Raw genomic sequence first — 102,598 nt, forward strand, 5'->3', positions numbered from 1 at the left:
CAAGACCTTCAGAGATCAACAACACATGCTTCCTAAATCCAACCTAGAATATCTAAGGATTTCCTTGAATTTGATTAGTAAACCTTAGTTATTATCTTGTGTGGTTGTGAATTAGCAAAACCAGAATCTGTCCTGAAATTGTTCTTCCAACACATGGTTACTTTATAAATCAGTCGTTATTTTAAGACATCACACAAGCAAGGGCCTCTAAAATACTGAACAAAAGAATCTGACTGTATTATCTTGAGTTGTCAGCTAAATCATATCTTGGATGTTAGGTTTGAAATAGGCTATTTACAGCCAAACCAAACAAACAGTTGTTCTCATAACCATTTGTCTCAGTGTTATATACAAATAGTTCCGCAATGTCATCAAGCTTACTCCAAAAAGGGTCTAGCGAGATCTATTGCTTTTTTTTATCTTCTGTTGAGAGTTATTAGATTGTGTGTATATATGTGTACATTTATATATGTGTGTAGGCACATGGCACACATATTCTACCACAGTAAAAATAAGCCATCAAATGAAGACCAAAACCAGTCAGCAGGTACAAATTATATTTTTATTTTCAAATTGGCATAAACCAGAAGAGAACTGGTACTACATTTGATTCTATGGTGCCATTGAAAAAGGCCAAATGATTTTGAGAGGGTGTGCAAGCCCACAAAGAAGAAATACACAAAGAGAACAAATGAAAAACCCCAAATATACTCAAACCAATAAAATCATTAATATTAGACACTGAAATCTAGTTTGAAAATCTAAGATGTACAAGAGACATGACGTGAATAAAAATGGCTACAGAGATGCAATTTAGCTGTTTTCTTTCTTTTTCTTTCCATTTTATTTATTTAAATACAGATTTAGGTGCTTTTCAGATATTGGAAAAAATCAAAGGTAAAAGTGCATAAGTCAAAGAAGGCAGAAAAAAATAAATCAAGCAATGACAAACCATTTCTTCCAGGGAAAGGATGAAAAAGCTAGGAGATTTTTTTTTAAAATGAGCTATTTTATTGTAACTTTATTTGGTCCTCTAAAAATATTTATTCACATTATGTTACTATGTATCTTCCTCACAAAAAGAGATCCTCTCCAGGATTGTCCACACGATTTTGCCTAATTCTCATCAGTCAGAAAAACATCTGCTTCTAAGCTTGTGCTTCCATCTTAGCACCAAGAATGTGACCTCACCCCCATCAGTCACTCTTGTTGGCACCTTCTGAAAGCTCACCTCAAGGGTGAGTGGTCCCCAGACACCTCCTGCCCTCCACAAGTTGCCTTGTTACAGGAAAGCCTGCCGCCATTCTCACTGGCCTTTCTAGCAGTTCCAACAGAGCTCATGGAATTTTGCTATGGTACGAGGAGACAGAGACACGCCTTCCTTCAACGCCTTTTTCACTAGTGCAAGCATTTAAGGGAAAAACAGAGACTAGGGTTTTTAAGAAACAAGATTCTAAGATGTTTGTGCTTCTACAACATGATGAAAAGGTTAACTTGGTCATTTAAACACTATTTCTATATTGATTGGAAGAATGTATAAGAGCTTCCTAATGTTATGATGGGGCAAGGACCTCAAATCAAACTAGCAGACATACGCTAAGTATAAAGAGATGCAAGACCAGAATGATATATTGTAACATCCCTTTACTTTGGAGGAACTACACACTGAGGTAAAAAGTTCTCCTTCTTACTTAATGAAACCAGAGCATGCACCCCTTGTAAAGAAATTAAGTGGGTGCTTTTTATTTTTAACTGTATACGCTTTGTAGTGCAAAGAAAGAGTATTCAGTTAAGAATAAAAAGTTGCAGAAACAGTGGAAATAATAGAGAGAATGTCAGCCCTTTACATGCGGCCTCTATGCAAGAGGAAAAAGCAAAGATCAAGCAGATATATTCATACAGCTCTGGAATGGCAGGAAATATGAAAGTAGTAAGAATTTATCATGTTGATCCTTTACAGTGGAGAGGTAACAACAACAAACCAGAAGGAATTCAGTGAATGTGCCTTTGAAGGACACTTTAAAAAATACAAAATTGAAAGTCCATTCATAACTGTTTCACTTATCCTGGTTACAACAGAGATTGCTACCAAATAAAGTGATAAACAAATGTTTCCTGCATATTACTTCCACTTTCAGATAATTGTAGCATATTTAAATATGTTACAAATGCCATGTCTCAGGCTAATTTTTGCCATGTGACAGAGGAACAGGCTTTACATTTGCTGAACAGGATTTGCCCTTTTAGGGGGGAGTCTTGGGAGATCTTTAAAAATAAGAGAAAGCAATTTCTACTCAGTGAATGAATGATGTAAGAATCTCACACTTTCAGTAACCCTTCTCACCTTTGCGGTTCCATCACATTATCCAAGCGCCATAAATTTCCAGTTTTGTAATAGTTCCCTATTTTTGACAGCACACTTCTGTAAGGAATTTGATTTTGGTCCACGATACTATCCCAAGCCAGCAACAGAGATTGTCAGCTTGACATCAAAGAAGGAGAAAGTGGAATGTCTCTAGTGCAAGGTCTCTGATCCCTTGATGACTTCACCCAAGTGCCAGGTTCAGCCGGGAGAAGCGGTGGAAAAGAGGAAAGACTGTAAACATTGCTTGGCTCAAATGGCACACAAAGGAAAGGGGAAGCTGTTGCCTCATCTGCCTATTGGCTGACGGAGATTTGAATTCAGGTAAAAAAAACCTCCAACAATCTACTTTTAATAGAAACTTACGGAAAACAAGAATGTATTCCCAAAGATAGCAACTCCATAGAAAGTGTGATTCTTCTTGCTAGGGCTGATACAGAGAAACTTGAGAAATCTGCCTATTTCCACACATTAAATACCAACAGGATTTAGGAGTCTGGAAAAGAGGAGGAGAAAACTGATACTCAGGCTTTAAAAGGGGCCATATGCAGGCTTTACCTAGGGAAGTCTAAAAAAAAAAAAGGTAACTCTGAGACTACTTTTGGGATAAGGGGAAGGCAGCAAGAATGGACAGAAGCATTTGGAATATGCTGTCCCTCATCTGCTCTCAAAATAAGGTAGCATCAAAATTGAGCTGTGAAGGTTAAATGTTTTAGGGGCAAACTCTTGATGAGCATTCTTCTGATTATTGCCTAATCATGCCCCTTATCAGACCAAAGTAGAAATCCACTCTGACTGAGCCATGGCATCTAAGAGGCAATGCTAGCATTATAATCAATCCTGCTAAACTACTCCATCTGTATAGTACCTTTATGCCAGAAACTGCTGTGGCTTCCATATCCCTTGTATAGACTACACATATGCTCACTCCTTTGATTCCACAAAAGGCTCTCCTGCTTTTAAATAATACTTTGATTTCTTTCAAATGGATTATTTAAACTTCATGGAAAGGAAAATTTGATAGAATGAGCAAGAGTCAATGTTGCAGAGATCCTGGTAAATTTTTTCAATAAAAATGTTCAGATTTTCCCCAAGTTACTGAAAGCATGACATTCCTCTCCTTCCCCTCCACCCAAACCAACAGCTCTTGCTTCTGGGCCTTCCTACACTACTTCTTGGTCCATGTAGCAGTTGAAGTAGGGTTTGTATCATTAAGTATCAATTCCAAAAAACACAGCTCCAGGGAGAGGGAGAGGGAGAGGGAGAAGGGCACAGTGCTATGTTCCATGAAGGCTGAGGGAAAGGATGGAAGGGCAGTTAGCATTTGTGAAAAATCTCACATAATACCCCTCCCAAGTTCAAATGTCTCCAAAACAAGGCTAAGTTGGTAGAAAAAAGATGACCATGTCAAAGATTCAGAACATAATAACTGATGAGTAACAAGAGACAGCAGAGAAGTGATAATGGAACAAGAAGCACACAAGAGCCCTTCCCCTGCTGGCTTTCAGGGTGGCACTGCAACAGAGCTCACATGGCCTCCACATAGTTAGCTGGAAGCATGCCTGTGTCACCGGTCCGCTCAACAGTGCCATACATCCAGCCATCGTCAATTTGCTGCACATTGATGATGGTGTCACCATCCTGGAAGGAGACCTCATCTTCATCGGCTGCACTGTAATCGTAGACTGCACGGAACCGTTTCTGGAAGTGGCGGGGGGGGAGAGAAGTAAGTAAAGGATAAATCAATGCTCAGAAATGGTGACATTCCCAAAACTGGAAAGGGGAGAGCAGGAAAACTTTTATATTTAGGTTCAACGTGTTTTTTGAGGCAATACTTGTGCCAGCTTAGGAGCTTCAAGAAAGTGCAGGATGTACAGCTAAGGGTCCACAGACAGAGACTGATGGAAGGGTTCATTCCGCTGCCCACCCTCGTTTTCAAATAACCTGAATCTTCATAAATTGGGAAAGTTTATCCACAGAAAATGAAATCCAAGCAGAAAAGAACAGTTACTACCACTGGTTGGGAAGTGATCCGACAATGGGGAAATGGATGTTGTGCAGTCCTATTGCTCAGCTGAATGACTACTGAGGTATGTAATGACTACCACAGCTTCCTTTTTCCAGTGCTCCAGCAATCTACTGAACAGCAGGAAGTCCTGAGAAAAGCTAGAGTTAAACTTTTGGCTCCTATTAGCTCCCATCACAAATGGCGTTTCTGGCCTGTTCTTCTGGTAGATGCTAACTCTTATGATAACCCCAAATTCAGAAGAGTTTTAGCCTACTGTTATACGCAAACGTAATGTTATTCTATACATTATACTTAAATTGTTATTTTCTATACTACTGTTTACAAAACTGATATATAAAAAATTAAAACTAAGCACACCACAACTCCTAGAAGGACTGAATGCTACACACTATCAATTTTACAGGTACTTTGGTCTTACTGTTTGGTTTATAGATACCCCACTCTCCTACAGATCAGCAAGAACTGAATAGTGGTGTTTGAATCAGAGGTTTTACTGATCATCTGAGTCTTTCTTACCTACACAAGTTAAAGGTTAAAAACATGGAACCGTAATTTCAAGATTCAGATGAAATCAGAGAATCAACAGACTCCTTGAGGCTGAATATCACAGTATCTTGAGCTGCCTTCTGTGTAGTTTCACACACACAGGTCAGACTTGCAAAATTATTCCTTCCCAATAATGTACATTAATTAGGGCAATTTAAATAATGTTGCTTAATATGTATACTTTCTAACAGGATTACATGGAACTACCTTTCTTTCTGCCTTCACCTGAACCTTAGAGATAGACCACATCATAGGGCTGTCAGACTACTTATTTCAGAATAAAAACCTGAAATATTTGCAAGATATTGTATATACACATCAGTGCAGGACCGTACGTACCCCTCCTCCAGTTGGGGCACTACGCTGTATTGAGACGGGTGCTGCTGGTTCCTTATAGCCGTAGGACTGAGAGGCTGGTTGTTGTGATGGCTGCTGATGGTAAACTAGGATGGGGGGGAGAGGAAAGAGATAAACAGATTCTTAACTGTTTGCTGATTACAGCTTGAATCTGCCCTGGATGACTATCAATGCAAAATTCCTGATGAAGGTATCTGTGAGGTGCAAAAGTCACAAACTGAAAAGCTACCTTGAGGCAACAAAATCTGGTACAGCATTAAGTACAACCCCTTCTTTTCATATTTGTTTCTATTTGACACTGTTATGTTTTCAAAACTCCTGCGGTATGAAATCATTTGTGCTGTTTATTTGTGGAATGAGATTTTAGAATTACATGGCATGTTGCAAAATTCTGTCTGGCTGTTTTTTGAGCCTGGTGTCACTATTTGGGGGAGAAGAATTTGTAATCAAATGGAACAACAATTGGTGTGCTTATTAAAACTTAATAGCTTTAAGCTTTGAATTTTATATTGTTTTTCATTATCTATTGAGTGCATGCATTTGAATACTGGTCAGTGACTGTAATAAAATTGAATAGATTAACTGAACAGAATATGGCTTATAAGAAAATGGAAGGTATTACCAATATCTTTTCTATCTCCAATTGTTAATCCTACTACTCTTATAATTTTGGGTGACTGCAACTGTTTATTTTGCCTAATATTACAGACGATCATTCCAGCTTTTACAGGCATCTACAATGCTTTTCCTGCCTTTTAATATCAGATGGAGGGATGCGGTGGCGCTGCGGGTTAAACCGCTGAGCTGTCGATCGGAAGGTCGGCGGTTCGAAACCGCGCGGCGGGGTGAGCTCCCGTTGCTCGTCCCAGCTCCTGCACACCAAGCAGTTCGAAAACGGCGTTCCGTGAGTCATGCTGGCCACATGACCCGGAAGTGTCCTATGGACAACGCCGGCTCCAAGGCTTTGAAACGGAGATGAGCACCGCCCCCTAGAGTTGGACACGACTGGACTTTACGTCAAGGGAAACCTTTACCTTTACTAATATCAGATGGATAAACTGTGGGTGTAGAACGCCATATCTGGCATCAACTAGCATAGTCTTTCCAGCTGTGTTATATTATTCCCTGTCACTTTACTACTCTTCTTTTAGCATAGGCTCCACCTCCCACTTCTCACTGCTATGGAATTGTTTCATTTCACACATGTATTTCATGATTTTTCTAATAACAAATCTGATGTGATGTAATACTAACATGAGTTGGGACTAGGAAGACTCGGGCTCAAGTCCCCCTTCAACCATCAATAGTAACTTTGGGCCAGTTCCTTTTTGAAGCTAAATTAGATAAACTGAGGCTGTATCCCAGCATGAGTTCCTTAGATTGAATTGTAAGAAATAAATAATAATTATAAACTAGAGGGCTTCATACAAACATTGCCTTATAACTATAGGGTGAACAGAGGTAAACCCTCTTATTTGTGCAAGGAGATATTACTGCAAGGCAAATTAATATTTATATTCATGTGAATGCACTGATGGGATTGCAGGCAATCTCCCTTTCCTCCTGCAGCAACTTTTTTTCTCTAGCATTATTACAGCTCATTACCAGGGTTACTTGGCTGGGCATGATGAGGTTGCTGATGTGATGGTGGTGGTTGCTCAACTGGTCTCCTGTAATTGGCACCTTCTTGGGAATTACGGCGCTCCAGCTCACCTCCCTCCCCTCCAGGAGCACCCATCTTACTCTTCTCAAATTCTTCATGGTACTTTATCTACAAAGGAAGGAAAAAATAGTATCAGCAAGCAGCATTGGGACAAATGGAAAGGCCTTATAGTGTATTTCCCATACCATTAGTAGACACCTTTCTGACTCTTTGTTGACCTTCACTGGGTCGTGCACTCTTGTTTCCACTGTCTTAATGATTTCCCTTTCTTGTTGCAAATTAAGTTCAGTGATTGCAATTGGGTTGTGAACTGCAGATGACTACACAAATAACTTAAGAGTGGAGGGTCAGGAATCTGTTCTTGTCTTATAACGAGATGAGCAACCTTTCAGCAGTCAAGAATCACAACAGGCAGCACAATGACTTCAAAACATTACTGGAGAGTAGAAGGAGCAGTACTAAAATGATCATCTATTTTTTCTTTTTTATTCTACATTTGTTTATCAAAAGCTTAACACACCAAACTGCTTACATTGCCTACTCATTACCCACTATTCATCAGGAAAATATACTATCCTGTTTAGCAGTTTCTTACCATATTTCAGCACAGTTTTGGGCAGTTCCAGCTGGCCACAAAATCCAGAATCAGGAGTTATAAGTAGTCAACCCCTGTTCCATTAATACTGGTTCTCTCTTTACAATAGCTCTCTTCAACCTTCCTCTGCAGTTGACGAATTACTGTAATAAAGGGTATGAACCAGAAGATGGAAACAGAGAGCTGGTTCATTCCTATACTGTATTGTGGACTGTAATCAACTCTCCCTCTTCTTTCATCCATTGAGCTGCCTTTCCTAGCCAGACTATGGAACATAAATTGCTGCTTTCAAACCTTTGGGATGAAGCTTATCTAATTATCTATCTGTCTGTCTGTCTATCTACATACACACACGTTATATTTCAAACACAAACTCTATAGTTGGGAAAGCAAGCTAATTAAATTAAAACCTAGTAATAGGTTTTTTAACCAATAACAATGGTAATACGTGTTACCTAAAAATACAGTTTAAGCTTAATTTTACTTCTATACTGTATGGACATACACACAGCCCCATTTTCCTTCCTTCCTTCCATCCATCCTTCCTTCCTTTTAAGCAGAAACAACTCTTTTTTAAAAATACAATTACAATATAGGAAGAAGAAAGCAGAGCCAACAAGGGTATCTTTTAGCACTTCCCTGGGACCAAACTCCCACTATACCTTGCATATCTGCCTGGGTCTCCCACCTCTTATTTTTCTGAGGAATACCACGTATTTGAGTTAGTCATTATTTATTTATTTTTACAATAGGAACTTGAAAAAAATTAAAATGGTGACAGGATCCAGCTTCCCAACACTATTCAGGGTATTGTCACTACCACTAGTTAAATGCACAAGGATCCAGTCTACTAGAGACCATTTGCCTTTGGTTTCACTTCCGAAGCCATCTTTGTGAATGAGGAACTCTGTCATTCCCCACCCTTCACTACTCCAGAAAACCAGAAAGACTAAAACCAGGAAAACAGTAATAGGATTTTAGGACTTGATGGTTGAGACTAGACAGCTGGGATGGACAACAGACTTGACAGAGAAAAGTAGTTCATTTTAGGTGACTGGGAAGTTTTGCTAAAGGCTTTACTAATACTTCAAGCTATTTAAATGATACAGCTTTCTTCTGCTACTGGGTATGTCAGCCATGAAAATCTAATGAACCTAACATGAAATAAGCCAGATTTCATTGTACAAAGCACACTTAAAGTCATTAATGTTTAGAGAAAGGAACAGAATGTTTTATTAAGAAAAGTTATTTTTTATATTAAAACTGCACTGAGTCAGGGCAAAGTCCGGCTGCCAAGTCATAATTCTTTTTAACAGGTAATCGCACTATCAATTATATTATCATTCATCCTGTAATTTGAATTTAGTGATTTAAGAGCATTTCAAAGTTGATTTAAAATTCAAAACATAAACCTATTGCATTATCTTTGGATAAATTCTGTCTTTATGACCACCTTTTCCTCTGATTTCCAATCCTCACAATCATTTTCTGATTTGGTACACATAGGTTATTTAGACTGGGCAGTAGTTGAAAATATCAAATTCTGCTCCAATAACAATCAAATTCTGTAATTTCAAAAAACAAAACCAAGCAACTTGGACCTATGCAAGAATATAGGCACAAAGAAAGGTCCATTCTTTGATGAGAACAAATCCCACTAATTTTTATAAAGAGCCTGCATCCTTTACATTTTCTGGCATCACAGGTACCAGGTTATGCTTATGAATTTAAACCTAATTTTGCTGCATTACAGGCATACACACAGCTCTATTATACTTCCTTCTTATTTAAGCAGAAATCCATATCCTCCTTTTAAAAAACATAATTATAGAAAGAAGAGGAAACCTTACTTCCAAGATCCATGAATCTCAAAAAAAAACAAAGATAAACTTGAAAATGTACACCATGACAGACTAAAGTATGGGCCTGTTATGTCACACATTTCTCCAAGACACTGGGCCAAACTGGGTTGGGCTGTAAACATCAGACAAGATCTTTTCCAATGCATACATCTAGTTGCAGCACTGGGAGGTCTGTAGCATAAAAAAACTGGACTGAGACTGTAACTGAAGAGGGTAAAGCAAAATAGAAAAGCAATTACCCAATTTAAAAGTTGAAAGCAAGTCTGGCAAAAATAGACCATGGAGCAGAGGGCCTGGGAAGGGAATCCCCAAGGGATTCAATTTATTCTGCAAGGCATCCCCAGAGTCCCAGTGGCCAAAGCAAATTAAGAGCAGTTCAGTCAACAGTTGAAAAATAATTTGCAGTTATGATTATACAGAGAGGATATTAGGAAATCACAAAACACTGTTTTCAACTACTATAATGAAACCTTATTCACACCTTCCCCACTAGCTTCTGTTCCATTCCATGTCCTCTAATCTGCTTGCATGAGTTTGTGTATGAATCTCCTCACCCTTATTTATAGTAATTTGTTCTATGGAAGCACCAATCCTCAATTTAATCAACTAGTATTTGTGTTTGTACACATGCATGCACACACTAGAGAGAAATGAAGGAGAGATACCAGTTAAATTTTAACTTTAAAGAAGTCTCAGTTGGCCTTCATTGAGTTGCACATACTATCAACATTTCTTGCCTAATATAATAGGAGTAAAACTTACTGAGTAGTAGGATGAATGAGAGAATTCTCTAAGTTGATATAAAATAAGCTTAGATGTTTGATCACATGAGCACGTACTTTCACCAGTCTCAAAGAATCTGAAAAATTTTCTCTTACCTCATAGAAGGTTTCACTAAAGTACTACTCTAAATAATAAAAAATTAATAACCCAGGGTCATTGTGCTACAATGGAGCATTGAGTTTGGATACTTAAAAAGTCTAGCTCTGTATCACTGTATCATCACTTCCCACCCACATTACATTCAGAACCTTTCTAAGAGTAAGGACTTCAGAGTTCCTGTACTAAATCCTTGATGCTATCCAAGAAATGACAAAGTACACTTTTTGTCATTTTCCTATATGGCTGTCCTATATCGTCACTACTTTAAGCAACCGAAGTGCTGAGGTGCTGAGAAGAATAGGCTCACAATTTTCCAAACCATATCCATCAGGTAGTATTTAATAACTGGTTAAATGTCCCAGGGCCTAAGGTACTGAAAATGTCTGAGTAAAACTGGATGTAAAAAGAAATGCTCAAGAGAAAAACAATTTAAGATAAGAATGGACAGTCTCTTACAATAGAAAGAAGGTGTGCTTGCATTTGCTAATTTCCAGACATCATGTACATAGGAGGGCAGAGCCAGAACTGTTCAGTTGGCTCATGAGAGAAGTTAAGATTCCTGGATCTAATATGGAGAGAGAGATAGTGTAACTATATAAATAGTGGTATTTCACTCAAGAAAAGGACCAGTTTCTTGTCTGCCTCTAACACGTACAATATGAGTACACCAAAAATCCAAGTTCTTATCAAGTCTAACTAAATATACATACTAAAGAAAATACAGTATTTGTGATCCAAAGACTGGTTCATATTTTCTGACAGATTACAAGGAATGAGTACTTTGCAATAGTTCACATTTCCTCCTCTTTTCAAATAAAGAAAAATGTAGTTTTTTAACCAACATAAAAGTATTCTCAATTTGAATTACTAAGTTTACAGAAAAGTTCACATTTTTAAGATGCTATTTTTTCCTGAGATAACTGCTAAAATAATGTATTTATTTCTTATTGTTCTGTTCATGCATTATATACATATGTTTATTTTAATATTTTTGCAATAAAAACAAAGGAAGAGTGTTTTGGAACAGGAATATATTATTTGCAGCATTTGGAACTTTATAAGCAAAAATCTACAGTATTGCCTTAATAACAAATTCAGGAATCTGCAACCAAGATGTTTAGGAAAAGCTACAGATGAAGCTATCAAAGGGAAAGCTTTTAAATGTCTAAAACATGGAGACAGAAAATGAAATGTGCTAGGCAGCTTACATTGCTGATTTGATCTTGAGTTTTCTTGATTCGCTGCAATTCAGGTGTGTCAGCCACCACACTGAATCCCTTCCCTTTATTCTTTTCAAATTCCTCCTTATAGCGGACCTGTGTATTAGAATGAAGAAACCAACATTACTTACCCTACATCAGCAGAACCTTCAGCATGTATGAATCCTAATCTATAACCCCACCTGAACATTAAAAATGATTCCTATTGTGGGACTGAAGTCACCACTAGAAGCACTTGTTGAAATAATGTGCAATGGCTAATACTTGGCCAAAAGAAGGTCTAGATATTATGTGAAAAGTCCTAGTTTGAACTGATGTCTTTATACTGATGGCTTTGCAGATACAAGGTGCTGTCCCCATGCCTGGAGGCTGCTAGGGAGTGGATCGGGAGGAACAGGCTCAGGTTCCATCCCAGCAAGACAGAGGCTTTCCTTTCTAAATGCGGCCATATGAATGGCACTGACTTGCAGCTTTTGTGGGGGGGGGGGCGGATGGTGGGGAGACCTCTTAGATTCACAGTTCCTGCTTGGTGCAAATTGTCTCAAGACCCACAATCCTAAGTTCAAACTGTCACACTTGCTAAATCATAAAAAGCAACCTAAAGCAATAGAGTTAGATTACTAAATGGTTAAAAGTTAACATGCCCTGGACTGAGCAAGTTCCTGACGACAACGAAAGTAGTTTGCCATTACCTTCTTCCAGGATACATTTGAAACTTCTCATTCTAGCCTATTGAAAGCTTCCCAGCCAAATATGGACCATTTCCGACCCTGCTTGGTATTTGAGCCCAGAAAAGGTCAGTCAAATGCTGCCATCTGCTGAAATCGCTAAACATTTTTCATATGGCAAATACATACAAACTTGTTTGCAAAAGCAACATATTGTATTCTGTTTTCTTGTAAATTAACACGGCTTAATAACAAGAGTGGCATGTTAAAGGAATACATTCGTATTAAAGGATTTCACTCAGTTCCCCTTAGCCTCCAGTATGCCCATTTTGTTAAACAAACTTACTTTCTTTCAACCAATTCATGTAGAAGAAAACTACAAATATGTGCCTTTCAAAACTTAACTCACTGCAATTTGACAAATTAAAGTTAAGAGACACGCTGTTTCGTATTTGCAGAGATCAGAGAAGTTAAAACCAAGGTTCTTGATAGACCTCAGTTCCCATACTCAGATACACTCATATGTCTATTATCCCCCTTACCTCCATGGGCCCCAATCCAACTCTGAGAGAAAACATAACATACACACGCACACCCAAAGAATCACTACATTCCCAGAAGCTGGTTTTAAGACCCTCTCAGTCGGTAACTAAGCTAGAATGTTATATATGCCTGTGGAAAGGGAAGATCATCCAATAGGCAAAAAATTCCATAGTAGTAGAGTAACAGATAAGATACACTAAATAGTGGTTTAATTCTGGTGAGATGTAAATTTTAGTGAAGACTTCTGTCTGAAACATCAGGATAATCAAAACGTACACACACCTTAACACCAACTTAAAAATTATTTACCTAACAAGATTCTCAGTGTACAGAAATCTTCAAGCAACTTTCTGATGGATGTAAACAGATTTGTTGGTGCTCTCCGTGGGAGCCAGCAAGGGGGTGGGGGTCGGGGGCGCAGGGGAAGAGAAAAAGGCAGACAGCCTTCTTTTCAGAGACAGCAAAAAGACACCCACAGCTGCAAGCCGTTGTCTAAATCTAAACTGTGAAACTGACAAGAGTGCATGTCAATACAGAGGACTAAGGGGGGGTTTAAGAAGCCCAACTCAAAAGAGCAGTTTGAACAAGAGGTGAAGAATCACCTTTGGGGCATATCAGGGTATCCACCGTCTGGAAGCAGTGCACAAGCAGCTCCAGCAGGGAAGCTTCTCAGAGTAAGTTGTCAGAACAGACTTCTATGTCTCCAAATATGCTAGTTGTTGTAAGTTTGTTGTTCCCATACTAGGATAGGTAGAACAGGCAAAATGAAATTTTTGGATCAGTTTAAAAATACTCAGAGCTTTGTCATTTTCTACAAGGGGCAACAGTATTTTCAGAAATATGCAAAACAAATGTTGCAAGCATTCATCATTTGCACAATACAACAGTTCTGTAACCATCTTTTATCAGTTCACACCATTATTTTACCCAATTTCTCCTTATACTCCTAGAAGGAGTCTCTTTTCAGTTCTACCTACTGAGGAATTTTAGGAAACTGGAAGGTTCACATACTGTTGCACAAACCCGTGTTGTCTGTCCATCAGTAAATCTTTTGTTGCCATCGGCCTCAACCACACATACCTAAAAGATGCATTCACCTCTAAACAGTGCAAAACAATCACTGATCTCTGATCTGTAAAGTGCATCTGAGTTTCAAGCCAGGTTTTAGTGAATCCTACTCCCTACCTCAGGGTTTCTCAGCCAGGGTTCCACAAGAGGCCACTAGGGGTTCCCTGGGAGATCATGATTTGTTTAAAAAATTATTTCAAATTTGGGCAACTTCACATTAAAGAAGTCAGCTTCATTCTTTATTTTTAGTTTAAGAACACTGTTAATGCATCTATACAGGCCTAGACATAAAATGAATTTAATAATTTTGTAACTTCTGGCCTATATTTGAGCCTGAATGTGCAGGGGTTCCTCGAGGGGTCAAAAGGTTGAAAAGGGCTGCCCTGCCTTCTTGTAGAAAGAGATGCCCAGCACTTGGAAAAAATACTTCAGAGATTTCAGGAGTGTGACCCCTTACATTCAACACTTAGTGCCTACCTGCCAGAATAGGATTTAGTGCTAACTGATTTCATCAACCCAGGGAAAGAAAACGGACACCTCTCTTAGTCAAAATATATCAAGGCATTAAAGCCTAGCAAGGGGAAGGATTAAAGTGATATAGGCCTGGGCATATTTAGTTCACCATACATAACAAGCAACTACTATAAATCACTACAACAGTCAGTAACAGGAGAGTACAAAGATACACTCTTTGGGTGTTTCACACTTATCTGCAGATTTCTTATTGTTTCTTACATATCTTTCATTATAACCATAATCTTAAAGTAAATCAGACTTGTAGCCAACAAAAATTATGGTGAGGTAGTTGACAACAGATATAGGATGTTGTTAATGTAGCCAAATGCTCAGAAATGAATATTCCTAATGAGAATTACTATTAGTGAAATATCTCTATCATAAGACATTCTGCTCCCTCATAATTTTGTTCCAAGTATGGGACCTTGGGGAATAATTATTTCCTTTGTCCTATGCTCTAAAATGGGAATTTAAATCTGTTTGTGGACAAGATTAAGAAAGCATATTGGAAGTGAGCTGCTACAGTATATTAATTATGAAGAAAAACATTAACGAATAAATATGATCCCTACTGAAGTTATGCAAACTATATACAAAAAGGGAGACATTCCTCCTGTGCAGAGGATGAAGCAACAAGTCTGTTGCAAGCAAGCAAGCAAGCAAGCAAGCAGAGGAAGTACTCAGACAAGGCTGGCTTTCAGTTTTTTCTGTCCTTTTATGGGCACTCAGCTGGAATCAACTCAGCTCTTATGCTTGCGGAAGGCCAGACATAAGTGAGTCAGGCAAGTTGGGTAGCTCTTTCCCATGTCCTGCTCAAGGCTGGGCTATTATGAGTTGTTAAAAAGAGGATGGTGGGGGGTGTAAGGCTGAAAAGAAAAATGGGACTAAATGGGGGAAGTCAAAAGGGTGGGGACAGCAGCCATCAACCCCTCAGTGAAGTAATTCTATTCACCAGCTAACAAACAGTTATGGAGTGGATTCTCTCCCCACTCCCTTCCTCCACTGCAGCTCCAGTTAAGGAGCAATGGAAGTCTACCAAACTTCCCAATTTTTTATTAGGGGTCCCAATTTTTTTATTCCAGAGTAATCTGAAAACAGATGGGACCACTCAGGAATAAGCATCTTGATACCAGTAGTTGCTGTCATTCTACATAAATTCTAATCCAGTATCCTGACAGTCTTAATTTTCATTAAAAACAGAAAGCAAGCCTAATTCTTAATAATACAATAGATAATATGAAAGAACAGACAATTGAGTCAAACTTAAAAAACAAGGTGAAAGCAGTAATGATTTCCTGCAATTTATCCTAGCCCTAAGGGAAGCAAAAGAACTCAGCAAAGTAAACTGTACACACATTTCAATTAATTACATAGGCCATCATCTCCAATCTTTTCTAATTCAGAGTGTTTCTCCCCTCCCACCGCAAAAAAAGAGGAATACAGTGCAGAACATACACCCATATCTGGGCTCTCTCAATACTGCACTGAAACCATGCTAAAAATACTTTTACTAGCTAAGACCACTTGTTTTCTAGGATATGTAGTTATCTGACAATATAGAATCTGTAATTTAAAAGTCAACTGATGTTAATGGATGCATTTATGGAAATCAATACAGTTAATCTTAGATTTCAGGTAGCTTTTTTTTCTTTAATTGTATGGCGTAGCAGTTTGGTGTTCATGCTGCTTTTCTTGCTGGGAAATCCTTGTGAGGTCCAGCAGCTCGATGTGTAGACTATTTAGTCATGACAAGTCACATTGCCTGGGGTACACCACGAGGAAGCTAGTCTACATTGTACCGAGTTCAGCTGAGAGAGAGTGACTGGCCCAAGGTCACCCAACCGGCTTTCATGGCTAAGGCAGGACTAGAACTCACAGACCTCTGGTTTCTAGCCCAGAACTTTAACTATTAGACCAAACTGGCTCTCATTTCAGGTAGTGATTATTACCTACATTTGCATTGGTCATATGGTTATATTTTATAAGAGTACTTCCCATACAGAAATCATGTTGCAGTCTGATTTTGGTTGCACAGAAAGTACAGTAATTATGTAAAAAATCTCTCCAAATTTATTTTGCAGGAAAGACTGTCCATCAGCAATATACAGTGGTGCTTAACAGTTTGAGAACTCTTTTGAATTTTCAATATTTCTGCATAAATATGACCCAAAATGTGATCTGTTGTCCATACAAGTCCTAAAGCTAGATAAAGAGAATCCAATTAAACAAATTGATCAAAAACATTACAGTGTACTCGTTCATTTATTTATTTAGGAAAATGTTCCAAAGCTACATATTTGTGTGTGGCAAAAGTATGTGAACCTTTGCTTTCAGTAACTGGTGTGCCCCCCTTGGGCAGCAATAATCACAACTAAATGTTTCCAACAACTGTTGATCAGTCCTGCACATTGGCTTGGACAAATTTTAGTGCATTCCTCCTTACAAAACAGCTTCATCTAAAGGACGTTGGAGGGCTTCCTTGCATGAACTGCTCCTTCCACAACATTTCTATAGGATTAAGGTCAGGACCCTGACTTGGCCATTCCAAAACATTAACTTTCTTCTGCTTTAACCATTCTTTGGTCATGTGACTTAGGTGTTTTGGGCCATCCTGCTACATAACCCACTTTCTTTCGAGCTTCAGTTCACAGACAGACACCCTGACTTTTTCTTGTAGAATTTGCTAGTATAATCCAGAATTCATAGTTCCATCAATGATGGCAAGCCAGCTTGGTCCAGAGGCAGCAAAGCAGGCCCAAACCATGATACTGCTACCACATTTCAAAGGTGGGATAAGGCTCTTACGCTGGAATGCAGGGTTTGCCTTTCGCCAAACATAATGCTTTTTATTCAAGCAAAAGGTTCTATTTTGATCTCATCCATCCACAGAACATTCTTCTGATAGCTTTCTGGTTTATCCATGTGGAATTTTGCAAACTATAGATGGGCAGCAATGTTCTTTTTGGAGAGTAGTGGCTTTCTCCTTGCAACCCTGCCATGCACACCATTGTTCAGTGTTCTCCTGATGGTGGTCTCATGAACACTGACATTTGCCAATGCGAGGGAGGCCTTTAGTGTCTTAGACATTCCCTTGAGGTTCCTTGAGATCTCTTGGAGCATTACACGCCTTGCTCTTGGTGTGATCTTGGTTGGTCGACCACTCCTGGGAGGGTAACAATGGTGTTGAATTGCCTCCATTTGTCCATGATCTGCCTGGCAGTGGGCTGGTGGAGTCCAAGTTCTTTGGAAATGTTTTGTAGCTTTTTCCAGCCTGGTGAGCATCAAGAACTGTTTTTTGGAGGTCCTCGGAAATCTCCTTTGTTCAAGCCATGACATACTTCCACATACTTCTGTTGTGAAGATCAGACTTTGGTAGTGATTACAGCATCCAGAATTCTGTTCTTTAAATAAGGCAGGACCTCCCACACTCACACCTGATTATCATCTCAATGACTGAAACATCTGACTCTAATTTCCCCTTCAAATGAACTGATAATCCTAGAGGCTCACATACTTTTGCCACACACAAATACTTCTGGATCATTTTCCTCAATAAATAAATGAGCAAGTATAATGTTTTTGACTCATTTGTTTAATTGGGTTCTCTTTATCTGGTTTTAGGACTTGTATGGAGTACATATCATGTTTTAGGTCATATTTAAGCAGAAATATTGAAAATTCAAAGGGTTTCACAAACTTTTAAGCACCACTGTAGGACTTCATTACTGCCACAAAAAAATGGATAGAAGCTTAAACTTGGACTTCCTCCCCTACAGAAGAGCAAGTACAGAATTCTCAAAGCCCACGTGTTGTTCAGCCTGAAACTATTTCCTATTCTACTCTCCCCCAAACTGCAGTTTTCCACATTTAGGAAACCAAAACCACAGGAAATAAACCCTCTTATTTTATAGTCATCTGTGGGCTGCAGGCGTTAAAATTAATCCAGCCAGAGGACTTGTTTACTTACACAGAAGATAATTGTGTGCTTTTGGCAAGCTATCGGAACTAGTTACGTCTTCTCAGCTACTCAAAATAAAGAAGCAAAACTGTCAGAGGTATGTAGCAGGGGCCCTCAGCATGGCTACTTCAGTTGCAGATGTCTGTAGAGAAAAGGTCCAGTAGGAACTCTAGGTGGTACCAGATGGAATAACATGCAGCCAATATTTAGATTCTAAACCCTCTCAGTTTTACATCCAGAAGTTCTTAGTAAAGTATGTCTAACCTTTTGCACAAAAACAAATCCAGACACTGTACTCAGGTGTTGATGCTACTTTGATACACTACTATTTGAATTGTAAAACAACTCAGCCATTTGTCCTATATATCATTTGTACACCATGTCTTTCCATACTCAAAACAACCTACACATATAGCCATTACATAACAAAGCACTGTGAAAGAAAAACCCATTTAGCATCTACCTTACAGAACAAAGGAAAATATGAGGAAGTGGCCATGGAAGTACAGCAATGCAAAATAAAAGCACAAAGATAATGCAAACAGTAGCAGAGTTTTACTAATGCTGTGGTGGGGGGGTGGGATTGGTGGGAGGGAAGTAATGTGAATTATTTTATGAGACTTCATATTTCTGTTCTTTAGTAAAAAGTTAGTTGTAATGAATTTACTAAGAATGTAAACACTTTTAAATGATTTACACAATGAGTAGGCACATTCAGCTATTGACTCGATCCTCACTAACCTTTGGTTCTGATCAAATGAACAGAAGCTTGGGTAATTTTACTGAGCTATGCAACGCTCTCCCTCCAAGACACCTTAACACTTTACTTGAATCATTAATTCACTCCAGTCACCACAACTGGACAGGCAAGCTGGAAGTAAAAATCAGTATCTTAAGGTGTTTTTTTTAAGATTTTTAAAATCCTGCCTTTATTATTTTTATAAATAACTCAAGGTAGCGAACATACCTAATACTCCTTCCTCCTCCTATTTTCCCCATAACCACCACCCTGTGAGGTGAGTTGGGCTGACAGAGAGTGATTGGCCCAAAGTCACCCAGCCAGCTTTCATGCAAGACTAGAACTCACGGTCTCCTGGTTTCTAGCCTGGTGCCTTAACCACTAGACCAAACTGGCTCTAAAAGGGAGCAGTGAATCGCATTAAACTTCCTATGAGCAACCAGCACTGGGCACTGATCAAATCAAGTAGTACACAAATCATATTTGAACAAAGATATTTTGCCTCTCATTAACCTATCTGACACTACATAGCAACAATATTGGAGAGGTGAAAGAGAAGTATTTCTCAGTTACCCCTTTTCTACAACTTACTTTATGGCAAATATACGTAATGGCTTCCACAATGACATTATGGCCATCCCCAGACAAAGATGGTTACTCGGCATTATGCTCATACCCTGGATCTGCAGTGACAACATTCAGCTGGAGGAACTCAAAGTACAGCCTCTTTTCTGAAAGCAGATCTGTATGAGGTTTAACACTTCAAGAGCAGAGCACTTATGAAAACATAAAAACTAAAAATATCTTCTCGAGATTGCAAACAATGATCAAGAGCATGTACTTAGTCCTCTCCAGGGTTAAATCAACACTTCATTAGCTACAGGGATTGTGGGGCATGAAATCCAATCATGAAACAAAAATAAACGGAATATGGAGTATCAAGTACGAATAGATGGTACATTTAAAGAAGGAAGAACTGGAGAGAAGTAATTGATGAATAACATAGCTGAACTATGATAAAACCATACTCATTTAGTTAGCACAGGGATAAGGAACACAGAGACAGAGGGCTTTACTCACTGTTTTGACCTGCCTTCATGTCCTACTTATGTACTGTATGCTTCAAAAATAAAAATACTGGATGACTGCATCTCAGTGCTATGTTCAGAAGCATGTCCACATTCCATGGAAAAAAAATAATCAAAAGCCAGCCAGGGGTGACAGGGAACATCAGGGGAGGTTTCTGGTAAATAGGTGTTTTCTGACTTGCAATGCTCACTGTGTCACTGTATTTGTGCTAGTAGAGAGCATCTACTAGAATGCTCTCAAAATTCAAGGTATAATCACAAGCTTAAAGCAGTGTTCCCATCAATGCCTTTGTCTAATGATTTACTGAGTTTCAGTTTAGAGGTCTAGGCTTACCTTTAGAATGGGCAAAGTGGTGGTGGGGGGAGGTGCAGAGACAGGGGAAAATAAGGGAGTTTTATACCAAAGAGATATTACAAAAATAGAGCATATAGGGATATGCATATTTACAAGCCTATGATTACAAATTCCGTGGCCAGCCACTTCTAAATGCTGTTTCAAATCAGAGAACATTATTAATGGAAATAGTATTGAGGCTTGATCAAACAAGACAAGGAGAAGTGAAGTAACTATGACCTATATAAAGGAGCACTTTAGTGATGTAGTGGCATCTTCTTGGATCTTCCAGAATATCCTTCTGTTGCTGCATGACTCAACCCATTGGAAAAAGAAATGTTTACCAAATTCATTTGCTTTGTAACTTCTCCTTCCTCCTCTTCACTGACCAAAGGTCACTCAACATTAGCACACAATATAAAGGAAGAAGTGAGGGTTTTGTGAGAAAGCTCTACCTGGCACCCAGAACACACCAGGTTATGGTATGACCTTTAAGTGGGAGGTCTGGAAAAATCTTAACTAAGTATGTTGGCAGTTAGTCCAGTATGAGACAGCTACTTGTACTTAACAAAGGAAGGCAACAATTCCCCCAAATATCTACAGTAAAGTTGATAAGCAGGAGAGCAACATTCTATTAGCCTTTAAAATGTCACCAGGCTATTTCTTTTTGATATGCAGATTTCAACATACATTCTTATCTTTATTGCAAAAGAATGTCTGACACAGATGGTTTGGTCTGCTAAGACTTAATGCTGAGCAACATCCAGATAACTTTTGCATGAGGGTTTAGGAATAAAATCTGATTTTATTAACACTATAAGGACCTTACTTCTGCTTTCAAATGCATATAATATTCTCTAGCATTCCTAGCATGCAAAGAGCTTTATAATCCTTTATCTAGTTTTGTCTTTGACTCTACACCTTTATCAACGAGATTCAGGCAAAGGTCTGGTGGAGCCAGAGCTTCAATTACACCTACTCTTGAGAATCCACAAGGTACAGTCCTCAAAGTTAAATAGTGGAAGTAGTTAGCAGTTCCCGTTTCATGTCAAGAATCTTCTTCATCCCATTACCCTATGCTCCTTTATCTCTGCGCACATCACCACGCTTCTTCATAAATTCATTTAACTATTTGCCACATGTTTTATAGCTTGCTTTCATCTGTCCCACCCTTAGTAAGTACACAAGGACTTTTAAAACTGTACTGACTTTCATTCTCTAGATTCCTAAGCTAGTTTTGAGATACTGTCCCTCATTGTTGTATTATAACTGTTATCTGCTTGTAGAGTGATCAGCTAATTTTTTATTTCAGTTCTGTTAATTTCCTTTCCTTTGGAAACATTTTAGAAGCTTTGTTTTTTAAGCACTAAGCCATGTTTTATTTTTAAAAGTTGACTTCTTAACTAAAATCCTCTTTGAGTATTGTTTGGTAAAGGCTAATAATATAAAGAATGCAATTGATAAAATACAGCAACTGACAGGATGAGAACAAACAATTAAAAGCCTTACTTGACTCTGAAGTTCACTCTGCTGCTTAAGGCGCAGGTTCTCTGGAGTGTCTGCCACCATGGTGAAGGACTGCTTTGGATAATGTCTGCAAAAGAAATAAATAAGACTGAATTATTAGTGTCTAACCTTAATCTGAATTGGCCAATAAAGAACTAAGAAGGAGTATGAGAAGCTGTACCAACTACTCCCCTTTTTATGTTGTATTAATTTTTGGCTTCTGAACAACTGTGGGCCTTTATATAAAAAATCCCTTCTCACCCCTATGGGCGGTATGTGTCTTCCTCAAGCTCAGGTCTTCTACCAGAGGCCTGGGAGTTTGAGGGTTCTGCGCAGTATCTTAGCTGTTCCTAGCACTGCACTCTTCTGGACAGAGAGCTCTGATGTTGCTCCTAGGATCTGTTGGAGCCACTCTCCCAGCTTGGGGGTCAAAGCCCCAAGTGCCCCTACCACCACTGGAACCACTTTGGCCTTCACTTTCCACATCCTCTGTAGTTCCTCTTTCAGGCCCTGATACTTCTCCAGCTTCTCATACTCCTTCTTCCTGATGTTGCTGTCACTTGGCACCACTACATCTATCACCACCGCCATCTTCTGGTCCTTGTCTATTGCCACAATGTTTGGTTGACTGGCCAGTACCTGCCTCTCCATCTGGATCTGGAAGTCCCACAGGATCTTAGTCCTGTTATTCTCCACAACTTCCTGTGGAATCTCCCATCTGGACTTGGGAGGGTCTAGCCCATATACTCACTGATGTTCCTGTACACAATGCCAGCTACTTGGTTCTGCCATTCAGTGTATGCTGTTCCTGCCTGCATCTTACATCCTGCCACTGCATGTTGTACTGTCTCTGAGCCTCTCTGCACAGTCTGCACCTCAGGTCCTGCCTGTCTATCTACCTATATCAAGCCACAACATGCTGTCATGCAGAATCAATCTGTTTGTCTGTCTGTCTATCACCTATAATCAGTGCTAAAATGTGTGCATGTAAGCACCATGAACAGAGGTAGCTTGTAGCAACAGCGATTTGGAGAAAATTAGCAAGTTATTAAGTTTACACATGTACTAATGGGCAATTAAACACTGTGGTGAGTATACAAATAAATAAAAAAAGATGTTCTTATGACTAACGCAATGCAGGCAATCAAATAGGTCAGAAAAATATGCCCACAAACACAATAAAATTATTTGATGTAGAATCACTTTCCATTTTTTTAAAAAAAAAAAAATCAAACTTCTAACTCATTGCTATAAGGCCAAGCTTGAAAACAAATCCTGGCTTAATTAATTAAAGAATAAATGAACAAAATTCCAGTGGCAAGGAAGCAGCAGTTTTAGCCATATTTCTAGCAAAACAAGCAAGTATCTATATATGTGCATATTTTTGTGTAACAGAGTTCGTACTATCTTTGTGCAAAATTTGAACTTTCTTTTCCAGTTATTAGGCAACAACCAGTTCTGACGTACTTTCCATCTTCCCAGTATCTTCCTGCCGCCTCACCTACCCCCTATCTTTCCATCATCTCCCCATTACCATTTCCAATTTTCTTGCTAACCCATCCTGTCTTCAAATGTATGTTTTACAACAAATGTAAAAATGAAAGTATATTTTATTCGATTTACCCATGAATGACAAAGAATGAGATAAAACTTGAAAAAAAAATTAATAACCACTTTGTGGTTAAACCAGTGGAAAAAATGCCTGCTGGTTTTTTTCAGTATAGTATCATCACGTCTTAGGAATAATCTCTACTGTCCTTAGACCAAACAGTGAAGCAGTAGAGCTTTAAGTCCCCCCTTCTATGGGCTACCTTTTGCTTTCTTGGCCTGTGAAAAGCTCTGTATTCTGCCTGGAAGAATTAGTCTCCATTCACTGGAGAACCTCCACTTTTAAATTCTTTGTTCTAAGGAAATAGCTGACTTCAGTATGTACTTCTTTATTTTTTATAGGGCTTACAGGCTGCTCCAATCAGAACTGATTCCAAACAGGTCTCGTTGGGATCGCAAGTCTCTCATGATGCATAGGATCATATGCACTGGATATGTAGAATTCTGCATTAGTGTTATTTTCACTGCATATTGTGTTTACAATTGGTCTTAACACAACAACACTGGATGTGGCAACAGGAATTGCTTTTGAATTCCATCTCTGCACAATTCTTGTGCAGCCTCAGTTCCATACTGGCTCTAAAGTAATGATCTACCTGAAAATACTGCTCTAAGTTCAGACAAATTTTGAAGTGATATTCATTATTTTTTCACAGGTCTCCCTGGTCTAAATCTTCTACTCAATATGATTCTCTACTGATAACACACAAAGATAAGCCACTAGGCACAAGCAGTGAGGAGCAGCAGTGAAAACAATGTAGCAGAAACACAAGAAATTCAAGGTTAAAAACAGAGTTAACTACCCTGAAAGCACAGCAAAAATGAGACTATGCTTAGATATATTCAGTAAAGTAACATTATGCTCTCAGTATTCTTCTCTCCTCGTCATAAATGTACAATAAGCCAGAAAGTCTAAAATCTGTGCCTTTATTACTGCCTCCAAGAAAGAGCTATCTCCCATGTACAATTTTACAAGAGTTGTGGTACACTGCTGTGCAACTAATAATAGAATCTGAAAGGGCCACCAGTAAGATCATTAGGTCAATGCCTTAAATATTTAAAAAAATCAGAGAGACAGAGGGCAGAAAATGAACTGAGGCAACTAATAGATATTGAAATATAATCTACAAAGGTCATATCCTTGAAAAGAAAATGAAGATGATCATCCTTCTGAGGGAAAAAAATGCAGCGTCTATCTTATTGTAAAGATCTGCCTGACAATTCACTTGTATTTCACCAGCACTCTCAATAGGAAGCAGCTTACTAGTTTAAAGAACCTCTCCACCCCAAGTCTGAGACTACAGTAAGTTAAGAGTAGTTAAGAGAGGATGTTATAGCTCCAATATCTGTGCTCACAATCAAAAAGGGCCCTCAGTCCAATTCAGAATAACCCACATTATTCAATATTCTATATTACATTTATATAACCAGAATGCCTATATGGCAATGTATTTAATCTATTATATAGCCAAATCAAATACTCTGGTTCTAGTTTACAGGACCATAAAAAAGCTGTTCTTAAGCTCTCTCAAGGCAATTCTGCAATATGAAGCGATTGTGGGGAATTAACTGTAACCCTTGAATAACAGGACCATGTAAAATCCGCCATTTTGAATCCAAATCATTCTCTCTGCTCAAACTACCCTTGGGCCAAATTTGATATACTGTAATGCAAATCTTGCAGCTACTGCCAAAATGATAGCCAGAAGTCTATTTTCCATCCTCCTAATATTTCTACTAGACCTTTTCCATGTGACGGATTTCTTCATTTTCCCCCATTGCTGGCTAACTACAGGAGAGAAATACTAGAGCTATGCAATACTAGTGTGTGTCTAATAGATGTTAAAGGGGTGATTATTTTCTGGTACCAGTTGTAAAGTTACTACAATACATACTGTAACTAATAATATTCTAAGTTAAAAAAATCTAAGATACTGAGAGATTGTCTAAGCCACAGAGCCATTTTCAGACCAGGTGGTATAATTCTAAGTTCATGCACCAAACTAATAATCAACTGTGTGGCGAAGCAGCCTAGCTAAATCTTCTACCAACAAGAGCTATCCCAATACCATCAATAGGTTCATGCTTGAAAATCACCAGTATGTTCATTTATCTGTTGTGCTCAAAATTGGAGGAGATATAGGAGAACCAATACACACATTTCAATTGTTTATTCGGATTGAGTTCTGGGAGCTGATCTTGAGTTAATCAGGACAGTTAACTGCCTAAGAAAGTATAATTATTACCTACCTGCAGATGAACACAGAATCTATGAAAGAGAGTTGCCTAATATCCCTTCAGAACACTTTTCAAACGTTTCAAAGCTACCAATTATGGACAGGCTTACTGACACATTTATTCCTTTACAGTACATATGTTTCAAGATCTTATGCAGAAACAGCTCCTTAGTTTGTCATGACAACCATATTCAATGTTCAAGATGAAGGTTCCAGTACTGGCCTTGATGCAGAAACAGTCAAGCAAGGATTTTAAGTCACAAAGGCTCTCCAAAAGAAAATGTTAAAATTTTGAAGAGGTGGGGAATGCAACTTTGGAGAAGGTGCTGTATCTTATTTTCCTAGCACAATTAATGCCAATACCAGCTATTTTCTTTTAAAAATTATTTGCAACACAAAGCAGAAGAAATCTCTCCCATTCAATGCAGCAAAGTGATTTGAATTTGAAATACAAACTGTCCATGTCTGAATTTAATTTTCTATTTTATTAATTAATTCTATACCAGAAACATACTGACACTTCAAACTTTAATTTCTTGCATATACCCTATCTGCAAGGAATAAAAAAGGGCATCTGATAAAGACACTAACTCATATTTCTCCAAAAGATGGATCCATAGAGACCCATACACATGGCTGATATTCAAATTACCCATTTAGTAGAACTAGGCTAGAGGTCACTATTTAAATCAAAGCTTGACACAAAGCAAGCTGATATTTAGCAGTCAGAAGACTGCCAGTGATCGTCTAGCAGCCTAAATGAAATCTACATTTTTTTCATAATTTTTCCATTGTTTTGGCTTCTCAAATGAAGCATGGATATTCAAGCACTAACATTAGCAATTAGACTAAAACTGATCAGGAGCCTGTGCATCTGAACAGAGTGGCATACTTCATAAGAGGCCCAGACAAAATTATCTTAGCAGAGCCAGCCCTGGAAATTTATATTACTACTGCAACAGCTATGAAGCAAGAAACAAAAAAAGAATCTGGTGCAGAGGACAGATCTCAATTCCTCCATTCCATTTTCTTGTTGGTACAAATACAAGCAGCAGAAAGTTCTCATATACCCATTAATTCAGACACAGTAAATTTATTGCAGTTAAAGCTTTTAATGTTAATTGACCTCTGTTCACACAAGCAATTACAATTATTCTGCTTCATAGCATTTCTGTGTACATCAAGAAGCATTACTCCCAACTTCCATATTTATAATTTTCTCAAAATCCCTCCTCATTCCATCTTCTCCTTGCCTTTTTGGCGGGGGGCGGGCTTTGAGACAATCTTGTCTCATGACGACTGCCTGGACATCATGCTGTTGTCTTGGCAACAATTTGGAAGTGGTTTGCCACTGCCTTCTTCCTATGGCTGGCCCAAAGTCACCCAGCTGGCTTTCATGCCTGAGGGGAGACTAGAACTCACGGTCTCCCAGTTTCTAGCCCAGTACCTTTAACCATTACACCAAACTGGCTCTCTCTCGTTGCTTAGTAGATTGCTATTTTCAGTCTCCACTGATTTCTCTCCCTGATACTTCATAACAACTGGAGGAGGAAGGAGAAGAGTGATTTGCAGCTGTTGATATTATACAGCTAAGTTATGAAAATATATTTACATCTGAAAATGTGAAGGCCAAGAGAAGGGGAAGAAAAAGAAAAAATTCTCTTCCCCTCTCCTTTATCTGGTTTTTGGAAAAACTGATTTTTCTCCATGGCTTTCCTTTTATCTTTCACACAAGAAGAAATGGACTCAAGTTTTCTATTGTAATGAGAAGCTTCCTTGTAACTCAGAATACTGAGAAAAAAAGCACTTAAACAAAAAATTGTATCTGAGGCAGAATCTGAAGTTCATAGACAAGTGTTCAATGGGACAGAGGGAGGGAGAAAGAGGAAGGTCCCATTGTAAATACAATCCCAAGACCTGCAATAATTTTTCATTTTTTAAAAGTGCAAATAGTCTCAGAAAAGAAACCATTTAGTTTCATTTAGACATCAGCCAAAAACTAACAGGTACATTATGGCTTCTCAATATATATGGATCAAAGCAAATTCTTCATTTATCAAAAATATGGTCTTTTCCAGTTATACTAGTAGAAATTACTACTAGTAGTTTCTGGGGCAAACTCGGAGCCAGAATAGTATTATAAACACTGTTATTCCACCATCATGGACTTTATATTGTATGTTTTTATATTTATGTGTATTTATATTTTATACTATATTTTTAACAATATTTTAATACTTTATGTCTAATTTTACTTGTAAACCACCCAGAGTTGTTGCAATATGAGATGGGTGGTAAAGAAATATGATAGATAAACAGCAGTACAAAAAGGTCACCTATTGTAGCAATGAAGCAACAAGGAGACAAATAAAAAAGCAGTGCTATTCATTAACAGACAAAACTGCTATATGTATCAATGAACAACATTTGGCAATAAAACATTAAGCATTATTCTCCCCTGTCTAAAATGGTTCTGATCTTATGCTTCTCCAGACTTCTACAACATTCAACTCCCCTGCACACTATCCTTCCCAGCTGCATATAAAGGCCAAATTCATAATTTAAAGGAACACCATCCTAGTTGTTTCACAGTGAAGCAGAATACATCCCATCCCACCTACAAACACATACATACACACAAACACATACACACACACACATATTTCTTCCTAGAATGCTAGAAAAAAAACATACAGCTCTAATCAGCCAAGAGCACTGTTCTATCACTACAGATCCCAATAATAACAAAATACATTTTACTGTTTTAAAGCAGCTGTCTTGCAAAAAGGAACAGTGTGTCTTCCTCCCAGGCTGAGGGAGGGCAGAGGAAATAGCTATACAACTAGGTTACTCACTTCCTGCCAGCTACTACATCATTTCAAGAAATAAAGAGACCTGGCTCAATGGGATACATGCAAGACATCCTCTTCAATCTATCACCTATTCAAATAACCTTAATCAATATTAGTACCCACTTTTTGCAGTTTGGAAATAGAACTGTCTATTTCAGTTTCAAGAGTTTAATTTACTGATTAATGCTAATAAACCCAACCTTTTCCATTTGTAAGGGTCTGAAGAGACCTAGGAGATCATCAAGTTCAGCAATCCAAACTCAAATCACCAGAGTACCACACGAGGACCAGCCTAGAGACCTTGACAGTGAAGTCTGCAACAAAAAATCTCCTGAGTTGAAAATTAAGAAAATTATTACCATCATGGTGTGCCACCGAATTTATTAAATAAAAAAAAAATCTCCTGTAAAATAGAAAAACCTCTCTAGACCCACTGATCTAGTCCAACTCCCTGCCAATATAGTAATCCACTATTATAGTATCCTGACAGATGGCCACCCAGTCTCTGTTTAAGCATCTCCAGCAAAAGAAAGCCTGTCTACTGACAGAATCTGTTCCACTGTGTAATAACTTTAACATTAGGAAATGTTGCTCAATGTCCAATTACTTCCAACTTAAACCCACTGTTTCTTGTCCTATCTTCTGTAACAGCCCTGAACAATTTTCTCCCATCTTCTACCTGACAGTCCTTCAAATATTTGAAGATAGGTATCAAGATTATAAAGGTATACATTATTCACATTAGCTCCATTTTAATTTTAACCACAATAGCATACGCCAATTTAAAATCAGCCTAATTCATTTTCAGATGCATTATCAACAGAAGAGACTACAAAGTAAATCCTTGAGATCAGAGCAAATGTACCCCATTCACCCCACTACACTGAAGAGGAAAAGACTCAGAGGGCATAAACAGCAACAGCTTCCATTGGAAAGTTATGTTCAGATTACTATATGGCACCATGACAGCAGAGAGGAAGCACAGCTTTCATCATATTGCTCTCACTGAGAAATAAACTTACAATTGGGCAGAAAGCCAGAGCATGGACAGAGGAAAGTCTGTGTTAAGCATGTTTGAAGAAGCACACTTGCTCCTGCCAGTATAAACATAGCCATTTTTCTTCCTCAATCCCCCAAAATAGATAGGACATTCATTGTTCAACTCCAGATTTTATGGAGGCTGTTTAGAAAAGAGAGCCTTGTAAGCAACACTGAACATAGTTGCAGTCCACCCCCACAATATTATGTCAAACTGTGAATATATTGGGACTGTGCCGTAATCTATTTCACATTCTTTATACTAAAACTAGCATTTGAGGTTCTACAGAATTCTGCAGTTTCAGCAAAGAACATTTTAAACACAAGTGTAGTCTGAGGCATAGGCAGCAGAAAGTAGAGCAGAATCTACAGATATTGTAGATATGTAAGATAATTCAATAGATAAAGCAAAGGTTTCCAACTCCAAAATAAAAAGCGTGTTTTCCCTTCTAAATTAGACTGCAGTAAATAAGGGATATGGTTTATGTAGATGCTTCAGTTCTACTACTGAAAATAAATGAGATGAGCATATGCTCAGAGGCCTGTTGTTCTGCAACTGTCCACCTACATAAGCCACAATTTCACACTTGTGTCCACTTAATGGTTGCTAGGGTTCTAGTGGAAAAACAAAGTAGTCTGTAAAGTCTGCCTGTTCCTAGGCTAAAATAGGATAATTCCATTAATTCCAATCTATTGTTTTTCACAGAGGCCAACTATTGTTATCCATACTTTCCTATTCACGTGGGTTGGAATTGGTTTGTCACCTGATTAAAGAAAGTCTAGTCATAAGGGGTTTATAATTCTGAAGCAAAGAGTATCTCACATAAAAATGTTTTGTTCTGAGACCAGAACAAAGCAGCCTCGTTTAGAAATGTTCCACTGGAACATTAATTAATTTTAAACGGCGTCATGTTGTTTCAGTCACCAGATTCTAAGTAGTTTATAAGCAGCAACATGCAATATATAACAATACAGTAAACAAAATTATCAATGTAGCAAAAATAAAGTTATAATTGGTAATTATAATATTACAATAAGACCATGATACTTTATATCACCAGACAACCAAATACATTCCAAGCTCATCCATTCTCATCTTAGCCCCAAAAGTGCCTTTAAAAAAGCCTGGCCTGGCCTTTACTAGCTTATTGAGTGTTAGAAGTGAGGGTGCAATTCTTCCATCTGGCAGGAGGATATTCCACAAGAGGGGAGGTCCTGCAGAGAGTGCTCACTTCTCTCTGAGCCCCTCTGGTTACACCCTGAGGGGAATAAGAACTCTCAACAAGCAGGCAACACCTTGGGCAGGCAGATTCTATTTGGAGCAAGCAATCTCAGAGACAGTCAGACCCCAAACAAACCTTAAAGATGATCACCAGCACCTTGAACTGCGCCTAGAAACAAGCCAGGATCCAATACAGTTCCTGAAGTATTTGCATTACATAGCAACAACAGGTTGCCCCAGTTAAAATTCATGCCATTACATTTTGCACTACAGTAGTTATAGTTTCTGGGTGGTCAGAAGCTAGGACAGCCCTACATAAAGCATGTTATAGTAGTCTACCCATGAGATGAAATGGGCAATAACGGGAACAACAATTAAGCATACTTTTTTGCGACATGCCCGAACAGCACAGAATGGAGTCTTAAAGAAATAACAGCAATGGATTTACCTCTACACACAGACCCAGAACAATACAGTAACAGCAAAAATACACTCTCTGACTATTAGTTTATATACCTGCACAGTGCATTCTTTCTGTGTTTGGTGACCTGGCTGCAAAACTCAATGAAATACAAAGCAGCATAGAGTTAGGCTGTTAAATTCAAAAACTTATCTGAAAGGGTTAGGCACAATACAGTATACACTTCTGCATGGGCAACCTACTTGAAAAAGAACCTATGACATATACTTGAACTTTACCTCCCTAGCACACAATTAGCTGGTTACAATTTTGCAACTGATATGCCAGCTGGGTGCTAAAGAGCCACAGGCATTTGATATAATGCTTTGCCAAAGGACTTTGTCCATTGCTGTTATTTTGGCTTGACTCAATCCAGCCTGCAATGGGCTAGATCAGTTAGTTTGCCTTATCCAGGTTTTCCTTGGTGTCTTGCACTGAATTTTCCAACCCATGGGATCACGTTCTACAGAGTAGCTTGTATGGGTGGCAAACTAGATCTATTCTGCAAATGTGCCTAGACCACCACAGATGCCATATTTGGATTTCATTGGCTATTGTTGGCTAGTCGCAGCACTGCTTGCAGATGGTTTCATTTTACAGAGTCAGCATGGTATCCTATGGAGATAATGCATTTGATGGATTTCCAGTTTTTGGATCTCTGGCTAGAGAAGTGCCCATGATCTAGTCTGATATACTAGCACTGGTAGCATGTGGAAACATTCGCATTTTGCACAATAATGTTAAGTTTCTACCATAAGTACCAGCTGAGTAAACCAAAAACTGTAGTGGCGGCACCAATTCAGTGCATCTTTTCAGTTAAAAAGAACCTTCTTTTCTCCTCCTATGGAGTTGAAATATTTGAATTTGAAATACATATAAAGGATAACAGTATTATAGCACAAACCCTTAACCCTGACTTCACAGACCCCCCAAAAAATAAAAAATAAAAATAAAACCAGGATTCAATCTACTTACTGGGCAAATAGTAATTAATTTATTCGCCTAGTGAAATTCTCTTACCTAAGACTCCCTTCCTTCAGTCAGCGCCAGCCAACAGCAGCAGAAATGGAACCTGTGAGTGCCATTTTACTGGCTAACACACTCACCACATTGCCATGGCTTGAGGAAATTAGAAAGCACAATCTAATTGTGGCATGTTGGAACACTCAAAACAATTTGGAATAAAATATCCCATTTTGTCACACATTGGACACGCATTTATTTTATTTTGTTGTACAAGTGGTGAAGTATTCGGAATGGCCATCCCCAGTCTGGAACATTCCGCACCCTGCAACACACACAGCTATGAATGTAAAGTATACTACTAGTAGAGGACAGCTACTTTCTCTGTTACTTTGAAAACAGCCGCACCGAAGCTAATACTAAATTTTTTTTTTTTTCTTATTCCTCTTTCTGTTTAAAGGAAGCCAAATAGCAGAGGTGGTCCAGTGATTTCAGGCAAACATTTCCTAAGGCTTTATATGAATTTCTGAAAATTCACCACAGCTAATTATGGTTTTCTAATCTATTTCTTAAATTTGTCTTCCACTTTTTAATAATTATCTCACTATGTTTTCATTTATGCAGCAAATCAGTATGTATACATTACCCATGCTTCACTTACTGAAATTACAATGTGTTATATTTGTAATAGTGATATAAACAGAAAGCCTCTCCTAATATTAAATTTCAAATTTATCATCCTGGACTAGATTACAGTACAAGAAGTTTATTTAGGGAACCAACTAACAATATCTATTGCCAGGTGAAATACTCTTACCAAGGAGCCTTTATTATGTGTAATATACCATAGATGTTGTTGTGGGGAAAATAAGAGGAGAGAGGAGTATTTCGTATGTTTGCCACCTCGAGTTATTTATGAAAATAATAAAGGCGGGATAATAAATAAAGAAAAGAAGAAAGCAGTGCTTCCAAGTCAATTTCCAAAGGCTATTTCAGAGTACTTGGAACACTGGCTTAGCACCATCCAGAACACCTTTTCACCTATTTATCCTCAAAATACATTTAAAGATGTTACGCCAGTTCTGACCAAATAAACCCAAATAAACAAACAGCGCCTCTAGAAGACCAAGATCTGGGGAAATAGTAACTACAATTTGCATGATTGCCTGGAGTTAGCAGCTATATTTTTCATGCTACATATTTCTGCTTATACTCTTCATTTAAAAGTTCTAACTGTAACTTGTTCTGTTTTTCTCTTCAATAATAAGGCTCTCTCTCACAAAACTTTCTGGTTCCTACTGCTATGACTAAAATTTCCCTTGCTGTACTTCCTTATATTTGGTTCTTCACTACTTTCCAAAGCATGTTTAAAGATGTCCATCTTGTTGCTGTTCTTCCTTCGGTGATCACCACTCTGCTTTATCTCAGATTTTCCTCAGTCTAGAAACATCTCTCCAAGTTTTTCCACAGGATTATTGCTCAGGAACTATTCTTGAATCTTTGTTCTTAGTGAATCCACAAACTCTCCTTGCTATTCTGTCACGAACAGGTAGTCCTCAACTTATGACCACAATAGGGACTGGAAAATTCATCATTAAGTGGTTTGGTCATTAAGTGAGGCACCAGGTGACCACGCCCAATTTTACGACCTTTGCCACAGTCGTTAAGTGAATCACCCAGTCATTAAGTGAGACATCATGTGACTGAGAGTTGCAACCTCCTGCTGGCTCCCCCATTGACTCCGCTTGTCAGAACCTGGCTGGGAAGGTCACGAATGGCAATCAGGTGACTGCAGGACATGCAACTGTTGTGCAAGTCGGTTGCCAAGCTCCCAGATTGTGATTGTGTGACCACAGGGATGCTGAGATGGTCAGAAGTGCAAGGACCAGTTGAAAGTCACCTTTTCAGCACCATCATAACTTCGAATGGTCACTAAATGAATGGTCGTAAGTCAAGGACTACTGTATTACTCAAACTTGCCAGTATTTATCTCTGGCAAAGGTCACGTTATGTTGATGTCACTGTCACTTAATATCTTATTGCCATTAATTTCACATTTCCCACGAAAAAAAAATTCTTGACACACTTCATTACAGATTTGGAAAACTAAAAATGCACTATGCAGGATTAAGAATAGGTGCATTCTTTAGTCAGCTTCTTTCTTCATGTTACTTATCAGCAAAGGAAGTTCAAGTTCTCAAATAAGATCCATACACACATAGTTCCTTAGAAAATACCTTTGACCTACACGTCTCTAGAATTATGAGGGCAAAGTTCTGAAAAGCATACTTACGCATTGCAGTATGGCTTCTTCTCATAGCCCTTGTAGTTTTTCATGTTGAGGGTCATCTTGCAGACTTCGCAATGGAAACATGCTTTATGCCAGTACTAGGGGAATATAAGAAACAAGCATTAGTTCACTACTGTATATTGCTAGTGGGTTAATTCCTCCTAGCTACAGAATTTATATCTAAAGGAAACAATCATTCATGTTTCTAGTAGGAATATTTAAGGGAGTTCTAGTACAGAACTACTTTTAGAATAATCCACTGTACCAGTCATACATTCCTGAAGGACTTTTTAGACAGATGCTCACTGTAAGAACTTTCTGTTGCTCAAATGTAAGCACAAACCAAACAAGACCAGGACAAATATTCCTTTATATTTAGTTAGTGAAAAAAGTAGTAAGTTCCAAAACAACTAGCTTGTAACTATTAAAACTTTCTAACTCTAACCGAGTTGTATTACACTGGAATACAGAAACATAAGTATTTACCGTCTGACTGAAGACCCACCCCCAAACCTCCCAAAGAGGAAGTTACTTTATGTGACCTTACTCCAGAAATAATGTCCTGATATTCTGAGGAAACCACGTTTCCCATCTGGTTTGAAAGATAGCTAGCTCGTCATGCAAGACTAAGAGCAGTTTTAATTCACATGAGCATTTATAGGTGGAAGATTTTATGTCATTTGAAATAGGAACAGAAATTTCCAAACTGAGAATAGGTACTACTAGACCTGCAACTATTCTGGCAGTGGAAAGAACATATATTCACATTCACAAGATGAACAGGAGAGCTCATGTTGTAAAAGTAGTATTTTTTGCTTAACTGCCTAACTTGAAATTATATTAAACCACAATGTGAAAACTAAGCATCTTAGTCACTCCTTTGGTCTTAAATGCTATGAAAATCCTACAGATTGTTTTCAGAGATTCTGAGAGGGGTACATCATTAATACCATAAGGACAGAAATATGAGGGGCATTATGGGAGACAGTGCACATACAGTAAACAATACATGATAGGGGTAAGATGAATATATGATTTTTTAAAATGCAAAACATCCTCAGCTTTCTCCAACAATTTTACAGAAAATAGCTATGAGTTATCCAGAAGATAAATGATTCAAAAACAGTACTAAATTCTAAGATGCCCATAGAACAAAGTACTAGATATGGAAGAGGGTATTTAGGATAGTCCTTTCTGTTCATTCCCCACCTGCCATATCCACATTGAACTGTTAGGGTAGTCTTTTCAGGATTAAGAGAAAGGAAGTAGCAAATGAGAAATATCCAAGGTGGTATGTGCCTTAGACCACTTATTGATGTATTTTATATAACATTATCCAGTAATAATGTAGAATTAATCTGTTTCCATTTTTCAAGTGTTCCATTTGATGTCAAAATGGGCTGATTGTATTTATTACTTATAATTTGTGGCCATTTTTCTTGATAATCCCTCTCCAGCATGGGGGGGGGGAGAATTGGAGTAGAATCTTAAATTTACCCATCAAAATCTTCATAAAGATTTGGTTTGTTGGACTGCCTACATACTCTAACTTTGCTTTTGTGTAGGTTAAAAGTAACACATTTTATTCTTTCAGAATTCTACAAAAACTATCAGATAACATGTGAAGTAAAATCCAAGTTTCTCAAGGTGTACATGTACCCAGATGGACCTCTTTATTGATGAAAGAAACTAAACTATTAGATGGAATCTGTCAAGTACAAAACAGCAGCTTTCTAAACAAGATTATCAAGCAGCAATTGTTACACTACTATTTAATGATCAAGAACAATAGCTAGATTTGCTACTCTTATGAACACCCACAATCAGTGATAATTGCAAAGTATCCTGGAGCCAGCTAATAATATGGGAATTCACCACACCCAGTTTTTAAATACAGCCACAACCCAGATGACAAGAGCATGTAATGACTCATCAGTATTAGAAGAGAAGAAGTCTGTTTCATTTTATTGCCCAGAGCAACAGATTTGCACCTTCATTTGTGGCTGAAAGCCAGTTCCTCATGCAGCAGTTCATTTTTATATTTTTAGCTGTTACTGAACCTTTGACATAACCAAAATCGAGACCCCTTTAATATATAACCATATATAACTGCAAGTTTTCAGTCACCAAACAAATGCAGGGCTGCTGAAAGTTTGAAACAGCTCTTCAAAACCAGAGCCTTCCCATCTCCATGATGTACACAATTTAGAGAGTTTGCAAATTTCATCTCAAACATACATTGCTAATTTGACTATGGTCATCAGACAAGAAGTGATTCATCCTTCTTAATATGTAGCAAAACACTGTAGCTACCAATAAAATAGGGCAAAAACATTTTTCATACAACAATCTTCCCAACCTAAAAAATAGTATAACATAGGCCAGGTTCACACCAACATTTGCTTCAAATTGATAACCATATTTCAAGTTCCCAATATTTTAAAAATCTTCAACTGTTCTAAAAGTAGTTAAGATGAAGGGGGACCAAGGATATATACTTTAATGTAGGACTATTAAAAGACTGAATATGGCCACTGTAGAAAATACAGCTACTGCCCTACAGAAAGTAGAGCTAAAAAACTATCACACATGATTACACAGCTATGTAATTCTACCCAGCCCACCAGAGCAGGAAGGCAGGGTATGTTACAGGTCCCTTCTTTGAGGAAAGTTCATCTAGTGGGACCACAAAATAGGTCCTTCTCCATGGTGGCTCCCTCCCTGTGAAACATCATTCCCCTGGAGATTAGCTTGGCTGCCACCTTGATATTTTTTTGAAAGGCCCTGAAGACGTGGTTCTGTCAGCAGGTCTGGGGACCCCAGGTTGAGATGGAGCCAATCAAGTGGCTGATTTGATTGTGTTTGTAGCCACTGTGGGGGGGTCGATGGGTTTTTTATATTGTGGATTTTAATTTTGTAAGCTGCCCAGAATCACTGTGTTTGAGTTGGGCAGCCATATAAATTTATTAAACAAACAAACAAACATGACATGTTTACCCATTATTATTTAATTAACCCAATTTTCACATAATAGATTGAATACTGAGTATTGAATACTGGAGTTTTACACATAGTAAGTTGAAATGTGGTTGGCTAATTTGCAGTCCAGTATGCAGTGAAAACCCAGTTTTAGAGATGAGAGGGAACATCTTTGCATACCTTTGTAAATCAGTACAGACGCTAGGCACAACAATATATCCAAGTTCTGTATTCAATAATGTTTCATGCAAACAAAACTCACATAGTAGTTCTATAGAATACTTATCCTATAACATAATTAAATAGCAGCCAGTGTGGCTTAACAAATGGCTATCTGAAATTTGAAAATTAAAAAACAAGTACTCAAATACAGCTACTGTATTTATTCAGTAAATGTTTTTCAATTTCATTTTCCATATACAAGATGGGAAGAGCACAAACAATACATGGTATAGACTGTCACAACTATTTCTTCAACCACTTTCTTGTGTCTGAACAAAAATGTAGGAGCTAACATGCCATTTTATAACTTTCAATGCAGATAAATTTGAGATGTTCACATCTTGCTTCGGTATGGAGCTTTACTTAAAAAACATGTAACTTACCAGGAAATGCAACTTACATGAGGCACTATTTGGAAAATTAGCAGAACAATGGTCCATATATCAAGGATACCCATTAAGTTACAAAGAATCTCAACTAACACCACCTGTTAGGGATTCCATATAATTACTAGAGGGCTCTCAGGTGCAATTCAAGGTGTTGCTTGTCATCTATAAAGCCCTACATGGCATGGAGAGCCAGTGTGGTGTAGTGGTGAAGGTTCTGGCTAGAAACCAGGAGACTGAGAGTTCTAGTCCTGCCTTAGGCATGAAAGCCAGCTGGGTGACTTTGGGCCAGTCACGCTCTCTCTCAGCCCAACCCACCTCACAGGGTTGTTGTTGTGAGAAAAATAGGCAGGAGTATTAGACATGTTTGCCACCTTGAGCTATCTATAAAAAAGGCAGGACAAAATTATAATAATAATAAGGCTCAAATATTTGGGGGAACCTTCTTTCTCCAATCTTTCTGCCCATCCTGTAAGATGACAGGGTAGGCATGCTTGGTCCCACCTATTAAGCAGTGTTATCTTATGGGACCAAGGAAGGGTGTCTTCTCAGTTGCAGCACCTGCCTTTTGGAAGGGAATTACTCCCAAAGCCCTGATCCTACTGTCATTCAAAAAAGCCCTGAAGACCTGGCTCTTTTCCCAGGCTCTATACTGGGGGAGGTATGATCCTACTACAGAAGATGTATGTCCATGGTATAAATGTTGATAAATTTCTCTCCCCCTAGCATGACCATATTTTATTTGCTGTTTTAATATATTATTGTATTGTTTTTCTGGTTTTAATCCCTGCAAGCCACCCATAATTGTTGAAGAATGAACAGCCCTAACCATTTAAAAGATAAATAAATATTATATAGAAATGAACCTTTAATTTCAGTATCTGTCCCACTGCTTTTAAATCAAACACAGTCTGGACTTTGGACATATGTTTTTATGCCATAGTTTTTGCATTCTCTTCATACCAACACAGAGCTTTAAAAAACAGTGATTCTAAATGTAATGCTCAGGTTGAGTCCCACAAATCTATTAGCATATGGCAAATTCACACAGGAGATTTCATATGTGCTTCTATTATAAATAGAAAAAATATTACTGCACAGTGCAGTGGAAAAACTTCATTTGTGAAACTGCCACAAATCCCTTCCTCCTCTTAGTTGCCACTAAATTTCTTCCACAAAATACAAATTCACTTCTAATTACCAGTTAGCACTAGAACAGTTTGTGAATGTAAACTATTTAAGGGAGCTCTATTGCAAAAGTGGTGAACCTGTGGTCTTCCAAGTTCTTCTAGAATACAACTTCCAGTAGTTTCAGCTAGCACCCCAATCTGACAGATACTGGGAGTATTCAAATAGGGAAGGGAGAGTGGGACAGGTTCCCTACCTTTGCCATCTTTACATCAGAAAATCTAACAGAAACCTCATTAAGATTTAGCTCCATCACTGTCTCAAAAGTATCTAATTAATAGCTGCAGCTTAGTGTTATCTCCGCCCCTTAACAAAGGCAGAGTATATAGGGAAACAAAGTTGCCACATCATCTACCAATCTAAAAAGTCTAAACCTTTTTAAAGCCAGTGTCTGATAGGATGAGCATGACATATAAGGCTCTGTAGTTACAAACATGATGCATGTAGTTATAAGCATGCCCGTACAGTACTTGACTCAGTTTCTCTCTTTTAAACAGCAAAAAGAGGAAGTCAATCTTTTAAAGATCTATTCTTATAAACCCTAAGACACTGCAGAACAATCAGTCTGAAGGGAGGTGGCAAGGGAATAGAATCTAATGTAGAGCAGATGATGGCTCATTTGTTCATTTTCATTTTAGTTGATACACAAAGCTGTTTTGTAACTGTGGGGAAAAAAGTGGTAGAAAGCTTCTCTTGACAGTGGCTTCATTTAAGGCCACTTTTAAAACACTCAGGAAAACAATCTAGAAGTCATGGCATTTGCTTAAACAAGCAACTGACAACGTGGCTCAAATGCCTGTATTTTGACCTAAATCAAAACTGGAATGCATCCAACATCAAATTCAGCTGTTCTATACAGTTTTTGGTTACTTCTGTTTGATGGAAATTATTTGAGAAAAGCATATTGTAATCCCTCTATTTTAAAAAAAACTGAACAGGTGATTTGGTAAAAATACTGTTAAAAAGCAAAATTCCTTTCTATGCAACCTAACAGAACATTAAGAAAAAGTAAGAAGAAACAGAATGAAGCTATTTATGAGCCTTAGTTTTGGCTGTCTGCATTATTTATCTATCTATCTATCTATCTATTTTATTGAACTTACATTACCACAAAAAGAAAAAGTGAGAAGCTTTTACCTTATAGATGCTACATTTATAACCACTATTCAAAGGCCAGAAGCATTAAGTACATAACAATAGCTTGCCCTGTTAAAAGCACACATTGACACTGCTCTTTCCTCCATTTGCCCCCTAAATCCACACTGTCTTTATTCAATGTATCTCAATTCCAACTGCTGTCAACTTAATCCACAATTCTGAGAAGCTGAACAGATGAATCTTACCACTTCTTTTTACTACCCCATCCTCCCTAAACTACAGTTCCAACAACATAACTGTTGAATACATTTCATACTTTCTGTCCAGGTCTACCCGCAGTAAGGCACACCTGTCGCTAGAGATCAGCAGGCTCCTCAAATCCTCTTCATACTTTCTCCTAGAAGGTTCCAAAATTGCCTTCCTTTCTGTATAACCCACGAGACAGAGAATCTGAACCTTAACAGCTGCCCCCTCTACCCACCCTCCTCCAAAGTATGAAGCTTTCAGTTTGTCATCAACCCCCATTCTACAGGTGATATCTCACACTTTATATTCCCTCCTCCGAACCTTTTAAGCTTTTTAAGTTGCAATAATGGCCCTGTAAGGGCACTCGCAAAAAGCACATGTAATTCACCCCCAACCAGGAAACCTGCTACTCCACACCCAGACAGCCTGCTTCAGCTCCACACCTAGCAAGCGCTAGGTTCCCTCGGCCGACCGTCCCCCGTCCCCTCCTTTTCCCCGCCCGCCTTTTGTTCAGGCCACCTTGTACCTTACCCTCCCACGCCCAGCTCCTTCAACCCCTCCCCTCTGGCCACTCTCTCAAGTGCCCCCTTTGTGCTTTCCACGCGCTTCCCTCCCTCAGCCTGGCCTGCTCTCCCCTTCCGGCAATCCCCCACTTCAGGCCCTGCCTGCCTGCCGCCCTCCCTCGCTCCCCTCCAACTGGCCCGTCTTCCCTTCTCCCTCCACGCACACACGCTCCGCACCGACCATCCCGCCCTTGACATCTCTGCCCCGCTCCACCTCAACCGTCCTCCACGATCACTCTCCCTCCCCACCCCCTCCTCGGGCGACCAGCGGCAGCCTTCTGCCTCCGTCCGTCTCCGGGCTAACAGCTGCCGCTGCTCCTCGCCCCCTCCTCGGCTTCGCGACCTCCCCTTCAGTTCCTCCCAGAGATCCCCTCAAGGAGCACCCGCCCCACCCGTTCAGCGGGGCTTGCGCCTTCTCACGACACCCACCTTGTCGAGGCAGTTCACCTTCTCGGTTGGGTAGACGATCTTGCCGCAGCGGGCGCAGCTGGGATTCATGGCGACCGAAGCGAGTTGTGGAGGGAAGGGTCTGTGTGTGTGTGTGTGAGGGGAAGAGGAAAAAGAATGCTGTTGCCGCCACCGCTGCCTCGAAAACTGCGCCCTCAGGAAGGCTCTGCAAAGCCAGCAACGGAAGGAGGGGAGGCGAGCAAGCAGGAAGCCGCCCCGGCAATGGCTGGGGGCAACTGAGAAGGAAAGGGGCGCGGCGAGCCACTCTCTTTCGCTTGCGCGCCTCCGCCTTCTTCCTCGTCAGCGGGAGCTGCCGACCGCGCGCGCGCACACACAAAAGGAGTGAGGAGGAAGCCGGCGACGCCAGACGGGCAGAGGGTGCGTGCGCACGTACGAGAGCGAGAGAGAGAGACCCTGACAAAATGGGAGGGAATCTGGAGCGCGCGGTGGGGGGGGAAGTGAGACAGTGAACTCGAAAAACAGGCTGAGGACTGTGGCCAGGGTGGCGGACCTGCGCGATCTCCCTCTGGGTATTTCCTCCTAGGGAGGACCTTTCGAACTACTACAGTCCCCATCATCCCTGGCCATCTCGGCCAACTGAAGGAGAGCCGGACTTAGAAAATCCTTCTCTTTCTTGCTTCTACCTGGAAGCGGGAAACTCCCTTGAACTTTGCCTCGGACCAGATTAGAGCTGCTGTACTCTGCCTGTTTCCTATTTAGCGGTCTTCCCAACCTAGCCCTCTCAGATACATTGCACTCTTTATCTCCCATTACTCCCAGACTGTACACGCAATGGTTAAGAAGTATGGGAATTGTAATTTAACACGTTTGGAGGGAGAGCTCCTAATGGAATTTAAAGCTGTCTCCTATGTACGCTAAAGCTAGAATGTAAAAATGAAATAGGGAGCAGTATAAACAGCACCAAACCAAAAACCAGAGAGAGAGCTGTTTCCTGGTTGCCAAAATGCTTTGCAATAGCTGTCCATCCTCAAAAGAAAATGTCAGTTTTCCTCCTGCATGTCAGTACTTCTCCATGCTTTTGAAAATCTTGTGACAGTCATTCAACAAGTAGGAAAAGAACAACTTGTTTCACCTATTGAAATGTATCCTTTTTTAAGCCACAGGACTGCCTGCATTTATTGAGTGTCTACCAATTATGGAGCTTTCTGAAGATACAAAACATCCCAAATCAAAGCCTAATGCTAGATCTTTTTAATGCCAAAGCAAGCTATTCCACTTAAATTATCAGTTTTGTCTATTCCAATTCCCAGAGTCTAAGGCTAAGTTCATTTTTAAGCAAGATACTTTAACCTGGGATTCCTAAACCCAGCACTCTCCAGATACAGTGTACTATAATGCCCATATTTATTTATTTTATTAATCAAATTTATCACTGCCCATCTCCCCTGGAGGAGGGACTCTGGGCGGTTATTCCCCTACCAGCATGGCAAATTGTTGGAAATTATGGGAAGAGTTGAGATGATAAAAGCACTTTTATCTGGAATTGATAAGGACTGACTATAGATTTAATATATGCAAAGTTATGTATTCTATTCTGTGTTTCTCAAACTCTTTTTCTGGTCAAATATACTTGCTATTCCCAAAACAAAAGCAATACACTAGCTGTCCATTTTCCTTACAGGTCTCCAAAATCTCCACTTCATCCCATTTACCTCTCTGAAGAATAATAAATAACATGTCATTTTACCAACTGTAACAAATAATGTTAGTTGAAAAGAGAGAGAAGTATTGACTTTCTAGAATGCTTATTCTTAATCCTCATATCATATAAAGCCATAAATCAGATTTGTTAGGTTTTGACTTAGTGTTTAGGGAACCCGACATTGATGTTTAAACTGGTTTATAGCTTATGTGTGAGCTCAGCAAATTTGGCTTCTCAATAAGCTATGCTTAAAATGCAGGGTTTTGTATGATGTGTGAACTGGCCATTATTTCTTGCAAGTTATATGTCACCTCTTCACTTCATTCTCCTACCTAGAATAACCCAACTGTTTTTTTTCTTTTTAAAAAGAAGGAAAAAAGAAGCTGGTTCCTTGAGTGAATTAAGAAACTTGGGGTGGAGTGGGGTTTAAAATCACTACAACAAAAGTAGGCCTCAATCCCACTCTGATTTTTTTATCAATAACAATAATTGTACACTGGATATAGAACACTTTCAGATCTTCTGTTAAGTAATGAATTATGTGAAATATAGCATGCATACTCATACATGAGTCTCTTATGCTAGATCAGCAGCTGAAACCCTCATCTCTCCCACAAAGATAATCAGTGGAAAAATAGCTACAGTATTCTTGTAACCTGCATCTTGACCACTAAAAGGGCCTATGTTTCTTTTTTAATACTGACCGTTCAACCTTTTCATGCATCGTATTATCCTACTCCAAGTCATCTGTCCAATCTTCCTATTACAAATATATTCATTTCAGAATTGCCAACCTTCTAAGAAAAAAGTACAGAAATATTTCAACCAATCCCTCTGGAAATGTAAAATAGAGGAAGAAAGATGACTAATTCACACACAGTTGGAAGAATATCCAAAACTAATTGAGTCTTGCTCACACTATTTATTGGACATATATTAAATGTATGTATGAAGATGGTTTCTGTCCCAGTTACAGCGCTGAAATATGGGATGCGGTTGAAGATCCTGTGCTATTTTGGAGGCCATTGTTTTCTTCCTCAGCTGTCACTTCTCATCTAAAAATTAAAATCCTTAGGTAACTATTTTCTGTCTCTCCAGACATACCTGGCCTGTAAAACTGGACAATTTTCTTCTCCTTCATGTACAATCTCTTTTTTTTCAGTATGGGAACATCGCTGCCGCCCACCCCCTAATGTTCTCTGATAAATGTTCTCTACAACTTGATTTGACTTTACCAGCTTTTCATTATTCTCTTATAAGGGGACTGAGTCTGAATGGAGCCATCTTACACTACCAACTTGTGAAACAAAGGAGATTGTGTGACTGACAAATCATATCTGCCCTGATATATCAGTGCTTCTGAAACGCTAAAAAAGCCTTATTTTACATTACAAATCTCCATACTGCTTCAGTATTTCTTGATATGAAAGCACAGATGCTTGGAGTCACAAGTGGAAGGAAAAAGAGAATCATGAAGATTCCCCAATCAATCATTGTGGACTGAATCTGATTTGCTTTAAAAGCAACGTAAGAGCAATCCAACATTTTTCCATTAATAAAACCACCAAGGCCATCGACATATGATGGAAATTAGCACCCTCTGGTGCTGTATTCTAGTAACGTGAAAATAAATCCACTAATGCTTCTTGTTTGTAGATACTCTGAGTCACAACATGGTATTTTTATGTTCTAAACCTGGGGTAGACAAGCTAATACCCTTGAGCCTAATACAGCCCCTTAAGCCCTCTCCTTTTTTGCAGTGTCCTCTTACATATTTACATGGGTAAATGTAAAGTTTCCTGTTGGAGTGGATGAAATGTTCAAACTTGTTTCATAACACTTACTGTCTTTTTTTGCTTTGTAATATATTTTTGCATTTATCTATGATTAAGCAAAAGAGCCAGGATATTCCTCCCTTCTAAAGCAATGTTCATAAGTACAGTCAAAGATTTTAAAATACTAATAAAATGATAAAAGGTAAATCCAAATGTCTTTAGGCTGGAAAAAGACAGACTTTACCTTATACTCTTTTTATAGGATCAGAAATGAGCTTGCTAGTTGAAAGCCTAAAATGATACAAACTACATTTTGAATGATTTTGTTCAATTTAACTTTCTTTACATTGTTCTTATATTTTCATGCACTAAAAACACGATTTTATGAACACTTTAAGTTTTAATTAAGTCAGGGTCAATGTGAATGATCACTTTTAAATTGCTTTGCAGTTTAATAGCACTCTCCCACTCCCATAATAGAGAAGACACTCTAAGTATGCTCTATAAACCATCCACTTGCAATTGCTTTTATCATATTTTTGCTGTTTTGACTGAGGAGAAATGGAATGCTACTAGAGTTAAACGAAGAAGTGGCATTAATCTTCTGATTCCCCAGAGCCCTCTCTAACCATAATTGCTGGAAAGTGGTAGTAGTTTCCTACCAGGTGTTTCTTCTGAAACACAAGAAAATTATAGTGCAAATTGGATTAATGTAATCTCTCTCTGTTTCTCACATACAAATTCCCCTCAAGCATGTTCCCTCCAGTTCCATTTATTAACTACTCTTAAAATGCTATCAAAGCCAAACATAATCAGACAGATAGCTATTCACATTCATGTCCATTGGTGCCTCCTAATGGAGTAGGAGTTGTTGTTACAAGTAAATTGCCTAACTGCTCTCTCTTCTCACAGCTATGACTTTGGCTATGGGTACTTATTATCAGATAGATATATAAAAAAAGAAGGGAGAAGCCAATTAATCCCCACTAACATACAGGTAGTCCTCACTTAACAACCACAATTGGGACTGGAATTTCAGTTGCTAAGCGAATCCAATCCAATTTTACGACTTTTTTGTGGCAGTTGTTAAGCGAATCACAGCAGGCCTTAAGCAAACCGTGTGGTTGTTAAGCAAATCATGCCGTTCCCCATTGATTTTGCTTGCCAGAAGCCAGCCGGGAAGGTAAAAAACAGCGATCATGTGACTATGGGACACTGTGACGGTCATAAATGCAAACCGGTTGCCAAGCACCCAAATTGTGATCACGTGACTGGGGGGACACTGCGATGGACAGGTTGCAAGTTGGTTTTTTCAGCACTGTTGTAAGTCCAAACCATCACTAAACAAATTTATTTATTTATTTATTTATTTATTAAATTTATATCACTGCCCATCTCCCCCAATGGGGGACTCTGGGCGATTTATAATAAATAACATTAAAACATAGCCAGATAAAAATTACATTAAAATATACAAAAAAACAAACGTAAAATCCAAGTGGAGATGGATCACTAAGCAGTGCTATGGCACCAGCCATCCCCAGGTGGAGCTATCACTCTCCCCCTCCCAAGCAAGGCGGCAGAACCAGGTCTTAAGTTTCTTCCGGAAGTCCGAGAGTGAGGAAATCTGTCTCAACTCCGGGGGCAAGATGTTCCAAAGGGCGGGCACCATTGCAGAGAAGGCTCGCCTCCTGGACCCCGCTAGATGAAATTCCTTTGCTGATGGGGTCTGTAGCATGCCCTCCCTGCCTGACTGGGTGGGACAGGTTAATGTTATGGGGACAAGATGGTCCCTCAGGTACCCTGGTCCCATGCCATGTAGGGCTTTAAAGGTGATAACCAACACCTTGAATTGGACCCGGAAGCAAACTGGTACCCAATGCAGCTCGCGTAACAGTGGTGTTACATGGGCTGATTTTACAGCCCCAGTAACTGTCCACGCAGCCATGTTCTGGACCAGCTGAAGCTTCTGAATACTTTTCAAGGGTAGCCCCATGTAGAGTGCATTGCAGTAGTCTATATGGGAGATGACAAGGGCATGAATGACTGTTCGGAGGGCATCTCGGTCCAGGAATGGGCGTAGCTGGCGCACTACCCGAAGATGTGCAAAGGCCCTCCTGGCCGCGACTGCCACCTGCTCTTCGAGCAGGAGTCGCGAGTCCAGGAGGACCCCCAGGTTCCGCACTGGTTCCGAATGGGGCAGTGCCACCCCATCCAGAACCAAAGATGACAACTTCCTGGAACCTGAGGAGCCATCAATCCACAGCCACTCTGTCTTACCAGGGTTCAGTTGAAGCCTGTTGTTCCCCATCAAGCCCCCACAGCCCCCAGGCACCTGGAAAGGGTGGAGACCGCATCACTTACCTCACCCGGGATGGAGATGTATAACTGGGTATCATCAGCATATTGATGATACCTCATCCCATGGTGATGGATGATCTCACCCAGCGGTTTCATGTAGATGTTAAATAGGAGAGGAGAGAGTACCGAACCCTGCGGCACCCCACAAAGGAGGGGTCGAGGGCCGGATCTCTCCTCTCCTATCACCACCGATTGGGAACGGCCCTGGAGGAAGGAGGTGAACCAGCGCAAAACTACACCGCCCACCACTAACCCCCTGAGCCACCCCAGAAGGATACCATGGTCGACAGTATCGAAAGCTGCTGAGAGGTCCAAGAGAGCCAGGATGGATGCACTCCCTCCATCCTGCTCCCGCCAGAGATCATCCGTAAGTGCGACCAATGCAGTCTCCATCCCATATCCTGGCTTGAAACCTGACTGAAAGAGGTCCAGATAATCCATTTCCTCCAAAATTCTCTGGAGCTGCAACGCAACCACTTTCTCGGCCACTTTTCCCAAAAAGGGAAGGTGTGAGACAGGGCGAAAATTGCCCAGTATAGTAGGGTCCAAGGATGGCTTCTTGAGGAGGGGGTATACCAGCGCCTCCTTAAAGACAGCCGGAAACACCCCCTCCCTCAAGGATGCATTAACCATCGCCTGGACCCAACCACAGGTCACTTCCCGGGCTGATTTTATCAGCCAGGAACGGCATGGGTCAAGCTGACATGTGGTTGCATTCACAGTCCAGAGAATCCTGTCCACTTCCTCAGGCCCAACAGGATCAAACCGTTCCCAGATAACAGGGTAAGTACATTCCCCTGGCATCTCCCCAGACTCCGCTTCACACTTAGAGTCCAACTTAGAATGAATCTGAGTGATTTTATCCTGCAGATGCTGTGAAAACTCTTCTGAACGGCCTTGTAGTTGGGTCCCTGGATCTACCTGACCCAGAAGAGATTGAGCGATCTTAAACAAGGCCGTCAGACGGCATTCTGTGGATGCAATAAGAGCGGAGAAATATTCACGTTTCGCCGCTCTTACCGCCACAAGGTAGGCCTTAATAGCAGCTCTAGCTTGTGTTCGGTCAGATTCAGTCTTCGTCTTCCTCCAGCGATGCTCCAGATGTCTCTTAACCCTCTTCAAAACCCTCAACACCTCCGTAAACCACAGGGAGTGACGGGTCGAGCAAGGCAAGAGAGGACACACAGGCGCGATCCTGTCCAAGGTCCCGGCCACGGCCCTATTCCGGGCCGTGGCCAGGACCTCCACTGGACCATGCAGCAGGCCCTCGGGAATAACCCCCAGCTCCCTCTGAAACCCTACCGGGTCCATCAGTCACCGGGGGCAGACCAATTGAATGGGTCCAGCCTCCCTGCGGAGCGGGGTGGAACAATAAAATCTCAGAGTCACCAGGATGTGGTCTGACCATGACAATGGGGACAGATCTAACTCTCCCCTCAGATCACATTGCCACTGCTCCGACAAAGAAACTAAGTCCGGGGTGTGACCACTGTCTCGAGTCGGGTCCTGGATAATCTGGGACAGGCCCATGGCTGCCACGGTAGCCATGAACTCCCGGGCTGTCTCCGAGGCACGTCCCAAGGATGGCAGATTGAAGTCTCCCAGAACCATAAGCCTGGGGAACTACACTGCCAACCCCGAGACGGCCTCCAACAGCTCAGGCAGGGAGGTTGCTACACAGCAGGGAGGCTGGTACAGCAGCAACACCCCCAACTGTTCTCAGGATCCCAGCTTGAAAAACAGGGTCTCACAACCGGCCACTTGCAGGGCAGTGAGATGGTTGTTAAGCGAGGACTACCTGTATCCCTTTGCTTTCTGGTGCGACTTTCCCTGACAACAGGCATCCTACTCTGTAAGCAAGTCCAGCAAATACCAGCTACAGCAGCAGGACTATTTACAACTAGCTAGTTTCTTGGTTCTGCGGGTAGGTCTGAGGCCAAGAGGGCAAGAGGAAATGGTAGTTCAGACATGGGGAGAAAAAAATAGACAAATGTCTTTTTCAGAGTGAAGCAGCACAACCATCTATTTTCATGCAAGTTCACTGGATGTAATATTATGTGGGAATGACCTTGGGAGGCAGAAGGAAGAGCCACAGCCTAGCCAACCGTCATGCAAAAGGTTTGTGCTTGTTTTCTGGGCTGCTTTGAAGGGCCAACCCTGGATGGGAATGGCTTCTGATATATGGTGTTCAGTCCTTCATCTGCTTTGCTTGATATCTAACAAAGGAAACTCTTAGCTGCTCCAACTGCTGAAAGTATTCTGCCCTTCCTTATAAGTACCTTTAAAAACAAGGCGCACAACAGACAGACTTCCTGCTCTGTAAGCACAATAAAGCAGCCAGTAACTGTTCCTTAGGCTTTTTGAACCTAGCCAGCTGGTCTGACCAGGCAATAGGTCATGCTACTTAGTGAGAAACTGAGGCATAAACAGATGAGGAACAGACGCAGCTAGCTGGAGTTCTAAAACCAGGCCTCCGGGAAATAATAGGTTCCATAGAAATTAATCATTCATAATACTAATAATAATGGTATGCATAGTGCCTTTGTTATCATTAGTTTAAGTTAAGACACAGATATCTATGTTTTATGCCTAGCTGGCTCCAACACTTAACAGTTGAAGGTAGAAACATACATAAAACCCAGTGAAAAAAGTTTGCCCATCCGTCTTGCAACATGAACCAGGATGGAACATATTTCCTTTAATGATAGGCTGACCATATGTCCTGTTTTGAATGGGACAGTCCTGTTTTTTTAACATTTCTTGACCGCCCCGTCGTTTTAACATAAATTTCAATTTTGTCCCGTTTTTTAAAAACGTTGGAAGCCGTTGTTGGGAAAAGCGGGAAAAAATTGAAATTGAAATTGAAAAGGAGGCTGACTTACCCATTGGCAGTAGTCCTCAATCTGGCGGGAAACCTACAGCGGGAACCGCAGGAACAGCTGATTGGCGGTGAGCAAGAGGAAGAGTTGCTGCCGCCAGTCAGTGCAGTGGAAGACGGTCGGAAAAGCGCGCCCAGCAGAAAAGAAGCCGATTGGCTCTCAGGCCAAAACGGCGGGAAGAAAATAAAATAAAAGGGCGCGCCAGAGAGGAAGAGGTTGTCAGGGACAACCGTTCACTACTCCTCTGTTCCTGTCCTCTTGTGCCAGCTCACTGCTGCCCTCAGCCCTCCTGCACTTCTCCAGCCTCCTGCCACCTCCTTCCTCTCCACACCTCCCCCTCCTGCACCTTCCCAGCTTATTGTTGATAACTTTTTAAAATCTTTTTCATGAATACAGAATATTACATAAGTTTAACCCCATCCCGTTCTGCCATCCCAATGTCCCGTTTTTGTCTCAGGGAAATACGGTCAGCCTATTAATGATGTATGGTAACGTTTGGGAAATACTAATATTACTAGTAGTAGTTTCAGTTGACTTTCCCTAATACTAGAAAAAGCCCAATTTGTAGTCCTCTTTAGTTTGTCCTCTCTCCAAGAAACCAAGAAAATCAAACAGTTCTACATTATCAAGATTACTTAGTCTTACTTGCAAATGCAAAGATCTTTTCTCAAGTAGACTTACTATATCTGGGCTGCAAAAATCTGGACAACCACAGGGTGCTAGCAAGGACACACAATAACCTCCATGTCTTTGCTACTGGCCATCTGGATATTTGCAGCCCGGATATCATAGACTCCATCTCCAGCCTAACTCCATTTTATCTTTCTTAGGAAAGGAAACATTCCTTAACCAACCCGTCTTCTCAGAAATGCAGTAGTTAGAAAAATAGAAACAGGTTTGACCTGATCCTGTAGAACGATTTTAATACAAGCAATAGTAAAGCCCTGTATAATGCACATACACACATGCGTACAATATAAACAACAAACAAATTGACCCTGAAGAGGGACTTGGGGATAGTTGAAACCGGTTTGCCTAGGAGTCTCAGTTTCAAGGTGGCATACCTATGTTTGGAGACTAAGTTCCCCAGAGCACTGTGGTTCCTACAAAAATTAATGCAATACCTGACCACATACAAGTGACTAGAAATCATTTTAAAATGGTATGAAAGTGAAAGAATTACAAGGAATTTAAGAGAAATTGATTATGTTCCATCAAGTTGGTGTTGATTCTTAGAACTAAGGACAATAGTTCCCATATTTTATGAAGCTTCAGTGAGGTTCCATGACTCAGCAGCTACCAGGCAATCCCTGTCTTAACATAAGACAAATAATTCTTGGTAATAACCAGGATGCTTCCTAGTGGCAACTGGATCTGTGTCAGCTGCAAAGAACGATCCGTCTATTCTTTAGTAACAAGTATGGATTAGATGGCCTTGGTGATTGAAGATACACTCCAGAATTATGGCCACCTTTTTAGAAGTTGCTTCAAAGGAAAATGTGCACTGGTATCTCAACTTTCTCACAGCAATTTCTCTCTGGGCATTCAGTTCCCTCTAGACAGCAGAATAGTGTCATGTCTTCCCTCCAGACAAATTCATTTTTTTAAGATGAGTCAGAAGAAGCTGCTGCTTTAACCTAGAGGCAGCTTTAACCTCCCTATGATTATTCAGTCTTTCTTTCAATGAGTTCACACAACACACTACATCAAAAAATGGCTGGCTACTTTGTGGTTCAGGAAGTTTTCTGAACTGAGCCAGTGTGTCAGCTTATGGCAGTGTGGTTGTGTTTATGCTTAACCACATCAAGGAAGAACCTACCAGCTGCATTTGTATAATATGCAATGCTTAGCTTAAATCTTGCTTCAGTTTCTTGAAGCTTAATGTGTTATATGAAATCAGCCCATTTATTTAACTGTAGTTCAGCGTGTTGTGTGAACTCAGAACATTACAATAACCAAGTTAAGCATGCTGTATAAATACAAGCTGAGTGTATGAATGGGGGCAATTAATTCTGTAAATCATGGTTAAACAATGAGTTACTCTGTTGTGAAAACACACTTTACTCTCAGCAGCATGAACTGAGAATATGACTGCCACTACTGTATCTGACTTGCTCACCAGTTGTATCCTTCCACACTGCATCACCTCAGTTTTCCCCAAGTTATACCCTTTTGATGGCTACTTATGCTCACACAAATCACTAAACCAGGATTTCTCAAACTGAAACAGAGAGGGGTCACTTTTTTAAAAAGCATATCATGCATCTGCAGGAAAAGCAGGAGCATGACCACCATCAAAGCATACTGTGGGTTTACACGGGCACAGCAGAAAGCCAAGCCTGAGCGCATTTTGAGAGATGTCTAAACTCATTTTGCGGTGAGTAGATGGCTTCCCACTGGCTGGTGGCTTCTGGCATGGTGTGTACATCATAGTCTTTGGAATCTCTATACAAGTATATGTGCTAGTGAGGTTCAATAGTTTTCTACATTTTTTTTTCAATTTCTAGACTTTTAAATAGAAAGGCTGGTAAGGATGAGGGGTGCTGTAGTACAGCACATCAAAAAAGCACAAGGTTGGGGGTAAACTGTTCTACCAGCATGCTCACTCTCTGACTTTGAGCAAGAGTGGTTAATGCAGTCCCAGAACAAAAGATGTTCACTTATTCTTTTCCTGCTCTGTCACTCTCTCTCACTTGTGAATTCACACACTGCACTGATTTTGCTAACGCAGGATAAACCACAACTGGCTGGTTTCATACATGGTAGAAAGACATCAGCTTTGATTAATAACCCACAATAACTGAGTTAACACATTGCATTGAGCCACAAGGATGCTAAATGTATTATGGCCTAGTCTGATGCATGAAGCCAGGAACTATTCACACAACACACTGCCTACTTTGCTTATCCATTGTTTACTGAATAAAATACAATTGGCAAGGTTCACACAACATGCTAAGCCATAAATGTGGACTTATCAACCACAGTAGCTGGATTCATACTGTCTGGGCTGAATGGATTACAAGAATCCAGCCACTGTGTAGTGGGTGGGACAGGTAGGAAGCAACTAAAAAAGTTACTCTTTCCTTGGACAAGGTGCTGCTCCTAGTAAGTCCAAGTGGGTCCCAGCTCTACTACAATGACACCTGGGCAGTGCGCAGAATCCTGGAGTTGGGAGGGCCTTTAATGAAATTGAAAGCACCCCAAAAGAGGCTGCCAAACCTCTGCTTGACACAAATCCAGCAAAGGGCACTCATCCATTCACAGTAGCTGCTCTTTCTAGGGCTACTCCACTGAGCAAGAGAGTAGGAACCCACAGGTACTGCCCTTGCTCATTCGCAGCTTCTAGATGCCCAACCTGCTGCCCACCAGATGTGTTGGTCTTCTCTCCCATGCCTCAGCCTGCTTGGCCAAACTGGTCCTCCCCCAACACAGTCCGAGGGCATATAGGTGGGAGATGCCTTAGGCTTCCCTAGAAGAACTCAGAGAAGTCAGGCAGGGGGTCCAAGCTCCTCCAGGACCCCATTCTTAGCAAGATGGTACCCTCCTGTGAAGGGTTACTGGGATGGTTATTGTTGATAGCTTACTTTGGGAGGAAAACTAGCAGCGTCAGGCACCCTTCTTCAGTATTTGGGCTTACTCTAAGGAGAACCCCATCTCCTCTGATTCCTCAGTATTTCTCACAGTTTTCCCCAAACGGGCAATTGCATTCATCCAGGCCTATGTCGACTCCAATAGGCATGATTTCTTAGAGAAGTTACATTAGATTCTCACAATCCTGGATTTCTTGTTTTCGACAAATCGCCTTCCTAAAAAAAAAGGAAAGGAAAGGAAACCAAAACCGCCCTCCTGGTGGTGGTTCCTTTGGGCGTACGTGCACGTGAGCCTCTCGGGAAAAACCCTTCGCATCGAGAAAAACATTGCTCCCTGACTAAACCAGAAGGAGGCGTGCACAGTTGAAGATCTTTGAGCCACGAAATCGAAACTAAATGTATGACACGGGAGGAGCTTGTAGCCTTCCTTGTTTTACCGATTGAAGCGGGGATCCCGTTGAGAAAGAGGTAGGTAGGTACTCTGATTGGGGAGGGGGGCCCGGCGGTCGGGAGGGCGCGCGAGTTCTCTTTCTCCCGGGGGATAAAAGTGGCGAAGTCTCCCGCAAGTGCTCTCCACCCTCCAGATCCGAAATCGAAGGCCAACCGAGTAGCAGTTCCTTTTTGTGGGATTTCCATACTATGCAGAGCAATCTCATGTTTATTCCGAAGTAAATCCCCCTGCCCCGCACTTCCAGACGGGAAACGGCCGAGGATTGCCGAAAAGGATTCTGCAACTATTCCGACTTCTTTTATTTAACGGTGGGAACAGCGGAGGGCTACGGATGGGAGAGGTGGTTATTTAGCTGACCCAGAAAATGTTGTGGATGAGAAAAGGCTATTGCAAGAGGAGCAGTGCCTTGTTTAGAAGCACGGGGGAGCAGCCTAAATTCAGTACCACTTAGAGCTTTTCTCAAGCAACTGCCCTATAGATGTGATTGGACTACGATTCCCATGCTGATGAGGGAATTCCGGAAGGTGTAGTCATCAGATCTCAGGACAGGTGGGGAAGTAGTAGGGCATGGCAAAGGATTTCAAACAATCCAGAATATTGCATGCCCAAAAGTTCTCTCCATGCACGGAGAGCATTCCTTTTCCAGTGCCTTGTGATTCATTCTTCATTCATTCTGTTATTCTGTCCTCTTTCCCCACAGATTGAAACTGTGACACCACATCTGCAATCCTCAATGGGAACTCAGAAGCCCCTTATTGTGCCCTGGCTGATAGAGCAGTTGGACACCCAGCGATACCCAGGTGTGTCCTGGCTCAACCCAGAAAGAACGCTCTTCCGAGTGCTGTGGAAGCATGGCTCACGCCGGAACGTTAGCCCGGAGGATTTTCAGATCTTTGAGGTAAGCTTGTGGAGATTTCTTGCACTGTTGGATGTGTGTTGCATCCCATGCCAAGGGGATGATGACTCTTCTGGTTCAGTATATTTGCATGACACCCAATTAGGGAAGTCTGGTCTGAACTTTCAATCACAGAGGTTCACTTTATCTTCTTTTGACTCTGCATTCTTTGGTTGGTGGTAGCCAGTATTTGGACTTGCAGGTGAAGTCTGTTCATGTTTAGCTCCTCTTGATGGCTCTCTGCATTATGAACCTTTTGTTGTCGTTATGGTCCTTTGAGTCAATCTGGACTCCTGGTGATTACATGGACAGGTCTGTCAGCCCTACAAGGTAGACCAGATCAGGAAACCCAGGTCTGAGAGAGAATGGCCCAAAGTCACCCAGCTGGCTTTCATGCTTAAGGGAAGAGAAGTACTCAGGTTTCCCTGCTCCTAGTCCAGTTCCTTTAACGCAGTGTTCCTCAACCTTGGTGGCTTTAAGAGGTGTGGACTTAACTCCCAGAATTCCCCAGCCACCTCTGAAAGCCACCAAGGTTGAGAAACACTGCTTTATCCAGTACATCAAACTGACAAGTCTTTGGGGTTGTTGCTGAATCCCTAAAGGATCCTTTCCCAACCTGGGGCCCTTGAGATGTGTTGGACTCCCATAATTCCCCAGCCAAGGTGGCCAAGAGCTGAGGTTGTTTAGTATTTAAAGGTCATCATGCTCAGAGGGCACCAAGGAGAAAAGGTAGCGCTATGGCAGAGGTGCACGTCTGAGCCCCCCAATGGCTTTTATTGTGATAGAAAGGAGAAGCGATTTGAGACATGACTGGAGAGAAACAAAATCAGCTATGTTTAAGTTTCATTAAGTTTTTGTCTTGACTACAAGAGAGGACTTGGCCTCCAAAAGGTTAGGTACCCATTGGCTAGAGCAGTTTTTCTCAATCCCAGGAACGTGCTGGCTGGGGAATTCTGGGAGTTCAAATCCACACATCTTAAAGTTTCTCATGTTGAGAAACCCTGTGCTAGAGGGGGGGGGTGGACAACCCTGGAGTGGCATGGTGTGGAAAAAAGACTGCAGCTAACGACGTAACATGGGCAGAGCAGAGATGCCTCCTTTTTTCTTAGATTTGCAGAGAAATAGATTGGAGCATTTTATGTGTGTGGGGGGGCATGCAATGTATGCACAATAGGGGGAGAGCTTTTATCACTGTGCCATCTTGCAGATTTTGACATCTCCAAGGGGGGTGGGATAAGTGACATAATGTGTGTCATCATGTGAATGATATAACCAGCATCATTTGCATGTTGGTGTCATGGCTCATTGATACCATGGTGGCTTCTGCTGGACCCCTGTGTCCCTTTGTCAACCCCACTTGGTAGACCGGACCAAGAAATCAACCCAGGGAGGCTAAAACTACCTTTCATTGAAGCTGGCTACAATAACAGAATCTTACAAGTCTGATTATGTTGTACTTCCTCCTGCTACTTATGGTTCAGTGAATTACGGAGGTGTCTGTCTGAGCTGCTTCCTAATATTATCTACCTCTTGTGGACTTGATCTTATGTCCATCAGGGTCATCTCTCTACACCCCTAGATACCGGTCTAGACATCTGATTACCGAGCCATATAGTTTAGTCACTTTCAGAGGGTAACCTGTTAGGTTTTTGAATCAAAAGCTACAAAGAGTATTATGGTTTGTTAAAGACTAAGAAACTTAATGCTGCATGAACTTTCCTACATCATAGGACTTGGTTTCCCCAACCCGCTAAGCTTTAAACCATGCCTTACAAATTGTAGCGGCTGGATTCACAGAGTGCACTAAGACAAGACAGAAGCAAGCCAGATTTTGTGTATTGTGTGAACTCCGTCACATGCTGCCTTGGCGGGGAGCATGGAGGAAGAGAAGCCAGGCCTGGCAATTGTGGAATGTATTGCGGTGGGTTTACCTACCCCGTGCCTTTCTGTCTAGGACTGGGCCATTGTTAGAAACCTTTACAACCCAGGAAAGGATCCTCGGACTCCTTCAGAATGGAAGAGGAATTTCCGCTCTGCCCTGAACAGAAAAGATGGCATTGAGATGGTGGAGGATAACAGCACTGCCTCTGAAGATCCTCACAAAGTGTATAAAATCAACCTTGATATTGCCAGTAAGGAATTAACCTCAGAAAGGTCGGCAGCTTCAAATGACAATGTAATTTGAAGGAGGGAGGATTGTGGATCGGAGTGAAAGAGCACTTGTCTGTTATTTCCTTGCATAGATCTAAGTGGTCCGGTTCTGGGGGCAGCCAGTGTAGAGGCCAGCGATGCACCACTGATTCCAGTTGAAAGTAGGAAGTCAAGTGGGGTGAGTTCATCTTCTAGTCAGGTCAGTGCTTCTCTGTTTCACCCACCTACAATACTCTCAGGCTCCCTTCCTTTGCTGGAGCTTTCCAGACACTCAGCATAGCTTGTTGCCCCCTGGTAGAATGAAGTGGTGGCATCTTCTTATACCTTTAAAGGTTTAGCTCAGCACCACTTCCTCCCTTTCCAACAGCTTCTCCAAAGGCTGGCTTTATGCTTCTCATGCTTAATGCTAGGTGGCAGTGCTTACTGGCATGAACTGCATTTCTGTCCTGAGCAACCTTAGCTCCCAAAATTGCTTACACACTAGAATGGAAAAATGAGGATGGAAAGAAGAACCTGGGGCTGGATATCACCCAGGATGGAGAGGGAGGGCGAGGGACTAGATAATGTTTCTGATCTTCCATCCTGTTCTTCAGGATGAAACACTGGACGATTTGTTGAGTTCCCTGGATCTCTCCAATCCCGATAAAGGTGAATGATAGGGATCAAAAGGATCATATAAAATATTTATTTTCATGAAGGTAATCATAATAAGTGGAGATACCATTTGTACAGATTGCAACATATAACCTTTAATAAAACAAAGATGAAATCTTCTGAGACTCTCTCCTTGGAATGGTCAGAAACACTTCATTGATTTCAATACAGACAAATAGAGTTCAAAAAGAATTGCGGAAACCAGGTAGAACACTTAGAGACTTGACCACATTTGAAATGCTTATAACACAAACATAGAATATCTGTTGGGGCTTATATATATATATATATAGTTGTCACTGAAATACAATTCATAAACAGAACAAGTTAAGCACTGTATGTTTAAATGTATGCAAAATCTAAATTAATAGGCAACAATGGGAACATCCGCGGAAGACAAATTTACTTAGAGAAAATTAGTGCAAGTTGTTTTTTTATCTAGGTTGACAGCTAAAATGGATGTTAATGTAAAAAAAAAAAGTTGAAAATTTAATAATCAGATTGGAGAATTTTTTATACCAATCGAGAATATTTGTAGCTCAGGGTTGAACTGTGGAGTCCTTGGTGCTCTCTGAGCCTTGTTGAAGTGGCACTGAAGATGTTGCCTAGTCAAGTAATGAAATGTCTGCAAGAAAACAAGGCTCAGCGAGCACCAAAGGCTCCACAATTCTTTTACATCTGGTAGCAGTGTCATAAAGCCCAGCAATTTTGGAAGATTATTCGCCACAAAATGAAACAAATTTTAAGTATTGATTTTTCTATCTCACCAGCATCTTTAAGTTTTATATTCCTACAAAGAATACTGAGTTGGCTTTGTATATGATAACAGCTACTAGTATATTTTATACTTTCCACTGGAAATGATACTCAGTTCCTTCTTTAGAGGACAAGCAAACCAAGCTCTTGGTGTATGCATTAATGTCAAAATAACTACATATTTAAAAAGTCTAATTTTAACTTAACCTGGAAACCATTTATAAATTATAATTTTGCACATAGACTTCTGCTATACTGTATCCAGTGTTTGGGTTTCTCTTAACATAAGTTTTTAAAGCTCTAGATTTGTCTAATTAGTTACAGAGTCAACCTCAGACCTTTTCAGATTAGTTGGAAGTCATTATTTTGATTAATGATCCTTATATTGGCTGTTTTTCTTTTCTGACTTTATTTTAATGATAGTTTTTAAAGTGCCAAACTGATGTAAGATTACCTTTATGTATTGTATCAATGAAATGTGACTAGTAGAATAACAAAATGTTTTTTTTTCTTAACATTTTGTAAATTCTTACCTAATGTTTGTAGTTTGTAAATTCCATTTTTTTGTTCTTCTCCTTTTTTTTAGTTGTGTTTTTAATCATCTTTAAAATAAAATGTTAAAAAAGGATCAAAAGGTTGGGCAGGTGCTTGAGAAATAAATGGTCAGAAGGGAGGGAGCAAATGATGTTATTTTGCATTTTTAAAAAGTTTTGTCTTGTGTGTTTTGATGTGAAGTTTTCTTTTTGTCTCTCTGTCTTCTACAATACTTCACTTTTGGCCCTAGGAGAAGACTGTCCAGAGTGGTATAAAACTCTGTCTCCATCCCAGTTGGAACTGACTATTACTACAGTACCAAGGACCCTATTGGAACAACCCAGGGGAACCAATGAATTTGGTAAGCTTCCGGGATCCAGGGGAAATTCTTAGCTGTCTTGTGGTCAGAGCAATTCCTTGTACACAGAATGGTAAACCAAACCCAAACGAACCATATTGACTTAATACAGAGAATGAACTTAGTGTTGAGCTTTGAAAACTGTTTTATGCTTCAATGTTGTGTGAACCAAGACCTTCTCACCTTAGCATCATATGCCAATCCAGACATTGTAGAAAGAAAATCATAGTAAGAAATACAAAGACTTTTTATCCCTTCCTCCATTTAGGAGGAATAATGATGTGATGCTGAAATCTCCATTTTCACATAACATAAAGAGTCCTTGTTTTCTTAATTATTGAGAAACACGAATGACATTTGGAACAAGAATTGGTTTGGGAATTGGAATGTTCTAAAGAAGCATTGTTGGGGGGGCGAAGAATCCTCTAGTACAACAGTGCAGAGAAATACCATAAAAAAGCCTAACAATCGTTGTCCAACTTGCTTTCTACCTTTTGGCTAAGCTGCATTTTTTTTTTCCTTTCTGAAAAAAATGTTCAGAAGAATGGAATTGATCTATCAGAAAAAGTAGAACTTTCAGCATCATTTTATTGAATATTTTCAAGCAGTTTTCTTTTCAATCTAAGCCTTTGTAGAGGGATGGAGCATAAATTTTACTAATAAGTTCCACTCCAGATACCAAATCCTGCCCATGATGGAGCCAGTTCTGGCCAATAATGTTTGAGGATTGTGATAAATTATGCAATCAGAGTAAAACTTTCAAGCTACAGTTCTACTAGATAAAAATCTGCTTGCTCTCTCAAGATTTGAACCCTAGACTCCTTAAAGCAGCATCTTTTCTGACCAACAAATTGTATTAAAAGGTGTAACCTTTTATGAGCTGCAGCTCACTTCATGAGATAAATAGAGTGGCTAAACTGATACAGGATTTAAATTGAGACAAGACCCTGGGGGATGGGGGGGTGGGGAGGTAACTGCCCAAATAATGATGCAGGAATTGTTGTTCTTCCAGAGATTTCCACATCTCAGTACTTTAGGTTCCTTGAATGAATGTAGCTGTGTGCCCACAAGTATTAGTTTCTTAATATATATATTTTTTGTTCGATATTCAATTCAGGGATAGGGGCAGAAAATGCGATTTGCTGTGGAGGCCTACCTTCATCCAATTTAGAATTGGATCCACCCGTTGTCACAATCCCACCAGTGTTACAACTGATTGCGGCCCATGAGTTTGGTAAGTTTCCTGAATCTAGAGGAAATAATAGGTTCTCTTGCAGAACAGTGGTGAGAAATTTTCCTGTTTTGGGTAAAAGAACCCCAGCATTTTAAGAAACTGGAAAACCTAGGGCCCTTCAGATGTTGCTGAACTACACATTCCAGCAGCCCCTGCCAGCACAGCCAATACTAAAGAGTGCTGGAGGTTGTAGTTTAATAAGATTTGGAGAGCCACAGATTTCCTGGCACTAACGTACTGCTGTAGTAGTAGAATTTAAACTTTCTTAATTTTTGCCTGTTTTACAGCTGTACACATTTTGTGTGTGGGTGAACTGAAGTTGCACTAATAAAAATACTGCCTCAGCCTTGAGAGTTTGGATTTCTTTCTTTTTAGAGACAGATTTTGAGGTTCGGACTTTTTATCGGGGCCGTCTGGTCCTCAGTGAAGTCTTCAGGAATTCACAAGGCCTGTGCTTTGTGCCTCCTGGTGTCTCTGGCAATCATCCTGATTTGGCAGATGTTACACTGCCTGACCCCACCACTTTGAGTGACAAGCTGCAAGCATCGCACACGCTTCGGCTTCTGCAAGGAGTGGCACCAGGTGTGCTGCTCTGTATCAAGGGGAACCAGTTGTGTGGCATGCGCCAAGGCATTTACCATGTCTTCTGGAGCCAGTCTGAGATGCCGGGAGATGGGGTGCCGCACGGATTGCTACTGAGGAAACAGTTCGTTCCCATCTTCAACCTGCAGCAGTTTGTATCAGGTATGCTGAGGTGACCCTTACCCGTCCCCTAAGAGCTCTTGTCCAGATGTTTCTGCTAATTTTCCTTATGCTAAAATAACCACTGAATTATTCCACGGCTTCATTGACCTTTTGCTATCAAAAGACGGCCTGGGGTGCACCCATTAATTAAACCCCAAGTAATACATGCAGTTTGTCCTGGAGAAAATCTATCTGTGTGGTTGCTAAGAGTCAACACGGACTTGATGGCACATAATCCATGCAATGATGTTGCTCAGGCAGCAACCCAAGATTGGCATTGCCCTGGGCTGACAGGTTAGAACAGGACATTTCTGATCTCCTCCCGCAACCGGACAGGGAAACCGGCTTAGAAGAAAACCATTCTGCCTAAATAATGGGACATGAGGGAGCACCTTCTCTATTCAGGAAGCCTTTGGTCAAAGGGGCATTTGGTCACTTTCTTGTCCAGTAAGAGAGAGGAAGACGCTTAATCCTTGGAAGAAGAGCAATGACAAATCTCGATAAAATAGTTAAGAGCAGAGACATCACACTGACAACAAAGGCCCGCATAGTTAAAGCAATGGTGTTCCCTGTAGTAACATATGGCTGCGAGAGCTGGACCATAAGGAAGGCTGAGTGAAGGAAGATTGATGCTTTTGAACTGTGGTGTTGGAGGAAAATTCTGAGAGTGCCTTGGACTGCAAGAAGATCCAACCAGTCCATCCTCCAGGAAATAAAGCCAGACTGCTCACTTGAGGGAATGATATTAAAGGCAAAACTGAAATACTTTGGCCACATAATGAGAAGACAGGACACCCTGGAGAAGATGCTGATGCTAGGGAGAGTGGAAGGCAAAAGGAAGAGGGGCCGACCAAGGGCAAGATGGATGGATGATATTCTAGAGGTGACGGACTCGTCCCTGGGGGAGCTGAGGGTGTTGACGACCGACAGGAAGCTCTGGCGTGGGCTGGTCCATGAAGTCACGAAGAGTCGGAAGCGACTAAACGAATAAACAACAACAAGAGAGAGGAAAGTGCATTATGAAAAAAAAAGGGAACTTGTTTTTGGGGAATGAAGGATGGCAGTCTTGACTCTTAGGGTCCTCTTGGAAGACTCAGTAGTGATGCTTCTAGAGTCAGACTGTGGGTTCATTTCATTCAGTATTTTCTGCAGTACTCGCTAGTGATGGCCTTTGGGTGCTTTTAATCTTTTATGTATCTCAAGTTGCCAGAGATTGAGTCTGGCAGCCTTCTGCAAGTGTTTGGTGTAGATCCCACCCCTGAGCTGTGTATCATTATTACAAGGCAAGTGAAGTTGATCATATGTTTCCTTGTCTTTTCCCAAACACACAGGACATGATAATCATTACCCGGCTAATTAGCTACTTCTTTTGAAAGCAGAGGATCCCTAATTTCACTTATAGCTGAGATTTTGTTTATATTCAGATGTTGGGACAACTCCCATCAGTCCTCAGCATTAGGCATGCTAGCAGAACCTGTTGAAACTAAAGGTCCACTGCTTCCCCATCCCTATCCTATCCTTCCCCATCCCTATCCTAATAAAACAGCAAAGTCTTTATGAATATTGGATTGGAAACTCCCGTTTTTAACATTAATAGTCATATAGCAGTCTTTTGCAGCCAAGAGCCCCATTCCCTTAGCAAAAATATGTCAGGTGCAGAACCCAGAGGCTGATTTCATACATGCTAAACCCAGGTTAACAAAACATAATGTATCATACGGTGCTCAAAGAAATAAAAAATGTCATGCGAAGGCTTGGTTCATCTCAGATCTACAATCTACATTTACAAACTGCAGACCCCATTTTAGTGTAGTTTAGCATGTTACGTGAGAGTGGGGCTGCCCATATTCCCTCCCTCCCTCCCTCCCTCCCTCCCTCCCTCACACAGATATGCAACCAGCCTGTATTTGTGCATAACATTTAGACTATGATTCACACACTATGGAAAGCCATTATGGGATTTTACAATTGGCTAGGGGGCGTATGCAGGGGGCGTGGTGGCTCAGTGGTGAAGACGCCAGGCTTGTTGATTGGAAGGTTGCAAGTTCGGCGGTTCGAGAACCCAAGCCCCACATGACGGAGTGAGCTCCCGCACTCGCCCCAGCTCTTGCCAACCTAGCAATTCGAAAGCATGCAAACGTGAGTGGATAAATAGGTACCACTTTGGCGGGAAGGTAACAGCGTTCTGTGACTGTCATGCCGACCACATGACAATACTGGCTCTTCGGCCATGAAACGGAGATGAGCACCACCCCCTAGTGTCGGACACGACTAAAGGGGAACCTTTACCTTTAGGGGGCATATACAGGCTACCTACATCTGACTTACAGCTGTGTGCCTGTTCTTGCCATGCCTTTCTCCAGATCAATGGTCCATAGATAGTTGAACTTCTTGGGAAGCCATGGGTGGGTGTGGGTCTTCATTCATCTAAACTTGTAGAAGTGGTGGCTATATTGATTTTTTCTAAATTCTTCGGATGTCACTGCTCCCTTCTGTTAAGCTTGAAGTATCTTTGGGAGATCTTGGTGGTGTAAGCATGATTTTCTTACCATGGGCAGACGCTAATTGGGGAGCAGGTTTTGTATTTTCCTGTGGTGGGCAACCAAATACAAGAAAAAAATCCCTCCCACCCGTCTTTCTTTCCTTAGAATTGATTGGATACATTGAGGGGCGCAATGGCTCTCCGAATTACACTCAGTGGTTATCCTTTGGGGAGAAATGGCCTGACTCTAATCGCTCCTGGAAGAAAAAACTGATCATGGTACAAGTAAGTGCCTGTCCTAAAGTCTGCTAAACGTATACATGTACACTCTCCCAGTATGTTTTTCTTATGCTTCTCCCAAGGAAATATTTTTATGTGCAGCTGTAAAATAGATTGGACGCTTAAGCCCCAAATGATGTGAAGTAAACCACATTGTAGTTTAATTAAAGAGTAACATGCTTCATTAGTAAGAGAGCTATGAAATGCCCTGCGCTGGGAACTGAATTTGGCATCTCCACCTTTACCAGAACACCTAGCACACCTTTTAGACAAAATTTCAGTATTAATTATTTTAGTTATGATGGTTTAAATTGTCATTTTATCAAGTTGTTTGCTACTTTGAGCACTTGATAAATAGAAAGGACACAAACTGAATAAATAAAAACACAAGTGCAATTAAAATTGATTTAGGGGTATGCTTTTCAATAGACAAAGCTATCACTTCATTTTTTAAAAAAATGATCCTGCAAACTAGAAATCTATTAAAAACAGAGGCAGCAAAATACACTGGCATGTTCTATTGCAATATATTTTTCCTGTCCTGTGTGAAAACTTACATTTTGTCCAAAGTCCAATTGGCATTACACTTCCTCTAAATACAGCTGCTTAGTTTGAGATTCCTTTAAGCTTTTGAAAATGGAAGCTGAGACTCTGAAGCCAGAGGTAAATACTGTATGCTAATATTCACTGAATGTGAAACTGGAAAATTAATAGCAATATAAAATACAGTATATTATTCTTCAGAGTTTCTGTAATTCTCCTTATAATTTCTACACAAAAGAGAAATTGCTAGTCACTATGGAGATGCTGACAGGATGGTGTTGGTGGGAAACAATCCTCCATTTTTGTATAGATTTAAAGGAGTTACACTTTGAGAACCAGTATCTGATTGGCCTGTTAGGGATTCTAACTCTAATCTTTTCTTGTCAAAATCAGTTCCACGGCCAAAATGGGGTTTGTCTTTTCTACTTATCTGTGGCTCAATTCAGACATAGTTTGAGGGAAAATTAACTCTGTATTTACAGTAATGTTGGCCTTTTTCTCCGAGTGCAGAATATATAGTTTGTCTTCAAAGGAGGGTTGGTGCACTTGACCAAAAGAGCACATGGTAGTCCCCTTAGAACTGAAAGGTTCTCATCCCTGAGTGGGAAGGAAGAACTGTGTCTGTACAGGCTATTTACTGCTTGCTATCAACTGATTCAGTGATCTGATTCACACATTGTAATTATGTACCATCAAGTCAGTGTTGACTCTTAGCAACCACATAGATTTTCTTTAGGGTCACACATTACACTAAGGTATAATTTGTTTACCCGTAATTTATTAAGTCCAGGGTGGCTTGATTTACACAACACACTTAAGCATTAGCATGTCCTGTATGTGAACCCAGCCTTTGTTTGGGTTCTTTTTTCCTATTCTCCCCTTAATGTTCAGAAGGGCAGTTTTGTTCCATGTTGCACTGTGTTCTTAGCTCAAAGCAGTTAGAAGATGGGAGAAGCAGCTCTCTCTCTCTCAGCTTTGAGCAAAACTATGAAGGGGAAAAGATTCTCCTTGTGGGGTTAAATTAAAGCACGTCTCAGAAAAGATGGTTGTTCTCCAAGTGTTTCCAAAACTCAGCAGCCAGGGAACAGTCCTGTTCTTTTGGCTGCTCATGAAGGAGCCTTTCTTTCAATCTCTTTCTCACATTTTATTCATCCCCACGTTCTGATTGGGTGTTCTTTTTCCTCCTTAGCCTCTGCTACTTGTGCATTAATCCCTTCCAACTTTCTAGGGAAGTCCAAAAGCAAACAAAGCCGTCCATTCTTCAAGGGCCACAACGGTTGTTGCAGCGCGGTGAACTAAGTTGGGAAATAAACAGGGTGGTGACCCGGTGGCCTTCGGATGTTGACAGTAGCTCACATCCTTGAGCATTAGCTGTGTTGGCTGGGATTGAAGCAAGTTGAAATCCAGTATCTGGCAAGCCAAAACTTCCCCACTCCTCTAGAATTCCATTATGCACTAGCAGAAGTCATAGAAGCTAGACCTACTTTTACAGAGTAGCTAGGTTCAGAAGTCTAGGGACGCGGTGGCGCTGCGGGTTAAACCGCTGAGCTGCCGATCAGAAGGTCGGCGGTTCGAAACCGCGCGGCGGGGTGAGCTCCCGTTGCTCGTCCCAGCTCCTGCACACCAAGCAGTTCGAAAACATGCAAATGTGAGTAGATTAATTGGTACCGCTTCGGCGGGAAGGTAACGGCGTTCCGTGAGTCATGCCGGCCACATGACCACGGACGGGTCCTTAGGGACAACGCCGGCTCCAAGGCTTAGAAACGGAGATGAGCACCGCCCCCTAGAGTCGGACACGACTGGACTTTACGTCAAGGGAAACCTTTACCTTTACCTAGGTTCAGAAGAATTGAAGCAGACCATATTTATTTTATTTGTGGCTTAATATGCCATCCAAACCCAGCGATTCTAACCTATAGTTTACTGGCTACCACAGGACTGCATACCTTCTTAGTACACTTAGGTCTTTTCTCCTGTCACATTAAAATTTAGAATCCAGTTTTTCACACTGAGAAACAATTTAAGGTTTCTGAAACAATACCTTTGGGGAATCTCTGAAGGGCTTACCCAAAGGTTTGAGGGCCACACTAAACTAGAATATTGTGAGTTTTGAACTATTCAACAAGCCATAGCTCGACGTGTGTGAATCAGGTCAGGATCAGATTCCACACTGAAAGCTCTATAACTGCAAGTGTCAGAAATGACCACCTTTCAGTAGTAGAGATGAACAAAATTTGAAGAACTGACTATAAGCAGCAGTTTTTTTCTCTCCTCCCTTCTCCCACCTCTACACCTAGATAATTCCCAAAGTTTTAGAACATCTTTATGAACTGAGCCAGATTCATGGGGCATCATCATTAAAAGATAACGAACCAGACCTAAGGATTTCAGATCCTCTACAACAACATTGCTTTCTGGAGCAGCTGCACAAATGGGAAGAGAAGATGGAAATAGAGTTTAGGAGCTAGCTACACAATACTACATGTTGTCCAGTCAGAGTCAGCTCCCTTTGGATTCCTCTGTTCTACAGCAGGATGACATTTTGCCTTTCCTGTGAAAAGGTGAACACCAAGAACTGAAATGTAGCCTGGAATTCTACTGGACCTTTTGAGTCAATTGAATTATTGCTTCCCTTCCACCCCCCAACCCCCCAGCCTTCTGGTTTTGGGTCTGCATACTGTCTAGAATGTAAAAAATGTGTTTGGTCTAATAAAATATTGCTCAATATTACCTTTATGGGCTGAAGTTTTTTTTAAAGCTATTTCCTCCTTTTCTTGCTGATGTTGAGATACAGACACCAGTTTTGGTATTAGACAAACCAGATTTATCCATCTGAATCCAGCCACATGTAAGCATTAATAGCTTTTTTTACAGCTTCATCTAGTCTATACACTCTTGATTGCATCTGGAAGATTGAGAACTACACTAAGGCCTTTGCTGGTTTTAGTTCATATAGTTGCTTAGTTCCTTTACTATCTGGTTCTTAATTCTGCATTTGCACATGACACTAAGCCAAGAATCCTAGCTTAACCTGTGATTGAAGTCACTCCACTTGGCATGTCACGATGTCAGGAAGAAGACAGATGATGTTATGCACAAACTCAGAAATATGGTTGAATGCACCCAAACAGGCCAGGATTTGTAAGTTACCCACTTACAAAACTTATAAAACAAGCATCTTAGCTTGTCCGAGCATATCTAACTATGATCAGAGATTCACATAACACAAAGCAATTAATCTGTTTCCCAGCTAGGTGAAGGGAAGAGTGAATGGATGCATGTACCAGTAGGCTATACATATGCATTGTGGTTAATAAAGCTTGCATTCCCAGCTCAAGAATATATAATTATTTCCAGGATCAACCAAGCATAGATTAATTTTAAGCAATACATCTTTGTAAAAAAAAAAAAAAAAGCCTTTGAGTCAATGTTGACTCCTGCTGACTACCTGGAATAGTCCCTGCAGATTTTTTGGCAAGATTTCAGAAGTGGTTTGCCACTGTCTCCTTCCTAGGACTGAGAGTGAGTGGCCCAAGGTCACCCAGCTGGGTAGAGTACCTAAGGCAGGACTAGAACTGTCTCCTGGTTCCTAGCCTTGTGCCTTAACCACTACACCAAACTCTTTATAAAATTACTGTACAATAAATATATTGCATAAATTAAATACATTGGAGGGAAAGACTGGTCTCTGTCCAGCTTCAACTTCTAACCCATCAGGATTTTGAAGGCAGGAGCAAGAGTTGCAAAGGGGTAGAAACACAAACTGTGGGGACAGCAGCTCTAGTAGACCAAAGCAGCAAGAGTCATGCCTCTCGACCCTGGAGATTTAAAAAGCCATCTATCTTGATGGCCATTACGTCCAGAAGTAAATTCCAAACATTACGCACTCTGAAGTAATGCTTTTATTTTATCCATCCTGAGTCTTCTGCCAAACAAATTCTGATGGATAATCCTAAATTACAGAAGTTGAAGTTAAAAAAAGACTTACCTGGACCACATTTGTGTTTCTTCTATGTCCACTTCTCAAGTTTCATTTTTCTGTTCTAAAAAATCCTAACATTTTTTCCATTCCTTCTAAGTGCTGCAAAAGCCTGATCCAAGTTGGCAATGCAACATGACTAAGTTGTATATCTTCAACAAATGTCCACATTGCCCTTCAAAGTATCCCTGTTCTCCACTCCTTCACCTAGCACTTCTTCCAGTAGTCCTCTGCCACAAGTCAGCCCTTATGCCATTCCAGTTAGTCTCCTTGCCCTCCCCAACAGAATCATCCAGACAAAAATTTACGTTTTTTGAGAAAAGAACAGCATTCATTATTCAGAAAGTTATTTTTTCCACCAGAGGTGAATGTAGAGATGCACAGGCTTATCACCCAACAATCACCTTGAAGATGGATACAGGAAATTACCCAATACTCATCTCAAGATCTGCCCCTCCCTTTCAGAAACTATTGTAATCTTGCCTGAGATTCTTAGTTTCTCTTATCCATTTGGCTCAAAGATGTAAGTTAAAGCAAGCCATCAGTTTCCCCCACACTCTTAACCCACTCTACCTTACATTTCCTCCTGCACACTAACTTTTTCAACAGATGCCAGTTTACCCTAATTCCTATAGATACATTTCTTTGGTATGTTAATGCTTATACCATAGGTAGAAGGGGCTTCATAGGCCATTGGGTTGATCCTATTCAAAACAGGTACATCAGAAATACAGCAACCCCAAAGTGACTGTCCAGAGTCTGATGATCTCCAAAGAGCAGAACCAGCTAGAACCAATGAGCAGAACCAGCTAGAACCAACAGAATTCCACTGTTGAACTGCCCTTACCTTTTGAGAATTCTAATGTTTGCCTACTCTCATCTCACAGGTCTAGTTGTGCCCTGCAGTCATGACCACCTTCATTCCTCTCCAAGTTACCTTTCACCTTTCCTCATTGGTCTTGTTCTCCCTTCTGTTTACAATCTGAGTCTTCTTCTTCTGAACCACTCCTATTTTCAGACAAGCACAGGCTTTGGACTACAGACTAAGCAAGGACACAGGATTTTGCTAACCATGGATACGGGACTGAGAGCAGTCCAAGACAGCCACAAAAGACATGTTGGGCTCCAGATCTCTCTGATATGGAGAACATACAGTAGGTGGCTCTAGCATGACATTCACATGGACAGCTAGGAGTCCAAATCCGAGTGCTGCTTAAAGCTAAACACCTGGATTGCCAATGCATTACCCACATCGTCAAGAAGATGGTCCTTCCTTACCCTCCAAATACATAAAAATCGTTTTAATAGGCCAACTGGGAAAGGAGTGTTTGTTACTCCCAAAGTTGGGTTAAATATGAGAGTACATCATTGCAGTTACTTACATCATTTCATAGTATATGCAAATTAAACAATTTGCATGATTTTACCTCAAACTGATATAAATTGACACAAATACATTATGCAAATGATGTGAATTGCTGCAGATGTTATAAAATTAGCATCAAATTAATGTAAACTTAACTCTCATCCAGACAACTTTGGGTGCACTGGATTTGTCCGTATTTTTGGGTTGACATCTGGACAGAAATCTGATCCATTGTATCTGCAGTTTGCTAAATGGGGGTGGGTCTGTCAAGATTTCATTGTGTCTGGGCCAGTATGTTTAAATTAAAACACCTCACAAGCACGCTGTATTCTCATACAGCACTCCATCAGATTTTTGGCACTTTGGAACTTAAGAAAAATTGGTGCCTGCAATTTCACATGAAATAGCGTGATGGTGCTTGCCACCTAAAAAGCATGCTGACACCACCTCTAAAAGAAGAGAGAAGTTGCAGTCCGCAGAGAAGTTGGTGCCTACTCACTAGACATTAAAATGCATCCTTTGGGGGAAAAAATCACCCTCTCATAATGAGAGTTGCAAATGCAATCCATCTGCGTGCCAAGGAAGCACAAGATCAAGATTCCTGCCCCAAGAAAGCGATAGAAACCACATTGCTAAAAGATCACGGAGACAGGGCCCAGTTTAGATGGCTAAATGCAGTTTTATGAAGAGAAACAGGGTGGGAAAGAGTATGACAGACAAACTTACAACTGGAAGCAGGGCATGAGGGGTGTTTGCCTGTCCAGGATGACAGGAAACTGCCATCGATACGCCAATCATGGTACTGGCATTTCATGACCGGTGACGAGAGAGGGCAAGGATAAAACCATCAAATTAAAAACATGCTAAATGAGTAAAAACTAGGTGTGTCAGAGGAATAACATCCACCCATCGCATCACGGGTGCTTGAGAGTGATGAAACTGAAAATTAGCCCCATCCTCTTCCATCTGTATTTACAGAGTAAAACACAAGTTGATTTTGTGGCTAAAACTGCGAAAGTGTTTAGGAAAGGCAAGGGAGAGGTTTCCGGGGCAGGTAGCAGATGCACGAGAACGGTACTCTACAAATGCCACCCCTCCAAAACAAAATGTGTCACCCCAACCCCCTTTCCGCTTGCCCCACACGCTGATGGGGAAAGGGCTGGGGGCTCAGCCAAGCCAATTTGCATAAAGAAGGGCTGCTGTGATTTTTCCCCTCCCTTTCCTCAGAGGAGATCAGAGCGGGGGCATGGGCAAGCCAGATTTGTCCAGTCCCCCTATTTCCTTGGGGGGCCCTGGCTCTTCATCCATCTTCCGTCCGTGTTTTCGGAAGTACTTGTATCTCTGGACATAGGCCTTCACCAAGTTATTCACCTTGACAGGGTTGATTTCACCACTCTTGCTGTGGCAGATCTAGAGGCAGGGGGAGAGGAAAAAGAACAGGAAGTGATTTCCATAACACTCTGCCCCCCACTGCCCTCACCCCTTTGCTCTTGCCTCCCCCCCCTCCACATGGTGCCACTGCTTTACCTTGTGGACGGCTTTGCGTAGGATGTCCTTGTATTCCTCCTTGGTGATCTCTTTTTTCTGGTAATAGGGCTTGATGGCAAGTTTGACTTCCTCCACTGCTCGCTCTTGGGTGTGAAGCTTCTTCAGATACTGCAGGGGACACGGGCAAGGCAGTCAGAGGAAGCCAGGGGAGGAGGAGCAGGCAAGGTCAAATGGCCGCAGAGCGGGATGGAGCTCCAGGATTACCAAGTTTGCCAGTCCCTGGTAGCGAGGTTCCAAAAGCGGAGCAGGTGGAAAACAGGGCCGTGGCTTTCTTTGCCCCAAGCCCAAATTCTGGCAACCATCTGGCCTCTTTCAGATATAGTTTTATAATGGGATGATGGTCCCCAAGGAGATCTCTTGCAGTAGAGGCAGCAGGTTCTGTATCAAATGCAGGGCTTTACTCTCTAGTGCAGGGACACATCGCCTTTCTCAGGCCAAGTGTAGGTAGGGTCCAGACAAAGAAATGGGTGAGGTTGGGACAAATAATTTAATTTGCATTTAGTTGAAAATTAACTACTGTTCATAGTTAATGTCCATGTATTTAATATTTTTTCCCTTCTATCACACCGAAAATGGTAATTCAGTTACAACTTTCAGAAGGATTCTGGAAGCTGCAGCCAAGGCCTATGAAGGAGGGGAGAGACATGTTGCCCTGAAGCCTCACATTGGGCACCTCTGCTGGAGCAGATTCTAGTGACAGAGCAGTCACTGGCCCAGCTGTCCATTTTTCCCCAGCCTAGCCACAGGGATCGGAGTCCTTAACCGATCTGCACAAGAACTGTGAAAAGATCTGTGTCTCACTCCAAAGTCCTTACCTTATCACTGTCTCCACGCCCTTCAGAACTGGTACTGCCCAAATCGGTGCCAGAGGAAGAAGCAAAAATGCCAGCAGAGGGAGGACCTGCTGAGGCCTGGCTCAAAGTCCCTGGCAACCCCCCTGTAGGGGTGGTAGGAGTTGAACCACAGCCTCCTAGAGGCAGTGATCCTTGCAAAAGGTAGGAGACAGGTGGAACAGCCAGATGCGAGGCAGGTGGATGGGTGGGTGGTGCTGGTGGCTGAGGAGGAGCTAAGGAAGCGGAGGGCTTGGTGTGAGTCAAGATCTGGAATGAGAGTGAAGAAAACATGGTTGAGATGGCTTGGCTTGGGAAGAAGACAAATGAAATCCTTGGTCCACTGCTAGGCTACTGTGACATAACCTACCCCTATCCCTAATCCTAATTTCCATGTTTCATACTCCAGAGCAGAATACTGCAAGGCTCATTACTTCAAAATTGAAGCTAGTAGATAAATAGGTCTACTTGCCTGTATATATGAAAGTCATGACAACCTGTGAATTTCCTTCTCTGGGGACCCAAGAAGATCCTACTGGGTACAACTGAATATTGTAGAATTATTAAGCAAGGTTGACATTCCTTTTAATGATATAGCTGGGGAGAGGAACTAGCAGTCCTTGAAGCAGCTCCTGTCAGTATGGCCAATGGTGAAGGATGCTGGAAGATGTGTCCTCATCTTGGTAACATGTTTTAGGGTTGCTTAATAAATCTAAGTCTCTTTACATTTTGGAAATTCCTCCAGTGGCCATGTATCTGTATCTGTTAAAATCACAATTCTGACTTCAGGAGAGAGCGAAAAGAGAAAATATCCAAAATGGATATTTTGTCACTTCTGTTAGAACTATTAAGGAGGGTTTAATTGTGCGATGGCTCCAGAATGCCATTTAATTTCAAGGAGAAATTCTGCAACTGGACAAAATTTACCAGTCCCTCACGTGTTTATCTGGAAAGGAAGTATACTCTTTCAGTTCAAAGTAAAAAAGTATCTGGCAACAACCTTTTCCAGTTGTTATCCTGCAGACAGACTGGACTACAACTCTAATGATGGAAGTTGGGATCAAACACATCTGGAGGCCACCAAGCTGTGGAAGGCTAGTTCAATAGTGTATTTATTAGGTTTTAAAATAGTTTACAGGTAGTCCTTGACTTACGACCATTCATTTAACGATGGTCCAAAGTAACGATGGCCTCGGAACAGGTGCTTTAAGGCCTGTAAAGCACTTCCAAGAGTCGCAAAACTCCCCCTGCAGTCACATGATTGCATTTCAGGTGCTCTGCAACCAGCTCGCATTTACAACCAGTTGCAGCATCCCGCGGTCACGTGATCGTGTTTTGCAATGTTTTTTTGCAGTTTTCCAGCAAAAAACGCCCATTGGGAAAGCTGGATTCGCTTAATGACTGCTGTAAAAATGATCGTAAAATCAGATCCGGTCATGTAGTGACTCGACTTGTGACCGCAATGTGGTCTTACGTTGGAAATTCCGGTCCCAATTGTGGTCATAAGTTGAGGACTACCTATATTGATCTAATTGTTTGCATGTGTGTTAGTTTCAAAAGGAAGATTTTTCAAATCACATAGAAGCTTTAAGTTTCAGAAGACACATGAAGCTATGGAGGTCAGTTATGTGGCCAGCTTAGGAAGTGAGGGAAACTGTTACTCTAGAATAAAAGCAGCAATGATCCCTCAGCGGTGGAACAATGCCAAAGCCTACTCTGTGTGAGCTTTAAGGGAAAAAGCACCCATAGGTTTCTAAACTTGTCCCTGCAACCAAGAGAACCAGGAAAAAAAACATTAAATGTAAAATAAAGTAACCAGATATACTGCAATTCTCAGGATGCCAACTTTGGTGTCAGACAGCAGGTCTTGCTTGCACAGGGAAATGAAGCACACAGCGTTCTGGGCTTTGAACGCACCCCCCCCCACCTCGCCTCACAATATGTGCCAGCCTTGTCTGTGTTCCAAGATAAGTTCACAAATCCTTGGGAATCTTGCACCCATTTTTTGTCAAGGTTATCAGCACAGCAATTTCTGATGAAACCTCCAACCATCAGCAACCATATTAATATTACAGCTTAAATTGTAGAACAAAATACGTTCTAGAAACCTCATCAAACTTTCAAGGAGAGCCACTGGAACCTGATCTTTCAATGAATTTGAAAGCCAAAAAACTCCAGCTGCTGTGAATGCATTTTGCAACCAAGCCACTCATCCCCAGTTATCTAAATCCTCAGAATTTGTTTCATTACCTGATTGGTTGCTTGAATAAGCTCCTGGGCTTTTGCCCGGCTTGCAAGATTGGCCTCTTCCATCTTGAAGAGGAGGGCAGTCACTAAGTAAAAAACAAGAGTCTTAGACAAAGGCTCCAAAGCTTGGAAGTGGGAAATAGATAATTAAGCACCTGATGTCCAATCTCAGACTACATTTTACAATTCAGGCCGCACCCATTGCAGGACATTGCTACAAACACCACATCTCGGACTCTATGCTTTGACTTGACCTATCCTCAGCTTGAAAAGCAAGAATGAGAGATTTGTAACTGGTAAAGATTAAAGACTAAGGATGTACAGTGCTTTGGATCCAAAGCCAAAAAGATGCTTTGGAGCAGGAAGAGCATGCACACTACACCTATTGGCATGTGATTTTTTATTTAAAAATCTATTATCTTTTCATAAGCTCACATTAGCTGCATGTTCCCAAGAAAATACATGCCCAAATTAAAGAGACACCAACAACGTGTAAGAAGTGGCTTTGGAGGAGGCATGGGGGTGCTTCCTTAACTCACATATATTTGGGGGGATTATGCAAATACCATATGAGCCCAGGAAAAGGTGCAAGTTTTTAAAGAGGTGCTCGCAATTGAGCTACCAATGCTCACACCATCTTTGCATTCAAAGTGCACATCCCTATTAACCACCCTCTTCCCCATATGACTGCTCAGTCTGTCAACCACATCCAGCAGGTTTCAAGATACCACCAAGTATATTGGGAGATCCACTGAATATCATACATCACAAGGAGTTATACTTTAATAATGATCATCCTATTCTGCAAACAAAAAATCACCTATTTCTTATGTCAGTTCTCACCGGAAGAGCTCAGCACTCTCCATTTCTACACTGATGACTATCAAAGCTACTTTCTGAAAAGGGCCCTCAATACCCAAAAAGTATTATAAAGGATCTGGAACTTCTGGTAAGAGGAAATACGAAGCACTTAGCAACTTTCTCTTCCTTCTCCTGCTTGTTTTTGCAACTCATGTTGCTGACTGGGTTCCCAGTGCAGATTCCTAAGTTTTTTGTTTCAGGGGTTTTCCAGACAGCAGAACATACTTGGCCAGAATCAAGAGCTGATGGTGGAGCAACAAATATTTGAGCCTCAACTGGATTTAATCAATCAGGCTGCTCACAATCTCTGAGCAGAAATCTAAACAAACTTGCAATATAAAAATCCTTTTTAAAAAGAAGGAATGTTGTTTTTGGAACACCTAATTTGGCTGGAGATTTGCAGAGCCATACTGTAACCATACCTACCAATAACCTGGGATCTCCCCCCAAACCCCCACACATACTGGGATCTCCCCCCAACACACACACTGGCCGCCATTGTGATACCTACATGCCAATACACCACTAGTGCAGTCTACTCCCCCCTGCAGATTCCATGACATGGGAGCAGGGGGTTGGGGCAAACTTCGGGGAGGATGGGCTGGCTGCTGCAGTGGCTGCTCCTCTTTGGGCTCAGACAAACTGTCTGCTTCTGGCTCGTCAACTGGTACCCTGGGTTGCTCAACAGGGGGGTCCTCAGGAAGGAAGGAGACGTCGGGTGTCTTACAGCTGCTGTCCACTGTCTGGGAATCAGGTGTGAGTTCCTGGCCTGGGGCCAATGGCTGAGGACTTGGTGGCTTGGCTGTGCCCCCCGACTTCTCTGAACCAGACCATGAGGGCTCCTCCTTGACCCTCAAAGGGCTGCTTGCACCCTGACTGCAGCTATCAGCTTTGGATTTCTTCAGCCCAGTCTTCACTTTGAGTTTCTTCTTTTTCTTGGGCTCTGAGGCACCCTTTGGTTTGATACCCTTCAGTTTCTTCACACCCATTTTGGCTTTCAGCCCTTTGACTTTCTTGGGCTTGAAGCCTGGTTCTTTGACATCAGTCATTTCACCTTGGCCCGCTGCTGATGCCCCAACCATCAACACCTTCTCCTCTGACTTGAGGAAGGGTGAGCGGCTCTCCTTGTCACGGCTGAACTTCACACCAATAGAACCCATCTCCTTGACTGACGTGGTACTGCTCACCCCTTCCCGGATCAATACAGCCACCTTGGACTGGAGCTTCACTTTCCGACCTGAGCCCAGCTTGCTACTCTCTTTGTGGCTTCCAGCTTTGATTTTTTTCCCTGTTTTGTCCCTGTCAGGCCGGGCCTTTTTTTCTATCTTGGGTAGTTCTTGCTGCTCAGAAGTAGGAGGTCCCTCCTTCAGTTTTTTTTTGTACTTATCCCGGGTCCCAGGGCGGTCCTCCAGATAGGCCCTCTTGCGTTCTTTTTCCTTGGATACCTTTTGTTTGGTGTCCTCCTCAGGCCTTTTATCTTTGCGGGATGGAACTGCATCCTCCTTAGGATTTAGCCGCACCGCACTAGATTTGGAGTCCTCGACAGGCTCACGGTCTGAGAAGCAAGCATCAAAGCTCATGCCCTCAGAATCATAAAGTACCTCCCTCTTAGCTCTCTCTGGTGTTTCCAAAATCCCCTCCATTTTCTCCTGCTGGTTGACTGTAATGGTCCTCTTGATGGTGAAGAGGTCATTGTCATTGAGATCCTGGATTGAAGGTGGCACCACAGTTCTAGCATCTCTCCGCCGCTCCATCAAGGCTTTCTCAGGCTTGGGCTCCTCTAGAAGGTGGACCTCTCGCTCTTTGTCCTTAGATAACCGACGGGAGAGATGCTTCTCACGTGAGCGAGACTGAGATCGTTTCTTCTTCTTTCTGCCACCATCCCCACGATGTTTGTCTTTGTGCCTACTGCGATGAGCACGGCTGCTGCTGCGTGACCGAGATCGATGGCCACGGCGTTTCTCCTTTGACTTAGATCGCCCACTTTTGTGTCGCTCAGCTGAAGTATGTGAGGATCCAACTGCAGACAAGCTGGTGCTAATTGAAGGGGACCAGGAGCGAGAGGTTCGGTGATGTGAGTGGGACCTCGAGGCCCTGTGGTGTGAATGTCGACGCTCCTTGGATTTTGAGCGTGATTTTGATTTCTTCTTTGGGTTCCAGGAAGAGCCATATGTCTCCTTGGGTTTTGATGCCTTGCGTTCTCGTGATCTTTTGCGTTCTCTTTTTGATTTCTTACATGAACCAGAGCTAGAACCAGAGTGAGCTTTGGAGGCAGGGCGTTTGGGGGCAGGTGGAGGTGGTGGAGGAGGCAGTGGTGATGGGGCTTGATGGTAGCGTTCTCGTCGCTGGGTCAGGATCTTTCGCCTCAAGTCCACACCTTTCCAACGTGGATCCGGCTGGGTTTCACTAAAGTCAATCTGTAAGGCTCCTTCCTCATCGGAGTCTGCATGCAGCGATAGGAAATCATCTCCTTCCACCACCCGGAGAGTTCGTTGCTCAGCTGGCCGGCATCTACTTCGGAACAATCGAATGGGACTATACCGCTCATCCTCTGGTTGGACAATCTCGCCTTCTTCAATTTCTGATTCCCCGCCACCACTTCCATCCCATTCCACCGATGATCGGCGCCCAGCCCGAGGATGTCCACCTCCTTTTGACATTTTCTCTCCACCCCTCAGTTTAGCATTTCCAACAGTCACTACCTCTAAGGACACCTTCCCTTCCAGCGGGGTCTTGGCTTCAGCATCCAAGCGCCCTTTGGGAGCCAAGTCCACCACGAATACCCGGCGGCATGGTTCTGGAGCTTTAGATTCTGCCTGATCTGAGGGAAGCTCCTCAGGCAGGGTGGAATCAGCACCAGGAGGCCCTTTGCCCTCAGGGGTCTCAGCAGGGCACGTTGCCTCAATCTCATAATCCCTGCTAGGCTCTGCTTCTGGTTCTGAATCTTCTTGTCCTTTATCTGAGCTAGGGAAATCTTGGCTCAAGCTGTTTTCATCATAGATCCCAGCCAGTGTTTCTGAAATGCGGCTGATGCTATGTGACATATCAGGGGGATGCTGGTCACGGTCCTCATCTTCATCCTCATCATCGTCATCCTCCTCAGGTGAAGGGGTACTAACAGAGGAGCTGGGGTTGGAGCCTGTGGGGTCAAAAGGATCATATTTCTGGTCATGCCGCCCACCTTCTGCTTCTTTGTGGGGGGAATCCCCAAAGCCAAAATCACCATTGAGGTTGTCTTCATCAGTCGGGTGGAAAGGATCATAAATATCTAAATCTGGGGAGTGCATGGGGGGGCAGGGATTTGAAGAGCCACCACCTTCACCAGGCAGGCCCTGATGGCGGGACATGGAAGAAGAGGACGAAGAGCAAGAGGATGAAGATGAGGTGCTGGAATCGGCCTTATCCAGGGAGTTACCAGGTGGTGGCTGGGACCGTTGCTGAGATTCAGGCTCTCGACCAGCAGCACTCTGCGGACGCTGTTGCCCCCCAGTGGAGACCCCCATGCCAATTCCCAAAGTCATGGCCAAACAAGGTGAAGGAGAAGTCCTGTCTGCTTTAGGGGACTGCAAAACCTCGTTTCTTTCTAAAACAGAAGTCCAAGTAGCCCGGTCGGTTACAGGCAGAGTTCTATGTGGGTCTAGAGCATAGGGCTGCTCTGAAACAGAGGGGTGGCCAATTTGGCAGGCTCTGCTTCCTCTCCTGCAGGGGGAAGATGGTCCAAGACAGGCTGTGAAAAGCAAATGAAGTTATCAGAAATGCACCAAAACCATTTTTAAAAGAAATCTGCGCTCTACAAAGAGAAAGAAACTCTTATAACTTGTTTCTCAAACACTACTCTATTAAGTCTAACATAGCTGAAGGGCACCACATTGGCAAAGGTTATTGTGGTCTATCAGTCCATCAAACGAGCTGCTCCTAAACATGAAAGCTCAAATCTCATTTATGACAAACTGGTTCTTGGGTTCACCAGCCACAGGACCTGGTGTTACTGCAGAGCCTCTGATCAGTGGAAGAAGCTTCCAATTCTAGGCTGGCAAAGCAGAAGGACCAGAGGCAGGACATCTCTTGAATATTTTTGGAAAATTTCCCATGTAAAAGAAAAAAACTGGGCTGATGTACTTGAAAATTCAGCTTCCTATATCAAAACATATACAGTTCTGAATTGGGGAAAGGGACCTATGTCTATATTTACCCTAATAAAAAGTAACACGTTCTGTATCTCACTGCTAGACTTGCCAGCCCAATTTTCCTGGCCATAATATATAACTGCTGGCTCCACATCAGTGAGGTGTAAGTGGGGAGCAGGGACACAAGACTTGAAGGATCTCTGCCAGAATCCCTCTCTGGGGTCCACTAGGAAACAGAGAGGATTTTTTTGTCCATATTCCTACCCTCCTCCTCATTTTCATATGCACACACAGGCACACCCACACACCAGCCTTCTGCATCCTCCAGGACAGGTTTCTTCTAGAGATGCCTGAGAGAGCTCCAACATCCCCCAGCCGCACTTCAGCCACCAGCTCCACTTCTTCTATATCTTCATCCCCACTGTTGAGAAACAGACATTCAGAGAAAATTAGGATATTGATTCCATTTGTCTTGTCAGAGAGCCCATGTTTAATCCTTAAGCTTTAAAAGGTAGAAACCTCTATAACAAAGGATCGTAGCACACAGAGAATCCTTAGTTCCATAGTGTCAGGGCTGCAAACAGGAACGTATAAATTACTCTGCACAAAGTAAGCAAGGGCAGCATTTTCTACGTTTTATAAATCAGAGAGCTGAAATCAATTTACAGCTGCTGGCTTTAAAAGCTGCAACTTCTTTTGTTTCTCTTGTGCCGATTTCATAGCCATCATCCACATCTTTGTCATCTCACTGATGCGGTAGTGAAGAGCTGCCTTTAACAATGGACTTAGACTAAGACAGCCGCTTTTATCAGTCCAGCAACCTGGCATCTCCACTGACTTCTACAGATGCGAAAGCACAATTCAGGTATTTTGACCTTGTATACTTAAGAACTGGCTCCTTCCCCCATCATATCTGCCTCTGATGAGGATTTGGTACCTCTTCAGGATCAGGATTTGCAGCCAAGAGCATCCTGGAACATTCCTCCTAAATAGGACACAGCTAGAGATATCAATTTTTTTATTTATATATTTACTATCCCACTTTATTATTTTTTATAAATAACTCAAGATGGGGAACATACCTAATACTCCTTCCTCCTCCTCCTTTCCCCACAACAACAACCCTGTCAGGTGAGTTGGGCTGAGAGAGAGGGACTGGCCAAGGTTGCCCAGCCAGCTTTCATGCCTCAGGTGGGACTAGAACGCAGTCTCCTGGTTTCTAGCCCGTTGCCTTAACCACTAGACCAAACTGGCTCTCTCAATTGGCTGGAATCTGCCACTCCTTCAGATCCAAGAAAGCAAGAGGCAACTGAGGCTGCTGGAGTGAAGAGACAATGAGCACCTGAAGTCAAGAGCGGCAGAATCAGAACTTCACCAGCAGAGTAATAAGGCAATACCTGATTTGCAGATTTATGTCAGCCTTCCAGCTTCCCTTGTGTTGCTTGCAACAGAGGTTCTTCCCTGTCTGAGCATCTTGTGAAATTCAGATCTGTGTATCAGGACTTGTGACTGCCTCCTCCTTATTCTCCCTTTAGATCAGTGTTTTTCAAACTTGGCATCTTTAAGATGTGGGGACTTCAACTCCCAGAATTCCCCAGCCAGCATGGGAGCTGAAGTCCACACACCTTAAAGATGCCAAGTTTGAAAAACACTGCTTTAGATCACACTTTTGCCACCAAACAGAAAACAAGAACTGGTTACAAAGAACAGGGTGCTCTAACTGTAAGAGGGTCCTGATCTCAGATGTTCTAACTAGCTTCTCTTGGCTTTTCCTCTAGCTAGTGTTAGATCAGCTACTCTAATTACTTAAGAGTGATTTATAAAGACTATGGTCACAAAAACCAAAGGCAAGCAACCCTAAATTACTTTCCATAATAACACAGGAGAGTCATTCCAGCAAATCAACATCTCCAGCTATGTCCTCTTCAAAAGCAGTTGCCTTGAGAACTTCCCCAGCAGCTACTAGGATGCCACCATCTCCTGCAAATCTTGATTCTAAAAAAGTATCAAAGCTTCCTCATCAGAGGGCTCATCAGAAGCAGACATAATACTCAGATTCTTAAACTAATCAGGATCAACACCTTAAAGGGAAGAGAAACAACCTAGATGTTTCAAGCTGTAATTCCCATAAGCAAATGCCAGCCTACCCAACAGTTAGAAACTCTGGAATTTGCAGTCCAAAACATATGGAAGGCATTAAATTGTGAGCATCTTCCCTAAAGGACTTTTAAATAGTATAATACAACTGAAGAACAACGTTGATTATACATCTCAGGGCATATCTAAAAGGTGCTTCAGTACATTTCCAACCTTGGTTGAATTCCCTAAGTTCAAAGTACAACATAGCAGGTACAGTCCCACAGTCCATTCAAAACCCTAATTGCCAATACAGGAACTCATGCACTGGAACACACACCAAGGCCTATTTATTATTTATTTGTTCCATTTAGGCACTGCCCGACTCATGCTGATTCTGGGCGGCTCACAAAACAAGGGAATATCTAAAATTACAATCTATATAAACCATTAACAGATGGCAAATAAAACAAATATCATGCACGCAGCAGCAGCTCCAACCACCTCAGCACAGAGCCTAGGAGAAGATCCAGGTCTTCAAGAACACCATCAGGGTTGCTAAGTGCCATTACATTTCCTCAAAACCTACTCTTAACCATACTCAAATAATTCTAAAATGGCCCTTTGACTTATATAACACACATTTCAGAATTTACTTGGTAAGCATTGTTATTCTACCACAGCCTTCTCCAATCTGGTACCGTCCTGATGTGTCAGACTACCACTCCCATTATCCCCAAACAGATGGGACCCACTGGTTGAGACGATGAGAATTCCAGCCCACCTGTTTGGGGGAGGTGGCTCCATCACATCAATGGCACAGTTCTCATGTTTAATTTAATTTATTACATTTTAAAACCACTGATCAGACAATGCCCTCTGAATGGTACTACAGCCCTCTGGGTAGTTTTATGGGACTTTTGGAAAGCAGCAGAATTTCCAAACTGTTAATGAAGTCCATATGATAGTTTCAACAGTATCATGTGCTTTATCTCCTGCAAGATGGCGGCTTGAGAAGATTCCCACTTACTAAACCGCCTGGGCACCTATGGAGCTCTCTACTTCCTGAGGCATATGATATGGCCACTCCAGATAATCCAATATTCCAGCCAAGGTAGGCATTACACCAGAAGAAGGAGCTTGAAAAACCTGAAAGAATGGAAATTGGCATCATCAGCAACAAAAATAGACCAGAACCCACAATATCCTCTCAATGGTGAAAAAGAAGTGGACATGAAAAAAAGGTTGATAGCACCATTTTAGCCTATGTTCACCACAGAACATCTGCGTACATCATATAATGAAGCCTTCCTCACAAAGAAATGATCCCATCTAGAAAAACAAGTGCGCTATTTAAAATAAATAACCTCCCTAGAAAATGAAACCTCTGTGGGTACCTGCAGTCTATCACACATTCCCAATAACTGGCATTTGTAAAGATCTTCAGTTAGGCATGCTTGTTCACCAATATTTTCTACACTGTAATAGGAACAATCATATGAGATCGCAACATACCTCACCCATCGGGCCATTTCTATCGTAGGCCAGGGCAGAGTCCCCAGTTCCCAGCCAACTTCCTCCAATACCTTCAGTTCTAGAATTCCAGCACCATTTACTTTGACTTGTGCACTTGCATTCTGCATCTGAAAATGAAAACAACAAACAGGTGTGTATGTTTTGTAACCTACTACAGTATGACATAATACATCTGACTTAAAATGATATACAATTCCAAATAATGCCTACATATAAAGAATATCAACAGGAGTCTGGTGTTGCATATAGTCTATAAATCAGCTGGCTTCAGATGTGCACAAGCATTTTCCTTTTGGTTTTGTGCCTTCTTTAAAAGAATATGTATACCAAGATTACTTAACAACAAATTAGTTACACCTAATTTTTCAGTGACCTTTAAATCACCATATGTAATGGCATGTGGGAAAGACCTTAGGAGACGGGTGAAGAGATGCTGCCTAGGGAACTGTCAGATAAAAGAAAGGATAGCCTGCAGCTGGATAGTGGGCAGGACAAGAGGCTCAGAAGGGACCCTCCCTAGTTTCTTGGGCTGTGAAGCCGACGGCAGGAGAATTGTACTTTCAGACTTGCAAGACTGATGTCAGCCTTACCAGGTAGACCAAACAGGAAACACAACCAGATAAGCTAATTCTACTTTATTGTAAAATTACATTAACAGAATCTTGCAAGTCTGAAAGTCCAGCAACAACTGGAGGACCACAGTTCTGCATTCTGGATTTACTATGTTGATTATTTGTGCATTTGGGAGGTATGACAGCATTCTGGGAAAACTGAGAAATGTGGATACAAATCAAACAATTTTAAAAAAAAATCTGAAGGTAATGTAGGAATTGAGAAAGATTTCTAATTTTAAAGATATGCCTTCCCTCTAGGGGCTGACAGTTTATGGAAGAGACATCGCTACCTCTACGGCCTTTTATAGAGAGTCTAATGATATTGTAGGTAGAGAACTCTGATGCAGATACTACCCTCCAATCCTGGTTTCTTGTACCTTTCTCACTAGCTGGATCTTTCAGTTCCCCTGCTAGGCCACTGCCCACAGCCTGCTGCAAAGCTTTCTGTGAAGACAGGAGACACAGACAGTTATCAGCTGCTGTGAAACATCAAAAGCAGCACTTGCCAAAAGATTGGTTAAATGTGACCAACAGATTTTTATAGTGATTACCAAACATCCCTACACAGGAAGAATTGTGTGAGAGCCAAGTGCTGAAAGGGACACAAACCTCATACACAACCACCTCACAAAATTAAGTAAAAGTAACATCAGTTGGGAATCTCATTTCCCCCCCTAAGCTCCTCTTCACACAATTATAAAACGTCAGCTACTGTATTGCAAGAAACTACTTGAACTGAAGTTTACATATGTATTATAAGGAATGGAACATCATAAAAAAGAGATGCTACTAGCAGTTATAAAAAAGAATCTAATATAAATTTTTCTATTAAAGCCAGACTTGCAAATTAACATTCATTTGGTTACTACGGGAAATAGGAACTTTGCCCAGGCAACTAAGGTTGATCCAAAATTTCCTTTTTTAGTTTATCTTCAGTCAGACCTGGATCTTTTACAACTGAACAGAAGTCTATTCCGTATGTTCTCTTCAGAGCAAAAGTGAATTCTGGTAGCCATGACACTTGCAGTAGAAATCTTCTGCCCGAACACTACTGACTTAACTTTGAATTGTGCTTCATGACTAATCAAGACACATAATTGTCTTAGTCCACTTGATGCACTCGACTGCTTCAAAACTGCAGGGCTGTTCCTTTTCTTATTTTTTCCTGCAAGTCCCCATATGCAAAGATGGTCTGTTTTCTTCGGAAGACAAAGTGAAAGCTGCTTTGGGGACACATTTTATTCATTACATGTTCCTAAAAAGTTTTAGTTGGAAGTTAATTTTTAAAATGGAGTTTATTTCCAAGAAATGTAACCTCATGGACATATAGCTCCTTGGAAGCAAGTCTTTCAGAGATGTATTCCCTCCACATCATGATTTTATTATAACATGGTTGAAACCAGGTACCCATTTCTGTTTCTAATAATCTTTGATCTTTAAAAAAAGGTAACTGAAAACTAACCAACTTTAATTGTGACAGAATTCTTTAAAAAGGGGGAGGAAGAGAGAGCAAGACAGAGAGAGACTGACAATCAAGTAACACAATGTACAGTGTGAGATTTTGTTCCAAAGTTTCTTTTCCTGCATAAAAGGCAGTTGCTATATTTTTTTTTAAAATGAGGAAAATACACACTTGAGCCAGGGCAAAGGAAAAAAATAAGGAACATATGCAGAGTTTCGAAGCAGTGGTAAATCATTATTTATCACTACATCAGAAAGGCCCATTCTATGCTGCTTTGGAAGGTCCATCAGTAATAGAATTGCTGTACTATACTACAAAAGACGAGACAGAAAAGCCATAATGGCTTCACAAGCACTTTGGAACTTAGTCCAAATTCAGTATGTTTTAGGTACAGATATATTACTATAGATAAAAAATCTATCAGGATACTCAGACTATATCCCAGTGGGCCTAGGAAGTTCTTTCTACTATATTAAAGAAACTCAAATGCTTGTTCTCAGGCGTAGGCACCTTCCAAAGCAGGGATGGGCAATGTGTTGCCCTCCATACAGGTAGTTCTCACTTAACAACCATTCATTTAGTGATGGTTCAGACTTACAATGGTGCTGAAAAAAACAACTTGTGACCTGTCCTCACACTTACAACCATCACAGTGTTCCCCCCCCCCCGTCATGTGATCATGAGTTGGGTGCTTGGCAACTGGTTCACATTTATGACCATCACAGTGTCCCGCAGCCACATGATCACCATTTTCTACCTTCCTGGCCAGATTCTGGCAAGCAAAATCAATGGGGAACTGTGTAATTTGCTTAATGACCACATGGTTCACTTAATGTCAAGTGATTTGCTTAATGGCTGTTGCAAAAAAGGTTGTAAAATCAGGTTGGATTCGCTTAATGACTTCTTCACTTAGCAACCAAAATTCTGGTCCCAATTGTAGTCGTTAAGCGAGGGTTACCTGTACATTCTTTTTCTTATGAAAGATTCCATCATCCCCTATCACTGGCTCTTCTGGCAAGGGTTTCTGGGAGTTGGAACCCAACACATTGAAAGCTGCACAATTTTATGCCTCTTTTAAAATTATCTTGGGGAAGTGCCATGTTGGAATTCTATACATTTTATTATTCACACTTATTTCAATAAAATCTAACTAGTGATGAAATCACTTAAACATTTAAGAATGTCATTATTATAAAACATTCAGAAAGACCCTGCCCTGCGGTATGGTGGTTCAAATGCTGAAAATAAGACTAGAGCAGGAGAAATTCCAATTGCCATCCAGTCACTGGAACATTATGGATGGCCATCCCTCCCAGCTAACCTACCTTAGAGAAAGAATGAGGGTTGTGATACCAGGATACAATGGAAACAATGACACTGCTATCAGCTTTTGCTGGAACTCTTAGAAGACTGTTCATAAAACCTTTTTGAATTCTACAGATCTAATCACACATTCAACTTATATATTACTATTCTCAAGATTACCTAATGAAAATCCAACTGATGGGGAGGTGAAACTAAGCAGTAATGTTTCTCAGACACAGCAGCAACACTATGGAACAGCTTCCTTTTGGAATCAAATTGGCTGTCAAGGTGACCAGTTCTTTTTGAAAATTAGCATTTTGGACATTTTAACTCTTTCTGAGTTATCAGGATGCCCTTCAATGGTCATGTCATCTTGTAAATTAAACTGTAGAACTGTTGTTATAATTTTAGGAATTATTTAATGTTTTACTGTTTAATTTATCATGGACACTGTAAGCAGTCATCAGACTGAATGGATTCAGCAGCACACACATTTAATAAGTACATGGTCAAAAACAACATAATACTTTGGGAACTGAAAGTGTCCTTGATAGCTCCTGAAACTCTATTCCTGCTTTAAATACCTTCAACCTCTGCTTTCAGGAAAAGGAAAATAAAGAGCAGCCACCCTATCCATCTATCTATCCATGCACACCCCCATATCCTCTGCTTTAGCTTTTAGATTCTTGTGATTCTAGCTATTTAATATAATAGAATAGAAACAGGGAAAAATTTCTACCTATTTATAATGTACTGGACTGGATCAAGACTCAATCAAATTTAGAGAGAAAGCCAACTGAAATCACTGAGGTTTCAGCTAGCATGACTAACTTATAATTCCAATTGTTTCAATGGATTTTAAATGAGTAACTCTAGATCTGTTCCATTTTGGATAATTTAGGCAACATGCTAGATGTTGCATGTGATAAACTGTTTAATATTCATTAACAATTGCATTTGATGCAATACTATCCAGCAAGCAAGTCTCATCTTGCTCTGATTCCTTTAAAATCTTAGGTTCAAATAAGTCTTCTTAAGCTTTGAGATACTCAAGAAGCATAAGATCCTTCTTTTCCTAAAAATTTGTACAATTTGATGTTTGCTTTCTAATTTTAAGGAGGCTTAAAAAGTACTATTGGGGTATTCCTGCTGCTGTAATAGCAATGCTAAAAAGGACAAAATATGCCTCCTGGTGCCAAACTCCAGCTGCTTCTAAAGGATCTTATCAAGTTCAGTTGTTGCTAGTTTTCAAATGGAAAGTTAGTCTTTTAATTTGCAAAAAAATGAAAGATGATGCATAGACTTCATAAGAGCTTTTAATCACAAAGGGATTTGGTAGCATTCCAACTGTCATGGTTTAGCATTTACTAGTTTAGTAGTTTGCTGCATTTCCAGTGCTAGAATACCTAACCCTAACTCTGTCACAAACTAAGGAAGAAATGTTTTAAAAATTAAGTTGTTTGCACTGATTCCCAGATACCATTTAGACTAGTGTTTCTCAACCTTAGCAACTTTAAAATGTCTTAAAGAATTTAAGAATTCTGGGAGTCAAAGTCCAGACATCTTCAAGTTGCTACGGCTGAGAAACACTGATTTAGACCAACAGTACAAGGAATAGCCATGTTTAGTAGAGAATTTGAAAGAAAGGCCTGAGACCACAGAATATAAAGGACATTATGTCATCTGTCCCAGTGGCACCACAAATTAATTTTAAACAAAGCCACTCTCCAGGGACTGTCCTAAATGGATCAGTTTCTTCTGCCCCATTTCCCTGTGGCCATGAGTTTTTGTGCTGCACGCGTAAGGAACATCCTGTCCATCATGCTACCCCATAATTCCTTGATAAATAGAGCAGCCATTACCAAAATGATAACGTGGCCAGCACAGAAGGTGCCTGATTGGTCCCAATCCGAATCAAGAGAAGGTTCACTGGCCGGCTTCTCACCACTACGTGCAGAACCCTCCCTGACTGGCGAGCGCTGATTCTCCTCTTCCATGTCTGCAGCAGTTACAAATCCTAGATGTTGAGAGGAACAAGATATCAATGAGAGTCCAGATTTAAGTTCCAGTATCAGATGGAGATCTACTTATACAGAATTGAGGGAATGCTGCTACCCAATTCTGCACAAGTTATCCTTAGATATCTTATCCTCAAGCCAGAGAATTTACCAGGTCCCAGAGGTTCCCCAATAGCTTGCCTGAAACCCATCAATCAAAATAGATTCTAGGTCACTCATAAATATGGAAGCAGTAAGGAGAATGAAATTATAAAATAGTTATTGGCTCCCTTTAAAAAAAATCATGTGAATGTTCCTAATTAGGTATTTCTAATTGTTTCCCAAACAAAGCAGATAAAAATTGCCAAGAAAGAATATCAAACATTTACCTCATCTACAATCAGCAACTTTAAACCAGATAATAATTTCAGACTCAGCCAAAGCAGGAAAACTACGTACTTGTTTATATACAAGGCCTAGTTCTGTAATGCAGGAACATATGGGGGGAAAAAAAAAAGAGTGGCCCTCTACTATTCAATCTGTGGTCCCACAATTCCCCAGAATGAGTGGGGCAAAAAACTTTGGCCCTTTCTGCACCCGTGTGGGGGAGGGGGGAGGGGAGCCATTTTAAGGAACAAAATGAGTGACTTAAAGACTTGGTTTAAGGCCATTGCACCACCTCCTGAACTACCCTCCCAAAACAAACACCAGCCATACCCACCTCTGAAGTATGGCCCTCACCACTCCATGCGAAGTTTGGATGGTCCTTAAGACAACAGAAGTTGTGTACCCTTGCCATAATGAGTAAAGAAAGTACACCATTGCCTTGTATATGAGTCTACTGAGACAAGATCTCAAGGGAGATTCTTGGTACAATATACAGCAAGTGCCTTGAATCTGATCAGTCATGATAAGCTGCTAGAACACAACTGATTAAACAGCCAATTAATAAATAAAAAATGCTTGAAAAAATTCATTAAGGGAAAAGCTTTAACTCTATAAGCAGTTAGGTTAGATCTCAATGTTCATGATCCCTTAAGTGATTAATTTTTCACACCCTAACATCTATGCCTGAAGCTACTAATCCTTTCCTATTGTAACTATCCATCCATCATTTATTTTCCTCTGCTGAACAACTCTTTTATGAAAAACTGCTTTCTCTATTTTTTTATAAATCCTGCAATTGCCCTTATCTTCCCAACATTTATCCATCTCTCTCCCCAATTATTTTCTCAAGGCTTGGTCCGTTGCCCTTTTAAAAGGTATCTCTGGAAAAATGAACATCAAGAGCCAAGGGCATAGTCAGAAAGTCTCCTGAAAGTTATGGAAGTGAAGCCCAAGTAGTGGTGGTATCACTGGTGGAAGACAGGCTTCAAAATTGAAAACTAAGAGAGCAAAAAGTTCCTCTTCTTGATTCTCTGAATTATGAAGATATTTAAGACCTAATTTTCTCTCCTTTAATGAGATGAGAATATACTAGCTCCAATTAGGTTTATTATTTCTCAATTCTTTATTTTTACTGAACCAATTGTTTGGCAGATGTGTACAGACCTTCTCTAGACTTTCATCCTAAGAGAGACGGTCTACATAAGAAGGGTCTACATAAGAAGCTTCAAACACTCAATGTTTATTTTATCTACATAACAGATCAACCATCCAACCCCTTAATTTACAGTTACTTTATTTCTAAAAATTCATTCCAGCATTGCTCTCTAGTATTTCCTTAAGATCCTCCAAGAAAAGTTTCCTACTAGCCTTTACCCATTCCAAAGCCTGCCCCTCCACTTTGCACCTTCTGCATTTCACATTAAAACCACACACAAATCTGCCCATTCTATTCAATGCTTATCTGGAATTCCAACATTCTGATCTCACTTTGTTCTAAACATGTCATTCCAACCCTATGACTCTCCTTCCCCTATTAACAATACTATATATTGATCAGCATATTAGGCTTTCCAATCACCTTCAACATGCCAATTTTTAGTTATCAGTCATTTGACACTTCATTTTATCCCCACTCAACCTCCTGTGCTATACTACTCTCAGACATCAGAAGTATCTTTGCACCTCAACTCTTTGACCTCTTATTATATAATTTATGTTATTGTTACAAAGCTTAACTGTAATAAAACATACATTTTGCATAAAGAAGATCCTTTACTTAATCTCATGCTTATCTAGGTAAAATGATGGTAGATGATGGGCTGCTGAGGGCCTGAAAACTTCTGCCAGTCAGAGTAAATCATACAGACTAAACAGTCTGGTTTCTGTAAAGCAGCCTCCTATGCTCAGTATTTGCATTATTACTCTCTCCTGTGGCCATATTGTGTCCTAACCTCAATTAATCCCCTTCCTGCCACAGTCACTGCCCTGCACAAATGCCACAGCAAGAATTTTGCCAAAAGTTATTCAACCATAGACCAGTGACTTGGTTTCCTCTAGATTTTTCGAACTAGAGCTTCTATAAACCTGGAGGCTACTGGGTTACCAGTCCCTGCTCCCAATCAAATCCTCATTCTGTGTCCCCAAGAGACACTAAAGCATCCCCCCACCTCCTTCAGACTAGTAGGCCCCAAAGTCCAACATGTCCTCCATACCTAAACACATACCACAAAAATAAGAGTGTGCACACCTTCCATGTCCTCTTTTTCCCGGATAAACGGTGACCTGATCAACGGGAGCTGTCCCTGAGATATGCAACCCCAAATTCCATCAACACCAACCTCACGCTCCATCTACCATTTCCTTCCCCTCCACACTTCCAAGCGAGAGACCCGGTGACTCAGGGAGCCCACCAAGGGCTTCTCCTCCCTCTTACTATGTGCATTGCCTCCACTTCGAGGTGAGACCTCTGATCGGTCCTACCTTTCCCCCCACCTTTCTTTGCCTCCCCCCCCCTAGCGGCTAACGGGCTCGCCCCACAACCTTCTCTTACGTCACCTCAAAATGACCCACACCCATCTTTTTAGTGCTCGCCCCTGCATTGCGTACACCTAATATCTCCCTTTCCTACAGTGACGCTTTCTACACCCCCAACTCCGATCACAATATCTGCTCTTCCCCCAACACGCCTCCCAAGCCCATTCCATAATTACCCCGCTCCACCGGGAAGCTAGGCCCTTCCACCCGCCCACCTCAGCACAAAACCAGGAGGCGCGGCCACCGCCGTCGAAAGCGTCCGGGCCCGGCCTCTGTGGCAGCCATTTTACTCCTTTCAGCCTTAGTGCGGGGAGGGTGACCGAGAAGGGCGGAGCAAGGGAGGCTGACGAGCATTCTGGGAGATGTAGTTGCGATTGACATGGTTTTTTAGCAAACACGGAGGAAGCGTACTATAACTACCAGAGTTCCTCGAATCGGCTTGGAAGTAGAGCACACGGTATGATGGGAGATGTAGTACCGGATATGCTACGGATGGGTCCGTACGAGAACGACCGATCCCGGAATGCCATGCGAGACTAAAGGGTTACGGTCTTAAATGGTTCGCTCGCAGGCGATCTAATTGCCTGTAACAATTGATAGACTCCGCCATATGCGGGGTGAGAGAGGGTCATACGTAGGCGTACACGTGCACAGTCGCTCTCTCTTTAGCAGCGCTTCTTATCGCTTCCCCTGTTGGTTATAAAAAAAAGTCAGAAGCTGCATCAGGGTTCACGCACACATCAAAAGCCGCAACTCCTCTCTTTTTAGGTATCCCTTACTAGCCGTGGCATAAAGCAATTCTATCGAAGTGGATAAAATTACAAACTTCACCAGTTGGTTTTCTATCGTTCTATATATTTTTTTTTTGCAGTATCTTGCAAGGAATGTATCTACAGTATTCCCCCAAAAGCCAAAATTTAAGTTAGCACAGTACTTTTTTGTTTAAAGGATTCTAACAAATGTGAAGACTTGGGGCAGCTAGGAACTGAACAGGTACTTCTCCAGACATCTGAAGAATTTTTTATTTATTTATTTATTTATCAATTTTTTATGCTCGCCCATCTCCCCCCACAAGGAGGGATTATGTTTCAATAATATTGAAAATTTGAATATTAAAATAAAGCTTTGAATAATGAACTTTTAAAGGTACAGTCTGAGTGTTCCCCACATCCACTCACTCAAGTCAGCCACCAGATTGTAGGTCAAAGCCAACTCCAATAAATCCTTTCACCCTGACTGGTACAAAACCTTCCTTTATATGCTAATGTAGGGCAAGTAACCCATATTTAGAAATTTAAAAAGTTAAATGTTCATGTGTTTTGTACAAGCACTGTGTTTCTACGAAATCATAAACTGTGGTTTACAAACTAAGGCAAAATTAAAACTGTGATTGAGTTACCCATTACTGTTACCCTAACCATGATTTCTTCAGCAAAGGATCATTACCTTGTCGTGGTGCTGGAGCTTGAGCACCTCAATGATGCCATGAGCTAAACTGTGAAGGGCCACCCAAGACGGGAAGGTCATGACAGAGAGGTCAGACTAAATGCGATCCCTGGGGAAGGTAATGGCAACCCACCCCAGTATTCTTGCCGTGAAAACTAAATGGATCAGTACAACCAGAGATATGTCGGTATACCATCGGAAGATGAGACCCCCAGGTCGGAAGATGGTCAAAATGCTACTGGGGAGGAACAGAGGATGAGTTCAACTAGCCCCAGACGTGATGACGCAGCTAGCTCAAAGCCGAAAGGACGGCTAGCGGCCGACGGTGCTGGTGGTGAACGGCGAATCCGATGTTCTAAGGATCAACACACCATTGGAACCTGGAATGTAAGATCTATGAGCCAGGGCAAATTGGATGTGGTTATTGGTGAGATGTCAAGATTAAAGATAGACATTTTGGGTGTCAGTGAACTGAAATGGACTGGAATGGGCCACTTCACATCAAATGACCACCAGATCTACTACTGTGGACAAGAGGACCACAGAAGAAATGGAGTAGCCTTCATAATTAATAGTAAAGTGGCTAAAGCAGTGCTTGGATACAATCCAAAAAAAGATAGAATGATGTCAATTCGAATTCAGGGCAAGCCATCTAACATCACAGTGATCCAAATATACGCCCCAACCACAGATGCTGAAGTAGAGCAGTTCTATGAGGATCTGCAGCACCTACTGGACAACACGCCTAAAAGAGATGTTATTTTCATCACGGGAGACTGGAATGCTAAGGTGGGCAGTCAAATGACACCTGGAATTACAGGTAAGCATGGCCTGGGAGAACAAAACGAAGCAGGACACAGGCTGATAGAATTTTGCCAAGACAACTCAATGTGCATAACAAACACCCTCTTCCAGCAACCTAAGAGACGGCTTTATACATGGACTTCACCAGATGGACAACACCGAAATCAGATTGACTACATCCTTTGCAGCCAAAGGTGGCGGACATCTATACAGTCGGTAAAAACAATACCTGGAGCTGACTGTAGTTCCGATCACGAACTTCTTCTTGCACAATTTAGGATCAGACTGAAGAGATTAGGGAAGACCCACAGATCAGCTAGATATGAGCTCACTAATATTCCTAAGGAATATGCAGTGGAGGTGAAGAATAGATTTAAGGGATTGGACTTAGTAGATAGGGTCCCGGAAGAACTATGGACAGAAGTCCACAACATTGTTCAGGAGGCGGCAACAAAATACATCCCAAAGAAAGAGAAAACCAAGAAGGCAAAATGGCTGTCTGCTGAGACACTAGAAGTAGCCCAAGAAAGAAGGAAAGCAAAAGGCAACAGTGATAGGGGGAGATATGCCCAATTAAATGCAAAATTCCAGAGGTTAGCCAGAAGAGATAAGGAATTATTTTTAAACAAGCAATGCGCAGAAGTGGAAGAAGACAATAGAATAGGAAGGACAAGAGACCTCTTCCAGAAAATTAGAAACATCGGAGGTAAATTCCAGGCCAAAATGGGTATGATCAAAAACAAAGATGGCAAGGACCTAACAGAAGAAGAAGAGATCAAGAAAAGGTGGCAAGAATATACAGAAGACCTGTATAGGAAGGATAACAATATCGGGGATATCTTTGATGGTGTGGTCAGTGAGCTAGAGCCAGACATCCTGAAGAGTGAGGTTGAATGGGCCTTAAGAAGCATTGCTAATAACAAGGCAGCAGGAGACGACGGCATCCCAGCTGAACTGTTCAAAATCTTGCGAGATGATGCGGTCAAGGTAATGCACGCTATATGCCAGCAAATTTGGAAAACACAAGAATGGCCATCAGACTGGAAAAAATCAACTTATATCCCCATACCAAAAAACGGAAACACTAAAGAATGTTCAAACTATCGAACAGTGGCACTCATTTCACATGCCAGTAAGGTAATGCTCAAGATCCTGCAAGGTAGACTTCAGCAATTCATGGAGCGAGAATTGCCAGATGTACAAGCTGGGTTTAGAAAAGGCAGAGGAACTAGAGACCAAATTGCCAATATCCGCTGGATAATGGAAAAGGCCAGGGAGTTTCAGAAAAACATCTATTTCTGTTTTATTGACTATTCTAAAGCCTTTGACTGTGTGGACCATAACAAATTGTGGCAAGTTCTTAGTGGTATGGGGATACCAAGTCATCTTGTCTGCCTCCTGAAGAATCTGTATAACAACCAAGCAGCAACAGTAAGAACAGACCACGGAACAACGGACTGGTTTAAGATTGGGAAAGGAGTATGGCAGGGCTGTATATTTTCACCCTACCTATTCAACTTGTATGCAGAACACATCATGCGACATGCTGGGCTTGAGGAATCCAAGGCTGGAGTTAAAATCGCTGGAGGAAACATTAACAATCTCAGATATGCAGATGATACCACTTTGATGGCTGAAAGCAAAGAGGAACTGAGGAGCCTTATGATGAAGGTGAAAGAAGGAAGTGCAAAAGCTGGCTTGCAGCTAAACCTCAAAAAAACCAAGATTATGGCAACCAGCTTGATTGATAACTGGCAAATAGAGGGAGAAAATGTAGAAGCAGTGAAAGACTTTGTATTTCTAGGTGCGAAGATTACTGCAGATGCTGACTGCAGTCAGGAAATCAGAAGACGCTTAATCCTTGGGAGAAGAGCAATGACCAATCTCGATAAAATAGTTAAGAGCAGAGACATCACACTGACAACAAAGGTCCGCATAGTTAAAGCAATGGTGTTCCCCATAGTAACATATGGCTGCGAGAGCTGGACCATAAGGAAGGCTGAGAGAAGGAAGATCGATGCTTTTGAACTGTGGTGTTGGAGGAAAATTCTGAGAGTGCCTTGGACTGCAAGAAGATCAAACCAGTCCATCCTCCAGGAAATTAAGCCAGACTGCTCACTTGAGGGAATGATATTAAAGGCCAAACTGAAATACTTTGGCCACATAATGAGAAGACAGGACACCCTGGAGAAGATGCTGATGCTAGGGAGAGTGGAGGGCAAAAGGAAGAGGGGCCGACCAAGGGCAAGGTGGATGGATGATATTCTAGAGGTGACGGACTTGTCCCTGGGAGAGCTGGGGGTGTTGACGACCAACAGGAAGCTCTGGCGTGGGCTGGTCCATGAAGTCACGAAGAGTCGGAAGCAACTGAACGAATAAACAACAAACCATGATTTACTCAACCATCCTAATTTTGCACAACACACTCAGCTCCAAGATGGCTGGCTAGTGCATCATGCAAATACAGTATGTTTTAGCACATTATGTGAACCAAATCAGCACAAGAAGCTATAATATATTTTGTTTTAGCAAGTCATGGAAATACAGTTGTTACAGACCACTTATTATTACCCATGGTTTATAGTTTAGTGGTGAGTCATGCTGGCCACATGACCCGGAAGTGTCCTATGGACAACGCCGGCTCCAAGGCTTTGAAACGGAGATGAGCACCGCCCCCTAGAGTCGGACACGACTGGACTTTACGTCAAGGGAAACCTTTACCTTTACTATAGTTTAGTGTTTTGGATAGACACAATCATTCCTCATTCGGGGACAAGCCCACCAACAGTCTTGTGTTATTTCAAGGACTGGCCCACATACATTTTGTATTGCACTAGCTTTTAAGCTTCAGCCTGATAGTCTTCAATGGATTTGACTAAAAAATATAAGCTAGACTACTGTGGGGAGAGACTCAAAAGCCAGTTCAAGGATCACTTTTCAGTTGCTGGGTGGCAAAATATAATTTTTTTCTTTTTTTAAAAATCTGTCTGTCCATATATCTATCTGGGGTTGCTGGTTTGTTACCTCTATTTTCTATACCTCTGAATGCTTCCATACAAAGTTATATTGCACTTTCGTTCTGTTTCAAGCCTAAAATGTTACGGGTCCGTTCAAACGACCTCATCTTCCAGTTACAATCGTGTTCTCCCGCTGCTTGAACAACAAAGCAAGGACAGAGATGGAATAGTTATTCTGGATCGGAAGCGCCAGCGCGCTCTTTTCTGACAGATCCTATACCCTGAACCGGAAGTGAAGGGTCACTTCAATTTCAACTTCAACTCTCCCCGGTGGCTAAAAAACAGGCAGGAGCCTGCCCTCTCCAGACCCCCCAGCAATAAGGCCAAGAAAAGGCTTTTTATTGCCACCTGCTGGTCGAAGATAATTTGTACCCAATATAGGAGCACAAATCCCAGGACGCCTTCGCAGAAATCTTGAGAAATCGTAAAGCTGGGTCGCAATCATCCTGCTTTGTGGTTTGCCTTTCTCCTGATGGAGTTTCGATATTTAGTTGAAACATTTCACGATACATACATGATGAATTAATTATTCCATCATGTACGGATCACAAAGACTGGGAGCATTTCACTTTCCAGGATATTTATTTATAAAGAATGCCCTAGGTTCCTTTTGCTACTTCAACTGTAAAACAACACACGATTCTTTTATTGCCAACACTCAGTATGAAAACAATAGGGCCAAAGTAACTTTTTAGATGGATCCGAACCGAGCGGTTATTTCAAAAGTATTGCAATGCAAAGGGTCTTTTAATCCAACTTTGGTACATTATTTCATATAGATTTCCCTGCGCTCTATGCAGTCTAGCCCCACGGCAGGGAATCAAATGGGAACCGGAACAGAGAGTCTTCTGAAGGGCTTGGATTTCGATCATCTCTTGGAGCAAGACGCCTCATTTCCTCGGAACGCTCCACGAAGAGAATTGCAGTATTTTTTCAGCTTGGTTTTGAGTTTTGCGATCCCACTCGGCAAAGACTGGGGCGGCGAGACTCTTGACCTCCTTAAGGGCATAACGAACGGGGAAGGATGTCGTTTTCGGTTGGACAAGCTCTAGCACGACAAGGACGGAGTTACCCAAAGGGGGTTCCCATCAATCGGTCCAGCATACTGTGTACCTTATCCAGAATGCCTCGCGAGACGTTCCTCCTCGGGATTGTGGGATATGTAGTTTTTGGATGGGAATCGTCTGCGGTAGGGAAAAGCGGAGTACAGGAGCCGATAATCAGCAGCCGGGTCGTTATCCATAGAGATTAAGATATGATATTATAAAAGGAAATTACCACTTCTTCATGACGCCACTGCGTGCTGAGTGATTGCTCTGAGTTCTTGTCTCCTTCCCCCAGGCACTATGGTTATGTCACAAAGTGGTGGTGGTTCAAATAAGCCTGTATTTAAACATCGCATTCCACTTTAGTATTAGTCCAAGCAAACAAATCTTTTAAAGAAGGCTTTGCAAATAACGGTCCAACCAAGAAGATGCTCCCTCCTAGATGCCTTGGACCACACTTTATTGACAGATTTGTAACAAAACATTTCCAGCTAGGACTACAGTTGGCAGTGACAACTGGGAATTTTGATAATATATGTTGGAGATTAGGGAAGCTGGAGTCCAAAACCTGTGGAGGACATCAGGGTGGGTAAAGCTACTCCCCTGTTACAAGACAATTTACTTCATTTATCATGGAACTGCTAAAAGTAGGGGAAGGAAGTAGTGGTTCTTCAGATGCAGCATCCATTTACTCCATCTTCCCAACCTTCAGGTACCTGCAGTTGCTTCTGGATGGAGATGTCTTTTGCAAAATACATAACAAGCATCAATCTGCTGTGTCTCAAAAATTAACATGCCTGATCATTTGCCCAAAATGAACTTAAAACAATCAGCCAGAATAGTACAATACACTTTAATAGAATCTATCACACCCCATTTCTAACCATCAAAACTATTTTAAACGATCTTCCTGTTTTTTAATCCTTCTCCAAGAATCTAAATGTTGCATAGGCACAGGAATGCGTGCAAACATGGCTCCGATAAAGACTCCATTTTTTAAAAAGCCCACTGAATTAAATAGAATTTACTTCTGAATAATGTAAAAAAAATTAATGGGCCTTTACTCAGAAATGAATAAGCATGAACTATATAATCCAAACAATTCTTTCAATAATATAGCATGGAGCAATTATCTAGCAGTGGGAGGGGGTGCCACCATTCTTTACATAAGCAGCGTGACAATACACATGCAACAGGCAAACCTTCGCACATAGCACAAACCACAAGGATAAATATTCACACAATATGTTTAACTATGCATCAATGAATCATGCTTTAGTCATCCCACTTAAAAAAAAATATCTGCATGATCAATGAACCCTCAAATCATTCAGGCTGTGTTCCCACATGCTACTCAACCCAAACAAAATTGGACACATTATGGCTTAGTATACTGAGCATATCCAGAAAAAGAATTGTTGATGATCTGTTGGGCATTTGGGAAGAGTGGACAATGTTTCTGGGGAGTAGATTAGCTGTAGAAAGAGTAGCTGAAAGAGCCATAAACTAACCAGACTGAATGGATTTTCAGAACACCCTGCGGATTGTGGGAAGTGAAATCCAGCTTACGGTAGAGGACTATAGGTAAATCTAGTAAGCATAAATATTCTTGGTGTAATTCAGACACCAAGTCCAAAATATCAAAAGCTCTGTTTCTCTCTGTATTTCAGTAAACTTTATTTTTCTGGCCTATCAAAACAGAATGTGGGCTTGGGCATGTGAAAAAGACCTCTGTTTATCTCAAGCCCATTCTTTTACCCAAAACTAGCTTATTAAAGTGGGATCAATTGTGGGCTGGAATATTGGCTCTCTCTTACTGAGAGGTGGTATAATAGTCGAAGTATCAAACTAGAACTGGGCTTCAAGTTCTTATTTCTGGATGATCTTGTTCTACTCACTATATTTCAGTCAAAGCTAATTCTCAAAGTTATATAAACCCCAGACAGACCATTCAGCTCTGATTTAAAACATAAACCCAAATGCAGTTTTTTCTATTCAGCAGCCAAAGTTTCAATTGAGGGGTGGGGGTGGGGACAAAGTAAAGTATCTTCCAATCCAGCCATCTTCCATTCTCCTGAGGTCCAGCAGTTTTTGTTTTTTGTTTTTTTGCTTTCAACTTGTACCGTGGGACTTGATAAGTGATCCTCCACTTAAAAATAAGGCAATTATTTTCTGCCGCTGTCTATATTGGCCTTGTTGAGATGTCAGTGACTAGATTGTGGGATATTCCATGATTGCTTTCATGATGTTGCTTGTTTTAACTCATTTCTGAAAGGATGTTCCCAATGGGAGATAAAGGATAACCACTTGTGTCATCCCATTAAGACATCGTGCTAAGGTGATCTATACCCACCAAACATAACTAAACAACACCACCAGCATTCTTCTCCTTCAGCTGTGCTTATTGGGTGCTCTGGGAGTTGGCTCTTTAACAAGAGGCCTACATGTTCTTAAAATTAACCCCAAGATCTTCCTGCGAAATGTTCATTCCAAGTTTATGTACTGTATGTGCAAGGCTGCTAAGCAAGATAAGGTAGATGACTGGAAGTTTCCATCATCAGCACACTTAATATTCATCTGTTCATTCTTTGTTTATCCATGTCTGGATCATGTCTGGTCCTGCGCATATAAATCACAGAGGCTGGTAAATGTGGCCAAGGAATGTAGCCTTAGTTCCTCACTTAGCTCCCCACTGAAGACTTAGAGAAGAAATGCTAATAATGGTTTGGACAGGACCAAGGGCTACAGTGAGTGGAAAGATCGCCAAAAAATGGATGGGGTCACACAATACATGTGGGATTGGGATTTTCTGGATTTTGAGGGAGTGAGTGAGTAGGTTCCTGGTGTTTTAAACAATGCTCATTCAAGCTTACCCTACAGTTTTGGTGGGGTGAATTGAAGTTTAGTGATTATCTGAAGGAGCTCTGGTGGTCACAAGTTGGTGGCCTTGGTTAAGGATTGGGATTCTTGATCTCATAAAACAGCCCTTCCCAACCAGATGCCATCGAGATGTGCTGGATCTCACTTGCCATCAAATATCACAAGGTGCTGAAGGTGATGGATGGAGATGAGGGGTATTGTAGTCCAAGATTAACTGGACAGAACCAGATTGGGAAAACTAGAGCAAAGTAACAGCGATTTTTTTCAATTGTCGCTGACTATACTTTGTCATTTACATTTATGATAAATATAGTGAATAAAAAGGTTTTTTTTTTAATCTGTTCAATCTCGGAGTCTGTCTGGGCAAGTGCCTGCATTCTTCTTGGCAAGGTTCTTCGGAAGTGGTTTGCCATTGCCTCCTTCCTAGGGCTAAGAGAGAGTGACTGGCCTGAGGTCACCCAGCTGGCTTTGTGACTAAGGTGGAACTACTGTAGAACTCACTGTCTCCCAGTTTCTAGACTGGTGCCTTGGTACACCAAACTGGCTCATAATAGTGTTACATTAATATTAAATGCCTCAATATTAACATAGATTAAATGCAGAGTTTTCATCTTTGGATCTTGGAATCTGCATGGGCAAGAAGTGACTTCTTTTGGCAACTTGATGCTGAAATATGTGAATGTGGGCCTTTGCACGATTGCAGAAAAACGGTGAGATCAATCACAGCTCATCTAAGCTCCCTAACTCCTTGCATGCAGGTCAAGGCGCTCCTTCGGCGGCGGAGGGAGGGAAACAAGGCGTGGGCTGGTGCCTCAACTTCCTCCACACAACTCATGAAAAGGAATGTGATGGTGACCTCACTCTCCCCTCCGCCCTGGCCGAGTCAAGCGCTGGGTCTTAGACTCCGCCGATAATCCACCCTTTCTGGAGGAAACTCAAAGCCTTTGCCTTCCAGGGCGAGACCAAGCCTCCGCTCTTCGGAGACTCCCGGATGCAAGCCGATGCAGGTTCTGACTTGACGTTTTTGGACTCAGCCACTGAACTTTGCATTCACTTAAAAAGGGCCAGGTTTTATCCACCTTCCATCTTACTCAGACACCTCTTCCTCATTCCAGAAGGCCCGCTGAGTTCCCGCATCTCAGAACTTCGTCCCTGCGGCTATGTGTCGCCCCAGTACTGTGCACTAAAGAACTTGGACCCTTCCATCCGCTAATCTGAACAGTCCACTAGAAAGTCAGAACTTGCGTTCGACCCAACTTGGTTAGCTGCTTTTTTGCCTTAGCGTGTTTGTGTGAACCCAGTCACCGTGGCTAATTTGTAACACAGTCCGTCATGGGGACCCAAAAGCGTGGGTTGATTCGATTAAAACAAGGGTTGCATCCGGATGTGCCGTAAAAGCGCTGTAGAGTCGCCACGTGGGCGCCTCTGCCTCTGGTTTAAGACAGGCA

The 102,598-nt window shown here is 41.4% G+C and overlaps 3 protein-coding genes across 6 annotated transcripts; 1 reads left to right on the top strand and 2 right to left on the bottom strand.

Moving 5' to 3' along the window:
• Positions 1 to 548: 548 nt before the first annotated feature.
• On the bottom strand, positions 549 to 42,000 carry LASP1 (LIM and SH3 protein 1). Its single transcript, XM_063300879.1, has 7 exons — positions 41,718 to 42,000; positions 34,610 to 34,704; positions 21,940 to 22,024; positions 11,505 to 11,612; positions 6,900 to 7,065; positions 5,277 to 5,380; positions 549 to 4,063 (listed from the first exon to the last, which is right to left on the bottom strand). Exons 1-7 carry the CDS (start codon positions 41,784 to 41,786, stop codon positions 3,890 to 3,892), a joined length of 801 nt encoding a protein of 266 aa, XP_063156949.1. The 5' UTR covers positions 41,787 to 42,000; the 3' UTR covers positions 549 to 3,889.
• Positions 42,001 to 55,169: 13,169 nt separating this feature from the next.
• Positions 55,170 to 67,787, top strand: IRF3 (interferon regulatory factor 3). Its single transcript, XM_063302073.1, has 10 exons — positions 55,170 to 55,355; positions 57,307 to 57,484; positions 57,596 to 57,702; positions 58,097 to 58,151; positions 59,701 to 59,839; positions 59,994 to 60,033; positions 60,883 to 61,039; positions 61,415 to 61,783; positions 64,432 to 64,550; positions 67,385 to 67,787. Exons 1-10 carry the CDS (start codon positions 55,191 to 55,193, stop codon positions 67,553 to 67,555), a joined length of 1,500 nt encoding a protein of 499 aa, XP_063158143.1. The 5' UTR covers positions 55,170 to 55,190; the 3' UTR covers positions 67,556 to 67,787.
• A 3,304-nt stretch (positions 67,788 to 71,091) lies between these two features.
• Positions 71,092 to 92,272, bottom strand: SCAF1 (SR-related CTD associated factor 1). Of its 4 annotated transcripts, none has more exons than XM_063300881.1 (11): positions 92,173 to 92,272; positions 88,901 to 89,055; positions 84,649 to 84,715; positions 83,637 to 83,764; positions 83,152 to 83,270; positions 80,354 to 80,466; positions 76,430 to 79,645; positions 75,061 to 75,143; positions 72,796 to 73,080; positions 71,960 to 72,088; positions 71,092 to 71,842 (listed from the first exon to the last, which is right to left on the bottom strand). In XM_063300881.1, exons 2-11 carry the CDS (start codon positions 89,033 to 89,035, stop codon positions 71,666 to 71,668), a joined length of 4,452 nt encoding a protein of 1,483 aa, XP_063156951.1. In that variant the 5' UTR covers positions 89,036 to 89,055; positions 92,173 to 92,272; the 3' UTR covers positions 71,092 to 71,665. The 4 variants fall into 4 exon arrangements, with proteins under 4 accessions (XP_063156951.1, XP_063156952.1, XP_063156950.1 ...); XM_063300882.1 differs by having other exon boundaries at positions 92,134 to 92,266; XM_063300880.1 differs by lacking the exon at positions 92,173 to 92,272 and adding an exon at positions 91,671 to 91,725.
• Between the last annotated feature and the right edge of the window lie 10,326 nt (positions 92,273 to 102,598).

Source organism: Candoia aspera, chromosome 4 (genome assembly GCF_035149785.1).
Source record: "Candoia aspera isolate rCanAsp1 chromosome 4, rCanAsp1.hap2, whole genome shotgun sequence".
In the NCBI taxonomy this organism is placed as follows: Eukaryota; Metazoa; Chordata; class Lepidosauria; order Squamata; family Boidae; genus Candoia; species Candoia aspera.

What these genes read in the sequence shown, in the direction of transcription:
- LASP1 (XM_063300879.1), bottom strand. Translation starts at nt 41,786, where the DNA reads ATGAATCCCAGCTGCGCCCGCTGCGGCAAGATCGTCTACCCAACCGAG. An exon ending in CTCAAGATCAAATCAGCAAT is followed by an intron (nt 7,066 to 11,504) that starts GTAAGCTGCCTA and finishes CTTCCTTTGTAG; the next exon opens with ATAAAGTACCATGAAGAATT. An exon ending in TGCCCAGCCAAGTAACCCTG is followed by an intron (nt 5,381 to 6,899) that starts GTAATGAGCTGT and finishes CCCCCATCCTAG; the next exon opens with TTTACCATCAGCAGCCATCA.
- IRF3 (XM_063302073.1), top strand. Translation starts at nt 55,191, where the DNA reads ATGGGAACTCAGAAGCCCCTTATTGTGCCCTGGCTGATAGAGCAGTTG. An exon ending in AGGATTTTCAGATCTTTGAG is followed by an intron (nt 55,356 to 57,306) that starts GTAAGCTTGTGG and finishes CTTTCTGTCTAG; the next exon opens with GACTGGGCCATTGTTAGAAA. An exon ending in ATTGTAGAAAGAAAATCATA is followed by an intron (nt 60,034 to 60,882) that starts GTAAGAAATACA and finishes CACAAGTATTAG; the next exon opens with TTTCTTAATATATATATTTT.
- SCAF1 (XM_063300880.1), bottom strand. An exon ending in CTGGAGGATGCAGAAGGCTG is followed by an intron (nt 79,646 to 80,353) that starts GTGTGTGGGTGT and finishes TGCTTTTCACAG; the next exon opens with CCTGTCTTGGACCATCTTCC. An exon ending in GGCGTGGAGACAGTGATAAG is followed by an intron (nt 72,089 to 72,795) that starts GTAAGGACTTTG and finishes TGTCCCCTGCAG; the next exon opens with TATCTGAAGAAGCTTCACAC.